The sequence below is a fragment of the Vulpes vulpes genome, chromosome 10, assembly GCF_048418805.1.
Source record: "Vulpes vulpes isolate BD-2025 chromosome 10, VulVul3, whole genome shotgun sequence".
Taxonomy (NCBI): domain Eukaryota; kingdom Metazoa; phylum Chordata; class Mammalia; order Carnivora; family Canidae; genus Vulpes; species Vulpes vulpes.
The window spans coordinates 29,328,526-29,450,421 of record NC_132789.1 but is presented as its reverse complement, the minus strand read 5'-3'; the positions used below and the strand labels follow the sequence as shown (position 1 = coordinate 29,450,421).

The window sequence follows — 121,896 nt, the reverse complement described above, 5'->3', positions numbered from 1 at the left end:
GTTTTGTGAACACGTGTCCGCAGGATCCGCAGGTCCCCAGCCAGGTGTGCGGGAGCTCAGCGGCCCCCGGATGCGGCGCTCGAACCTACAGCTCAGGTGGGCAGCGTCTCTCTTACCACTTGGCGCCGCTCCAGACTTCCCTTGGCGTTCATTGGTGAGGCCTCGGAAGCGTGGACCAATCAAAACTCTCCTCGTGTCTCCAGCCCCCTCCCAGTCGCCGCTCTGGAAAGCTGGGGGCGGATCCCCTCCACGCCGACCCAATGGCAATGCAGGCGGAGCGCCGTGCTGGCTGGCGATTGGCTACCTCCACTGGTTCTGTCAGAGCCGGATTGGCCGGTGGCGGAGACGGAAGCGTCCCGTGGGCCCGAGCTGCCGGAGCTCGGCCGGGGCGATGTGGAGCGCGGGCCGCGGCCGAGCTGCCGGACCGGCGCTTCTGGGACTGCTGCTAACGCTCTTGGTGCCGGGCAGCGGTGCCGCCAAGACCGGCGCAAGGCTCGTGACCTGCGGGTCGGTGCTGAAGCTGTTCAACACGCAGCACAGGGTGCGGCTGCACTCGCACGACATCAAATACGGATCCGGTGCGCGGGGCCCGGGGCATCGTCGGGGGGCGGAGCCCGGGCTGGGAGTCTGAAGGTGGGGTGGCAGCGGGGGGTCGTCGAGGAGCCGGGCTGGGGGGCTGGAGTTTCTGGGAGGGGCCATGGGGGCTAGGGCCGGACCGTCTTAAGGGGGGTCCTCGGGATATCGGGGGCTAGGCGTCCAGGAGCTGCGGGCCAAGGGACTCGGGAGGTCAGCGGGGGGCCCAGGGCCGGAGCTGGGGGTTGGGAGTGAGCCGTTGTCCTGCGGAGTTTACGGCGTCCGGGTCAAGGGCAGCGGGTTCAGAGACTGACCGCGACCCCGGGGTGCGTGGGGGGGGGTGTCTCTCCTTAGGCAGCGGCCAACAATCGGTGACTGGCGTGGAGGCGTCTGACGACGCCAACAGCTACTGGCGGATCCGCGGCGGCTCGGAGGGCGGGTGCCCGCGCGGGTCCCCCGTGCGCTGCGGGCAGGCGGTTCGGCTCACGCACGTGCTCACCGGCAAGAACCTGCACACGCACCACTTTCCCTCGCCACTGTCCAATAACCAGGTGAGGCTCCGTGTATGTGTGTGTGTGTGTGTGTGTGTAGGGCCCGGGGACAGAATTTAGACTTCCTGTCAGTGGCTCTCAGCCTCAGCTTCCTCTGCGAAATGAGCATTTCAGCCCAGAAATGTTTACTGAGCACCGCCTCTGCGGGGGTGACTACAGGAAGGGAGATCCGGCTTGATAGCTCAGGTCCTGGGGGGTGAGCTGGACCCAGGAAGGGGATCCACAAGGCCTTTGGGGTGGGGAATATGAAACCCAGCAGGGGAGCAGGAACTCCCAACTGGGTCTGGAAGGCCGAGTAGGAGTTCTCCAGGCCACAGAGGGGAGACTAGGGCCTTGTGCTCCAACGGAATTCATTGGAACTGAGGGTTGGAGAGGTGGAGGGTGGAGTTTGGGTGGGAGGGGCTTGAGGGGCTTATGGGGTTAGGGAGGGAGTGGGTAGAAACAGAGGCTGCCTGGGGGACTTGTCAGAAGAAAGACTATGAAATAGAGACCTGTCAGCCTGAGGGGCTGGACATCATGCTGAGTGAGGCTCAGAGAAGTTTGAAGGGGAACATGGAGGAGAAAGGAGACAGGAGGAGGAGGCCTTAGCTACTTGAGGGCCAAGGGTTACTGCCCAGACAGATGTGTCTGGTTTGGTAGGGTGTACATGTGTTTGAAGACACCCATTTGGGAAGAGCCTACTGGGTGCTGGAGGTGGTGGCGGTAGTGTCCTATTTTTGCAGCTGTGGAAGCTGAGGCTCAGAAAGGTACAGGGAAGGAACCAAGGCCCCGTGCCCTGGGTGTGAGTGCTGCTGCCAAAGGGACCACAGGGGACCTAGTGTGCCCTCTGTGATGAGCACTGCCCTTCTACCCCCTCTACCCATAGGAAGTGAGCGCCTTTGGGGAAGACGGTGAGGGTGACGACCTGGATCTGTGGACCGTGCGCTGCTCAGGGCAGCACTGGGAGCGGGAGGCTGCTGTGCGCTTCCAGCACGTGGGCACCTCTGTGTTCCTGTCAGTCACTGGGGAGCAGTACGGGAGCCCCATACGTGGGCAGCACGAAGTGCATGGCATGCCCAGCGCCAATACACACAATACGTGGAAGGCCATGGAAGGCATCTTCATCAAGCCCAGTGTGGATCCCTCTGCAGGTCACGATGAACTCTGAGTGCCACGGATGGGTGGGGCATCTGCAGGACCACTCTTGGTGGAGACTTTGGGTTTGTAGGGGTTCTCAAGTGCCTTTGTGATTAAAGAATGTTAGTCTGTGATTATGTTTTGCTGTGAGTCTGGGGATGCGGGGGTAACCAGGGGGTGCCAGCCCTCCTGACCTGGTTCACCGTCTCTCCCTTAGTGCAAAACTTTTTGTCTCCAACACGGAATCACAGCTAAACCCATCCAAACGTTGATGCTCTTTTTCTTTCTTTCTTTCTTTCTTTCTTTTTTTTTTTTAAAGATTTTATTTATTTATTCATGACAGACACACACACAGAGAGAGGCAGAGACACAGGCAGAGGGAAAAGCAGGCTCCATGCAGGGAGCCTGACGTGGGACTGGATCCTGGGTCTTCAGGATCACAGCCCTGGCTGAAGGCAGCGCTAAATCGCTAGGCCACCAGGGCTGCCCTTGATGCTCTTTCATGTACTCCCAACATCGTCATCACATCACCCCTCTCCGTCCTTGGTCATCTGATGGCAGGTGACCCCAGTTCCCTAGCCCCTGAGCTTCATGAACCTTTCATGTTAAGGCCTCATACCCTCGCTGCCTGGGCATGTGCCATCTTAAGCCCCTGGTGCAACTTTCCAGGGTCCCAAGGAGACAACAAAACTTCAAAAGTATTGCCAGGGAAGGTAACCACAAAGAACTGCTACCTGCCGAGATTTGAGAAGGTTTCTTGGAAGGAGAGGCACAATTCCCGCAGGCAAAGCATTGCAACTTAAAGGCAGGAACAGTAGGAGGGCCGCCCTAATAAAGGAAGGGAAGTTAGTTTTGCTGGTGTTGAGGTGACCTCTAGAGGTTATGGAAGGGACTACAGGCTTCCTGGACTTGCTAATTGCTCCCAGGGAGGCTGAATATGTAGGAGGGGAGGGATTTAAAGCAGCTGCTGGGGGTACAGAGTGCTACTTTCCTGAATGAGAATTCAAGAGCCCAAGGAGAAGCTGGGGGGTAGCAAGGAAGGGGCTTGGAGGAGTGTGGGCAGAGCACTTTGCAGGTGAGAAATCAATTGGCCTTATGGGGGTGGGTGCAAAGCTCTAGCCAATTGTGAGACTTGATGGGAGATGGGTCATACATAGGCCCTGGACCATTACTTCCCCACCCTCTCAATCCATGAGTCCTGCTCTGGGCAAACACAGACCTCCTGAGCCCTCCACTGCCAAACCTCTCAAGCATTGTCTAGAAGTTTAAGCTCCTCTCCCGTCACTCACCTGACCTTAGACAGTATTGCAGTACAACCAGACTAATAGAATCAAACAGTGTACAGCATGTAGGAATTCTTGGGGAGCCAAGGCTGGAGCTGTGGGAGCGTGTAAGATGGCTCCAGACAGAATGTAGGGGAAGACCAAAAATTAAATTGCTGCAGCAGCAGCAGCAGCAGCAGCAGCAGCAGCAAAACACTCATTTACTGAACACTAAGTGTCAGGCACTTGGCCAACGATTTACACAGCATCTCATTTGCTCCTGGCAACAACTCTATGAAGCAGGTTCAATGGTCTTAATTTTTCAGAGGAGGTGGCAGGTTGGTAAAGATTGAAACCCAGCTCTATCTGCCTCAGAAACATTTGCTCTCAGCCATTGGGCTGAGAGAATAAAATGGGGGGGGGGGCGCGATGCACTGTAGCCTAAGCAGTACCCCCCTGCCCTCCCCCCCCCCCCCCCCGCCCCTACACTGCAGCTGTGAGCGCTGAACGGTGTATACATCCTTCTGGGTTATCAGCCCTGGGTACGCACTTACTCAATGCTTATCCACAAAGTAGATAACAATCTGGGGCCGGGGGGGGGGGGGGCGGGGGGGAGACTCAAGCCGACATCCTCTTGCCCATACCTCCCACAGATCCACAAGGCTTCACGGGCTCTAGGACCCGATCTCTGCAGCTCAGGCCTAACGGGGCAGCTTCAGGCAAATCCGAGCACTCGAGATGGGGTTAGGTGGGGAGCGGGGGTGCTACCCCAGCCGGGAAGCCCATTGCGGCCGAATATCTCGTCTGGGAGGCATGGGGAGCGCTGTCAGCGCACAAAGCGAAGCAGCCCGCGGCCCTGCTCCATAGAGGACGAGACTGGGGGTTCGGGCGTTTTCCTAGGATCGCAGCCCTCTTCCCCGTGGGCTCAGCTGCGCGGACGGCGCCCCCCTCGGGGCTCCCAGGCGCTCTCGCCCGCGCCGCTGTTAAACTCGCGGAGACCGGAGCTGAGAAAAGGCGGGCAAAATTCCTTTTGATAAGTTATGAATGGGGAGACGGTGTTTGTAGTACTCATTGTTAAAACCACGGAGCCGGGGCCTCGGCCCGCTCGCGGCCAATCGGGGCCCGGAGGCTATTTTGAAATCGCTCCGCTTCCGGCCAATAGGCGCGCGGGAGGCGAAGCCCCGCGCCGGCTCCGGCCAATAAGCGCCGCGTTATGCTAAGGAGCCGGGGGCCGGGCCCGCCGACTGTCAGCGGGTTAAAGATGGAGCCGGCGAGCGAGAGGGCGCCACGAGGTGCGGGGTCGTCCTGACGCGGGCGGCGGGGGCCAACAACCGCCGGGACCTTTCTCCCGCTAACCGCCCGCGCCCTGCCCCGGCCTGGTTCGGAGCGGGAGTCCCGCCGCGTGAGTAGCCGGGCCCGAGGAGGAGGGCACAGGCAGGGCGACCCGACCTGGCGGGACCGTGCGGAGGGGCGCAGCCCGGACCCCCGGCGCCCTCTCCGGGCAGAGGGCTCCAGAAGGGCGGGGAGCCTCCCTGGTCCCCTTGCTCCGCTCTGGGCCGCCAGGCAGAGAATCTGTGGGACTGAACGCGGAGCCCAAGTTGGGGGCCAGGGGCCAGGGATGGGGGCCTGAGCCAGCGGGGGCGCGTTCGTTAATGGGGCCACCGTCCTTCTCTTGGGGCCGCGGGCCCAGTGAGGGCGCAGGATCGTCGGGCTGGACCCACCCTCGCTTCGTGCGCGAGTGGGCTTCGGACTGCGGTGGAGCGCGGGCCCCTCTCCTTTGTGTGCGCGCCCCCTCCCCCGTCCGCTCCCGCTCCTGGGCTGGAGCTACCCCTCAGTCTGGGGTCTCTCCCGCACCGCAATGTGGAGCGCGCGGGGGAAGGTCTGGGACCTTCCGACGACCTCCAGGACCGCAGCCCTGCCGAAAGCCTCCTCCCCACCCTGGGTTCCAGGACCGGGCCTCTAGCCCCACCCACCCACGGTTGAGTTTCCCGCCCTGAGCTTATTGGGGGCCGCGGAGTCCCCCCTGCTGGCCCCAGGTGCTCTGACGAGGTTGCACTACTGTGCTCTGAGAAGCAGTGCAATGATATTGTCAAAGCATCGGGGACCAGCCTTGGGGACGCCCCCCCTCCCCACACCACCAACTCCCTCTCCAGGCCGGGCCCCTTGGGCCTGCAGGCCCTCCCCTCCCCCTCCAGAGCTCGCTCCCTTCTCCATGGAAACTTGAGATCTCGGCCAGGCCTGGGCCTCTAGGGTCAGAGGGCACCCTTCCCCCAGGCAGAAGCCCCACCCCAGTGGGCCTGCATTCCAGGCCTCAGATCCTCGGACCACCACTGAGAGAGGCGCCGGCAGGCCTGCCTGACACTCTTTCCCTGTTGCACTACTGTGGGCCGCTGGGAAGCAGTGCAATGATGAAAGGGCATCGGTCAGGCCCACCCCACCACCCATAGTCCCCTCATGGAGGGGAGGGAGTTTTGCTGCCTCACTCCACTTCCTAGCAGCTAGGAGCAGGCTGGACCCTCCATCACAGGATTAGGTGAGTGCAGAGCTGGGGGATTGTCCCACAAATTCTCCTTCAGGGTTATGGCGGACAGGAGCAGGGACAGAGGCCCTGGATTCAGAAAACCTCTGGTTTGAAGATCTTTGCACACCAATTCCCTGGGTAAGACTGGGGACTCCAGGTTTGGTCAGGGCCTTGTGGAGAAATGGAGACCCCCAGTGTTGCCTGACTTAGATCCAGCCCAACTTTGACCGTGTATAGGTGAACTACACCCAGCCCTCCTTGGAGGCTTGGGGAGGGTCAGGTTCTAGAGGAAACCTGGGTTCTTAGGAGCAGTACTATCTTCTGGGGTGGGTGGATGGACTCGGGCTAAGAAGCCCGTTAGGTGATTCCCATCAACCATGCCAGCTTGTTCTCTTACAGGGAGGTATGCTGCCCTGAGACTGCAGGAGGGACCAAGAGGTGCCTGGCATGCCCATCCTAACAGCTACAACCAGGGGGATTGCCAAGGAGCCAGGCCCAGCCAGGCGTGCTTGCAAGGCCACCTCCTCCATCAGGACCTGCCCCAATGCAATAGGCTTTTATGTGCCCAGTGACAGTCATCCAAGCCTGTCTCCTTTGAGAGGAGGCCTAGGTTTCCAGATGGGCATTTGGGAGTACCCCTCACCCCTGGCAGGGCACATCAAGATGTCAGCTTCACCCCCACTCCTGGGGGAAGGAAGACCAGGCATCGATGGCTGGAGGTGGGCATCCTTCCTTCTGTGTAGATTCTGTGCCCGCCGTCTGGAGACCCTCGTCTCTGGCCCTTGCTGGTGGATGCTTGTGAACTCAGGGCTTTGCTCAAATGTTTCAAAGGAAAGCCTTTCCTGGGCTTCACAGCATCCAATATCCCTCCAGCACAGCCTGTTAGACCTTTCTCATTGTGTCTGAAGTCCTCATTAGACTGGGAGCCCTGAGGGCAGGGACATGTCGCTTTTTATATTTCTCTTGGCAGTGCCTGGCTTGGAGTTGGGGGCCAATACAACTTTAAAAAATACAAATAAGTACATACAGTGTGAAGTGTTATTTAGCATAACCTGGGGGGGGGGTTAGTTAGAGTCTGCTTGACTCCTGAGAGGATGCTTGTGCTGTATATAAAAAGGTCCATACTATGTATTTTAAAGTTAAGTCTTACTTTAAAAGTCACACAGGGTCAGGAAGTAGCATGAAGATTTGAACCCATGTGTACTAAGTCTGTTTGCACCTCTAGGCTAAAATTTGTTTCCTCCTTGGTTGTTTCCATCTTGCTCTCTGACCTCAAAGCAGGAGGAAGGCCATCTCCTATGTTGTTGGGAACAGCAGAACCTAGAGGGTTGGTGGTTTGGCAGTGGGGGGTAAAAAGTCTCTTTAGACTTCTCAGACACACTCCATGGATCTCAGGTTGAGGGGAGTGAAGGGCTGTGGAGGCGATGGAGAGGAAGCAATCCAGGGTGGACCCCCTCATTGGTGGCTGGGGTGAATGGTGCTGACAAGGCTGGCCAAGTAGGAGAGGGAGAAGAGAAGCAGATTCGGGATTGGGAGGGAAGAAGCTGCGTGCCCACCTGGATCTGTTCAGCGTGAGATGCCCAAGAAACGTCCCCAGAGGAAACTTGGATGTGGTCGCGGACCTCAAGGGAGGTCAGAGCCTGAGACGTAGGTTAGGGTTAAGTCAGCTCTGAGTTGGGACCAAGAAGTGGGGTAAGATCATCCGAGATGGTACCACAAAGACTAGATGGTACCACAAAGACGGCACCTTGGGAACGCAGAGGGAGCCGCTGGAGATGCTGGTGAAGAGGCAACCGCGAGTAGAGAGAGTGGTTGGTTATAGGGGGGAAGAGAGGATGGAAACTGGGGAGGGGTGGGTTTGACGTAGGAGAGTTAACCGGGAAGGACGGGCGACGCCTGGGGCCAGAGGAGTTAGGGGCGGAGTGAAGTCCTTGGGGTGCTGTCTACACACCGCGCGGAGGGAGGGCGAGGGCGAGCAGCCGGACTGGGGAGGGGGGAGGGCCTTGAGGGCGTTTGGAGGGTTCCGGCGCCGGCCACCTGTCTGCGTGGCAGTGGCCCGCTCCCCCATCGCGCCCTGCGGGACCCCAGCAGGAGCCCCCCTCCCCCGCGCGGTTGCCCCGTCGAAGGCGCCAGGGCGCATGCCCAGAGCGGTGGGCATTGTCACGTGCAGCCGCCTGGCGCGGATTGGCTCCTGGCTCGCGAACTCCCGGGGGATTGGCCGGGGCGGGGGAGGCTGCGTGGCGCGGCGGCTGTGGGGCCGACAGCAGGTGCGTCCCCGCGGCCCCCGCGGCCCCCGCGGCCCCCGCCCCCGGGGCCTGCCCCTCTCCCCGGCCCGAGGCGGGTGCGGGGCGGCGCGCCTGGAGCCCCGGAGGCCCCGCCCCGACGGCCGCCCGGCCTGCCCGCAGCCCGCAGGGATGGAGGTCCTGGACGAGTTCGACCGCGAGTTCCCCCAGAGCGTGACCTTCTGCCGACTCATCTCCGAGGAGGACTTCGAGAGGCAGGCGGCCACCTGCACGGAGCGCGCGCTGCGCCGCCTCTTCCGCAGCATCGACCGCAACCCCGCGCTGGCCGAGAGGGTGGTGCGCAAGGCCAAGCTGGCCGAGTACGAGCGGCGCGGGCTCTTCTCCTTCTTCTGGGTGCGAGCCGGCGCGGGGCCCCGCCGCGCCCCGAGGATGGGCGATGGGGGTGTTGGGGGGAGCGGGCAGGGCGCCTTGGGGACTAGCTGTAGCTGCACGGTCTTCCAGAAGCCCCAGGCGCCCCAGCTGGGGAGTGCAGCGGGCAGGCGGCTCACGCGTCGGGCTTCCTCCTGCCCTGCCTCACCCCTGGTCGTAGGCAAAGTTCTTCTGTGCAGTTCAGGGGGAGCTGAACTGTTGCAACAGCATGGGTGCCCTGGAGATGCACCAGCGCCTGGAGCAGCTGAAGAGGAGCATCCACCGCGTGCATCTCTACTCCCAGGGTGAGGCTCAGCCTCTGCCGGCCTCCAGTTACCCCGCAAACCTGACCCATGTTCCCTTATCCCTGGTTCTGTGCTTGAAATCTAAAAAAAAAAAAAAAAAAAAAAATTGGTGTTTATTCTTAAAGTCTTTTTTTAAATTTTTTTTTTTATTTTTTCTTAAAGTCTTTATTATGAAAACAAACATACACAAAACTGGAGACTGCAGTGAACACTCGGGTACCTGTCAGCCTTCAGGTTAAGCAGCTATCCCCCATCTTGCTGTGCTTGCTTCACTCTTTATACCCGAACCCTCCTTTCCCTTTTCTTTCTTTTCTTTTCTTTTTTTTCTTTTCTTTTCTTTTCTTTTCTTTTCTTTTCTTTTCTTTTCTTCTTTTCTTTTCTTTTTTTTCTTTTCTTTTTTCTTTCTTTTCTTTTCTTTTCTTTTCTTTTCTTTTCTTTCTTTTCTCTTTTCTTTTCTTTTCTTTTCTTTTCTTTTCTTTCTTTTTTCCTTCCTTCCTTCCTTCCTTCCTTCCTTCCTTCCTTCCTTCCTTCCTTCCTTCCTTCCTTCTTTTATTTATTCATGAGAGACAGAGAGTAAGAGGGAGAAGCAGGCTCCATGCTGGGAGCCCGACCTGGGACACGATCTTGGGTCTCCAGGATCAGACCCTGGGCTGAAGGTGGCACTAAACTGTTGAGTCCCCCCAGGCGACCCTCTTTTATTTATTTTTTTAAAGATTTTATTTATTCATAAGAGACAGAGAGAGGCAGAGACACAGGCAGAGGGAGAAGCAGGCTCCATGCAGGGAGTCTGATGTGGGACTTGATCCCGGGTCTCCAGGATTATGCCCTGGGCTGAAGGGGGCGTGAAACCACTTAGCCACCTGAGCTGCCCCCCTTTGCCTTTTCTGGAGCATTTTAGGGGGAGTCTCCGACACCCGTTGTATTCTTGGATACTTTAGAATACTTTTTTACATACTAAAAAATATTTTGTAATCACAATGTTCCCCAGATATAATTGACAATAACTTCTTTTTTTTTTTATTTTTTTTGTTTTTGTTTATTTTATTTTATTTTATTTTTTTTGACAATAACTTCTTAGCATAGCTGATACTTGGTTTGGTTGTTAGTTCCTCTGAGGTTCCTTTTCACTGGGATGGCCATATACTCTGTGTCCACGTTGGCACACTTGTGATAGTGAAATGGCAGGGGCCACATTAGTGACCACATAGGGATGGCAGGTGATGGATGGCCATGTCTGTTGAAGTCCCTTTGAGGTAGGATGCCCTCACCTTACTCCTTCATGCTGTCAACTTGAAGAACTGTGTTGTTCTTTGGGGCATTCCACTTAGCGGATTTATATCTGTTGTTGGGGTCCACTGGTGCTGTCTTGTTCCACTCTGCTTGTATTTCTTGGACAGTTGCTCTAAAGCCTTGATTAGATTTGGGTTCAGTTCTTTGTGCGTTTGTCTTCAGTGATACACTAGCTAGTGGCAGAGGGGCTTTCTTTGTTGTATTAGGAGGCCCTGCTCACCTGGGAGACACACTTTCCCTGGTGCTGAGTGTGAATGCTCCACCATTTCTTCTGATGGACCCACAGCATATATAGCTCTTAATGCAGTCTCCTGAGGTAGTGTCAATGCTCTTTAACCTCATTTTACAGAAGAGGACATAGAGGCCCAGGGAGGGTAGCCAGCTATGTGCAACAGTGTCACATAATAGAGTCTGGACTTGAACTCAGGTTTGGGTTGCCCTGGGGCTTGGGCTTTTAGCCTCCAGGTGCTCCCTGGTGGTGGTGATCGTCATTCTCAAAGAGCCCTTTTAATGGGCTGCATGAGGCACTTGTTCATACCCACTTTGCTGGTGTCCTCTAGCTCTGAACAGTAGAATAGCCAGAGTTGTTGAATATAGGAAGAAAACCTAACGTGGAAAGAGGAGAGGGGGGCAGGCCCCAGAATCCTGCTACTCAAAGATTCCTTCCCTGAGCCCACCTCTGTAAGGCCTCCTATGTATGGATTTCTTTACAGAGAAAGGAGCTTTGTAGAATCTCAGGATGGCCGTAGAGTTGGGTATAGTTGGGAACTCATTCCCTTGTCCAGGGCCTGGACACCCCACAAAGGTGCTGGCAGACTCAGGAGCTTTCCACAATGCTTGGGGGTAGGTAGCAGACTCACCTGCCTGGGACAAGTCCTGCCCTCCTTGGTGGTGATACTCTGTTACTTCCCCTTAAATTCTGGCCTTGAAGTTAGATAGTCCGGGTATAAATCCCGCCTGTGGCTTGCACAGTTGGAGCTTCCAGTTCTTAGAAAGACAAAAGTACTCTTCCCTCATGAGGTGATATGGGGTCGGTGAGATAGTACATGTTGGTGCCTATCAGTGGTGGCTCTTAGCCTTCTTATGTGGTACCCCTTGGGGGAAGAACCTTGTGAAGAACCTACACCATTGTTTGGCCTCCACTCTACCCTGTTTTGGCCATGGGGTAGACACTCATTGGTCTCTTTTGTCACAGATGCCAAGAAGAAGAGAAGAAAGCCAAAATTGAAATCAGAACCCATCCTCTTGCGAGATCGGTCAACCTCCCCATGTCTGGCACAAACCCTGCTGCCACCTCCACCACTGCTGTTACCCACCACCACCATGGCCTCCGTGGTGGCCCCATCACCTCCTGTCTACACTATGCCGAGGGTCTTTGGCCCCTTCCCTCCGCTGCCCAGCAAATCGGTCAGTGAGCTCATCTCCCATTCCACGTGTTCCTGGGAGGGGCAACCTCTGCCCCTCTGCTCAGAACCACCCTAGAGGCTCTCCCAGGCTCACAGCCAGCTAACTCTCAGAACTTTGTTTTTAAGCAGAACTCTATCTGCAGGCAAAATCTTGGGTGGAACGTGGATGGATAAAGCAGATAAAAGGGGCATGGGAGATCTGCTCTGGTTGAAGGATTGGAGGCACATAGGTTCACCTGCTTGGTCTCAGCTGAGCAAAGCAGCCGCCAAAACACTGGGCGGAATCCTGGGGTGCCACCCCTGGACATCTCCAGCCCTGTGCCTGCCCCGCCTCATGGGTGGTGTTCTCCTTGCCACTCACTAAGTGCTTCTGCGTTGCTCTCCTAACGGTGCTCTTGCCTCTCCTGTCCCCTGCTTATCCCGCATCTCACTCCAGGCAGCCCCCATCCCATCCCCGTGCCCCTAACACCAAGCTCGAGGTGGGTGCCTCAAGGATGATCCCAGTGTGTTTGCTGGATGAATGACGGTCACATGGTTCCCCTAGTTCTTGTATAAGGGGGTTTCTGTTTCCAGTGAGGCCCCCAGACTTGTCCTAAGGTTTCCTTTGTTTCCTGCAGATGGAGAAGTTGGAGGTTGCAAGGTCAGAAGTGAAATTAAACTGGGCTGGCCTGTCATCGAACCCAAAGAGGTGGAAGGAATTGATTCTGAGTTTGGGGAAAATGAAAGGAGCATTTTAGGGAGCATGTTGTGTGCCACACTTAGTTCCCATTTTCCCCCCTTCTTATTGTTAATCCTCACCACAATCCTGAGGGGCTGTTATTCCCATTTTACAGGGAAGGAGGCGAGGCTCTGGGTCTGCTCTGTGTGCGGGAGTCCCTGTGGGAGGGCCTGCCTGGGAGTAGCCCAGAGCTGATGTTCCCCTCTCTGCCCTGTTTTGCAGCCACATGGTTGATCTGACTCCCTTGGTCCTCAACCCCGGAGGCTTCCATTTCTCATACCTGACTGGAAACAGTGTGCACAAGCTCCATTGCCCTGGCTTCCCCTGGTAAGCATGCCTCTGAGCCTCTGTGGGGCCAGACATCATCCTGGCTTATGTGGCTTGATGGCATCATGGCACAAGGGCCAGAAAAACGTTCTTTGCATTTCATGAAGGGACCCTAATGTAATCAGGTACTGGAAAAGTCACTCCCCCTTCATAGTGTTTGTAATGAGAATTGGAGACAAGCAGCTCTGAGACTCATTAGAAAGGGAATAAGTTCGTCAACTGTGGGCAGCCCTAAGCTTTATATATATCTGTTTTACAAAGCAGGGATTTATTAAATATGTGGTTTGTTTGTTTTAATCACCTGTTTTTTGCTACTTACGGTATTGTCGAGTATTTCCATGGCATTCTATGGAGTGTTATTTCAAAGTGTATATTTAAACTGGCTGCCTCATTGCATCAAATGACTTTTGTTTTTTTTAAATAGCTGTTGTTTAGAGGAGTTTTAGATTCACAGCAAACTGAGAGTGTACTGAAAGTTCCTATATACCCCCTGCCCCTACACAGGCACAGACTCCCCCACTATCAATATCCTTCACCTTACAATTAATGAACCTACATTGACACATCATTATCACCCAGAGTCCATACACTGGGGCTCACTCTTGGTGTTGTATGTTCTGTGGGTTTGGACAAACGTATAATGACATGTATCCACTATTCTAGTGTCCTATGGAAGTTTCCTCAAAATCGTCTCTGCTCCAGCTGTTCATCCCTCCCTCTGCCCTAACCCTTGACGACCACTGATCTTTTTTACTGTCTCCATAATTTTACATTTCCCAGGATGTTATTTGCTTGGAATCCTATATATATAGCCATTTCAGATTGGCTTCTTTCACTTACAGTCTCTCCATGTCTTTTCATGGCTGGATAGTTCCTTTCCAGCACTGAGTAACTGGATGTACTGCAGTTTATTTATCCATCCACCTACTGAAGGACGTCTTGGTTGCTTCCAAGTTTTGGTAATTATGAATAAAGCTGCTATAAACATCTACGTGCAGGTTTTGTGTGGACACACGTTTTCAACTCTCTTACCGAGGAGCAATGATTGCTGGATCATATGGTGATAATATGTTTAAAGAAACTATCAAAGTGGCTATACCATTATATATTCCCACTAGCAATGAGTGAGAATGCAAATGACTTCTTATGTAAGAAACCTACACAGTTCTATAAAGAGGGTTCTAAATTTAGTTGATGGAAAATTTATCCACGAAGGCACCCAAAATGTAAGCAAACCTTTAAAAATGTTTTTGGCTTCCTTAGTAGTGAAAGATGTACACATTAAGGTTGCTAGGATGTATGTTACATACCTATTAAAAAGCCCTAAGTAAAGAGGATCCTGTGCTAGCAAGGCTTTAGGAAGAGACTCATTTTTCCTGTGAAAATACTATAAATTGACTTTGTCCTTTTAAAAATTCTTTTATTGAGATAATTTGCATATAGCATCATATGAACTCACTTATTTATTTATTTATTTATTTATTTATTTATTTATTTATTTAAACTCACCCTTTTAAAGTGTCCACTCTAGTGGCTTTTTATATGTTAACATTTTTGCAATCATCACTACAATCCAATTTTATTTTTTAATTTTTTTGAAGATTTTATTTATTTATTTGTGGAGACACAGAGAGAGAGAGATAGGCAGAAGGAGAAGCAGGTTCCCTGTAGGGAGCCCAATGTGGGACTCAAACCCCAGGACTCAAGGATTACGCCTTGAGCCAAAAGCAGATGCTTAATCGCTGAGCCACCCAGGCGTCCCACCAATCCAAATTTAAAACATTTCCATCATATCAAAAAGAAGAGAGTGAAAAGACAATGGGAGAAAACATTTGTAAATCAACAAAAAAGAACCATTCCCAAAAAATGGAAAAAGGACTTGCATTTCTTCAAAGAAGACATACAAATGGCCAGTAAACACAGGAAAAGATGCTCCACATCATTAGACATCAGGGAAATGCAAGTGAAAACCACAGTGAAATACCACTTCACACCCACTAGGATGGCTGTCATCAAAAAGACAATGTTGATGAGCATGTAGAGAAATTGGACCTCAAGTGTGTGGTTGGTGGGAATGTAAAATGGTACAGCCACTGTGGAAAAACATTTTGGTTCCTCAAAATGTTAAACAGGATTACCATATGATCCAGTAATTCCACTCCCAGGTATACGCCTGTAAGAATTGTAGAGACTGGGGATCCCTGGGTGGCGCAGTGGTTTGGTGCCTGCCTTTGGCCCAGGGCGCGATCCTGGAGACCCGGGATCGAATCCCACGTCGGGCTCCCGGTGCATGGAGCCTGCTTCTCCCTCTGCCTATGTCTCTGCCTCTCTCTCTCTCTGTCTCTCTCTCTCTGTGTGACTATCATTAAAAAAAAAAAAAAAAAACAACCCTCAGAATTAAAAAAAAAAAAAAGAATTGTAGAGACTCAGATACTTGCACGTGAATGTTCATAGTACTAGTATCAGTATCACAGTGGCCAAAAGGAGAAAACAACATAAGTATATCCAAGATGAACAAACTGTGATCTATCCATATAATAGAATGTTGAAACAAAAGAAGCCAGTGCAAAAGGCCAAGTAGTTCTTGTTACATGAAATAAATAGGCAGAGGCCTAAAGACAAAATAGATGAGAGGTTACTAGGGACTGGGAGAAGGAAATGAGTTGTTGCCTAATTGGTACTACAGTTCCTGTTTGGGGTGATGAAAAAGTTCTGGAAATAGGTAAGTGGTGATGGTCACAGGACATTGATGAATGCCACTGAATTGTATACCTAGAAATGATTAAAATGGTAAATTATATATATATTTTACTACAATTAAAAAAGAAACCTTAGCACCACTTAGCTATCACCCCCAATTCCTCCATCCCCCAGTCCTAGCAGCTATTAACTACTTTCTCTGTGGATATGCCTGTTCTGGTCATTTCATATAAATGAAACCATACAATAATATGGTATTTTTGTGACTAGCTTCTTCCATTTAGTGTTTGCAAGGTTCATCCACATTGTGGCATGTGTCACTACTGAATCTGTTTTAGTTGGCAGGATAATTTATTTTTATTTATTTGTTTTTAAAGATCTTATTTTTTTTGGAGAGAGAAAAAGCAAGTACAGGAATGTGAGCATTGGGGGTGGGGACAGAGGGAAAGAGAGAATCTCAAGTAGACTCTTTTGAGCACGGAGCCTCACAACCCTGAGATCATGACCTGAGTGGAAACCAAGAGTCGGATGCTTAACTGACTGACCCACCCAGGCACCCCCAAGATAATATATTTTATTTTTTATTTAAAAACTTAAATTTGGGGATCCCTGGGTGGCGCAGCGGTTTGGCGCCTGCCTTTGGCCCAGGGCGCGATCCTGGAGATCCGGGATCGAGTCCCACGTCGGGCTCCCGGTGCATGGAGCCTGCTTCTCCCTCTGCCTGTGTCTCTGCCTCTCTCTCTCGCTGTGTTCCTATCATAAATAAATAAAAATTAAAAAAAAAAATAAAAATAAAAAAAAATAAAAACTTAAATTTGAGTTAGTTAACGTGAATTTCCTGTTGTTGTTTTTTTAATCTCTTTTTTAAGACTTAATTTTTTTTAGAGCAGTTTTAGGTTCACAGCAACATTGAAAGTACAGAGAGTTCCCATACACCCCCTGCCGGCACATGGCACCACTTCCCTTAACATCAACACCACCCACCAGAGTGATGCATGTGTTAACAACTGATGAATCTGTCCTGACACATCATAATCACCCAGAAGTCCTTAGTTCTCATCAGGGTTCCTTTCGGTGGTGCACATTCTATGGGTTGACTTTCTTTTTACGGTTGAACAGTATTCCATTGTATGGATATACCGCATTTTCTCTACACATTCGTGACTTGATGGACATTTGGGTTATTTCCATTTTTTGGCTCTTGTGAATAATACCGTTATGAACATTTGTGGTCAAGTGTCTGCAAGGACCTAGTTTTCAGTTTTCTTGCGTATATCCTTAAGAGTGGAGTTGCTGGGTTGTATGGTAACTCTTGAGGAACTGCCAAAGACACAAGTCCCTTATCAGACATAGGATCTGCAAATATTTCCTCCCACTATGTAGGTTGTCTTCTCACTTTCTCAGGGGCATCTTTTGAAGCACAAAAGTATAAGGTTGGTTCTTTTGAAAGGCAGTGTATCAAAACATCAGGAGCCATTGATGTTCTGGTATTTTTAGTCCTGGAAACTGGCCCCAAGGAGATGATTAAGGGAAAGAAAAAAGCGATTGTGTACAAAAATGTTTAGGGCAGTGTCATTTAAAAGTAGAAAAACTGGGAACAGCTTAAACGTGCATTTACCTAGAGGCACCTGGGTGGCTCCATTGGTTAAGTGTCTGCCTCTGGCTCAAGTCAAGATCCCAGGGTCAGGCTTCCTGCTCAGCAGGGAGTATGCTTCTTCCTCTCCCTCTGTGTATAGCTTTCCCTGCTTGTGCTCTCTCTTTCTGTCAAATAAATTAAAAAAAAAAGATTTTATTTATTTATTCATGAGAGACACAGAGAGAGAGGGGCAGGCAGAGCACAGGCAGAGGGAGAAGCAGGTTCCATGCAGGGAGCCCGATGTGGGACTCAATCCCGGGACCTCAGCATCATGCCCCAAGCCGAAGGCAGACGCTCAACTGCTGAGCCACCCAGCTGTCCCCAAATAAATAAAATCTTTAAAAAATTTTTCATTCACCTAATTATGGAATATTATGTTGTAGACATAAAATTATAAACATGATTAAACCTGACCATGTAGATTCATGAATTATGTCTAAGTGGAAGCAATAGGTTATCCAGTCAGATCAGAAGGAGGTGGGGTGGGGGTATTGGAAAGTGATTGCTGGGTGACAGAAGGGGTTGTCAGCAAACACATTGTGCAGTGTTGTCATGAAGCAAAATGTGAAAGTAAAGAGTTGTGGGTCCATGCACCAGGGCTGGACCATCATCAGGGCATTGCTGTTGAGATACCTTCTAGCTTTTTCTATTTTTTAAAAAAGATTTTATTTATTTATTCATGACAGAGAGAGGCAGAGACATAGCCAGAGAGAGAAGCAGGATCCACGCAGGAAGCCTGATGTGGGACTTGATCCTGGGACTCTGGGATCATGCCCTGGGCCAAAGGCAGACTTTCCTTTCCTGAAAAGGAATTATAAGAAAAACAGTATGTACAGGTTTCAAAAAGACTCTCTTTTCTCAGATTCTAAAACAATATGTTTATTTAGACAATTTGGAAACCACACACAAGAAGATACACAAAATTACTATTATCCCACTGCCAAAAATAACCACTATTAGCATACATTTGTCTTTTCCCCATGGAGACTCGTGTATATACACATATGGTAGTCTGTTACCTAATGAGAGTGTCCTGTTAGGCAGTGTTGTAGCCAGCTCTGGAATGTGTTTCTTTAGAAATATCCTTAAATTCACCAATAGTAATAGATACAAAATGCTCCAGTGGATGGAATATTTCTTCAACCATTCTTGCTCATTGGAACATTGCACTGAGGGGCAGCCTGGGTGGCCCAGCGGTTTAGCGCCGCCTTCAGCCCAGGGCCTGATCCTGGAGTCCAGGGATCAAGTCCCATGTCGGGCTCCCTGCATGGAGCCTGCTTCTCCCTCTGCCTGTGTCTCTGCCTCTCTCTCTCTCATGAATAAATAAATAAAATCTTTAAGAAAAAAAAAAAAACATTGCACCGATGGGGACAGTTTTAGGCTCTTGTGATGTATTGCTTTGTGAGTGAGCTGTCTTCTCATGATGTTATCATCAAAAATTGGTTATTTTTAATTGGCTTTAAACAGTTTACAAAAGCAGGACGTGTTCTATGGAAAAAGGTTCACAATAGAGAAATGAATATGTAAACTATAAGAGTCCCCTGACGCTAAGAGTTGCACATGTACGCTTCTAACACACACACACACACACACACACACACACTCATACACTCACACACAAATACACTGGTTAATTTTGTAACCAAAGCAGGATAAGATTACATACACTTCCTAGCAGCTTGCTTTTTCCCACTCCTGTACCATTGGGGCATCTTTATTTGCTGGGATATACAGACCTACCTCATTCCTTCAGCAGCTGCAGAACAGCCTGCTATGTGGCATCCACGGTCCCTTCCTTGAGGAACGTTTAGGTTGTTGCCAGGTTTTCACAATCCCAAACATTGCTGCAGTGAACAGCCTGGAATAACCATGCACAGAAGAGAGTTCTGGAAGTAGCAGTGTACTGAAGAGCCACCCCACAGCCCGAAGTTTTGTCGTATGTACTTCTGATGGCTTTCTGTGCTGGTATCCCACCTCACGGACATGTCTTGCCTATCTCCTGCACAGGACCTCGGCTTGTAGTGGCTCCCCCAATACCGAAGAGACTCCACCCGCTCCTGTGAAGGCCTCCATCTTCACCCCGCCTGTCTTGCTCAAGTTCCAGCCTGTGCCAAGACCCAAAGATGACTCTGAGAATGATCCTAGCAGCACAGAGTCTGTGCCCCACAAGAGGGGCCCATAGCCTCTTCCCTACAGACCATGGCTAAAGGAATGAATAAAGTTCCCATGGAGGTGCCTTACTTGTGCTGGGTTCCCTAGAGGCTGTGCAATCCCATGGGCTTCCTCCAGCCCTGAAGAGGCTGTCAGGGGAGTGCAAGCCTGAGGCCCCCTTGGCCTGAGCCTGCATACAGTAATTGGTCAGGTCTGTGCTACTGTGAAGTCCCCTTGCTTGCACTCTACATGGGAATTCAGCCACAGCGCTTTGGTTTTTTGTTTTTGTTTTAAAGCTTTTATTTAGGTAGCCAGAGAGCATGAGTGGGGAGGAGCAGGGAGTCTGATATAGGGATCGATCCCAGGACTCTGAGATCATGACCTGAGTGGCAGCTGGACACTTAACTGAGCCATCCAGGCGCCCCAACCACAGCACTTTGAAAGGAGTGATGAGACTGCTGTCCTTCCCTACAGTGACTCTGTAGCCCCTTTGGGGCCTCAACTGACTGCACTGAGTTGCAAGTCTATTAGTTTTTCCTAGCTTAGGCCCCTAAACCAGGCCTTATCCAGGTGTGGTGTAGAAAGAGTGATCTGTTCCCTCCCTTATTTTCCAATAAGCTGGTATGTTAGGGTTTTTTGTTTTTGTTTGGTTGGGGGTTTTTTTGGATTTATTTATTTGAGAGAGCACAGAGGGAGAGGGAGAAGCAGATTCCCTGCCTAGCAGGAAGCCAGATGCAGGGCTCAATCCTGGGACCCCAGAATCATGACCTGGGCCAAAGGCAGATGCTTAACTGACTGAGCCACCCAGGTGCTCCTGGTGTGTTAGTTTTCAACTAACAACCCTAGGGCACCCCCCTATGGAATTTCAGAGATGGGATTCATCTTACACACCAGCTATAGAATCAAACCTGCGTGTGAGAGGAGTCCTCACAAAATGCTTGATGACTGCTGGACAGTAGCAGGTATTTGTTGAACCTCTGTGTATGCCCCACACCTTGCTTGGGAGATAATAAACCAAATGGTTGGGGTCCTTACTCTTAAGGAGCTTCCATCCTATCCTTGTGGATGTGTATCTAACCAGTGCACAGATCAAATTAGTAACAGGATTAGAAGTTGTGGTAAGTCCAATGGGAGCTGAGTATGCAGACACGTATGCAGTAGGTTGTCAGTGAAGGTCCCTCTGAGGAGGTGACATATCGAAATCTAGAATATGAGGAGGCAGCTATGAGATGAGAAAGGGCAAGGACCACTGGCTTTGGGTGACTGTCTAGTGGTACAGTTGAGGAAACGGCGGGGGGGGGGGGGGGGGGGGGGGGAGGGGGCTGTGAATGGGGGAAGGAGAATGCTATTTTGACCAGACATGTTAAATTTGAGATCAGCGGTACCTAAGTAGAGGTCAGGGGTCTGGAGTGTGGACGTTTAGTGATAAGAATCAAGGGATACAAGTGGTATTTAAAGCTAGGAGCCTGGGTGAGATCACCCAGTGATCTAGGGCTCAGGCCGGAGCACTCGGACACAGCGATTTGGTGGAGGGAAGGGTCCTTAGGAAGACACGGAAGAGAGCAGCGAGGGCGCTGGACCTTCAGGGCCACGTGCCCCCGCGCCGCCAAGGCGAGGGGCCCGGAGGCGGTGGGGGCTGGATGGGCGGGGATGCTGGGGCACGCAAGGAAGCACAGATGAGGCCGAGACTGGTGGGACTCGCGGTGCCCGGCCTGAGAGGCCGGGGCGGGCTTGAGCAGGGACGGACGGGGCCACAGCTGGTGCGCACGTGGAGGGGTCCCGAGCCCGCCTCCCGCGGCCACCTGACCAGGACCTGAGCCCCAGGACCCACCGCACCCCGTGCCCATGCGCACTCGCTTCCAGACGCTGCGCTTCCGGTCCGCCCTGCGCCCGCTTCCGGGGCGGGGCCGCGGGACCCGGAAGTAATTAGGGAGCTCGGCGGACAAGTCGGAGTCTGAGTTGTTGACAGTCGTTTCTCTGCCCTCGCTGGCCCTGGCGCTGCCAGCGCCGCCGCCGCCGCCGTCATGGGGAAGCGACAGCATCAGAAGGACAAGATGTGAGTTGAGCCGCTCGGCCTCCGTGCCCGCCTGGCCCACCCCCCAGCTGGTTCCCAGAGCCACGCTCCGAGGCCGCTGGGTCCGGAAAGCCTCCGCCCCCTCCCCGGTGGGCAGTGACCCCCCGGGCGCCGAGGTCTCCGGCTGCCGGTTCTAACCCGTCGTAGGCGCCCTCCTCCGAGCGCGGCCTTCCCGCCCGGTCTGCACTCGCGAGCGCGGCTCCTCAGTCAGCCCCTTGCCTTCTTGTGTCTCTTGAAATCACTCCAGGCAGGCTTTTCTCCCAAGCCCAACTCTTGTCAGAATCCCAGTAACTTACCTGTTGCTAAGTCTAGTGGTCAGCTCTCAATTCTCATTTTGTTGGGCTTCTCAACAGCGTGTGACACAGTTGACCATCTCGATCCTCCTGAAGCCCTTCTTCGGCATGTGGGACACCTTATGCTCTTGATTTTCCTTCTGCCTTAGCGGCCACTGTTTTCTCAGGCCCCTTCGCTGGATCCTTCTCCCTCTCCCACAGACTTGGTACATCCATGTCCTCCACGTTTTTTTCTCCTTTACATTCTCCCTTGTGGTATCCCCTCTTGGAGTAGTCAGCTGCTTACTCGGCATCTCCAGTTGGAGGTCTGATATCTCAAATTTATTTATTTTTATTTATTTTTTTTAATTTTTATTTATTTATGATAGTCATACAGAGAGAGAGAGAGAGAGGCAGAGACACAGGCAGAGGGAGAAGCAGGCTCCATGCACCGGGAGCCCGATGTGGGATTCGATCCCGGGTCTCCAGGATCGCGCCCTGGGCCAAAGGCAGGTGCCAAACCGCTGCGCCACCCAGGGATCCCTCAAATTTATTTTTTTATGAAGATTTTATTTATTTATTCATGAGACACACACAGAGAGAGGCAGAGACACAGGCAGAAGGAGAAGCGGACTCCATGCAGGGAGCCCGATGTGGGAACCCTGGGTCTCCAGGATCACACCCCGAGCGGGAGGTGGCGCTAAACCGCTGAGCCACCTGGGCTGCACCATAGTAGTTGTTTAATAAGCATTTGCTGAATGAGTGAAATGATTGAGTCATCAGTTACTTCCAGAGACTCTGTTCTCTTTATAAAGGGAGATGGTAGTAAGATTCTCTCTCTCTCTTCTTCAGGTACATTACCTGTGCTGAATATACTCACTTCTATGGTGGCAAGAAACCAGGTAAGGTATGCAATCCTTCTGGTTCCCTTGGTGTGGATGTGTGTCATGGGGGAGGTTGTAATTAAGGGCGCTATCTTCACTAGACAATGAGACTGTAAAAATTAACAGTGAGCAAGAACACAGAAAGTGTAGCAGATGGATGCGTTTAGAACGCAGATAATTCACAAAGGAGAAATTCACTAAACATATCCAAGAAAAATGCTTAATCCTCTTGGTGGCGATTTTTTTTTTTTTAACAGAGCATGTGAGATCGAGCGAGGGCAGAGGGAGGGAGAATCTCAAGTTGACTCCATGCTGATGTGGAGCTCAATCTCATGACCCTGAGACCATGACCTCAGCTGAAATTAAGAGTCAGCTTAACCAACTGAGCCACGTAGGCACCCCAGTGATGATATTTTTGGATGTAGATTAAAATAACATTCTTTCTTCTGTCAAGTTAATAAAAAATAAAAAGAATGATAATACCCAAAGCTGTCAAGGTTCCAGTAAAAAGAGTAACAATTATTATATACTCAATAATTGCTGATGGAGGTAAAACCAACATAGTTGTCTTGGAAAGCCAAGCAAGGCCCTAAGCAGGGATGTGAGGGTTGTGGGAGAAACCCAGCCGCAGTGGCTTAAGCAAATATGTACTTTGCCCTCTAAGTTCTTTCTTGATGTCCTCCACGTGTTCTACCTATTGAAAGGTTTTTAAGCCACAGCAGTTTTTGCACTAGGTAATTTACACGAAGTTTTTCTTAACATGGAATTGAATTGTTGGTAGGAACACCTACATAAAGTTATTCATAGAATAAACTTTGTTTTATTTTCATCTTAAACAGATATCCCACAAGCAAATTTTCGTCGTTTACCTTTTGATCACTGCAGGTAAGAGTTTTGAGTGTTCATCTGTTCCTCTGAGCTGTTCTCTGATACTCATTATTTGACAGTGAACCTGATCCTTGGGGGATGCAGATGTGGTTTCTTTTTTTAAAATTTTTAAAAAAGATTTTATTTATTCATTCATGAGAGACACACACAGAGAGAGGCAGAGACACAGGCAGAGAGAGAAGCAGGTTCCATGCAGGGAGCCCAGTGTGAGACTTGATCCTGGAACCCCGGATCATGCCCCAGGCTGAAGGGACGTGCCCAACATGAGCCATCCAGGGGCCCCAGATGTGGTTTCTGCCTGTGTTCCCCCACCTAGATCTTCCTTAAACTGAGAGAAAGTGACCTCACAATGATAAGAACTAATACTTAGTGTGCTCATTCTTTGTATATTTATGCATTGTTTATTTTCTCCTCTTTCTTACTTTCTAAGGTCAGTAGACTCTGCTGTTAAGCCTATTTTAACTTGAGAGGATCAGTGTTTAGAAGTGGGAAGTCCTTCACCCAGGTGTCACATCCAGGAAGTGATGCCATTGAGGTTGGACTCCAGGCCCATGTCTTTCATGCTTTACTTTTAATACAGAGTCTAAGTAATAGCATTGATAATCAGTCATGATACTGTGAGCCCCTCCCCCCTTCCCTGGGAACACAGGTTACTGGTGGGTATGGGGAGAGACCCAGCTGCAGAGCCACTGAGATGCTTCCTCCCACCGTGGCGGGATGGACGTTCATGTGTATGAACAGAAGGTGGGTCTGCTGGAGAAGTGGGGCTAGGATTAATGAACCTTAAGACATTGGGGGTTTGGGAATAGTCCGTTTGGGCCTGAGTTTCCCCAAACTCAAGCTTGATCATCCCTGCTGGACACCTACACCATGTGTGTGTGTCCCGTTGGGTTCTGATTCTATAGATGACGATGAGCCTTGAGACCTGATAGAGCTCTCCTAGTTATCTCAGCCAGACCCCACAGGGCGGTAGGGGTATAGGAAGGGCCAGGGTAGCAGCTACTCGATTTGCCCCAGGAGACTCCCATGTAGCCCTGAGTCAGGGCTTTTCCCTATTCATGGCACTTGCTCAGGGAGGGTCAGCAGGTGAGACCCAGGCATCATTGGCTAGATTTCTCCCCACCAAGTTTTGTCATCAGCCTCATGGGAATGTGATCTCATTCAGAGTGGGGATGAATGGAATTTTATTTTTTTAAGATTTTATTTATTTATTCATAGAGACAGAGAGAGGGAGAGGCAGAGACACAGGCAGGGGGAGAAGCAGGCTCCACGCAGGGAGCCCGACATGGGACTCGATCCCGGGTCTCCAGGATCACACCCTGGACTGAAGGTGGTGCTAAACCGCTGAGCCACCCGGGCTGCCCAAATGAATGGATTTTATGGAAGTACTTTCATCCTTGGCTCCCAGTTCCTCCAAGAGGTCTCTAAACTGGGTTTCAGCCACTTTTTAACTAGCTGGAGTTCTGGGTAAAAATGTGCTTTGAGGATATGCCCTTCAGGGCCCGTTTGGGAGAAGATGCACGTACAGTGTCTTGTCGTTTGGAGCTTACTTTGGCGTTGGGTCCTGTTTCATCAGTCCCCCGCAGCAGGATCACCCCTGGGTTAAAGCAATAGGTTGGGCCAGAAAGGGAGGTGGCAAGGTGACCCCTTGAGGACTTACTGCGGCAGCATATGGGGAGACGACCCTAGAGCTGCCTGGCTGTCCAGGTCCAGGGGGCTGGCCTGTCCAGACCTAAGTTAGAGATAACTGCTATACAGACAAGCCAGGTCAGTCTGGGATCTTGATGGCTAGCTCTAAAAACCTCATGTGAGAAAAAAGGGTGTTAGCTCAAGGAAGTTCACCAGGTACAGTTTCCCTTCACCTGGAGGTTCTGCTTTTCCTAAGCCGACCCTCCACAAGGTAGCAAATGGCTTGTGGCAGACCCCTCTACTCCCATGTCTGTGTATTAGGACTTATCCAGGGCTCCTAGGACACATGCCTGAGTCATGTGCCTACGCCCTGGAAATGATGGGGGGAACTGTGTGCACACTCTTAAGTCAGGAGCAAACAGGGCACCCCCAGACCACGATAGCTCCACTGGAGTCTCTTGGGTTGAGAGGGCAGTTCTCAGTAGAAGAGTGTAGCCTGCCTGCTGTGTGCAGTTTTAGGGAGTGAAATCCAGTCCTGCCACCCCAAGGCTACCTCCAGGAACCTCTTCTTGGCTCAAACGTGAAGATACGTGTGTTATGTGACACAGCAGAGAGCATGGGGACAACCAGGCTGCTGTCGTCCCAAGGCCCCTTCGGTACCTCTTGGACCCTTGCCTTGTATTTGTTGCTTTGTGCAGGGAGCTTCTGAGGAGTGGGGGTGTGGGGGTCACCTCTGTACTGGCACCCCGAGGAGTCCCATAATTGGAGGGAAGAAGGGAGGAGCAAAGCAAGATGTCATGGGAGCTGCTGTGTGACCTCAAGTGACTCTGTCCTTTCTCAGTCTCTCTCTGCAGCCCTTTGCCTACCCGGTCTGCACCCCTGAAGGCATCGTCTTTGACTTGCTGTGAGTATTCCCTCGACTTTTCAGCTAACAAAAGGGGTGAGACTGTTGACACCCACAGGGAAAATGGGGATATGGGACCAGCTGGAGGGTTTGTGGCTTCAGGCTGTGCTAAGCCAGCCATGCTGCAGTCTTGGCAGCCTGGGTAGCCCCAGGTGGCCTCTTGGGGACCCAGGAGGGACTTGCAGAGCCTCAAGGATGAGGCCACAGTGTAGCTGTGTCCCCTGGGCAGGCAGCCTTGGTGGCAGGTGCTGCCGTCCCTGCCTGGGGTGCGTAGATCTCTCCCCACACCTGGGGGCCCTGCTGTTCTCATCGGCCTATCTATACCTTTTCAGAATGTTAACTGAGTACTTTTTACTTTATGAAAGCAGAGCCGTAATTTAGTTACATATTTTCCCAGTGCTTTGTTTTGAAGCCTGATGCTCAGTTTTATGTTCCAATTTAAATAAACTTCTGTAAGTTTTTATGTTTCAGTCTTTTTTTAGAAAATGTGGAAAGTACTTCAAAGTAAAAAGAAAAATTTACTGTAATCACACTATCCAGGATAGCTATTGTCAATATATACTTTTTAAGATTTATTTATTTATTCATGAGAGACACACAGAGAGGGAGAGAGGCAGAGACACAGGCAGAGGGAGGAGCAGGCTCCATGCAGGGAGCCTGACGTGGGACTTGATCCCAGGACTCCAGGATCACGCCCTGGGCTGAAGGCAGGCGCTAAACTTCTGAGCCACCCAGGGATGCCCCTATTGCCAATATTTATGCTTCTCTTTTTCTGAGTTTAGTTTACCTTAACATGGTTAAGGTAATATTGCAAAGATAGTTCTCCATTTTTCACTTAGTTGTGTCATTCAGAATTTTCTGGAAGCCTAATTTTTTAAAAAAGATTTTATTTATTTATTCATGAGACACACAGAGAAAGGAGCAGAGACATAGGCAGGGGGAGAAGCAGGCTCCCCTCGGGGAACCCAATGTGGGACTCAATCCCAGGATCCAGTATAACCACCTGAGCCAAAGGCAGACGTTCAACCACTGAGCTACCCAGGTACCCCTGGAAGCCTAATTTTCTTTCTTTCTTTTTTTTTTTTTAAGATTTTATTTATTTTTTCATGAGAGTACACAGAGAGGAGAGAGAGAGAGAGGGAGAGGGAGAAGCAGGCTCCATGCAGGGAGCCCAACGCGGGACTCGATCCTAGGTCTCCAGGATCATGCCCTGGACTGAAGGCGGCGCCAAACCGCTGAGCCACCGGGGCTGCCCGAAGCCTAATTTTCAATGCTGGTTCAGTATCTCATTGTATGACCCTATCAGCATTTTCATGTATCTGGATACGTGGAAACCCATGTATCCAGAAACACTCCCTGACTTCTTTGGTCAAGACAAGGTGCTAACAGAAGTGAAGTGGAGCGAAGCCCATTTGCAGCTCTCGCCTGGATGCAGTCCTCCTGGATTGTGGCCTCATCCCCGGGCTGCACCTAACTCCCCTCCTGTCTTCTCTTCCCTTTAGTAACATCGTCCCTTGGCTTAAGAAGTATGGGACCAACCCCAGCAACGGAGAGGTAGGTAGCTGGGCGGGAGTTTGAGGGATGCCGGTGAATGCTATCTTCTCATCTGTCCTTTTGTTCTGTGGTTTTCTAGTATGCACGAGTGTGGTAGAGGGCTGTTCATAGGGCCTCGTGAGCGGGACTGTCCTCCCCACTTACCCACACGGTTCCTTTCTGGAAATGTTCCCTACACGTACATGCATATGGACAGATGTCCCTCTGCTTCCGTTGGGCCATGGATGCAGTCACACGCATGAACCCCTGTGTACCTTGCTTTCGTGCCCCACAGCATGTTGGAGATCTGAATGTCCATGCATAGGGCCCTGCAGCATTCTGTGGTGGCTGCTGCAGTTTATTTGAAGTTACCTGCTGTTCCTGACGGTGGACAGCGAACACCCTCATGCACGTTTCTTTGGACACGTGTATGAGTGTCCTCCTAGGACTGCTGGGTCACGGGGTGGGTGCGTTTTCAGTTTTGGTAGCTACTAGCAAATTGTCCTCCGGAGAAGTTGCCTGTTTCCCGCTACCTTCAACAACCCTGAGTACCAATTTTTTTGAAATTTTCATTCTTCAGGATGAAAGTGTTTTTTAATCTCTTTTTAAGATTTTATTTTTAATCTTTACACCCACAGGGTGTAGGCCTCAAACCCACAACCCTGAGATCAAAGTTGAATGTTCCACTAACTATGAGCCAGCCAAGCGCCTCTTAATTTATATTATCGTGAGTGAGGTTAAGCAGCTTCTTATGTGTCACACATACACCAGTGTCAGGAATTTTGTACCGCTTGGGAAGAGGGCCCCAGAGCCAAGTTCCAGCTAATTCACTTTTTTTGTCCCCACACTGTGTGCTCCATCATAAACCCGTGGTGCTGCTACATTTTCCACATTCTGGTGGTCCCTTTATGTCTCGGAGCCCTCTCGTTCTCTTGCACAGGCCCACTTCTTCAGTTATTCAATTGCATCTACTTACTCAGAGAGGTGTTAGCCTGCCCTGCATGCAGGGCCTGCGGGCGGTCAGCTCTGGGAAAGAGGCTCACCAACAGGGAACCTGGGGTGGAGGCCTTTGGGCACATCTGTAGAGCAGCGCCACTGAAGCTAAGACTGGAGATGGGGGGAGATGGTAGCAGATAGTCCAAGGCTATGTCAGGAGGCCCTTGAAGGCCCTGGGGGGAGCTCAGGTTTGTTCTGACGGTGCTGGAAGCCAGGCAGGGTTTTAGGCAGAAGTATCTTGTGACCTGGCCTGTATATTTATTTACTTATGATTTTATTCATTTATTTGACAGAGAGAGCACAAGCAGGCAGAGTGGCAGCAGGGGGAGAGGGAGAAGCAGACTCCATGCGGAGCAGGGAGCCCGATTCGGGGCTCGATCCCAGGACCCTGGGATCATGACCCGAGCCGAAGATAGACTGAGCTGACTGAGCCACCCAGGCGCCCTTGGCCTGTGTTTTAAAGGCTCACTTTGGCTGCAATGTGGGAAATGGGACTAGAGGGATGCCAGGGTGGAAGGGGAAAGCAGCCAGGGGTTATGCCCTTGTCTGCATGAGAGGTACTGTGTAAACTTGGATCAGGATGGAGGCAGACGGGGTGGCACAGAGAGGCTGACCCCAGATTGCTGTTACCTGTGGTCCTGTGGGTCTTGCTGGGCCATCACATCAGGCTCTGTGTTTCCGCAGGGCAGGGGAGAGCTCAGTAGGAGCCTTCCAGTGGAGTCCCATCTTGTGAGGACTGAATCAGTTAGCATGGCCTGTGCCAGAGATTCCAGGGACAGACAGGTGGAACCAGGTGATCTGGCCTGTGCTTGGCATTCCAGGCCAGCAGGGCTTCAGTGGGAAAGCAGATCCCTCAGAATCAGAGCCCCAAGCGGGAGGGACTTAGGTGCATGGAGTCAGATCAAGCAGTTGGGGCGGAGGTGGGATGAGGAGGGCCAGCACGGGCTCATTTCCCCCACGACCCACTTTTTAATGTTTTGTTTTTCTTAAATAGTCCTTCAGCAGAACACTAGGGGCACAGCTGTGTACTCACCACCCATATGAAAAAATAATATTAATTTTTAACTTCAGACGTAATTGGTGGATCAGGGCTCACACTAAAAATGTGTGAACACTGGAGAAGTATAAAACAGATCTCCATCCTTGGCCTCTAGCTGGGGGGTTGCCCCTGTGAGCGAGTCGGTATGCCACTCTGAGGATGGGGGTTCCACTGTGCAGCCCCTCTCCTCTACGTTGCTGCTGGGTCCCTGGGGGCCCTTGGGGCAGCACCTCTTTTTTTTAATAATAAATTTATTTTTTATTGGTGTTCAATTTGCCAACATACAGAATAACACCCAGTGCTCATCCCGTCAAGTGCCCCCCTCAGTGACCGTCACCCATCCGCCCCCACCCCCATCCTCCTCCCCTTCCACCACCCCTAGTTCGTTTCCCAGAGTTAGGAGTCTTTATGTTCTGTCTCCCTTTCTGATATTTCCCACACATTTCTTCTCCCTTCCCTTATATTCCCTTTCACTATTATTTATATTCCCCAAATGAGTGAGAACATACAATGTCCTTCTCCGATTGACTTACTTCACTCAGCATAATACCTTCCAGTTCCATCCACGTTGAAGCAAATGGTGGGTATTTGTTGTTTCTAATGGCTGAGGAATATTCCATTGTATACATAGACCACATCTTCTTTATCCATTCATCTTTCAGTGGATACCGAGGCTCCTTCCACAGTTTGGCTAGGGGCAGCACCTCTTGCCTGTAGCTATGAAGGCTTGCAGGGTCAGCGACTCTTCCCATCTCTCTGCTTCACCTAGCCTCATAGGCTCGGCATTTCTTCACATCAGTCACTTACTTGTTATTAATAATTATTCTTTTTCCAGAAACTGGATGGGAGGTCCCTGATCAAGCTGAACTTTGCAAAGAACAAGGAAGGTGAGTGATCCCTTTTACAATCAATCGGAGATGGTGCCACAGACTCCAATGACCCTGCCTTTCACTGAGTTCTCTGCAGAATCCATCATTCCTTTCTGATTAAGCCAGACACTTTAATTTTTCAAAGATGTAGGGGTGCCTTGGCTGGCTCCGTCAGTGGAGCACACAACTCTTGATCTCAGGGTTGTGAGTTCAAGCCCCACATTGGCAGTAAAGATTACTTAAAATAATAAAAATGGTTAAAATGGCAAACGTTGTGTGTACTTTATCCCAATTTAAAAAAAAATATATATATAGTTAACATAATTTTTCCTTAAAGGTCCAGGTAGTTTAAAGCTGGGAGTAGGGTGGAGGGTGAAGTGTTGAGTTTTGGTCACTTCTTCCCAGAAGGGCAGTGGGGCCATGAGGGCTGCTCACAGCTGCATACAGCTGGGCCCTGTGGGCATGGACTCTGGCTGTAAGTCCTGGTCCTCTCGTTGCCAAGGGCAGGAGCTGCTCAGGCTGAGGCCCGGGGCAGGTGGGTGCGGTGGTGTGATGGATTTGCTGAACAGTTCTCTGGGTGGGCTTCTCCTCACTCACCTCTGGTTGTGAAGCCCCACCTTCGCCCAGGGGTCCTGCTTTCTAGCCCCTGGCACCCTCTGGCCTTTTTATTTGTCAGATGCCAGAGCTGAGATGACCCCCACGGGCACCAACCTTGCTTTTGGCTCTTTGGGGGCCTGGCATAGTTCCCTTGACCTGTGCAGATGCCAGGTTGAGGCTGTCTGCACTTGCTTGTGTGTGCATTCCGGGAAGGTGCTGAGGCACCTGAAGCTGGGGCCTGACACTCCTGTGGCACCCCAGAGCCTGGCCCACAGTGGTTGCCAGCTCACCGTAAATGAGAGAATGGCCTTGACAGACCAGAAGCACAGTGCTTTGTGGATAGTCCCTGGAGGTTGAGGAGCTCCACGCAGGTAGCCAAGCCCCATGGACCTTCTCTGAGATCAGTCAACTCAGGCCCACAGTGTGTCTCTCATTCAGCACATACTTACTGAGTGTTTCTCATGTGCAGAGAGCAAAACAGGTCATTTCCTGGAATGAAAGAAAGCTTGCATTATGGTGAGGGAGGAAACTGGAAAACAGTTGATCATAGTGTGTCAGATGCTGCCTCTGCCAGCAACTGGATTTCAGGAGCAGGGGAGGAGAGAGTCCTAGCAAGACACACTGACAGGGTTTGAGTGGGAATCCAATGAGGGAGGAGGCGTGAGATGTGGGGGGAAAGCATCCCACTGCAAAGGTCCTAAGGAGGCCTGTGTTGCTGGAACAGTGTGAGAGTGGAAGCAGGTGGTTGGAGGAGTCTGAGTTGGGGACGGTGCAGAGCAGTTGTGCAGGGGCCAGGCAACTACGGGTCTCTCAGATGCTGGCCAGAGAGGAGAGATGAGATCTGACTATTCACCTGTGTTATTTTTTTTTTTTAAATAATTTTTTTTTAAATTTTTTTAAATAGGATTTTTTTTTTAAATTTTTTTTTTAATTTTATTTATTTATGATAGTCATACAGAGAGAAAGAGAGAGGCAGAGACACAGGCAGAGGGAGAAGCAAGCTCCATGCGCCGGGAGCCTGATGTGGGATTCGATCCCGGGTCTCCAGGATCGCGCCCTGGGCCAAAGGCAGGCGCCAAACCGCTGCGCCACCCAGGGATCCCTAAATTTTTTTATTTATTTATGATAGTCACAGAGAGATAGAGAGGCAGAGACACAGGCAGAGGGAGAAGCAGGCTCCATGCACCGGGAGCCCGACATGGGATTCGATCCCGGGTCTCCAGGATCGCGCCCTGGGCCAAAGGCAGGCGCCAAACCGCTGTGCCACCCAGGGATCCCTTTTTAAATAATTTTGACCAAAAAAATAATAATAATTTTGAACAGCAAGCACCTTTTTTTGCCTTTTTTGTTTTGTTTTGTTTTAAGTAGGCTCCACACCCAGCGTGGGGCCCACTGCAGGGCTCACATTCCTAACCCTATGATTAAGACCTGAGCTGAAATCAAGAGTTGGACGCTTAACTGACTGAGTCACCCAGGAGCCCCTTTTGCCTTATTGTTATTTTAGAGATGTACTTATTTATTAGAGAGCGAGAGCATGGGTGTGTGCTTGCTTGTGAGGAGGAGAAGGGGCAGAGGGATAGGAGAGAGAATCCCCAAGTAGACTCCACGTGGAGTATGGAGCCCGATGAGGGGCTCCATTCCAGGACCCTGAGATCATGACCTGAGCTGAAATCAAGAGTCGAGTGCTTAACTGACTGAGCCACCCAGGCGCCCCCCTTTTTTTTGTTTTTAATTGAAAACTTCAGATGCATGAAAGTAGAGAGACTTAGTACGGTGATCCCCTGCCCTGTAGCCATCACCCAGCTTCAGTTCCCATCCACTTAGGACTGTGTGATTTTACCTGTGCTCCCCTGTGGCACCTGCTTAGGTAATTTTGAAGCAGATGATCAGAAATGTGTCGTTTCATGCTTAAGTACTTCAGTGTATATCTCTAACAGATAAGGATTTAAAATACTTTTTTAAATATAGTACCGTTGTTCCACGTAAAAAGTTAACAGGAATTCCTTAGTGTCATCAAGTAACCCAGCCAGTGGTCAGAATCTGGAATACTTTCATGATCTTTTTTTTTATAGTTTTCAAATCAAGATTTTTAAAAAATCCACACAGTTTTGTGTGGTTGGTATCGCCTAAGTCTCTCAATCTGTAGATACTCTCCTGCTCTTTTTTCATAGTTTGTTAAGACTTACTTGAATGGGCTTTCTGGCTGCCTGGTGTGGAGTCGGAGGGCACGGGCAAGGAGGGCAGTGGGAGTTTGTTGCAATGACACAGCGAGGGAATGGGGGGGCGTATAGGAGGTTGGGGAATATGGCAAGATCTGAGATGGAGGAGGGGTGGTGGTTGCTAGCAGCGTGTTGGGGGCTGATGGAGCAGACGACTCCAAGGAAGACCACGTAGGGTTTGGGTTTTGCGGGACGAGTAGGAGTTTCTCAGTGGGATTGGAACAGGGGGCTTGAGCAGCTGGCTGTCCCTCTGGGTCTTCGGAGGTTCAGGGCATGCTGACACAATGTCTCCTTTCTCTGGTCTCTTGGCGTGTGTCTTCTTTCTAGGAAAGTACCACTGCCCAGTGCTGTTCACTGTATTCACCAACAACACCCACATCGTAGCCATCAGGACCACCGGCAACGTGTACACCTATGAGGTGGGTTCTCAGGAGCTGCGGCACATATAGGTTCTTCAGGTATATGCCCCAGGTATATGCCTCAGCACCCAGGTGCTGAGGGTGCACCGGGCGCCGTGGGCACAGCCTGTCCCTGTGGAGCTTACGTGCTAGAGCCCTTCCTGTGGCCTCCTGACCTGAAACCTGGGAGGTTGTTTTATACTGGGGGGGGGGGGGGGGGGGGGGTTGGCCTTGCAATCTTCATCTTCACTGATCAGGCCCTGGGAGGGAACCTGTGCTCTGATGGCAGGCCCAGGAGAGCGCTGAGCCCCCCTCTGCTGCCTCCTGCTGGAGTCCCCAGGAGGAGCAGATGCAGGCTGGTGAGCAGGCCTGGCGGTGGGCAGGCCCGATTTCCACCCACATCCTGCTGCTCTGGGCCAGCAGAGAGTACAGCAGCAGTCGCGTGGGCACTGTGTTGCAGGGAAGCCCTCTCTGAGCTGTTTTCCCACCTGTCCCTGGCTGTTGGCAGGGTCCGGATCGCCAACGCTATCCTGTGGGGCCTGGGGGTCACTTTTGCCCAAAGCGTGCACAGATTTGGTTGGAGGGACTTGGTAGAGATGCACGGCCAGCGTTGTTGAGCCTGTTTGCTGACGTCAGATGTGTATCATTGGAGTGTCCTTCAGTGAGCCTTGCTGAGATGGCTGATTCGAGTGTCTGGGGCTCGGCAAGCTCCGTCCTCCATGGTGGGGCCACTGCTGTGAGCCCCCAGAGAGTACGTGGTCGTGCCATCCTTTTCCGCACCCCTGGAATGGCGCCAGCCCCTGGGTGGGCTCCAGGCTGCTGGTGCCAGAGTGGGGCAGGCACCATAACAGCGTGCTCCCTCCTGGCTGCAGGCAGTGGAGCAACTAAATATCAAGGCCAAGAACTTCCGAGACCTGCTGACAGATGAGCCCTTCTCTCGGCAGGATATCATCACCCTCCAGGTGGGCGTCCCCTTGCCACTGCTATTCCCAGGGAGGACTGGGGTACCCCCTGCCAACCCCTCCTCCTCGCCCAGGCTCTGGGGCCTGCCTAGTTTTGGTTTCTCAGCTCTCCCCAGCTCCTGGCAGCACCCCCAGCTCCAGTGCCCCTGCTATCAGTCTAGGTCTTCACACGGCTGCTCTTCTCTGGTTCTCACACCTCTCCTAATGCCTGTCCTTGCTCTGTCACGGCCACTCATGTCTGCCCTGAAAGCCATCTCCGAATCCAAGTGGGAGAGGATGGGCTGGTGTATGCTCTACCCCAGGGTTGAGCATAGGACGTGCCTCAAGGTGTCAGACCTGAGTGGGTTCCTGAAAGGTCTGGACTTAGAAACCCTGGGGGTGGCCTTCATGGGCCATTCCTGTCCATGGCTTGTCCCCTCCTCATCAGAGGTCCATGCACACTCACTCCCATGGGGTTGCTTGCAGTCACCAGGGCCTGAGGACTGCGGGCTCTGTGTCTGGCAGCTGGGCTGGAGGGAGCTTGGGAGGGTGTGTGGGAGGCCTAAGGTGGATGCCCTGTGTCTCCCTACATCCCCATGATGAGGTCTGTCCATCCTGTGGCTGCCTAGCATCAAAGGATGCTCATCAGCCATGTGCTGAGGGGCAGGGGACAGAGTTTGGCATGCAGACCAGCCATTTGTGCCACTGTCCCCACCCTGCCCCTGCTCGTGCCCTTGCCTAGGCAGAACCCTCTCCTGGCCCCTGTTGCCCTCCATTCCCAGCTCGACACCCCATTCTCTGCTGCCAGCTCACTGTGCTGCACGTGTTCTCTTTGCTGCAGGACCCCACCAATTTGGACAAATTCAATGTCTCCAACTTCTTTCACGTTAAGAATAACATAAAAATAATAGATCCCGGTAGGTACAGCTACGGCTGCTCTGGGTGCCAGGGGTTTGGGTGAAATAGATCAGTGCTCTCTGGGTGAAACCCTCACCTTGCTGGGGACCAGAGCACCAGGAGTCTAGCTCAAGCCCAGACTGGCCGATGCTTAGCTTCTGTGCTGAGGTTGGCAGCACCGCACCTACCCACAGGGAGCCCGATGTGTGGAGTCCCAGCTGGGACCCACATGCTTGGTGCCTACAGCCTCATGCGCTGGTGGCCTCGCTGCTGCCTCCTCCCCACTCAAGACTCAGCCCAAGGACCCCCCTTGCTCCTTAGAGATTCTCTGTTCCCATTGTGGGGACAGGTGGTTCATGCGGGCTGCTGGGTCCCTCGGGCATGGAAGCAGGTCCCAGGAGGGGAGGTGACTGTGGCCCCTGCTCAGCTAGGTGGCTGCTGCCCCCAGCATTGAGTGGTTCCGGGCTGTGTTTCAGTCTCTGGGGCCAGAGCACAGCTGGGGCCAGAGCCCGGAGCCGACCACAGTGGAAACTGCGGGCGGGCTCACTTGCCACCCTTGTGGACTCTTGCCTTGCTTTCTTCCTCCACACCCCCCTTCCCTGCTTTGTGGCCACCAGGAGAGTGTTACCGTGTGGAGGCTTGGGTAGTCGACCTGCGTCCTGTTCTGGGCTTCCGCTGTTGGAGCTGGCTGTGGCCCCCTGTCCCCGTCGTGCCTGTCTGCAGACATTGCTGGGGCCATGGTTGATCAGGGCCCCCGTGCTGTTTTGTAGATGAAGAGAAGGCGAAACAGGACCCGTCTTATTATTTGAAAAATACAAACACTGAGACCCGAGAGACACTGCAGGAGCTCTACAAGGAGTTCAAAGGGGACGAGGTCCTGGCGGCCACCATGAGAGTCCCGGAGAAGAAGAAAGTGGACAAGCTGAACGCTGTGAGTGGGCAGAGGGCTACACGGCTGCCAGCTCAGCCAGCCTGCCCATCTCAGACCCTCAGAGGGTCCTGGGGTACATGTGGAGGGCTGCACTGAGGCCGGGCCTCAGGAGGCCAGGGGTGGCAGATGGGCGTGCTGGGGGCCACGCATGGTCCGTATCTCACCCTAGCCCAAGCTCCGCAGTCTGGACTTGACATGCTGAGTGGACTGCTGCCTGGAGCCTCAGGTCTGTGTGTCTGGGGACAGCAGAGAGGGCAGCCCGTGGGTGCAGCTCCTGCCTAGAAGAACCTCTGGGAGAGACTGCAGGGGTGTTTGAGGATGCCATGGTGCTGAGAGGAGAGGACAGCATGTGCCCCCTGCCTGGGCCTCCTCCTGAGTGACACGTTTGCTTCTCGCAACACTCACCAGCTGGCCCTGAGGCCCCCGTGTGCAGTGAGGGTGTTAGGAGTTGTGCCCCAGCCCATCAGGCCCCAGAGCTGCCCCTTCCCCTCTTCAGGTAGGGCTGTGGGGGGATGGGGGATAGAGGTGGCTCTGAGGTGCCCTCCAAATTACCCAGGAAAACTTGCAAAAGACAGTTTGTTCACAATCCCACCTCTCTAAAACAACAGCACTTAGCATTTTGTCGTGCTTCCTACTGAGGGTAAGAAATCCCTTTTTTTCCGTCACTGTTTCAGATAAAATACAACCTAATGGGGCTTATTTTTCCCTGACTAAAAAAGCAGTGTGTTCACTGTAGAAGATTGGAGCCTTTAAAAAGGAATTAGTCCCTCACACTGTGAACCTCAGGGGTGACCGGTTTCTACTTATCTCCAGGGTTTCTGTTAACATGAGAGCCTTGGCCAGCTGGGCCTCAGTCTCCCGTGCAGGCAGGCCCCTCTGTGGTCGGTACCCCGGCTCAGTCCCCTCGTTCCCTGGGCCCTTAGAGTCGATGCAGGCCAGGCCAGGCCCCCCGGAAGTCCCTGCCAGGCTCTCTGGGCAGCGGCAAGGGACAGTTTTTTGGAGGAAGGGCACTGAGTTGGGCCGAGCGGCAGCATCTAGGCCCTCTGGCTTCCCGGGGTGCCACTCACGTGCCCCCTGGTTCCCTCTGCAGGCACACTATTCCACCGGGAAGGTCAGCGCCTCCTTCACATCCACCGCCATGGTTCCAGAGACCACACATGAAGCAGGTAGCTGCCTTTGCCCCTCCATCCCCAGCAGTGCTGCCTGACAGTGGCTGAAGGCCGGGCGCCGGCTCCACTGAGCGTCGCTCCCCTGTGCTTGGCCTCCACGGGTGCTTAGGCAGCTTGGGCACGGTCAGGCAGCAATGGGCCCTTTCTCAAAGGGTGTCTGTGTCTGGGCGGGCAGTGGCTGCAGTGGGGGCCCAGCCCGGGGCAGGAGGTCCCTGCCTCCACCTGCTGGGGCTGCCCCACATCCCTTCTCCTCATGTTGTCAGCCTGCCAGGCCCCCCTGTCCCCTTCTACCCACCATCCTCCGTATCTAGGCTTAACTGCTGAGCCCCTCCTCCTTTTCCCTCTGCCTGAGAACCTACCCTGTCCCGCGCCCAGGGCCCATGAGCCCGTGCTCAGCGGGGCAGACCCTCAGGCTCCTGGGCCGGGAGCCTGGCGGTGGGGTTGGAGGGGTGTTGCCCCAGCTGGAGGGCAGTGCGGAGCTCAGGCCTCTGTTTACAGCTGCCATTGATGAGGACGTGCTGCGATACCAGTTTGTGAAGAAGAAGGGCTACGTGCGGCTTCACACCAACAAGGGCGACCTCAACCTGGAGCTGCACTGCGACATGGTATGTGTGGCCGCCGTTCCTGCCCCGAGCCCGTGCTCGCTCCATGCCAGGGTCTAAATAAGCAGCCGCACTTGGTACGTATTACAGTAGAATGTTCTACTTGGTCTCTGGAAGGCATGGTGCTCATACTTCCTCCCCGGAGGGGATGCTGTTCGCTGTACATCGTAGGCCCGTGCTCTGGGAGGGGCGTGCACACCCTGCCCCCACTTGCCTGAGTGTGTCTCTGTGGCCCTCGCTACAGGGTCACGGCAGATGGACGCATCTGGTCGTTCAGCTTCACAGGTCCTGTGTCACCTTGTCGGGCCCGGGCAGCTGGCTGGCACCTCGCACAATTAAGGCCCTGGGTGGTGGTTGCGATCTGCCCGTCAGCTGCTCGTCACCTCACAGAAGTATCTGGGCTCTTTTGTAGACGCCAAAGACCTGTGAGAACTTCATCAAGCTCTGCAAGAAGCAGTATTACGATGGCACCATCTTCCACAGATCCATCAGGAACTTTGTGGTGAGTGACAAGGGTCTGCACTGGCCACAGCCTTGCACCTCCAAAGGGCTGTGTGACTTCTGTCCAGGTGTCCTGCAGGTGACTCCTGCGAGTCATAGCTGCAAACCCCTTCTCCTCGGGCGGGGAACCTGCGGCCTGACCCCTAAGAGTCCCCAGCCCAGCCATGCTGGGCTCGTGCAGAGCTAGCCTGTGAGGGCCCTGTCCTTACTCTTGAGCCCACGTGGCAGGTGGGCAGTGGCCCGAGGGCCAGGCAGGGCCTTGGGGGCACAGCTTGCTGACTGGCTTTTTTGTTCTTTTTACAGATCCAGGGGGGTGACCCCACCGGCACAGGGACAGGTAGGCACTGGTGCAGGGGCTTCCCTGGCAGCTTTGGCTGCTCTGTAGGCCGCGGTGGGGGTGGGGGCCGTGCCGAGAGGTACAGATGTGGAATCTGATAGGCCAGCTACCAACCTGCTGTGTGACCTCAGGCACATCCCTCAGTTTTCTCATTTTGAGATGGTTGCAAGGCCTAGCCAGTTGGGGAGAAGCAACAGGATGCCCTCTTGCTGCCCCTAGAGCCCCCTGGTGGCCTGTTGGCTCCCTGGGCCCAGGCCGTTCCCTCCCCGCCATGTGCTGTGAGCGGTAATGACCCACGGCTTTCACTCTTTAGTCCTTGTACTGGGGGTCCGGCTCCCCTGCGGGGCTCCCAGCGGGCTGGGTGGGGCCTGTGGGGAGAGGGTGGTGAGGGTCCCTCGGGGCCAGGGCTGCCCTCTGAAGGACTTGGTAGTGCCCCTCAGGACTCGGACACATTTCTGGGGCTGGGCTGTGTCCCACTGGTTGCACTTGGCTGGGACCCAGTCGTTCTGGCTGCCAGCCACTCTGCTTCCTCTTCCAGGCGGGGAGTCATACTGGGGAAAGCCCTTCAAAGACGAGTTCCGGCCCAATCTCTCGCACACGGGCCGGGGCGTCCTCAGCATGGCCAACTCGGGACCCAACGCCAACAAGTCTCAGTTGTGAGTCAGGGGGTGCCTGTTGTGGGGGGGTCCTCTCTCTCAGCTTTGTGGTTAAGGGGCAAAGAGTTCAACCTGAACCCCGCCCAGAAGGTGGGCAGTACCCTAGAAGAGACTCACCTGCCACCCCTCCCCACACCCTGTGTGCGTGCCCTGCGGTGCATGCCTGTGAAGGAATAACGTGAATGGTGCCCGTGAAGGAATAACATGAATGGTTGCTCAGACACCCAGGGAGGCCAAGGCCGCAGGAAGCAGGTGCTGGCCCGGGTGGGGGTGGGGGGAAGCCTCGGACAGGCAGTGCATTTGTAGAAACGGGGAGACTTAGTGAGGGCCCGAGGATTGTGCTCGAAGTACTGTGTCAGATGCCTGGGACACCTGGCCTGGTCAGCCAGGGCGGGGAGAAAGGGCCAGGAGTACTGGCCTGGGCGGCCCGGGTCCTGACAGAAAGGCGGGGGGTTGGGGGTGGGTGAGGGCCCAGTGGGAGTGAGTGTGGGGAGGGGAGGGGCCAGACCCAGCCTGGCAGGGGCAGGGGTGGCTGCAAGACAGTTTCCCGGAGGGCCCTCACCTGTGTGGCGGGCAGGACGGGGGAGGTGGGTCTGTGCAGCATGGGGGTCGGTGATGGTGCATTGGGGGTGGCAGCTTTCCTGCACGTTTGATGGGATTCCCTTGCAGAACCGTCCGGCTGGGTGGAATGGGGCAGCCCAGGCAGCCAGGGTTTCTCTTGGCCTATCTGTCCTTCCTTCTCTGGAAACTATAGGAGTTCACCTGCCTGCATTTCATTATTTCTGATTTTTAAAAATCTTTGGTTTCTGCTTGCTCTTTGCCAACTCTTTCTTTTTTGTTCACTTTTTATGAGGAGGTTTGTTATTTTTCTTCAGTGCTTTTAGTTAGGGCGGGGTTCAGGATGTTTCTATTTAGAAAGATCCCACATAATATTTTAAAATATATTCCAGTATGTTTCTCGTATGGTTTTTAGTTGTACTGCAGGGAGTCTACCCTTAGTTCTTTGGTTCGTGGGATCTCTGGAAGTTTTGGAAGACTTTAGTTGTTTGAGGTGGGAAGGTTTTAATTTTTGTATTATATATTTATACACGGTTTCTGTACATGTGAGCCAAGTATTTTGTTTTCCTCCAGTTGTGCTGGCATCACTAGAGAGTAACCCCTCCTTTTCCTGGTTTGGTTGCAGCCCCACAGCTGACTCACCTCTGCTGTGAGGTTGCCTGTCCGAGCTGTGGTCAAGTGTGACTACTCGGTCCTGGACACCACAGGCACAGGGGAGCAGGCTGGGGCTAGGACCGCCCGGACCCCAGGTGTCCTCTCTCGAGAGGGGTCCCCACAGAGTAGAACACCTCCCTTTGGTACCCTGATGGTCCCCTAGCTTCAGTGACTCATTGCAGGTGATTTTCCATAAATCCTTTACATCCTTTACGGAGTCCTTCCTACGGAGGAGGCGCTCCTCCTGGAGGTGTTCTGGGAGAGGCCTGGCTCCTTAGCCTCCTCTTCTTGGGCACATGTTACCTTCTTGTGTAAATCGGGGTCGCATTCCAGGTTCTCTTCTGCTCCATGGCCTGTTTGTTATTCCCACACCAGCATTACACCTACTCAATCATACTGGCTGTCTATAGGAAGTTCTAGTAGGTGAGTCCACCCTCACTGTTCTACATTGTGTTTTGCCTTGATTTAGTTGTTTCCTCTTTAATATGAACTTTAAGATCATTTTTGTTTTTAAATATTTTATTTTAAAGATTTATTTATTTATTCATGAGAGACAGAGGCAGAGACGTAGGCAGAGGGAGAAGCAGGTTCCCGTGGGGAGTCCGATGCGGGATTCAATCCCAGACCCCGGAATCACATCTTGAGCTGAAGGCAGACACTCAACTGCTGAGCCACCCAGGTGTCCCATTTAAAGATTTTATTTTATTATTTTTTAAAGATTTAATTTAATTTATATACTTTTAAGATTTGTATTTACTTATTTATTTATTTTTAAATATTTATTTATTTATTTATGAGAGAGAGGGAGAGGGGCAGAGACACAGGAGGAGCGAGAAGCAGCCTCCGTGCCGGGAGCCTGACATGGGACTCGATCCCGGGACTCCAGAATTGCTCCCTGGGCCAAAGGCAGGCGCCAAACCGCTGAGCCACCCAGGGATCCCCAGATTTGTATTTATTTATTCATGAGAGACACAGAGAGAAAGAGAGAGAGGCAGAGACACAGGCAGAGGGAGAAGGAGGCTCCATGCAGGGAGCCGGATGTGGGACTCGATCCGGGGTCTCCAGGATCACGCCCTGGGCTGAAGGTGGCGCTTAACTGCTGAGCCACCCAGGTGTCCCAAAAGATTATATTTTTTAAAGTAATCTCTACACCCAGCTTGGAGCTCAAACTTATGACCCCGAGATGAAGAGTGTGTGCGCCACCAGCTTAGCCACCCAGGCTCCCTGAACTTAGAGATCATTTTATCTAGAGCAGAGTCTATGGGGATTCTAATTTGGAGTGATGGTACATTGATATTTTGAAAGGATAGACGTAGGAAAGCTTCCATCTAAGGATGTGGTTTGACTTTCCCTGAGGGTATATTTTTGGTCTTTTAGAATGGTTTTATTTTTTTTATTTTTATTTTTTTTTTAATTTATGATAGTCAGAGAGAGAGAGAGAGGCAGAGGCACAGGCAGAGGGAGAAGCAGGCTCCACGAACCGGGAGCCTGACGCGGGATTCGATCCTGGGTCTCCAGGATCGTGCCCTGGGCCAAAGGCAGGCGCCAAATGGCTGCGCCACCCAGGGATCCCTTTTAGTATGGTTTTAGAGGGTTTTTCCACCCAAGGCTATTCTTTAAGGATTGTATACTTTGATATTTTTGTGATCAGAATTCTTTTCTAATTCTGTTGCTCAAATAGAGAAAGTCTGTTTTATATCTAACTACTTTATTAAATTCTATTATAATTCAAATAGTTTTTATTAAGAGTGTCTTAGGTTTTCTAGATAGGTGGTGGTCCTCTCTCTGGTGTGATCACCAATCAGCTCACATCAGGCCTGTAAGCAGAGGACGTGGACATCCTGCTCTCCATGTTATGTGCTGTTTTACCATCTGATCAAATTTATTATCGTGCTCCTTTTTGGGAGAGGCTGTGGGATTTCCAGATGCTTTTCTCTCAGCATCTGTTCCTATGGTCAAGATGGTTTTCTTTTCCTTCTGGAATTTGTGGGTATTACCGCTGGGTTGAGCAGCCTTGCTGTCACAGTTTTGGCCTGGAGTAAACTGGGCCAGTCTTTGCCATGCTGGGAGGTCTGCCGGCCGCTGCTTTAGGCCACATACTGCTGCCCTCACCCGGGACCCAGATCTGGCTGGGCAGGCCTGAGGCCCAGCACCACAGCCCGCATGGTAAGCCTGTCCTCCTTGCTTTGTGGCCTGAGGTGGCTTAGCTTACAGTGGGCTCGGCTGCTTGGTAAGGTAGCTGGCCAAGGACAGCTTCTGTGGATCTTTCGTGCTCATTCCTTAGTTGCTTTCACTTCATGGGCCACCTGGGGAGCTTTTCTTTTGCCAGAACATAACTGGTCCACCTCTAGATTTCCAGACTTGTTTCCGTGGCATCTCCCTTCCCGTCCCTCACTGCGCCTGCATGCCCACTCTCTTTCATGGTTTGTGGAGGGCTTCTCTGGTTTTACTTTATGTAACTTGCCTCTGTTTCCATCTTCACTGGCTTCCTCCAGTGTTTCTCCCTTCTCAACCTTCCGTCCAGCCCTCCACCGCTGTAGACCTCCGAGTCTCTGCCTGCTGACAGCTCACGCTTCCCCTCCTCTGTCCTCTGAGGTCAAAGAACTAATCGTAGACTTGGCTCACTCCTGGCGTGTCTTTGTTCGTGCTATCATTGTTTTTCTCTTCCCTTCTTTTTTCTTGAGGACTATTTCATTCCCTTTTAAGCTTCCCGACCTGTGTTAGAAACACCCGGCAGAGAGACCCACATGGTGGCCAGAGTCCAGGTGTGTGGTTGTGGGTGTGAACGTCTGGTGACTTGCCCATGGGCTGTGGCTGGTCAGGCCGGGTGGGCTCTGAAGGAGTGCTGTCTCTCGCCAACTGCTCGTGCCGTGGGCTGTGGGGACGTGGGCAGCAGCGCGCAGGGTCCCAGGAGGGCTGCCTGGCCCATGCCACTTCCTGGGGGTGGCTTCGTGCCCTGGGCCCCCCCAATTCCTCCCTGAATGCTTCTCTCCATCTTGTTAGACATGTTCTGTTCTTTCACTTGGAGCTTTCCAGATTTTTGAAGTTTGAGGGCCTGCCTGTAATGGCACACGCCTAGACTTGGGGTTCCTTTAACTCGACCTGGTGGTCTGAGGGACATACTTAACTTTCCAGTCAGTATCCGTATGTTCTATTATCCTAGTTTAGATTTCCTGGGTACCCTTTTTAAAAAATATTTTTCATTTCTTCCTTTTCTTTCTCCTGATTTGGAAGTTCTGTGTCACTTCTGGTTTTAAGTAGATTTATTTAAAGTCTGCAGTTGGTCTGCCTCCTTCCGTCCCAGACCGACCCTGCCTGTGCCACCCCCCAGCCCATATTACTAGAGTTGGGCATTTAATTAAATGTCCCTTGTTTTTGCACCAAATTGGTGTGAAAATTGATTAGATCGGCATTTATGGATGTTGACCCATGTTCCTCGGTGTCTGCTCCTTTCCTGCCCGTCTTTCTTCCAGTTCATATTGTCTGTTCTTTCAGAGACTTTTGTGATGGGACTGGCTCAGGCGTCCAGTCTCCCTCTCCGGCCCTGGCAGCCTCTGCCTGTGGCTCTGGCGGGTCTGTCCGAGGAGAGGCTGGCAGCAGCTGAGGCTGGAGGCAGAGGCTCCCTGGCCTTTCCTGGGCTGCCGTGCCCTGAGCCACCCGGGGAGCTGGGGTCCCGGGCCCCTGGGTGGCAGGGTGTGGAGGCCACTGACACGGGTGAGCTTCGGCTCCCCAGAGCAGCTTTTGGGGGACGTGGATGCCTGGTGCGTGCCTAGAAGTCTTGGGGGCCAAGCAGGGGAAGCCCACGGGCTCTTCTGATTGCCCTCCCCTCCTCTCCCAGCTTTATCACCTTCCGCTCCTGCGCGTACCTCGACAAGAAGCACACCATCTTCGGGCGGTAAGAGAAGCTGCCGTGAGGTCCAGGGTGCTGGTGCGGGGGTGGGCTCCTTCCCAGGGGGACCTGCTCACTGCCTGTCCCCCGCGTCCAGCTCAGTGCCCGTCTGCCCACATGTGTCACTGCTGAGGTTCTGGCTGTGGAGAAGTGGGGACCTGGAGCATTTCTCTGGCCAGGGGGATGTTTGACTCTCCGCACCTGTTGGCGGCCCTGCCCAAACTCACCCCCCTCAGGTCCTCCTCTAGATGGTTCCAGACCTCTGGTCTGGGCCACATCCTTTCCGTGCTTTTGTTCTGTGAAGGCCCAGATGGTATTTCCAGCTTTGTGGCTTCGTGGTTGGTCACACCCCTTACTCGGCAGTCAGAAGGCACTGCAGCTAGTGTGGCAGCAGTGGGTGTGGCTAAGTCCCGATAAAACATTATGGACAGAGCCGGTGGCCCGCTGGCCCTGCTCTTATTTCTCCCCCCAGCCCCTCCTCCCCAGGCCATGCGCCTCATCCCTACCCCTCTGCCTGCTAGGCCACAGGGACTTGGCTCTTGGGGGCACCCTGCCCTGGTGCACATTCAGAGGTACCCCCGTCCCTCTGCCACAGGGTTGTCGGGGGCTTTGACACACTGACAGCCATGGAGAATGTGGAGAGTGACCCCAAAACTGACCGCCCTAAGGTATGTGCCAAGGGAGAATGGAGGGACCGCCGTGTGGGCCTGGCACCGGCAGACAGGTTTGGAGGGTCTGTTGCCTCTTGGCGCTGGCTCACTGCCTCCGTCTGCTGCTAGGAGGAGATCCGCATCGACTCCACCACCGTGTTTGTGGACCCATACGAGGAGGCTGACGCTCAGGTGAGGCTGCCACCGGGGGTGTCGGGGGCCCCGGGGAACTGGCCTGGCCTGCGGGCTCAGGGCCACCTGTTTGCCCTGCTCCACCACAGATTGCCGAGGAGCGGAAGAGGACACAGCTTGAGGAGGCAGCGGCCCCGGAAAGCACAGTGAAAACCCGCCAGCCCAAGCCGGGGAGCCAGGGGCCCCAGACATACCGCCAGGGGGTGGGCAAGTACATCAACCCAGCAGCCACGTGAGTGCAGTGCGGGGCTCGCCATTTGCACGGTGCTCTCCAGGCTTCCCAAGGCCCACAGGCCACAACGTGCCAGCGGCGGGGAAGCACCAGGCTTCGGGGCTGAGCAGTGAGCAGGTGTCCTGGGGGCCACCGTGCAGGCTGGAGATTGAGGACTCGGGTGGGGACTGCGTGGCTGTGACGTCACATGCAGCAGGTGCTGTGGGAGGGCGTGGGCGGGCGTGGGCCTCCAGCTCGAGGAACTGGTCCTTCTCTTTCCAGGAAACGTGTAGCAGAGGAAGAGCCCTCAACCAGTACAGCTGTGCCTGTGGCCAAGAAGAAGCCCAGCCGAGGCTTTGGGGACTTCAGCTCATGGTAGCAGCAGGTCTGCCCCTCTGGATCCCCGGGGGGGACTGGGGGCCGGGGGCCTGTGTCCACAACCCCGCGTTTCCTGCCTCGTCACCTGCCCGTCTGACGACACCTCGCTAAAGCTCTTGCTTGTTGCCTGAGGCCCCCTTCCTGTGGCCCGCAGACCAGCCAGCAGTGTGGGCGAGGAGGGCCCCCGACTCTGGCTTTCCCACCCTCCCCCACCCCGGCTGTCGTCGTCTCAGGGACTGTACTCAGTGTATCACCTGGGACCTGGTTACACACACAGAATCGCAAACCCCGGACCTTCCGACCTGGGGACTCGGGGCAGGCTCTGCGCTCCGCTGACACACCTTGGGTGGCTCTCGCTGCCAGTGGCTTGAGGACCCTGCACGGGAGCCTTGCCATTAGTTTCTAAAACCTCTTCTGCTGCCTCTTGCCTGGACTCACTGGGGCCTGGCCACCCACCCAGCAGGGACTCTGGGTGGTCACAGCCATGTTCCCCGTGGGCCTGCTCTGGCCAGCCCAGGTGCGGGCTGCACCCAGGACTTCTGCCTCTCTGCCTCAGGACAGGCACAGGAGCACCCGTGGAGCAGCTGTCCGGTTCCTGCTGCTACTGATGGATGCACCAAAGGCCCTGCCCAGCTGGCGTGACCCCCCCCTTCCACCCTCAGGGTCCCTCCTTGGCTCAAACACTTGACCCCTCGCCCTAGCACTAGGGCTTCCAGACCAGCCTCACCAGCGTTTCTGGACTTAGAAAAATAAAAAGGGAAGGGATTTTTTTATGTCTTAAAAAAAAAAAAAACTTAGCACTTGCTTGCCTGTCCTTTCTCACTAACTGTTCATTCTGGAGCGTGTGCCTGCGTGGCTTCCACATTCTTGATACTGACCCCACTACCTCGGCCTTCCCAAAGCACCTCTACAGGAGCGTGGGGATAGCTGTCCACCCCTCACCTCCACTCCCGGGACCTAGTCCTTGAGTCAGCATAGGCCACAACCCCCTCCAGCTTGTCACACTATGCTTCTGAGGCTCTGTCCCCGGTTCTTCCCCTCGCCCAAACCTCAAATCCATCAGTGAGTGTCAGTAGTGGCTCCAGAATTTACCTGGGCTCTGCTTTTTCCCATCTCGGATGCTGAAACCCCAGATCCACGCCTTGTCTCACCTGCCTCTGTTCAAGTCCCTTGCACACACCCACACAGATGCCATCTGGGTCACCTTCCCAGAGCTCGTCAGCCTGTTGGCGTTTTGCTTCCCAGCAGTCAGTGGCTCGCCTCCGTGTGAGAACAAGGTCTGTGCCCCCCATGCACGTGCCCTCCGCATACCCTGCCTATGAGTGCAGTCAGGGCCTGGGGCTCTACGGTGACCACTCAGTCCTCTGTGCCCATGGCCAGGCCTGGCCCTCTTCACAACCTCATCATGACCCCTCCCGGCTACATCCAGACATCTGATAGCTGGTGAAAGGCTTGTGTCCCAGTGTCTGTGCCCAAAATGCCTCCAAGGTCCGGGTTCACCCAGGAGGAGAGGGCTGCGTGCGGTGACAGCCAGGTGAACACACTTGCAGGCCACCGAGTAGTTGCTGGTGGCTCTGGGTGCGGGCGGAGGCCCAGGAGAGGGGGTGTCCCAGAAGGCTTCCCCTGCAGCCTTTGGGGGAGGGGGAGCCCAGGTGACCAGACCAGAGCCACCACAGGAGCTCGGAGACCCTGACCCAACACTCCCAGCAGGAAGCCAGGGCTGTCGGCCCGAGAGCAGAGTGCCCAGGACAGGACGTGCGACTGAGAAGGACAGGTCTGACATTGGAAGCTTTATTGTTCAACCTCACACAGACACAGAGGACAGAGGGCTGGACATGGAGGCTGAAGGAGGCTTGTGCACGTGAGCTTGGCAGTCCTGCTCAAAGGGGCAAACCTTCGGACTGCTGTCCATCTGTCCCTCCAGCTGCGCCCAGTGGCCACACACCTGGCCCCAGGCAGGCCCGGGCCACCCTGGCTGCAGATCCACCCAAGGGTCTTTGACAAACAAGGGTTTACATTTCTGTAGGTTGTTCCGGAATTTAGTTTTCTAGATATTAAAACCACTGAGATTTTGTAAGTACCTGGTGAGGTCACCAGGTAAATTAAAGGACTTTTGGAGAAATTCCCATGTCTGATCTCACCTAGTACCTGATAGATGCCATCAACAATAAGCGTTAAGGTACAAAAATACTATATATATGTAGATATAAAACGTCAACAAAAGTAAACCACGCTTCTAAAGCAGATGTGCTGCGCCAGAAAACACTACATAGTTTTAAGTTAAATGCATTTATGGTCCTGGCATCCCCTCCCCATTCTTCAAGGACAAAAATACTTTAAATAATTTAAATAAAAGACGCAGGATATTTACTGTTTAGGGATTCAAAAGGGTGGAACATTCCAACACTCCACCAGCATATCTGGTTGTGGTCTCGAGAATGTCCTTCCCTGGAGCCAGCTTCACGGTCTGTTCATTTGGTTTCGAAAGGAGCTTCGATTGTTTGGAAGACCAACAACAAAAAAAGTGTTAAAAACCAAAAAGTACAAAAGAAGGCCTAAGACCACTGGTAAAAATGTTTCAATGCCATCACAAAAGACAATACAAAAACCAAAGTGCTCAAATCAGAGGAGCAGTAAACTTGCCCAGAACATACAAAAGCTTTAAATAGGAGTTCAGTATGTACACAGCTCGCTCAGAAGACTTCGGAGCGTCCTCGGTTTCCGTGAAGAACCGGCGGGGGCGTCGGGAGCGCGGCCCTGTCCTGCGGCGGGCGGAGGAGCCGAAGGTGGAGGCGGCGAAGGTGGGTTTAGACGAGGTTTGCAGCAACGGGTACATGCTCCGCGGCGAAGGGGCCGCTGAGGACGGAGGTGCTTCGAGTGCCAGCTGGGGGGGGGGGGGGACCCACGCGGTGGCCGGAGCGCCCCGGTGCCCGAAGGCCGCAGCTCAGCGTGACCTTCGACACCGGGGGCGCGGGCTGGGGAAGCTGTACCAGGACCGGCCGGGCGCTCGGGGGCTCGACGCTAAGCTGTCCCCATCCCAGGGCCGGGCGCTGCGTGGCCCCAGCTGCCCGCCTTCCGCCCGAGGCAGAGGCGCGGCCCACAGCGGCCTGGAAGGGGCTGTGCGCTCGGGCTCCCGCCTGGTCCGCAGGGGACCCGGCCGCGGCCGCCCTTCCCTCCCCGCCTCCCTGGGCCCTTTCCTGCCCCGGGCGCTGCCCCCGGGACTGGGATCTCCGGGGCTACTCCCGAGGCCGCCCAGGCCCTGGGGCAGCAGGCCGGACCCAGCGGCCACAGTCAGGCCAGAACATCGAAAACCAAAACTTAACTGGGAATGGGTTTGGGCCTCTGTTCTCTGAAAATTGGCCAAAACCCTGCATAGTGCCCTCCCCTTGCAGAGGCACAGGTGGGTTGGAACTTTAAAGTACGTGGTGGAGACACAGGACGTAGGAGACGGCCCAGGTCCCCTCTGCGTCAGCTCAAGGGACAGAACCAGTGGGGCGCAGGAGACCCATTTCAACTTATAAAGTTTAACTGTTTTGGAAGTTTAACCTTTCCTGAAAAAATGTTAAAACCATCTCCCAAATCTCAAGTTTGGAAGTTCATCCCGCCGGTCTGGCCTCTTTTGTATGCAAGAGTAATTCTTTTTCAAGTACATCAGAGTAGAAAAGGAGATCCGATCGGACTCGGCCCAGTGCGTTAAACTCTGCGTGGACCACCCCGTCAGCGGCGGACACAGGAGCCCCGCTTCCAGAGCCCTGCCCGGCTGCAGCCCCCCGCACATGTGCACCTGCGGCCCCCTGGAATGGTCTCTGCTAACGCTCTCGCTTTCTAGATAAGGAAGCTATTGGCTTAAATAAACAAGATGTTCCATCAGACATATTTCTCTATTTATAGCTTATCTAAAATGTGATCAATGGGGTCTTCTAGTTTTGAACAAGGCTTTAAAAAAAAAGGTCCCTTGGCTTTTCTTTTTTTTTTGACTTGACTGTTTCTGGAAGATTCCTACATGAGCACTATGCTTTCACAGCTCATCTGCAAGCAGAATAACCCATCTGTAGTTTCATGAATTAGAAAAAAAAAAGTGGCCTACAGTATCCTCACTCCAAAAGAGGGGAGTGAACTCGCTCTGAAAAGCCCTTAACCCTGTGGTCCATGGAAATTCCGTTTGGTTTTCTATCAGACATGAAAGAACGCAGCCAAACTCCATCTTAAAGGCATAGCTTAGAAGAAGGTATTAACTAGGCGGTTAAGTCATCAGTTGGTTAATTCTTTCTCTAGAACTTGAGAAGTTAGAAAAAGGTCACGGAAACATTTCAGAAACAGCCATGTACGTGAACAGGACGGAGGCTGGAGGGACACCTTACCACCGGATCGGCCGGGACCGGCCAGCCCGCAAAGTTCAAGTTCAAGAAATACTGTCATCCAGGATGCTCCTACGTCTCCGTTACATTTACAGTCTCTCACAAAATAGTATTCAGAAGAGAACAAAGTTTTCACTTTACTCCCAACCATTGTCTTTGATCATGTGGGCAAGCTCAATAATAAATTTTCCTTCCTTATATTTCTGACTGCTCTCAAAGGCATGTTCCTTGAAAAAGAAAAAAAGTAGAAAGAAGGTTTCAGGGCAGGATTGACTTCACTTTTTCAACTTCATTACACTCTTGGCAAAGAAAATAAGCCCACCACCACGTGTCACTGCCTTACAGGTGAACTCACGGGAAGGGTAGTGCCAGCTTGTTCCTGAGCGTCCACGTGCGCAGGGGAATCTGGGGGTAAGGAGGGGGAGCGAGGTACTCCCCGCAGGGGCTGTAGGTAGGAGGCAGGCGAAGGCAACTCTCCCGAGCACCCTGGGGACGGTTCCAGATGCCAGGGGGGGAGAAGGCCCGGGGATGGGCAGTGAGGGAGGAAGGGAATGGGGCCAGGGGCGGCGTGTAGGCCCCCTGAGCCCATCTCCACGCTGGCGGCCGAGTCTCCTCATGTGTGATAGGCAATAAGGCCAGAGGAACCACTGGGAATTCCAGAAAGAGGAAGCACGGGTGGCCCTGCCCGGGCCGATCAGCGCGGCTGCCGAGGGCCATTGCTCGAAGGCGGCCACCGCCCACACCCACGCGGCCAGGGCGCCAGGGACAAATCTGAGGTCAGCAGGAGGGGTGGGGACGAAGGGAGCAGGGCATGGGGTGGGGGCAGAAGCTGCCCTGGGGCTGAGCCCACTGTGGGGGTCGGCAGGGTGGGGGGGGGGCAGGCCTCGGTGGGGGTGGCAGCCACAGGGGGTCTGCCGTCGTCACTACCGCAGAGTAATGTCACCAGCCACCCTGGGCCCGGCCAGCCATGAGTGTCCCCCGCACGGGTGGGACACGGCCCCCATTCCAAGGGACCCTCAGAGGGCGCAGGTGTGCAGGGCAGGGTCTTGCGGCCTTCCCCGCCCCCATCCAGCCAGGCTGTCACCCCCCTGCCCCGGGGGTACCCAGGTGATGACATCATCTTTAATTGGCTCAAAAGAAATTCTATTTCAAGACACAGATTCTTTGAGGCTTCCAGTGGGAGGTCTTAACTCCTTTGCAAATTTTGTTTTCATCTGTAACGTGTTTGGTTACTGCAGTGAAGTCCGTGCGGTCGCCGCAGCAGCCAGGTACTCACGTATTTCCACCCGAGCGTGGTCTTGCAGTTTTCACAGTAGATGTCTGCGACCGCGTGCAGCCCAGTGAGAAGGACCCTCTCCTCCGCAGGCCCGCAGCCCACGTTCACCCTGCAGGGGAGGAGGGCAGCGCTGGGGACGCGCGGTTACAGCCACCGCCACCTCCAGCCCCGGTGGTTCTTCCTCCAGCTAACCGGTCACCACAGGCACCAGAGCTCAATCCCCTGCCTCCCCCGCCCCTGCCCACCCCCCCTCCATGAGAAGGAACAGGTGGATTTCCCCGCGGGCGGTGACCCCAGTTCTGCTGTGTGGAGCACAGTTAAAAATAACCACCCCCCCAGCCCCACAAATGGGTCAAGGCCACACCGCCTGCAAGAGCAGCCCTTCCCCGAAACCCTCGGACTGAGAGAGGAGAATTCCTTAAGATCATAAAAAAACACTGGCTCGGGGCAGCCCAGGGGAGCGGGGGAGGGGGGGTTGGCTCAGCGGTTTAGCCCCGCCTTCGGCCCGGGGTGTGATCCTGGAGACCCGGGTGTGTCTCTGCCTCTCTCTCTCTCTCTCTCTCTCTGTGTCTCTCATGAATAAAGAAAATCTTTAAAAAAAAACAAAAAATACTGGCTCATCCTAGTGCACCGGGGACTCTAGCCACACGCTCGGCTGAGTTGTTAAGCGCCCGAGCATGGAAGCAGTACGTGACCTGACCATGAACACAGCACGCCTCAAGGCCATTGGCAGCAGTACTCACACAGAATTGAAGAGGTAGGCTCGTCCCTGACTTCCCTGAAAAGACTGCAAAGAAGAAAAAGTTGTAACAGATTTATTGTGGCAAGATGAAAAGTTCTGCACTTGGCGATGAAGGTGGCAAGACCGTTTCAGGTCACGGAACCCAACGCGAGTAGAGGGGCCGCCTCGTGGAGCAGTTCTGAGCAGTGCTGGGGGGAGGGTGGGCAGTGACCACAGGCCTCGGGGACCCTGCACCCCACAAAGGATTTTCCTTTTAAGTGGCTTGCTGGCATTAGGAATATTACAGGGGCGCATGGATGGCCCAGTGGGTTAAGTGTCTGCCTTCGGCTCAGGTCGTGATCTCGGGGTCCTGGGACCTGCACCGGGCTCCCTGCTCCACGGCGAGTCTGCCTCTCCCTCTGTGATCTCTCTGGCTTACTCTCTCTCAAATATATAAATAAAATCTTTATTTTTGTAAAAAAAGAGATTTATGTATTTATTTATTCATGAGAGACACGCAGAGAGAGTCACAGACACAGGCAGAGGGAGAAGCAGGTTCCCTGCGGGGAGCCCAATGAAGGACTCGGTCCCCAAACCCGGGATCACGTCCTGAGCTGGAGGCAGGTGCTCGGCCCTGAGCCACCAGGCACCCCGGGGCACTTAGGTTCTCAGCAGGACTTTCATCCTGAGGCGCTCGGTTAAGGTCAGGGCGATTTCCACCTAGCAGGCCTCTGTTCTTCAGGTAATCAGAAAATAGCTTAATGGCTTTCAAGGCTCGTTCAAAGAAGCATCTGGAATCCCTTTCAGCCCACATCACGGATCCTCGTGGGCTCGCTTCAGAAGAAGACCGTGGAGGCGCCCAAGGCTGACACCTGCTCAGGGAGGTCACTGAGCCACATGGCTGCGTCCAGGGGCCCCGAGCGGCTGTGCCTGCCCGGACTCACGGCGCCGAGATGCCCACAGCCCGCCTCAGAAGGCAACGAAGAGAGCGGGTACCGAGAACGGCAAGGGAGCCCGGCAGCCGCAGGGGCGAGAAGCCCTGCCTGTGTCACCGAGTCCACTTTACATGATGAGCAGAAATGAGACAACCGTCACTATGATCTAGTCACAACCCAAGTGGAGGGGCGCCCAGGTGGCCCAGTGGTTTAGCTCCACCTTCAGCCCAGGGCCTGATCCTGGAGGCCCGGGATCGAGTCCCCATTGGGCTCCCTGCATGGAGCCTGCTTCTCCCTCTGCCTGTGTCTCTGCCTCTCTGTGTCTCTCATGAATAAATAAATAAATCTTTAAAAAAAAATAAAATATAGGGGATCCCTGGGTAGCTCAGCAGTTTGGCGCCTGCTTTTGGCCCAGGGCGTGATCCTGGAGTCCTGGGATCGAGTCCCATGTCAGGCTCCCTGCGTGGAGCCTGCTTCTCCCTTTGCCTCTCTCTCTCTCTCTCTCTCTCTCTCTCTGTGTGTCTCTCATGAGTGAGTAAATAAATAAATAGATAAATAAATAAATAAATCTTAAAAAAAACTAAAACCCAAGTGGTTAAGTGTTCTCCTGAGTAAAACAAGAAGCCAAAGCAGAGATTCCTGAAAAGGCACAACCTCCTGACAGACTTTGCTTCTGAAGGAGCGAGGGACCCACATAGCCCAGGAAGGCAGACCCGTGAGGATGGGAGGTTCGGGGGGAGGGGGGTCATGACCACCAGGGCAGGTGGGAGAGAACTGTCCCACTTTCCCGAGGGAATGCTCGCTCATCTACTGTGTTTGGATGGTCTTAGATGCTCATGGGAGGCTGAACACAGCCCCTCACATACCACCAAAAAGGACACAACTTAACAATCAGGAATCGGGCTGTTCTTTTCACTCCGCACAGGGTGCCCAGAGCCATTGGGTGGCCCGGTCCACAGCAGCCCTCCCAGGGGTTCTTCTGAATGATCTGATTTTCCCCCAAACCCCCATGATGGCCTGTTTTCTTCTTAGCCACTCTGAGCCTTTAACATTTTTTAATTTCCTCATTACCAAACTATTTCCACAGATTTTCTAGACTTCCTTGTATTTTTCTAGACTTCAGTGTGTCTTGGCTTTACGCTGGCCTTGCTGCTCTGACGAGTAACCTACTCACCTTGCTTTTTGTGGTCTTCTGTCCCGGCTGCCTAGTGCTCCAAAACCCACCTCTGTGCAAATACCACGCCCAACATCACACCGAGATCACGGTGCAGTCACACTCAGTCACACACAAAACTGTCATCAGCGCGGCCCAGAAGGCTCTAGACTTCTAGGACACAACCAACCCAGGAAGGTTAAATGTCCACCTACTAATTAGGTATGATCATCATTAAGCGGATGGTGTCATTTTCCAGACACAAACCACTTGCCTTGGAGATCAGCTCATCGTGGTTGGCCAGGTGGGCTCTGCAGTGGACACAGCTGTACGTTCGGTGACAGTTTGGCAGATAAGCTTGGAAAGTTTTGGATTTTGTCATCTTCACCATCTCGGCTGGGCACTCCTCGCTCAGCTCAGGGCTGGCCCTGGACGAGTTGCGGCTCTGCTGGATTCTCTGACAAAAGAAACACTGAAATATGCACGCAAGAGCCGTTGTTGTTCGGAGGGCGTGTGGCACGGTCCACACAGCTGGGCCGAGAGAAAAACGTCACAACCTGTCAACGAATCAAGACAAAGCGGTGGGTTATGGAGGGAACGAAATACTTCAAGGAGGCATATTTAGGATGTGTGGGTTTTGAGGAATAGGGCAGGGGGTGCAGAGCTAGAAGATCTAATTCTTTAATATTAGACATAAAAGAATCCTCCTCACTGTTCTACCATTCTCTTTTTTGTTCTTTTAAGATTTTACTTATTTATTCATGAGAGACACAGAGAAAGAGAGAGGCAGAGACACAGGCAGAGGGAGAAGCAGGCTCCCTGTGGGGAGCCTGATGAGAAACTCGATCCCAGGACTCCAGGATCATGACCTGAGCCGAAGGCAGATGCTCAACTGCTGAGCCACGCAGGTGCCCCTCCACCATTCTAATGGTAGTTGAGAGTGGCAAGTGGACTTCTTTCACATATAAATAATTTGAGAAAAACATCTGATTAAGTACATTTTATGCCACGTGTGGCTTCAGAAACAAAGAAAAAGCAGCCAACAAGCCTGCCACCTGAGTGAGGCCCCAGCAGTGCTGCATACATCTTGTCCCAGATCATGGAATTAGTGACTCAAAGCTCTATGACATTTATGAATATGTGTGATGGATCCAGTTTAATTAATCATTAAGAAGTTACATATCAATACAGAAATAAACACTTTATAGGGTCAAATGATTCTCAAAAAGGGCACCAAGATGACTCAGTGGGGGAAAGGTCAGACCTTTCAAAAAACAGTGCTGGTGCTGGGACAACCGGATTCCCACAGGCAAAAAATGAAGTGGGACCATTATTTAACACCATATACAGAAATTAACTAAACATGGATCAAATACCACAATGTAAGAATGAAAACTATAACCTCCTAGATGAAAACATAGGGGAAAGTGTTCCTGACATGGATGTGGCTCGATTTCCTGCAAATGACAACAAAGGCCCGACACAGAAGGTAAAGGGAGACAAAAGTGGGGCAGGGCACCTGCAGAATACCAAAGAAAGAGAAATAAAAATCTGAGAAGTATCCAGAAAGGGATACTTGCTTTCAACAGAGCAAGTTCCTAAGTAAGACAACAGAATCCAGAAGGCTGTCGGAAAAGGTACCTTTAAGATCCTGGAAGATATAATGGCTCTTCCAGAATTCTACATCCAGTGAAAATATCTATCAAGAACTCCGGAATGACATTTTCAGACAATTAAGTTTGACTTCAGTAAAATATCACTAAAGGAAGAGCAAGGATGTGCTCCAGACAAAAGCAAAACACCACTATGTAAATATCAGAGTAAAAAAACAGGAAGAGTGAGTAAAGAAGATGGTAAGTCCGTGGGTAAACAGGACAGCAGGATCTTGTAGCGCTTTAAAAAGATAGCACTGTGTGGGGCACCTGGGGTGGCTCTGTCGGTTGAGTGTCCAGTTCTTTTTTTTTTTTTTTTTTTTTTTAGTGTCCAATTCTTGATTTCCACTTAGGTGGAATCTCAGAGTTGTATGACTGAGCCCCACCTCAGACTCTGCACTGGACATGAAGCCAAATCTGCTTAAGATTCTCTCTCTCTCTCTCTCCTTCTGCCTTACCCTGAACCCTGAAAAACAAAAGATATGACTGTACTACATGACCACGATAACACAGCTTTGATGAAAAATTTCTGGAGTCCTTGTATGAGTCAAAAAAGTAGGTATAAGTATTGGTTAAGCTTCAGATTCTGGTAAAATAGTGTTGTTTTTATAGAAGTTTTATCAAAATCACAACAAAACCTAACTGTATAACTTCCAGAACTACAAAGGAGGGTATCAGTGAATGATAAAATGTCAGTCTAAAAGGAGGCAAGAGGGATCCCTGGGTGGTTCAGTGGTTTGGTGCCTGCCTTTTGCACAGGGCGTGATCCTGGAGTCCCGGGATCGAGTCCCACATCAGGCTCCCTGCATGGAGCCTGCTTCTCCCTCTACCCGTGTCTCTGCCTCTCTCTCTGTCTCTCATGAATGGATAAATAAAATCATTAAAAAAAATAAAATAAAAGGAGGTAAGAGGGGATCCCTGGGTGGCGCAGCGGTTTGGCGCCTGCCTTTGGCCCAGGGCGCGATCCTGGAGACCCGTGATTGAATCCCATGTCGGGCTCCCAGTGCATGGAGCCTGCTTCTCCCTCTGCCTGTGTCTCTCTCTCTCTCTCTCTGTGACTATCATAAATAAATAAATAAATAAATAAATAAATAAATAAATAAGGAGGAGGTAAGAAAGGGGGCCCCTGGCTGGCTCAGTTGGTGGAGCATGCATCTTTTGATCTCAGTGTTGTGAGTTCAAGCCCCATTTAGGCTTAGAGTTTACTTAAAAAAAAAAAAAAAAAGGCAAGAAAGGAGAGGAAAAGAAATAGGATATAAAGAAGAGGACAAAAAAAAAAAAATAAAGAAGAGGACAAAAAAAAAAAAAGATGCACAAAGGAAGGACAATTTAAGCCCAAATATATCAATGCTTATATTAATTATAAATGGACTAAATCCAAGAGTTTAAGGTTTCTGGATTGGACAGAAGACAAAATCCACCTAGATATAATCTACAGGAGACACACCTTAAAATAAAGACACAGAGTGGCTGAAAGAGAAGGCTAGAGGGATCCCTGGGTGGCGCAGCGGTTTGGCGCCTGCCTTTGGCCCAGGGTGCGATCCTGGAGACCCGGGATCGAATCCCACATCGGGCTCCCGGTGCATGGGGCCTGCTTCTCCCTCTGCCTGTGTCTCTGCCCCTCTCTCTCTGTGACTATCATAAATAAATAAAAATTAAAAAAAAAAATAAATGTTTAAAAAAAAAAAAAAAAAAGAGAAGGCTAGAAACCTGGGTGGTGGCAATACAGAATACGGTTTATAATTATTTGCTAAAAATGTATTTGTTTTATGTATTTCTTATATGTATGCAATTCACAATAAAGAAGTTAAAGTAGTAAAAAGATTGGGAATCTGGCTGGCTCAGTCTGTAGAACATGTGATTCTTGATGTTGAGGTTGTGGGCTTAAAGCCCATGTTGAACGTAGAGATTACTCTAAAAAAAAGAGTAATAAAAGGATAGAAAAAGATATAACATGCAAATAATAAAAGAATAATCACATAAATATATTAACATTTTCCTTAAATAATATTTATTTTTTTAAATTTTTTTTTTATTTATTTATGATAGTCACACACACACAGAGAGAGAGAGAGAGAGGCAGAGACATAGGCAGAGGGAGAAGCAGGCCCCATGCACCGGGAGCCTGACGTGGGATTCGATCCCGGGTCTCCAGGATCGCGCCCTGGGCCAAAGGCAGGCGCTAAACCGCTGCGCCACCCAGGGATCCCCCATTTTCCTTAAATAATATTTAAGAGAAGGCTTTACTAGATAGAAAAATGGCAGAGAGACAAATAGTAAGTGTAAATCTTACTACCTAATAATCAAAATATATAAATCAAATACTGACATAACTGCAAGGAGAAACAGATAAACCTTTAATCAGAATAAGGTTACTGGGGATGCTCAGCTGGCTCAGTTGGTAGAGCATGTGACTCTTGATCTCAGGGTCATGAGTTCAAGCCCCACATTGGGCATAAAGCTCAATTTAAAAAAAGAATAGGGGGATCCCTGGGTGGCTCAGCGGTTTTGTGCCTGCCTTTGGCCCAGGGTGCGATCTGGGAGTCCCGGGATCGAGTCCCACGTTGGGCTCCCTGCATGGAGCCTGCTTCTCCCTCTGCCTGTGTTTCTGCCTCTCTCTCTCTCTCTCTCTCTCTGTCTATCATGAATAAATAAAAATCTTAAAAAAAAAAGAATAGGATTACTGATTATAGCATATAAATAGGGTAGACATTACATATTTATCATAGACCTAAAATATAGCACATACAATATAAATATATTTTATTATGCCTTTCAGTGACTGATAGAATGCAAATGATTATAGGCAGAGAGGATGTGCACAATGTGATGAACAAATTGGACCTAGAAGACATTGAGAAAACTATATCTAAGAACTGCAGAATTCACATTCATTTAGAGCATGCAAACAGGGACGCCTGGGTGGCTCAGTGGTTGAGCATCTGCCTTTGGCTCAGGTTGTGATCCCGAGGTCCAGGATTGAACCCTGCATCGGGCTCCCTGTGGGGAGCCTGCTTCTCCCTCTGCCTGTGTCTCTGCTTCTCTGTGTCTCTCATGAATAGATAAATAAATCTTAAAAAAAAAAAAAGCACACAAACATTTACAAAAGCCAACCCTACAAGTCTCAACCAACTTCCAAGTATTGGAAATACAGTATATTCTCTGACCACAATACACTTAAGTTAGAAATCAATAAGAAAAAAAAAATCAATACGAAACCAAGAAAAAATATTCATATGCTTAGAAATTCAGAAATATACTTCTACACAAATAAATGGGAAGATAGTCTGTCCTTATGGATTTGAAGAATACTGTTAAAATTCTCATACTAGGGGATCCCTGGGTGGCACAGCGGTTTACCGCCTGCCTTTGGCCCAGGGCACGATCCTGGAGACCCAGGATCGAATCCCACGTCAGGCTCCCGGTGCATGGAGCTTGCTTCTCCCTCTGCTTATGTCTCTGCCCCCCCCCCCGCCCTCTCTCTCTCTCTCTCTGTGTGACTATCATAAATAAATAAAAAATAAAAAAAAATTCTCATACTAAAAAAATAATAATAAAATAAATAAATAAAATTCTCATACTACCTAAAGCAATCTATAGATTCAATGCAATCCCTAACAAAATACCAATGGCATTTTTTATAGAACAAAGAATCCTAAAATTTGTATAAAACCCAACAGACCCCAAATCGCCAAAGCAATCTTGAGAAAGAGGAACAAAGTTGGAGGTATCACAGCGCCTAATTTTAAACTGTACTACAAAGCTTTAGTAATCAAAGCGGTATGGTACTGGTGCAAAAACAATCAATGGAATGAACAGAGTCCAGAACAAAACTCCTACGGGTTCGGTCAATCAAGGACAAGAATATAGGGGGGCAAGAATATATGATGAGTCTCTTCAATAAAAGGTCTTGTCAACAGTGGTTAGCTATATGCAAAAGAATGAAACTGGACCCATCTTACATCATACACAAAAACAAATTCAAAATGGATTAAAGACTTGAATGTAAGACCCCAAACTGTCAAACTCAAAGAAACTATAGGCAGTAAGCTCTTTGATATCATTCTTAGCAATATGCTTCTTGGACCAGTCTCCTCAGACAAGGGCAACAGAAAATAAACGGGATTACAACAAACCAAAAAGTTTTTCCACAGCAGAAGAAACCATCAACAAAAGACCACCTATATAATGCGAGAATATACTTGCAAATCATACATCTGATAAGCAGTTAATATCCAAAATATACAAAGTACTTAACATAACTTTTTAAAAAAGATTTTATCTATTTATTTGACAGAGAGAGCGAGAGAGCGAGAAAGCACACAAACAGGGGGAAAAAGGCAGGGTAAAGCAGCCTCCCCGCTGAGCTGGGAGGACTTGATTCCAGGACCCTGGGATCATGACCCAAGCCAAAGGCTCAACCAACTGAGCCAAACAGATGCCCCAGGACTTAAAACACAACTTAAAAACAACCTGATTAAAAATGGACAGAGGGGGGTGCCTGGCTGGCTCCGTTGGTAGAATGTGTGACTCTTGATCTTGGGGTCATGGGTTTGAGCCCCACGATGGGTATGAAGCCTACTTAAAAATACATGGGCAAGGACACCTGGGTGGCTCAGTGGTTAAGCACCTGCCTTTGGCCCAGGGTGTGATCCTCTAGTCCCGGGATCGAGTCCCACATTGGGCTCCCTGCATGGAGCCTGCTTCTCTCTCTGCCTGTGTCTCTGCCTCTTTCTCTCTTGTGTCTCTCATGAGTAAATTAATAAAATCTGTAAAGAAAAATGGGCAGAGGACTTTACCAGACATTCTTCCAAAGAAGACATCCAGATGGTCAACAGACACATGAGAAGATGGCTGACTCAACATCACTCATCATCTGGGAAATACAGATCAAAACTACAATGAGCTATTACCTCACACCTGTTAGATCAGCTATTATCAAAGAGACAAAAAAATAACAAGCGTTGGCAAGGGTGTGGAGAAAAGGGAAGCGATGCCCAAGGGTCCATCGATAGATGAATAAAGATGTGGTACATATATATAACGGAATACTATGCAGTCATAAAAAAGAATGAAATCTTACCATCTCACCATGAAATCATACATGGATCAGCATCAACAGTACTGCACTAGGTGAAATAAGTCAGAGAAAGATAAATACCATACAATCTCGCTTGTATGTAGAATCTAAGCAAAAAATGAAAGGAAAAAAAAAAACAGAAACAGACTCACAGATACAGAAAACAAATGGTTGGTTACCAGAGGGGGCAGGGGTTGGGAGATGGGCAAAATAGGTAAAGGGGATTACAAGGTATGAACTTCTAGTTATAAAATAAAAGAAGTCACAGGGATATAATGTACCCATAGAGAATATGGTCAGTAACTTTGTAATAACTTTGTATGGGGACAGAGGATAACTAGATTTGTGGTGGGGATTGTTTCATAATGTATGAAACTATCCAATCAAGAAGATGTACAGCTGAAATTTTGTTTTAAAGATTTTATTCATTCATTCACAAGAGACAGAGAGAGAGAGAGGCAGAGACACAGGCAGAGGGAGAAGCAGGCTCCATGCAGGGAGCTTGACATGAGTCTCGATCCCAGGACTCCAGGATCACGCCCTGTGCCAAAGGCAGGTGCTTAACCACTGGGCCACCCAGGGATCCCTACAGCTGAAATTAATAGGATACTATCTGTCAATTATACTCTGATTTTTAAAAAAGCATAATCCGAAGAGAGAAAAGGAATGTACTTCTATATACCCATGGGTCTAAGAATAATGGAAATTAAAAGATATTTTTATTAATATTATTGTACAAAAAAAACAAAAAAATTATTGAATAATAAAATAATTACTTTCTAGTACTTAAAAGGAAATGTATAATCTTATAGGATATATATTAGAAAATATGACAGGTGGAATTAATGAGCTACACATCCTTTTTAAAAAAGATCTATTTAAGATTTTATTTATTTATTTTACAGAGAAAGAGAGCGCACAAGCACAAGCACAGAGTGTCAGAGGGAGAGGGAGAAGCAGGCTTGGGAGCCCGATGTGGGGCTGAGCAGCGAGTCCGATGTAAGGCTTGATCCCAGGACCTTGGATCATGACCTGAGCTGAAGGCAGATGCTTAACTGACTGAGCCACCCAGGCATCTTAAAGATTTTATTATTTATTCATTTATTTGGGAGAGAGAGCAAGAAAGAGAGCCCAAGTTGGGGGGAGGAGGAGCGGCAGGAGAGGGAGAAACAGATTCCAGGCTGAGCAGGGAGCCTGAGGTGGGGCTCGATCCCAGGACCCCGGAATCATAACCTGAGCCAAAGGCAGACACTTAACCGACCGGGCCACCCAGGCGCCCTTAAATATTCCTCTTTATTTTTAACGTTTACAGCAGCTTTATTCATAATAGCTGGAAACCAGAAACAAGCCAGATGTCCACCAATATGTGAACAGTTCAACAAACAGTGGTACGTCCATACCCTGGAGTACCACCCAGCTGTAAAAAGGAGCAAACTATTAACATACCCAACAACCTAAAGATTCCTTTAGGAATCTTCAGAGGCTTATGCTAAGTAAAAAGATAAAAATAAAAAAGCCAACCCCCAAAGGTGACGTACTACATTATTCCATTTATATAATATTCTTGAAGTGACAAAATCATGGAAATGGGGAACCGATTAGAGGATGCCAGGGTTAGGAAGTGGGCTGGAGGGCGGAGGAGCAAAGTGGGTGTGGATGCATAATGGCAACAAAGGGAATTTTGCTGGATGATTTTTTTTTAAGGTTGACTTTTTTTCCCCCAGAGATTTTTTTTTAATTTAAAATCTATTAATTAACATATATTATTAGTTTCAGAGACAGAGGTCAGTGATTCATCAGTGTTATATAACATGCAGTGCTCATCACATCAGGTGCCTTCCTCAATGCCCATCACCCAGTTACCCCTTCTCTCCCCACCTCCCCTCCAGCAATCCTCAGTTTGTTTCCTATGATTAAGAGTCTCTTAAAAAAAAAAAGTCTCTTACGGTTATTCTCTCTGATTTCATCTTGTTTTATTTTTTCCCCTCTTCCTCTGTGATCCTCTGTTATGTTTCTTAAATTCCACATGCAAGTGAGATCATATGATAATTGTGTTTCTCTGACTTATTTCACTTAGCATAACACCCTCTAGTTCCATCCATGTCATTGTAAATGGCAAGATTTCCTTTTTTGATGGCTGACTAGTATTCCATTGTGTGTGTATGTGTGTGTGTGTGTGTGTGTGTGTGTGTGTGTGTACGTACACACCACATCTTTTTTATCCATTCATCTCTGGATGGACATCTGGGCTCTTTCCATAGTTTGGCTATTGTGGACATTGCTGCTATAAACACTGGGGTGCAGGTTCCCCTTCAGATCACTACAGTTGTATTTTTGGGGTAAATAACTAGTAGTGCCATTGCTAAGTCATAGGGTAGTTCTATTTTCAACTTTTGAGGAACCTCCATACGGTTTTCCGGAGTGGCTGCACCAGCTTGCACTCCCACCAACAGTAAACACCCATCTTTAGAAGTTAAAAAAGTAACAGAGGAACAACCCAAAGAAAATATGAGGAAGTAAATCAACAGGAAAAAATGTAATGCAGCAGACAAGAAAAACATGGATATACAAAGAGGATCAACAGAGCCAAAAGTTTGTTCTTGGAAAAGACTAATAAAATTGATAAAGTTTTGTTCCACTGATTGGGGATAGAGGGGGAGAAGAGGGATATAAGTAATAACCTGGCAGAAATGGAAATGGGATATCACTTTCTTTGGATGAGATTTATGTGTAACAGGATGTTGTGATCAATTTAATATATTTTATTTTATTTTATTTTATTTTATTTTTTTTAAATTTTATTTATTTATGATAGTCACACACAGAGAGAGAGAGAGAGGCAGAGACACAGGCAGAGGGAGAAGCAGGCTCCTTGCACCGGGAGCCCGATGTCGGATTCGATCCCGGGTCTCCAGGATCGCGCCCTGGGCCAAAGACAGGCACTAAACCGCTGCGCCACCCAGGGATCCCCAATTTAATATATTTTAAAATGTAAACCACACAAATAAATTCCTGGAAGAAAGATAAATGAAAAAGAGGACTCAGGAAGAAACAGCAAATCTGAGTGATCTAAAAAACATTAAAGAAATGGGAATGAACCAGCTAGTTTAACCTGAACCAAACCTTTATCAGGGCAGTACAAAAATGAAATTCACTTTAATTTTCTTCTCATGCACCAAGATGCAAATACCCTAAATCACTTCACCAAACAAAATCTAATACTATTTTAAAAGAATAATAAAATACAATTAGGTTTACATTATCACAGGAATACAAAATCATTTAACGCTAGGAAATGTAGTTAATAAAATGTGCCGCCTATTATTCTTTCAATCTGTTTATCTCAATAGATGCAGAGAAACTATTTGACAAAATTTAACATCCATTCACAATTTTAACAACCTTCCATGCAGACTAAGAATAAAAGGGAACTTCCTTATCTGTTAAGAGACATCTATAAAAATGAAACTAACAACCCACAGTGAACATAATGCTTAACGATAAGACTCCGAAAACATTCTCTTTGAGAGCAGGAATGAATCTGGACACCACCGCCTTCCCGCAGCCCTAGAAGTACCAGCCATCTCAGCAAGGCAACAAGGCATTAAGATTAGAGTGGAAAACAGACACTTATATACAACAGTGTAACAACCCAAAGTATCTGAGAATAAATTCAGAGACCTGAAACACCTCTACAGAGAAGAGTGTAAAATTCTGAAAGACAATGAGGAATACCTGAATAAATGGAGACGTACCAAGATCAGGACCGGAAGACACTGTAAACATGTGAATTCTTCCCAAAGTAATTTTTAATTTTTTAATTTCATTTATTTGTTTTTAAATATTTTTATTTATGAAAGCAAGCAGGGCGAGAGGCAGAGGGAGATGGGAGGTAGTGGGGGGGGGAGGGAGAGGGAGAGGGAGAGGGAGAGAGAGAGAAAGAGAATCTCAAGTAGACTCCATGCTGAGCATGGAGCCCAAAGTGGGATTGATCCCATAACCCAGAGATCATGGTCTGAGCCAAAACCAAGAGTTGGATGCTTAACCAAATGAGCCACTCGAGTGCCCCTAAATTTTATTTAAGTAATTTCTACACTCAACATGAGGCTCAAACTTGTTACCTCGAGATCAAGAGGAGAGCACTCTACTGCCTGAGCCAGCCAGGCGTTCCCCCAAAGTAATTTTTAAATTAAACGTAATTCAAACAAAATCCAGAAAGATGGGGATCCCTGGGTGGCGCAGCGGTTTGGTGCCTGCCTTTGGCCCAGGGTGCGATCCTGGAGACCCGGGATCGAATCCCAGGTTGGGCTCCCGGTGCATGGAGCCTGCTTCTCCCTCTGCCTGTGTCTCTGCTTCTCTCTCTATCTCTCTGTGACTATCATAAATAAATAAAAATTAAAAAAAAATTAAAAAAAAATCCAGAAAGATGTATTGGGGTGTGTGTGTGTGTGTGTGTGTGTGTGTGTACGCACGCATACGCAAGTCAGGGAGCCAGTGAGAGGCAGAGGATTGGATTCTCAAACTTATCCTGGAAGTGTCTACTTCCAGGAGGGACAAATTTTCCTCAACCCTCTGGGGGTCCCTGGCTGGGTCTGAAAACTAAATTGGCCAAGACAGATTAGCAGCAGCAGGACACACAGATTTTACTAAACGTTTACGTGTCCCTGGGGCCTTCACTAGAGAATGAAGACCCAAAGCAGCAGCAGCAGAGCAGGAAGCTTTCCTACCCTTTAGACAAAGACACTGTGAAGAACGGACAAGGTAGAGGGCTTTGGCCTAGGGGGCAGTCAGTCCATGGTGAAGAAGTAACTAGAAAGACAGGGCAGGTTTAACAAGGTTTGTGCAGAATTCTTGGCTCCAGACTCCCTGTCTCTGGTGCTCCCTCCTCCTGGTGTCTGAAGACCTGTGGCAGGAAGCGGGGGCAATGGGGAGGTCAGAGTGGCCCTCCTCTGTCATCTTCTCAACTGCCTCCACCTTAAGGTATGCAATATGCCATGGTGACATCTTTTAGGGTGGTACGTCCTGAGGCCCTTTGCATCAAAGGTCAAAACTCGTGAGGACGCTCTTGGAGAGCGCCAAGGAAGCGTGTGCTCTACCCAAGTCCTGCCATTTGCCACTGGCATTGAGACAGAGCGGTGCTGGCACGGGACAGGGACACATGGTGACGGGACCTGAAAGAGACCAGAAACAGGCCTATGCAGAGACGGACACCAGAGCCAGCTCACTGGGAAGGAGAGGCTCCCCAAAATGGGGCTGGATGTTAGAGACGCCCAACGGTAGGACAAGAAAAAGCTGGATCCTATTTTATACCATAAACAAAAACTAATGGTTCATCCCATTTCCCGACAGAGAAAATGAGCTAGTGAGAATATTGCGGAGGAAGATTCCCTATAAGGGACACCGTCCCCATCCCCCACCCGCCCTGTCTACACATCCATCCTCCAAAATGAAGCCGTTTCTTTCCCCACTAAAGGTCTTCTCAACCAAGTAGTAAGGGACTTCTAAAGAAGTCTGAGTATATTAGACAGTCCCCATCAGGGATTCCCAAAATCTTTACCTTTCTTTTTTTTTTTTCTTTTAAGATTTTATTTATTTATTTGTTAGAGACACAGAGAGAGAGAGGCAGAGACACAGGCAGGGGGAGAAGCAGGCGCCATGCAGGGAGTCCGACATGGGACTAAGCTTAGCTGATGTGTGGGATGAGAAATCAGGTCTATATTCTGAGCAAGTCCTTGTCTGGTCATCTCAGGATATTGTATACTTCTAAAAGTCATGCAGTAAAAGAAAAAAATATATATATATATATTATGCCCACAGGGACTCCAGGATCATGCCCCGGGCCGCAGGGCTGCCCCGAACCCTAACCTTTTAAGCCACTGCGTGAAGCCCACTGCGTTTCACCAGGGATTCTCTGTTGCCCCAAGCTGCTGGGCACTCTATGAAGTTGGACCCTGGCGCCCCTCCCATGCTGAGGGAGGTCGTGGAGGCAGCTCCTGAGGATGAGGGTCCGTTCGGGTGATCCCCACGGCAGGCCCCCACTTCCCAGCCCGCGTCCCACGCTGGCCGGGCAGAAGTCGCAATGCACATGTGTCCCCTGCCCCCGATCAGGGACAGCCCAGAAGGAAGCAAGGAACCTTGCCTGACTTTTTTTTTTTTTTTAAACGGGGTCCACCCTTGAACTCCCAACCCTGAGATCGAGAGTCCCATGCTCCCCTGGCTGAGTGAACTAGCCTCGGAACAGGTGATCCCGGGGCGCCTGGCTGGCTCGGGCGGCAGGGCATGGGACTCTTGATCTCCGGGTTGTGAGTTCGGGCCCTGCGCCGGGTGTTCAGATTACTTTAAAAGAGTGATTTCACGGGCCGCCTGGGTGGCTCAGCGGTTGAGCATCTGCTTTTGGCTCAGCGTGTGATCCTGGGATCCTGGGATCTTGGGATCGAGTGCCGCATCGGGCTCCCTGCATGGAGACTGCTTCTCCCTCTGCCTGTGTCTCTGCCTCTGTCTCTCACGAATAAATAAATAAAATCTTTAAAAAAAAAAAAAGTGAGGGGATCCCTGGGTGGCTCAGCGGTTTAGTGCCTGTCTTCGGCCCAAGGTGTGATCCTGAGGTCCCAGGATCGAGTGCCGCGTTGGGCTCCCTGCATGGAGCCTGCTTCTCCCTCTGCCTGTGTCTCTGCCTCTCTGTGTGTGTGTGTGTGTCTCTCAGGAAAAAATAAAACATTTAAAAAAATAAAAAATTAAAAAAAGTGATTTCACTTTTATTCATAATAAGAATGGGGTACACCTCTCAGTTTTAGCTTGCACACAATTCTCTTTGTATGGGAAAAGGCCTTTCAGAGTGGCAACCTACCAAGGACTTTGGTTTTGAATTGCTCAGTGGCACGGATGCAGGCCCTTCCACCTCCTCAGGTGGCCCTTGCACCCCACCCCCCCAGTGTCCTCAGCCTGAGATGCCACCAGCATCCAGAAGGCCCTGCTTGTGGGCTCCTGGCACCTCTACCGAGCCTCATCTGTGCTCAGCCCTCATGGGCAACCTTTTGAAGGGTGCCTCCTGCACACATGTCTCACCATCTCTGTCCTGACCTCCTCGCCTGTCACCACCCCGCCAAGGGGTTCCTGGCAGAGCCACGGCCAGGCCTGGATTCGTGGTCACTGAGAAGAGTGTCATGTTGTGTTTTCACTAGGCTTTTGAACTGGATATCCAGGGACACCTGGGTGGCTCAGGGGTTGAGCACCTGACTTCAGCTCAGGTCGTGATCCCGGAGTCCCGGGATTGAGTCCCACATTGGGCTCCCTGCATGGAGCCTGCTTCTCCCTCTGCCTGTGTCTCTGCCTCTCTCTGTGTCTCTCATGAATAAATAAAATCTTAATAAAAAAAAAAAAAAAACCCAAACACCACTGGGTATCCACTGTGGCGTTGGTGAAATCATGGCCAAGTTTTCAGGCAACCAGTGTGCAAAATAGGCTTTTACAACAAAATCTACTGGTAAGTTAGGGCCTGCTCTGAAGTAATTGAAAGGCAAGTGGATCCAGTGAATCATGTTTACTACAGGACATCATCTTTCCCCTGGGTTTGGAGGGCAGCAACCATCCCCCTGCACCCCAGAAAATATTACTGGTGAGGTAATTTTTTGGAGTGAAAACAGTATTCTGGATTCCAGAAATTTCTCTCCTAAAATAAACATGCACAATTATTTTAAGAGAACGTGAATCAGGCCCATGTCCATATGGTGCTGTTACCACACTTGTAAAGACAAAAACATTGAGAAATAAAGCCCCAAGCGAGCAGCTCTTACATTTCCCGGATGGAGTGGAGGCTGCCCGCAGGCTCTCTTCCCCGCACCCCAGGGACACCCGTTCCCTCTGCTCCCCATGCCACCCCGTCACCTCCCCGCACCGCCACTACCTGCAGGTAGGCTCCAGGCCCAGCCTCCTCTTCCCCTGAAGGAGGGAGGCACCAGGCACACAAAGCGTTCAGCCAGAGTTCACGGCAAAGGTGGAACCCCAGGTGGGTGCTCCGGCAGGAACATCCACATCCTCCGAGGAAGAGGGGGTGCAGTGGCTCTGCAGGGAAACCCCCCCCAACCCCAGGCCAGGCCAGCGCTATTCTAAGCCGCTGACCCCATGAGAACCAAATGAACTGGCTGCAACCCTAAGAGGTGGGGCTTCTTATTAATCCCACTGTGCAGACATGGAAACCGAGGCCCAGAGAGGTTACCCAATCCTCTAAGGTTGCATGGCTAGTAAAGCTGTGGATTCAAAGCCAGAGTCTACACCCTGGACCACGGTGTCTGCAGACACATGAACCAGTGTGAACTTCACTCCCTGATGCAAATTAAAGGCAGTCTGGTAGGTCTTACAACCTAGCAGGTGGGCAGAGATCTTTAAAAAGTGGCTATCGGGGATCCCTGGGTGGCTCAGAGGTTTGCCGCCTGCCTTTGGCCCAGGGCGCGATCCTGGAGTCCTGGGATCGAGTCCCACGTCTGGCTCCCAGCGTGGAGCCTGCTTCTCCCTCTGCCTGTGTCTCTGCCTCTCTCTCTCCCTCTCTGTATATCATGAATAAATAAATAAATCTTTAAAAATAAATAAATATAAATAAAAATAAAAAGTGGCTATCACCACCGGGGTGGGCTGGCTGACACGTAGCCATCTGGTGGTGCCTCTCAGCGCTCCTTGGGTGCACACCCCTGGACCCAGGGCCTGGGGCCCATCTCAGGCATTCACCTCTGGACCAGCGTGCACAGGTGCAGGGAACTGGACATTGCCAATAACCACAACCTATTAGAAACCATCTTGGGCAGCAGCCCCGGTGGCTCAGCGGGTTGGTGCCGCCTTCAGCCCAGGGTGGGATCCTGGAGCCCCGGGATCGAGTCCCTCGTTGGGCTCCCTGCATGGAGCCTGCTTCTCTCTCTGCCTGTGTCTCTGCCTCTCTCTCTCTCTCTGTCTCTAATGAATAAATGAATAAAATCTTTAAAAAAAAGAAAGGAAAAAAAGAAACCATCTCAAGTCTGAGCAAAGGAGACTGGCGTTGCCCTGATAGACTTGGATCAGAAACACTTCCAAGGTGGGACCTCAGCCGGGGACCAGGGGAAGGGGCTTCCTTTTCTCTTCTGCTTTTTGGTAGCTTTAGGTTTTTGATACGGAAGGAATGTACTGACTGTGCACACACACACGCACACAGCATGACACGGGAAGGCCTGGAAGGCCTCGCGTCAGAGGGCAAAGGCTGGGGCCTAATTTGCCGTTGGCAGAACCAGCTTCCCTCATGCACACAGTCCGCCTTCTTACTGGAATTACAGGATCAAACACTCTTCTCCACATCTCAGGAACTGCAGGTTTGGTGCTCAGCCGACCCTCCCAGAGTGACAAGAGGATTCCTCAGTCCTGCCGCCCACCGGCTGCCCCAGATGAAGCCCCCCTCCCCGTGGCTGCCTACCCTGCCTCGCGGGCATCTGCCCTCCACGCCCCAGGCCTCGTCTCTCCCCCCTCCTGCCTCGGGTCCTGCCTCCACCGTCTGTCTCCCGTGAGACTAATGAGTAATGTGTTTGCACTGAGCCTCCTTTCCCAACGACCTGTAATGCGTTCTCTTTTATTTCTCCCACTAAGTAACAAAGCTCCCCAGAGTCGGGGCCTTGGGACACTTCCTGGCACAGGTTACTAGCTTGCGTGCTATTGACAGAGCGACAGACCAAGGCCCTACACGCCACTGCCCTTCTCACTTGAAAGGGTGGGCCCAGACCCAGAAGGCTGATGGGAGCAGGGGGACAGAAGGTGGGAACCTTAACCTAGAATGATTTCATCACAGGCTAAAAAGAACATAATCAAACATTTGAAGCCCTGTGCTGGGGCAAGAGAAGGAAAAACCAGAGATGCAAGGAGCAATCAGGAGGGGGCCAGTGCCCAGGGGTGAGGGGGCCAATGCTGGGAAGCCAGGTGCGCCACGAGGGAGCCAGTAGGCGAGGCCTGGCGAGAGACAGAGTGCCGGGGTGCAGAGGACAAAGCTGCGAGAGGGCCTGACTCAAAACCTGTTCCTCATCTCTGGAGGCTGCGGAACCTCAGGCAAGCTGTTGCCTTATCTGTAAAATGTGGGTAAACTGCAATTCACAAGGTGGTCCAGACAATGATGCGAGAGGCCATGGCACTGTTACAACAGGACGGAGGGTTGGCAAGCACATCTCCACGCCTCACAGGCCCCACCAGGGATCCTGGCCCTGGGTCTGAGGCCCTTCAGGGGCCACATCAAGGGCCCCTTCCCTGGGTGTGGACGGTGGGATGGCTCCAGGATTTCCAGTTTACTATCACCAGCACACAGCTTGTCAGAGGGACCCCAGGGTCTCTATCACGGGAGGAATGGTGATTTCTTTCCTGAATCCAATTCACACTGTCCTCCCCAGAACCCTTAGCCCTCCAGGTTTTGGTTGTTCAGCATGTCCTCCAACGTCCCCCAAAATCTCCTGTCAAAATTTCCACTCCTTAGAGGTCTTGCTGATTAGCAGACCTCACTACTCTTCTACAAATGCAAAACCAAAGGAACCACAAGTGAAGAGCATCAGAGAACGGTTTGAAAGCAGGAGGATTTCTGTTGCTCTTTTTATTTTTCAAAATTTTCATACTTTCGGGCAGCCCGGGTGGCTCAGCGGTTTAGCGCCGCCTTCAGCCCAGGGCATGATCCTGGAGTCCCAGGATCGAGTCCCACATCGGGCTCCCTGCATGGAGCCTGCTTCTTCCTCTGCCTGTGTCTCTGCTTTTCTTTCTCTCTGTCTCTCATGAATAAATAAACAAAATCTTTGAAAAAAAATTTTTTTCATACTTTCTACAAATGCAGGTTAAGTTGCTACTGAAGTTACGTCAGGTGCCTAGCTCTAACAGGACACATGGAAAAGGCAAAATCAAAGGCCCAGCAAGTAGAGAACAGATGTCATTCTGCAGTCCGTCGCGCCCTCATAAATTAAAGGGATAGCAATAAATAGGCAAAGTAGGCTGACTACTAGCTTAGTTAACAACAGGGCTTTCCTGGTTTCTTTGTTTGAATCAGGGCTCCAAGGTTAACAGGATCTGTGTTATTCCAGTTTAGCAAAGTAGCTTCCTGAAATACCAATTTTATATCTTCCTGGCATTAAATCCACCCAGGCAGATTCTACTGGCAATTTGACCTCAGCATTTCAGGCATTCCCAGCAGCTGAGGATTGGTTTTGCCAGCTCCGCACGTCAGAACAGCCCCGTGAGGCTGAAGTGGTTATATGTGCTACCGAATAACTAATACGGCTTCTGCATATTCTAAACTAGTTTCCATTTATCAGTCTCCCAGAGGAAAAACAGACGTTAAAACTCTATGGCAGGGATCCCTGGGTGGCTCAGTGGTTGAGCGTCTGCCTTCAGCCCAGGGTGTGATCCTGGGGTCCTAGGATCGAGTCCCCCGTTGGGCTCCCTGCATGGAGCCTGTTTCTCCCTCTGCCTGTGTCTCTGCCTCTCTCTCTCTCTGTGTCTCTCATGAATAAATAAATAAATAAAATCTTTAAAAAAGAAAAAAAAATATGGCAGCCCCTCACCCTCTCCACGGTCACCCCCGCCCCTTGAAACTGGGTCTTCGTGAAACTTAGGGACAACAGGGAAGAATCAAGAACAGACTTTATAGGAACACTGCTTCCAGCTAAAGAGTTTTACACATTTCAGTGCTTCAAAGATGGTAAGGTTTAACGTCTGGATTTCAGCTACAAGAATATCTCCATGTCGGTTGTTCATTTTGGCAAACGCACCATGGCAATGTGCGACAGTAACAATGGGCAACGCTGGGCGTGGGGCATGTTGGGACTGTCTGTACTATCTTTGCAACTTTCATGGAAACCTAAAGTTATTCCAAAACAAGAAGTTCGTTTAAAGAGTGAAGGCTATTGAGGCGCCTGGCTGGCTCCGTCAGTGCAGCATGCGACTCTTATCTCGGGTCGTTTAAGCCCCATGTCCGGTATAGAGATTACTTAAACATGAAATCTTTGCAAAAAGGAAAAAAAAAAGGCAAAGGCTATTGCTCCGATTGGTAATTAAGATTATTTGGTTATTTATTTTTTTTCTTAAGGGTCCAGTAGAGGCCAGACCCTGTGCTGCAGGTCTGTGGCAGAACAGGACTTTGCTCTGGTCCTATCTCTGAGCGGTTCCTGCAAGTAGAAGACACTTTAACCCTGTGAGATGCAAGGGGAGGGAGCATAAGGTCCAGGAGAGCCTCAGTATCCACATTCCTCAATTGTGCCACTACTGTCACCCTCGAGCCCCGGGGCCAGGGGTGGGGGGGATCCCGTGCACGGTTACAAAACTCAACCACCCCAGACTCCAGCACAGCTCCCGGTGTGGAGCAAGGCCTCAGCAAACCCTTGTCACGTCTACTAGAAGGGAGCAGAGGCTAGAGGGTGCACAGGTGTGGGTGAGGGGCTCAGGTGAAGCACCTGAAAGAGTTATCTAGAGACGGAAGCCTCCTGGAGAGGCTTGGGTAGGAGCTTAGGAGCGAGGTGGGTGGAAAGAATAACATTCTCAGCAAAGGAAACAACAGGTTAAAGTGTATGCTCTGGCTAGAAAAAGGAAGAAGAAATGCAACTGGACAAAAAAGCCTGGGGGTGGGGAAACTGAGGTCTGCCAAAGCCATTATCTCTCCAGCACGAAATTACAGCCTTTTTTTTTTTTTTTTTTCCATCCTAGAACTCGGCACATTATCTGGACATCAAAGATGTCAATCAGAGGCAGGCCTGGGGGAGGGGGACCCTACTTAACAGGTTTCCCAAGCTAAGGCTTCTGCAAGCTGTGCTTTAATAAAAGCCCAGCGCCGCAAGCAGGGAACTGATACGGAAGACCATTCATTTTAGTCACGACCTTTAAGTGGGCAACTTGAAAACATCCCCCCACCTTTTAATAGACATTCCTGGGAGCCCTCTTTTGTCCTCATTTCCCTCCCCGGTCCCAACATTCTTTTTTTTTTTTTTTTTTAAGAAGAGGAAAGCCTATTATCAGGCATCTCGTTCATTCTCTCGGTAGATTTTTCTCGTGGCTGAAGTAGGGAGGAGGCCGGCAAGGGAGGGAAGAAAGCGGGCAAAACCCCAGATTAGGCGTCGAGGTCCGCTCCACCCCGGGGGGAGCCAGATAACGACACATCGAGAAACCGAACCAGAACAAACACGTCCACAGGTGCGGCCCGCTCGCGCCCCGCCCGCCGGCCCAACAGGTGCCCCGGGCCCCGCCCGCAGCCGCGGGAGCCTCGGGCCGCGGGGGCAGCCGCCCGCGCAGGTCAGGCCCGCCCGTACTCACGGCCGCTCGGCGGTCCGCGCCCCGGCCCGCAGCGCCCATCCGGCCCGGGCCCCGGTCAGCGCGGGCTCGGCTCTCAGGCGGCGCCGGCGCGGCCCGGGACGCGCTGCGGCCGTTGGCGCCTCCGCAGGGCGCGAGGCATCCTCCCGCCGCCGCCCCGCGGGCCGCCTGCCCTTTGTTTTGGAGCCGCGGCCCGGCCGCGCCGCCGTTAACGGCCTCGGAACGCGGCGCCGGCCAATCAGCGCGCCGCCCCGCCCCGCCCCCGCCCGCGCCCCGCCCGCGCCCCGCCCGCGCCCCGCCCCGCGCCCCGCCCCGCCCGCGCGCGCCCGCCCCGCGCGCTGCGCGCCCGGGAGCTCCACCGGCTCGCGCTCCGCCGGGCTGGGCGGGGGCGCACGTGCCGCGGGGCGCGCCGCGCTCCCATTGGCCGGCCTGCCGCGCGCGGCCTCGGAGCCGACCTATGAGGGCTGGAGGGCGGGGGGCGGGGCCTCGAGGGGCGGGGCGGGCTCGACGAGGATCGCGGTGCGCAAGCGCGGGCGGGCCAGGGCTGGGGGAGCCGCGGGTCACTCTCTCTCCCCGCGCGCGTGGATCGGCCGAACGACCGAGGTCCTGCGCGGGACCCGGGCATCGGGCTGTCCTCTGCGCCAGAATCCCCACCTCAGGGACGCGCGGTGGCTCAGCGCTTTGGCGCCTGTCTCCGGCCCAGGGCGTGATCCTGGAGTCCCGAGATCGAGTCCCGCGTCGGGCTCCCACATGGAGGAGACTGCTTCTCCCTCTGCCTGTGTCTCTGCCTCTCTCTCTGTGTCTCTCATGAATAAATAAATAAAATCTTAAAAAAAAATCCCCACGTCGGACTTAGGGCGGCCCTCCCCCGCCCTGGGCAGCGCCCCCCCCCCCCGATCCTGACACCCGCACTCTGTTCCCCACGGCTCTCGTGTCATTATTTTGTTGGCTCCCACACCTTTCCTCTATGTTTTAAAAACCATAGTATTGAAGTCACAATGTGTTTAACATTTTTATACATGTTAGCATCCTTTAGATCTTGTTTCTTTTTTGCATTACAGTGTATCTGTGAAGATCTGTCCGTGTCTTTGGAGGAGCGCTTGATTTATTACTGTGCTTATAAGGTCTCTGGATCCTGTCCGTTTGGCCAAACCTAGCCATTCTCCTGGCAATGTCTCCAGCTCCCCTCCTTTTACAAACCTGGCTGCAGGCTGGGACCTCATGATCCTTTTTCTTTTAAGATTTTATTTATTTATTCATGAGAGAGACACAGAGAGAGGCAGAGACACAGGCAGAGGGAGAAGCAGGCTCCATGCAGGGAGCCCGAAGTGGAACTCGATCCCGATCCCGGGTCCGCAGGATCACACCCTGGGCCAAAGGAGGCACTAAGCCGCTGAGCCACCCAGGGATCCCCCCTCATGATCCTCTTTTAAGATGTGTTTCACAGAGGAGTGTTAACCATCTTCATTGATGGTTAACCCTTTCAGATCTTCAGTTTCTAACTTTCAGGTGTTCAATTTCCAACCCGGGTAGGGGTGTTCCTTTCTCACAAATTCTCAAGATTCCTTAGATTGTCTTAAATATTAAGCTTTTGTTGTTTCTGCTAACACAAATATCTTTTCTCTGCCAGTCCTCTGTTGAAAAAAAATCCTAATTTTTATGTGAGTTGATGTTTATATGATTTTGTATCCTGCTTTGAGAAGGGGGACTTTTCACCTATTGCATTTTGATGAAGGATTTTAGGGGCTGCAGAATATCGAACTTAACATACCCAAATAACTGTGTGATTTCTGCTCCATTTCTTTGGATTCCTTCATTCTTTGAAATTATAGCACCATGCTGGCCTGGGTGGCTTAGTTAAGTGTCTGACTTTGGTTCAGGTCATGATCTTGGGGTGTTGGGATTGAGCCCTGCATCAGGCTCCTTGCTCACTGGGGAGTCTGCTTGTTCCTCTCCCTCTGCCTCTCCCCCAGCTCGTTCTCTCTCTCTCTCTCTCTCTCTCAGATAAATAAAAACTTAAAAAAAATGTTGGACCAGATTTCCTATCGTTCTTTGCATTGTGGTTCCTAGCTTCAATTCCTAGAGATACAGCTTTCCTTTAAAATCAAGTGATTGATATATGTCAATCACAGAGGATCCTTCTGGTGCCTTCGCCTATCAGCTCATTGTCACCTCTCCTACAAGGACCTTATCCTCTAGAGGCCTGACCCCAAATACGGACCCCCTTCCTGACCACTGACCAGTGCCTTTCAAATGTTTTAAAATCTACTCACAGTAAAGAATACATTTGATGAGTATAAAGTTTCTATATGGGGTGATAACAAAATTTGGAGGATAGTGGGGATGGCTGCACAACAACATAAATGTACTTAATGCCACTGAAGTATACACTTAAGAACAGTTAAAATGGCAAATTTTAAGCTTTATGTATATTACAATAAAAAAGGGCAATTAAAAAAAAAAAAAAAAAAAAGGCAGCCCGGGTGGCTCAGCAGTTTAGCACCGCCTTCAGCCCAGGGCCTAATCCTGGAGACCTGGGATCGAGTCCCACGTCAGGCTCCCTGCATGGAGCCTGCTTCTCCCTCTGACTGTGTCTCTGCCTCTCTCTCTCTCTCTCTCTCTCACTCTCTCTCTCTCTCTCATCTCTCATGAATAAATAAATAAAATCTTTAAAAAAAGGCAAAACCTCCATTTTGCATTATAATCCGGTACACATACATATGAGAAAAGTTTCATGATTTAACACATACTCTTGTGTAATGCCCTAACGTTGTCTATCCTTTTTTTTCCTTAAGATTTTACTTATTTATTCATGAGAGACACACACAGAGAGGCAGAGACATCACACCCTGAGCTGAAGCCAGATGCTCAACCACTGAGCCACCCAGGTGCCCCACATTGTCTATCCTTTTCAGTTTTATTTTTATTGATGACATCCTGCACATGACTCTCCCTGTGATTTCACGAGGCATCTATGAGCCACGGCCTGCGATCTGCCCCCCTCCACAAGCTCAGTTTCAGAGGGCCCACTCTGGGACCCCACTGGGTCTCTGGCCCCCTCCTGTTAGCAGGACCACAGCTGCCTTCACCTGCACTAAAAGCCATACCTCACTGTCACCACCTACCTACCTGGTGGCTGTCCTCCTCCCTCTGTTCACTCTCCTTAAGCACCTTCCTCACATCACGTACTTATCTGGTGAACCCGGGTCCTGGGTAACGAGACGCTCTGCTATGGATGGAGAAATACTTTCCCTTGGGGAGACTAGTTTCTAGGGCAGAGCGATGCTCCTGGCAATCCTACACCTGCTCCACCTGTTGTGACCATTCAGATTCCCACCTTCCTGGAAGATGATCCTACACCTACACCTTCCCCTGCCCCGGAGCCTGCCCTGGCCGTGTGGCCTCCTTTGCTGAAGACGTGGACATCAACAGGAGAGCAGTCCTCAACGCTTCCGCACCAAACCTTCCACCGGCCCACCCCCACCGCCATGCATACATTGCTCTGTCCCTTAAGACCTGCGTGTCACTTGTGCATGTGCCCCCCCCCCCATGAGTGCTGGCCGGTCTGTTCAGTCACAGCACCCTCTCTCTCCTGCATCCTCAGTCCCCGCTTTGCTGGGCTGTCCCATTGGGAGGGGAGACACGAAGTCACCCCAATATGCACTTTCTTTTTTCCTTCTATTTTAAAGACTTATTTATTTATTTATTTATTTATTTATTTATTTATTTATTCATGATAGAGACAGAGACAGAGAGGCAGAGACACAGGCAGAGGGAGAAGCAGGCTCCATGCCAGGAGCCGGACGTGGGACTCGATCCCGGGACCCCAGGGTCAGGCCTTGGGTCAAAGGTAGGCGCTAAACTGCTGAGCCACCCAGGGACCCCCCCACAATATGCACTTTCTTCCTCGCCACGCTTCTCTGCAATTCTTCAGAGCGAGACTGCTCAGGAGCAGCCCAGCCGGGCTCTGCACAGCACCCCACCCGTTCACCGCTAGAATTCACATCTGGCCTCAGCCACACTCGCGGGTGGTCAAGCAGCACATTGCGCCGCCCGATGCCCCGCAGGTGCGGCCCAGCGCAGACCCCAGCCTCGGCATCCCAGGCTTCCAAGTCCACCTGCCCACCCGAACCAGCCCCGGAGCGCTGGGGACACCTCAAAGCCAGCGTGCCCTACATCACGACAGACCCCCCACCCCGGCTCTCCCCACCCCGCCCTCCGGCAGGTGCCTCTCCTGCCGCCAGTGCCCCGCACCCGGGCCACTCTCGTGTCTCATGTTGGTGACCGCTACGGGTGAGCAGCAAAGCTCTGCCGCCTTTACTCTTCACACATGGACTCTGAGAACAAAAGCTAGATCTGTCCCTCCTCCAAAGCTCCCAGGAGCTTCCATTGCACTCAGACCACAAACCAGAGTCAAAAAACAAAAACAAGAAAACCCAGGGTCCTCCCAGGGCCCCCCAGGCCTTGGCACCTGCCTGTCCCTCCACTTTCCTATTTCCATCCTTGCATTTGGCCAACCATGACCAAAGGGGGCAGTCCACGCGGGACCACCTCCACCCCTGGCACCACCTTCGGATTTGGGCGCCCCCAGGATGGCCCTTAGGTGAGGCTGACAGTTTCCCGGAGGGCCGCCAGCTGTTACAGCTACAGCGGAGGAAGGATGCGGGTTAAAACCAGCCGCAGGAAATGCAGACCGGGAGAGTCCAGGAGAGTGCCCGGCTTGAGCTGCCAGCTGTCTTCTGTCCCTGAGGCCACATGCAAGCCTCCTCTCGGGCACCCCAGCGTGACAGCTCGCACAGTGCTGCCAGCAGGAGAGTCCATCAGGGCCGGGTGCTCGGGGCTTTTATTTTTTATTTTTAATTTTTTAATTTTTAATTTTTTTTATTGGAGTTCAATTTGCCAACATACAGAATAACACTCAGTGCTCATCCCATCAACTGCCCACCTCAGTGCCCGCCACCCAGTCACCCACACCCCGTGCCCACCTCCCCTTCCACCACCCCTAGTTCATTTCCCAGAGTTAGGAGTCTCTCAAGTTCTGTCTCCCTTTCTGGTATGTCCCACTCATTTTTTCTCCTTTCCCCTTTATTCCCTTTCACTATTTTTTATATTCCCCAAATGAATGAGACCATATAATGTTTGTCCTTCTCCAATTGACTTACTTCACTCAGCATAATACCCTCCAGTTCCATCCACATCGAAGCAAAAGGGGGTATTTGTCATTTCTAATGGCTGAGGAATATTCCATTGTATACATAGACCACATCTTCTTTATCCATTCATCTTTCGAGGGACATTGAGGCTCCTTCCACAGTTTGGCTATTGTGGACATCGCTGCTAGAAACATCGGGGTGCAGGTGTCCAGCTTGGGGCTTTTATTGGCCTTCCATCGCACAGGCGTGATGGACTGAGTGTCCTCCTTAGTGACCTCAGTCTGCAGCTCCCTCATCACAATTTTGGGCTTTCCTGTGTGCTCAGCTCCACCCTGAATATTATCTGGTGCGGTGTCCCCACTTTAAATCATGTTGTTAGGGGATCCCTGGGTGGCGCAGCGGTTTGGCACCTGCCTTTGGTCCAGGGCGCGCGATCCTGGAGACCCGGGATCGAATCCCACGTCGGGCTCCCAGTGCATGGAGCCTGCTTCTCCCTCTGCCTATGTCTCTGCCTCTCTCTCTCTCTGTGTGTGACTATCATAAATAAAAAATAAATAAATAAATCATGTTGTTAGGGGATCCCTGGGTGGCTCAGTGGTTTAGGGCCTGCCTTCGGCCCAGGGCGTGATCCTGGAGACCTGGGATCGAGTCCCACGTCGGGCTCCCTGCATGGAGCCTGCTTCTCCTTCCACCTGTGTCTCTTCCCCTCTCTGTGTTTTTCATGAATAAATAAATAAAATCTTAAAAAAAAAAATAAAAATCACATTGTTAGGCTATTGGAAGGCCCCCGGGCACACAGGCACTCCTGTTAGAGCCTAGTAACCGCCTCCCCAAAGCAGAAGGCAAACGCCATTCTTTGGGGGTGACATTAAGTTCTTTCCTACAACCTTCCCTTATTACCTTCAGCCCTTCAGACACACCCCCTCCTTGCTGCCCCTTCTTGGGGACTCTGTGCTTGCGGTCCCCTCCCCCGGAAGGCCCTTTCTTCAGGACTCTGCTCGAATGTGACCTCAGCAGAGAAGCTGTCTCATCCAGGCCCTGGGGACCAGTGGCTCTCGCCCACCACTCCCTCTCCCTCCTCTCCTGGCTTTGACTTTCCTCCTCACAACCCCCCTACACCCCCCTTCCTATACTACTGGACTGCATTTTGTTCTATTTGGTTTATTGTCCATCTCCCCTCGCCAGGACGTGAGCCACCTGAGGGCAGGGACTTGGTCTGTCCTCCGCTGTATCTGCAGTGCTCGGAACGTGTGCTGGATGAGCCCCTCCTGCAGGGTGACCCAAGAGTGCCTGGGCCCCGAGACGCCCCGCTCTCTGCTCTGTGATGCCCAGGGCTCTGGGAGGAGCACCAAGGAGGAGAAGGGGTGGCAGAGTGCATGGGAACCTGGTGCACAATGGCATGGCACCTTGGGGTTCATTGGTGTCGGACAACAGCTGCCAGCAACCTGCCTGGCAATTATGGACTCGAGCCCAACACGGGTGGGTGGATCAGGCTACCCACGTCAAAGGTGGACTGGAGGATGGAAGCCATGGTGTTGCAGTTGTGTCTGCGCCCAAGGGAGGCTCTGCAGCCCCGAGTGTGAACACGACGGTGCGTTAGCTGTCACGTGCTGGCTCTGGGCCTGCACAGGCTCTCACGCACGCGGGGCACTGCCTGCCTTCCCAGAGGAGCCGGTCTGGCTGGTTGTTACGTGCTAAACTGTGTCCCTCCAGACGTGACTGTATTTGGAGAGAGTCTTCAAAGAGGTGATTAAGTCAAAATGAGGTCGCTAGGACAGGCCCTGATCCAGTCTAACTGGTGTCCTTACAGGAGGAGATTAGGATTCAGACACACACAGGGATGACCATGTGAGGACACAGGGAGAAGTAACTGTCATCTACACACCAAGGAGAGTGGCCTCAGGAGAGAGCAAACCTGCCGACACCTTGATCCTGGACTTCCAGCCTCTGGAACCGTGAGACAGTAATCTCTGTGTTTAAGCCGCCTGGCCTGTGTTTTGACAGCTCGAAGCGAGCAAATACTCTGGGTTTTGGGGGTAGAAAAACTCCTAAAGCGGGGTGATTGGCTGGCTCAGTTGGTAAAGTATGTGACTCTTGATCTCAGGATCATGAGTTCAAGCCTCACGTTGGGCATAAAGTTCAGTTTAAAAAAAATAATTAAGGGCAGCCCGGGTGGCTCAGCAGTTTAGCGCCGCCTTCAGCCCAGGACCTGATCCTGGAGGCCTGGGATCGAGTCCCACGTCGGGGTCCCTCCAAGGAGCCTGATTCTCCCTCTGTCTGTCTGTCTCTCTGTCTCTCTGTGTCTCATGAATAAATGAATAAAATCTTTAAAAAAAATTTTTTTTAAAAAGCCATTTAAAGCAAGTCTCCTAAGGGTCTTCTAGCCTGTCTTCTGTCCCCAAATCCTGACTAAAACCCTTGGATTGGCCAGGCCGAGCAGCCTGCTAGCATGTGACTTCAAAGCAGGCTGGCAGGTAGCCATGCAGCAGACAGGGAGCCTCACCTCCCAGCCCCAGGGCCATCCTCAGCCAAGGGAGGGGAGGAAGTCTCTCTGTGGCCCCTTGGGGTTAAAATTGTCTGATCTGCTGATAAGTTTCCTTTATGAGATTCAAGCCCATTAGGAAGCGTGCAGTTGCTGTCGGCATAGCAACCACAAGCCATCTTAGGTTCTTTCCAAATTAAAAAAATTCCCAGCTTCAGGACTGAGCAGAGAAAGATGTAAAAGTAGAGATGAAATGAAGTTACTGATGGAAGACGTTGCCATGGCACCATGCCGTCCTTGGAGTCGGCCAGCTGCCACTGTGATTTCTCCATGCTTTGTGCAAATGAAGGAGTCCAAGAGAAGATAAAGAGCAGCCTCCCACAGTGCGGGAGAAAAAGAAAGTATATGTTATGACTAGAAATAGTAACTAATGATAGGAATTTATATTTTAAGAGTAACTGTACATCCAACATAACAGGGTGTCTCAAAATGTAAACAAATCACCTGGGAATTTGTTAAAACGTGTTTGGCGAAATGCAGTACATCTGAGGTGCGTCCTGAGACTGCATTCGAATTAGTTTTTTTTAAAGATTTTTAAAATTAATTAATTAATTAATTTTAAAGATTTTATTTATTTATTCATGAGAGACACACAGGGAGAGGCAGAGACACAGGCAGAGGGAGAAGCAGGCTCCCTGCAAGGAGCCGGATGTGGGACTCCATCCCAGGTCTCCAGGATCATGCCCTGAGCCAAAGGCAGCACTAAACCGCTGAGCCACCCAGGGATCCCCTGCATTTGCATTATTAATCATGGGGACATATATATGTCATGAAGTTTACCCTCTTCAACCAGGGATTCTGCATTTCCAATAGGCTCCCAGTGATGGGGGTGCAGAGGACCTATGCCCCGTGTTATGCACCTTAGCCTTTTAGATCCTTTGTACCAGAGCCTGAAGTAGGTGGCAGGCGTACCAAGATGAGCAAGACACACAGGAACTTCCCAGCAAGTGGGCAAGAGAGGGGGCAATGTCGTTTCAGAGGAGTGGACATAAAACTGACTCACCAGTGTGGCTGGGATTCGCATGTTGGGAGACGAAAGCATGGGGGTGGGGGTAGGGACATGAAGACTCTAATTGTTGTACTGACTTGCAAGTTTGCTAGACCATTCCCTAAAGAAGGACATAGAGGCTATTTCCTTTCTTTTCCTTTCCTTTCCTTTTTTTTTTTTTTTTTTTTTTTTAAGATTTTTTGACTATTTACTTTCTTTTTGGGATTTCAAATAGTGCTGGTACAAGCACTTTTGTCCATGTGGCTGTTCTCGCTTGGATTATTGTCTAGGGGAAAAAAAAATCTCCCCCCAAATCCCAGTAATGGAATTACTGAGTCAAAACACATCTGACTCTGACTGGCTTGTCACATTTGCCAGAATTCAGTATATTCATTTACGGCACTATTAGCAATGCCAAAGGACACATGTTTCCTTACAACTTCATAACATTTGGCTTTTGTAATTTTGCTTTTGCTAAATACAGATGAGCAAACAAACAACATAAGAAAACCAGAAAGTAGAGTTTGCACAAACTGGCACTTCATCTTTTTTTTCTTTTTTTTTTTTTTAAGGTATTTATTTGTGGAGGGAGGGCACTCATGAGATCCCGTATCCAGGGAGGGGAGGGGCAGAGGGAGAGGGAGAAGCAGATTCCCTGCTGAGCAGGGAGCCTGATTTGGGGCTCACAATTCCAGGACCCTGGGACCATGACCTGAGCCAAAGGCGGATGCCCAACTGACCAAGCCACCCAGGCACCCCAGCATTGCACTTCATCTTTAATTTGCATTTTTCTAGTTTCTAATGGCTTTCTTCATGTAAGCAGATAATAGTCGTTGATTGACTAACAGTTGGGAATGAGACAAGGTTTTTTTTGTATTTTTATGATTTTTTTTTATATTTTGGAAAATAAATTTGATTATTGGTCACCCATACCAGAAGTGTCCCAGCTCCTGTGGCACTACCCCCTCACTGCTGTTCACATTGGTCTGTGTTAAAATCAGATGCAGAGATATTTCTTAATGGTTTTCTCCAGCCACACCTGCTGAGTAAACACCCTTCTAGATGCACTTGTTAGAAAGGCACCGGGGAGTAAGCAAAAAGATAAGGCATTCAGGTTTAGCTTCAACACACAGAGAACTTGGAAGTCATCATTCCTGCCCTCAAAACAAGAAAAAAGCTGAAAAAACCCTGAAAACCAAGGATGTTTCTTAGATCCATTAGAAAACTGGGGTCCCAGGACAACAACAGCCCCTCCCCAAAACTGTAAAGATAGGCAAAGAGTATCCCGACTTACCAGCAGCAGAAGCCAGTGGAACCAGCAACTGGTAGGACCACCTACAATGACCCCTTAAATGGTAATGTCGATGAAATGCTGAAGGCTGAGCAGGGACTAGCTTGAGAATTAAAAACTCACCCTAAGTGAAGCAGTCTAAGGAAGGGGCACATGTTTATGTTTTACCTCCAAGCAGCCCCACCAGGTTCTCACGGTGAAGATTGGAGCAAAACATCTTTGTGTTTGACATAAGGAGGAGGGGACATGTAAGCATTTGAAATATGCCCAGATAGTTCATTCTCCACCAAAACAAACAAACCAAAGCAAAACAAAAAAGTAAAGGCCAGCCAGCAAGAGAGACAACTTCCCCAGAGCCTCATCCAACATGGGGGAAGGGATGAACCTAACTCCAGCCCCCTGTAGCCTTTGTCTTACCTAAGGGGCAAAAAAGACCTGAGAAGCAGTACTTGTGAGGATCACAAGCCAGGCCACAGGCCCACAAGAAGACAGAGCTAGGGGCACATGGGTGGCTCAGTGGTTGAGTGTCTGCCTTCGGCTCAGGTCACAATCCCAGGGTCGGGGGATCGAGTCCTACATCAGGCTCCTTATGGGGAGCCGGCTTCTCCCTCTGTCTATGTCTCTGTCTCTCCCTGTGTCTCTCATGAATAAATAAATGAAATCTTAAAAAAAAAAAAAAAAAAGACAGACTGAATCATCTGATCCAAGGATGCCTTCCTGCCCCAACAGTAGGGCTCCTATGTCCTAGAGGATTATAGCTGCAAGAGCTGCAAGGCTGATTCTTCATGAATCTGCATGTCATCCCCACACAGGGGTCATGCTAAACTTCTCTGTGTCATTCCTATCTTAACATATGTGCTGCCAAAGCGAACACTGCTGTAAGGCTGACTCCACTGAAGAAGGAGTCTCTAGGGACACCCAAGGACAACAGGGGAAAAATAAGGAGACAAGAGGAAATCTCAGCCTTTGAGCCTACCTCCTGGCCAGAAAAACATACAAATCTCTCATTAAAGTGCTGTGTACCTCAGTTCTGTCTGACATTCAACAACAACAACAAAAAATCACACACACAAAAAAAGGTGCAATTTGAAGAGACAAGGCAAGCTTCAGAACCAGACTCAGCTATGGCAGAGATGTTGGCAGGACAGGGAATTTAAAGATTTTATTTTTAAAAAATCTTTTTTAAAGATCTGATTTATTTACAAACACAAAGAGAGAGAGAGCACGCACAAGTAAGTGGAACAGCAGGCAGAGAGAAGGGAGCCTGATGCAGGGATCATGACCTAAGCTGAAGGCAAGACACTTAACAAACTGAGCCACCTGAGCTCCTCTAAATTTTATTTTTTTAATTAAAAAAATATTTTATTTATTCATGAGAGACATACACAGAGAGAGGGAGAGAGAGAGAGAGAGAGAGAGAGAGAGAGAGAGAGAGAGGCAGAGACACAGGCAGAGGGAGAGCAGACTCCACACAGGGAGCCTGATGTAGGACTCGATCCTGGGTCCCCAGGATCATGCCCCAGGCCAAAGGTGGCATTAAACCACTGAGCCACCCAGGCTGCCCTAAAGATTTTATTTTAAGTAATCTCTACACCCAACATGGGACTTGATCTCACAAGCCCAAGATTAAGAGTCACATGCTTTTCTGACTGAGACAGCTTGGTGCCCCCTTGGATGGGGAATTTAACACAACAATGGTTAATATGCCAAAGGCTCTAATGAAAGAGTGGGCAACATGCAAGAATAAATGGGCAATGTGAGCAAAGAGATGGAAACTCTAAGAAAGCATCAAAAAGAAATACTGGAAATTAACAAAATAATTAACAGAAATGGAGAATGGCTTTGGTGGGTGCATGGGTGGGCTGTGCACAGCTGAGAAAAGAATCAGTGAGCTTGAAGATATGTCACTAGAAACTTTCCAAACTAAAATGCAAAGAGGAAGAAAAGTAACAGAATGTCCAAGAACTGAAGGACAATTATAAAAGATGTTGCATTAGGGAACGCCTCGGTGGCTCAGCAGTTGAGTGTCTGCCTTCAGCTCAGGACGTGATCCCGGGCTCCCGGGATCAAGTCCCACATCCCACATCGGGCTCACTGCAGGAAGCCTGCTTCTCCCTCTGCCTGTGTCTCTGCCTCTTTCTCTGTGTCTTTCATGAATAAATAAAATCTTAAAAAAAAAAAAAAAAAAGGATGTTGCCTATATAGAATGGGAATTCTGGAAGAAGACAGGAGCAGAAGGAACATTTAAAGTGATAATGGCTGGGACTCACTGCCCATGTCGTGCAGGGCCAGTGGTGGTGGATGTGTGGCTCAGAGGCCTGGGCACCTGCAGCAGCAGCTCTGGCTTTGTGAGCACTCTGTTACTCTTGGGGATGGGGCCTGTATACACAGCACCCCTTCACAGGCTGTGGTGTGTAGGTGAGCACCAGCGTTGGGGTGCCCATCAGTGCATCCAGGTGCCAGGCATTCTGGGTTTTTTAAAAAAAGATTTTATTTATTTATTTATGAAAGACACAGAGACAGAGGCAGAGAAGCTGACTCCCTGTGGGGACCTTGATGTGGGACTCGATCTCAAGATCCTGGGATCACGCCCTGTGCCAAAGGCAGATGCTCAACCACTGAGCCACCCAGGTGTCCTGGCATTCTGGGTCTTGTGGCTGAACCAGCACGAGCCCCAGAGATGTCCCCGAGCTCTGGAGGCATGACTGGTGTGCTCACAATTCATGGCCACCTTCTGAGTGGTGTCCACCGAGGCTATCCAGGAATAGGTGGCTAAACAGAATCGGACCTTGTGCTCCAAGCTCACTGGGCATCTTGGGCCCCTTCTCTGCACAAGAACACACAGTGTGGATGCATCACAGGAACAGCACACAGACAAAGGACAGATAGGTCCACAGAGGCTGAAGGTGGGAGCCTGTCCCTCCAGCCAGAGGTCAGCACGGCAGTCTAGCCAGCACCACTGGCCCCTAAGTGATGGTGAGTTCTTGTCCTCAGCACAGAAATGAGTTCTCCATAAGTGTGATAGCCATTTACAAAGTGGTATTTGTGACCATCTCATTTTTGCAATAAAATAAGTGCTGGGTGGGGTGCCTGGCTGGCTTCAGTTAGTGGAACATGTGACTCTTGATCTTAGCGGTGTGAGTTTGAGCCTCTCCCCCCACACTGTATATAGAGAATGCTTAAAAACATAATCTTAAAAAAAAATAAGTGCTGAGAAAAATGGAGTAGGGCCCTGGTTGCCCAGAAGGTAGTGTGTGTGCCTTGGTGTGACTCCATCGTGGAAAAAAACCCAAACACACACACAAGAAACCCCCAACAAAAACAAACCGAGAGTATTCCAAAGTTAATGACAGAAACCAAATCACAAATTCAGGGAATCCTAGACAACACCAAGCAGGGTAAATATAAAACACCCTTCATGTAGGCATAGGATATTCAAAGTGCAGAAAACCAAAGATAAAGGGACAACCCTGAAATAAGCCAGAAGAAAAAACAAAAACAAAAACCAGCTCACCTAGAGGGAAACAAGGGTGAAAGTCACCTGAGATTTCTTGTCTGAAACCATGCAAGCAAAACAAACAAACAAACAACCCAAAAAACATGCAAGCAAGGAGTGAGAGGGAATACTTAAAAGGATGGGGTGGTTCAGTCAGTTAGGTGATTGACTCTTGATTTTGGCTCAGGTTGTGATCTCAGGGCTGTGAGACTGAGGCCCATGCTGGGTGTGGAGCCTGCTTGAGACTTGCACCCTGTCTCTCTCTCTGCTCCTCCTCCTGCACTCTCTCTCTCTCTCTAAAAAAAGGGGGTTTATGTAGATCTGAGATTCTGGCCTATATAATTTTCCTTTTCTCTGAAGAACTTAACATTTCTTGCAACATGGATCTACTGGCAACACAGTCTTTAAGCTTTCTAAAAAAATTTGTTTTTAAGTAGTCTCTGTGCCCAATGTGGAGCTTACAACCCTGAGATCAAGAGTCACACACTCTATCAACTGAGTCAGCCAGGTGCCCTGAATTCTTTTCAGCTTTTGCCTAAGAAAGTATTTTTCTATTTTGGAAGGATATGTTCACTGGATACAAAATCCTAGGTTGGTGGTTTTTTTACTCTTTCAATATAATGTTTAACAGGAGTGGTGCAAGGGGACACCCCTGCCTTGTTCCTGACTTTGGGAAAACATGTAGCTTCTCATCATTAATAATGTTATCTATAGGGAACCCTGGGTGGCACAGCGGTTTGGCGCCTGCCTTTGGCCCAGGGCGTGATCCTGGAGACCCGGGATCGAATCCCACGTCGGACTCCCGGTGCATGGAGCCTGCTTCTCCCTCTGTGTCTCTGCCTCTCTCTCTCTCTCCGTATGTGTGACTGTCATAAATAAAAAAAAAATAATGTTATCTGTAGGTTTTGTTGTTGTTATTGATCTTTTAATTGAAGTATAATTGACATGTACCTTTTTTGCAGACATTCTTTGTTATGTTGGGAAAGGTCCCTTCTATTCCTACGTTGCTGCAATTTTTTTAAAAGATTACATTTATTTATTCCTAAGAGACACAGAGAGAAAGAGAGGCAGAGAAACAGGCAGAGGGAGAAGCAGGCTCCACGAAGGGAGCCCGACGTGGGACTTGATCCCAGGACCCCAGGATCATGCCCCAAGCTGGAGGCAGACGCTCAACCACTGAGCCACCCAGGCATCCCTTTGCTGCAATTTTATGATGACAGATGTTAGATTCTGTCAAATGCTTCCTCTGCATCTATTGATATGATCATGTGATTTTTCTTCTTCAGCTTGGTGATATGATGGATTGCATTAATTGACTCCCTAATGTTGAACCAGCGTTGCATGCCGGAAATGAATCCCACCCGGCCATAGAGGGATTTATTTATTTATTTTTTAAGATTTTATTTTTAAGTATCTCTACAGCCAACGTGGAGCTCAAACTTCCAACCCAGAGATCAAGAGCCACATACTCCATCGACTAAGGCAGCCAGGTGCCCCTGTAATTCTTCTTATACATTGTCGGATTTTTTTAAAATTTGACTTTTTAATATTTTGTTGAACATTTCAGCACTTATGGCCATGAAAGATACTGTGATTTCTTTTCTTGCAGTCCCTTTATCTGATTTTGGAACACTAGGGTAATGCTGCCCTGATAAATCAGGTGTGTGTCCTCTATTTTCTGAAGAGACTGTAGAGAAACCATGTCATTTCTTCCTTTAAATACTGGTGTTTGGTGCTGTCATGGACCACGGGGTAGGTGTTACCGGAAAGAGTTGAAAACTTATGTCCATACAAAAATGTGCACATGAAGGTTTAGAGCAGGTTTATACACAATTGGCCCAAATGGGAAACAGCCGAGGTGCCCTTCACAGGTGAATGGATAAACAAACTGTGGTGCATCCATACAGTGTAGTGTTATTTGGCGATGAAAAGAAATGTGCTGTCGTAAACAGAGAGGAGAGTGTGCTTATCAAGGGCTGGGGGGTGGGGGACATGGGGAGATGCTGGTCAGAGGGTCTGAGCCTTCATGTATAGACAAATGAGTTCCAGGGATGTCATGCACAGCGTGGCGACTCTCGTTAATGATACTGTGTTGTGTTGTAGACTTGAAATTTGCTAAGAGTAGATCTTAAGGGTTCCCTTTACCTACATACACACACACACACACACACACACACACACACACACACAAGAAAGGTAACTGTGGGAGGTGATAGATGTGTTAACCTGATACTGGTGATCATTCCACGAAGTAAATGTATTTTGAATTATCACGTTGTACACCTTAAATACATACAATTTTATTTGTCAATTGTATCCCAATAAGGTTGGAGGAAAAATGAGCTGTCAAGCCATACACAGACATGTAGCGGCCTTAAGCACACATTGCTACATGGAAGAGGCCAATCTGAAAAGGCCACAGTCTGTGTATCTCCAATTACAGGACATTCTGGAAAAGGCAAAAGCTTAGCGGTGACAGAGCAAAGGGGTCTGTGGTCACCAGCGCTGAGGGGAGGGCCGGGCACTTGGAGCCTGCGCGCTAGCTGCTACTTACCCGTCAATCTTAAACTACTCAAAGGCAATGAAGTCTACTAAAAAAAAAAAAAAAAAAAAAAAAAAAAAAGTAAGGACATGAGCAAGAGGGACTGCACAGCTGGATTTGGTGGAGAGGAGCTCTTTGGGAGATGTGAGGGGTCAGGAAATGACTAAGCTGGTTTGAGAACCCCCAGTGAGAGAGAGGGCGCCTCATGATCCAAGAAGTAAAGGGTAAGTTAACTGCTTTCTGGACTTAATGCCCCAATTAGAGTCTTGGGGAGCAAAACGTACACAGCCCAAAATGTCCTTTTTGCCCAGAGTAAACATAAGAAAGCAGCAATGGGAAAAAGTAAAATGATTTTGGGGAGAGAGCCCCCTGGAATTCTCAGCACCGCCTGCAGCAGCCCCAGGCCCAGGTGCCGCACGGCCACGCCGCCTGTCCTAGTTGGACGACGGCCCTTCTCCAGCTGCCAGACTGACACGAAGTATTAGGCCTCCTGGCACGTGTCCCCTGCGTCCGAGGCCCTCCCTGTGCCCCGGGACTGCCATCTGAGTCTGGGGCGCAGGGGGCCCGCAGCCCAAGTGGCGGGGGCTTCAGGGCGGCTCCGGGCCTGTGGTCCCAGGCCTCTCCCCCGCCCTCCCCGGTGTGTCCTAACGCTGGGCGGGCAGCGTGGCCAGCTCACCCCCGGGCCGGGCCCAGAAGGGGTCGGGGTCGGGGTCGGGGTCGGGGTCGGGGTCCGCGGGCCGGAGCGGTGGGCCGGGACGTGGTGCCGAGGACCCAGGCCGCGGCGGGCGCTTGGGGGCCTGGAGGCCCGGGAACCAGGATGGGGGACCCGTACCTCCAGGGAGGCACAACGCAAAGCCAAACCACCGAGACGCAAAGGAAAAGGCCGGGGGAGGGCGAGCGCCCTGCGAGCCCGGGAGCCCCGGGGAGCCAGGGGCTGCCACCCCGGTCCTAGCCGCGCCCGAGGGCGCCCGGCTCCGGGCAGCGGGGCCGCCTGGAGGGCTCGAGGCGGGGCGGCCGGGTCGGGGTGGGGGTGGGGGTGGGGGTGGGGGTGGGGGTGGGGTGCGCGTGGGGAGCCCGCGTCCCGCACGTCGTTCCCCACCCCGAGGTGCGGCGCGCTAACCATGACCGCCTGTCCCGGGCTCCGACGCGAGCCCGCAGAGGCCCGCCGCCCCGCCCCGCCCCGCCCCGCCCCGCCCCGGCACCTGGCGACCGGCGACCGGCGACCGGCGACCCGCGACCCGCGCGACCCGGGGCTCGGGGGGGCTCCTGGCCCCCAGCTCAGCGCGGCCGGGAGACGGAGGGTCCTCGCGGTCGGGCCGCCTCCGCGGGGGAGGCGCGGGCCGGCCTGCTCAGGACACCACCTGCCTTCGGCCCCCGGCCCTCGGCCCTCGGGGAGTGGAGGCCGACGCCCGGGCCCTGGCGTCCGGCGAGGCGCAGACGTGCCCGCGGGCGGATCCCGGGCCTTCTTCGGAAACACGCTTCGGTCCCGCCTCGGTCCTTCCCGCCGGGCAGCGGCAGCGGCGGCGGCAGCGGCGGCGGCGGCGGCGCCCCGCGTTCCTCTCTGGCTCTCCTCTGCGCGCTCACTGCGTCCGTCCGGGCTTTTACTTCAGAAAAGCCACAGGCACTGCCCGCGGGGGCCCTCCTCAGCCCCGGGCGCAGCGGCCTCGCAAGCGCCCCCTTTCGTATCCGGCCTCACCTGCCTCTCCGGGGCCCGCCTTCCCGCGCTTCCAAGCCGGGGTGACCCTCCCGCACCCCGTCGCGAGGCCGCCTGCCGCGGGCTCCGGAGCCGCTGCTCCACCCGGCCGGCGGGGCGGGGCGTCACCGGGGCCTCACTGCGGCCGGTCGGGGCTGCCGCCCTTCTCCGGGGCCTCCGACTCCTCTGGCTCCTGGGCGGGAGGCCGGGGAGGCGCGGCTGCCCGCCCTCGCCTATTCGCAGGCCAGTTTTACTGACCTCGTCAAAGGGCTCTGGTGATGGAAGGATTTTAAAATTGGGCGATCATTGCTGTGGGGGACGCGTGCGCCCAGCTGGGCCTTCAAAGGCAATTAAAGGGGGATCCCTGGGCGGCGCAGCGGTTTGGCGCCTGCCTTTGGCCCGGGGCGCGATCCTGGAGACCCGGGATCAAATCCCACGTCGGGCTCCCGGTGCATGGAGCCTGCTTCTCCCTCTGTGTCTCTGCCTCTCTCTCTCTCTCTCTCTCACTGTGTGCCTATCATAAATAAATTTAAAAAAAAATTAAAAAAAAAAAGGCAATTAAAGGGACCCCCCGGGGGCTCAGCGGTTTAGCGCCTCCTTCGGCCCAGGTCGTGACCCCAGAGTCCTGGGATCCAGTCCCACACGGGCTCCCTGCATGGAGCCTGCTTCTCCCTCTGCCTGGGTCTCTGCCTCTCTCTGTCTCTCATGAATAAATAAAATCTTTAAAAAACAAAAAAGCAATTAAAAACGCGATTCTTTACAAGACGTCGGCACTGGCTCCTTGGAGCGGCTTCCCGCGTCCCCACCAAGCGCCTTGCGCCAGTGCTGTCCTCCCTCCTGGGCAGTTGGCTCAATCACAGAAAGCCCCCACTTTCTAGCCTCTATAGGATCTGCTGGCTCCCCAAGTAATGGGGATGCTTTAGTGTGGAGTGCGCTTCGGGAAGGAAGTAAAGGCACTGTCCACGGTTTAGAAGGGGAAAAAAAGGGGGCAGGGAGCATCCAGACTTCTGGGAGTGGTAACGGACCACGGGTCCAGCTCTCCAAAGTGGTTTCTGCCAGCCTGGTGACCCTCTGCAAGGAGACAGCCGGAGCTCATGCGCCCAGACCACCAGTCTGACACCTCCCGCCAGGCCCTGAAAGCTTTGGCCCCGGTGTCCCACATGCCCCAAGCCACTGCACACCCCGCCTCTCCTTCCCACCACAGATGTGGCCTTCCAGTCCTACCATTTCCACAGTGGACAAGAGGCTTTGTTACTTTTTGATCTTACTGAAAGATGGGGCGATGGCTTCCCTGCTCCTGAACAAGAAATTAAAAGGGAAAAGCATCTCTACCCCCAACATGTAGAGGGAACTCCTGTTGGGTCACCTTACAGTCCCCCCAGCCTCCCTGGGCCTCTGCTCTGCCCAAGCCCGCCAATGCAGCTGACGGGAAGAACATCCAGGCCCCATGGGGCAGTACTTCACTAGACTCTCGGGCACCACCTCAGTCAGGCTTCCAGAGACAGGCATTCCTGATTCCTCTTCTCACACTGGGTCATCCTTATTCTCGAAAGACTCTCCCACTTCATCCAAAAAACACCTGTCATGGGGCATAACCTCATTCCCTTTCCTCCTACCTTTTCTTCAAAGGACCTTTGTCTTCAGCTTTCCTTGGTGCCAGACTCCAAGAAAGAGCCCCTGTGCCATGCCCACCTTGACCCACCCCTTTGCTGGCCCTCAGCCCTGTGAAGCCCAGCAACATTGTCCCCACTGCACCCCCCCGCCCCGTTTCCCTCATAAGACTTAAGTCCATCACCCATGAAAACCTTGCCTTCACTGCTCCCCTGTGGACACACCCAACCCCTCTCTCTCCCTCTTCCACACTTGGGGCTTCAGGGAGGTCTGCACCTGCCTCCACCTGGTCTGTAACCCCGTGACGTGGGCTTGGCTTCTGCACTTCCCAGAGAGCCACTCTGTGGCCACTGGTCAGCCCTGAGCGCTCTGGTTCTGATTAAATACAGAGAATCAACCAAGATGCAAGTCTATACTGCCAACTGGAATGGCTGCACTACTGCTAAGACAAGGAGCTCATCTTAATTAATGTGGAAAACAGAATTCCTTCTGCTGAATAAGGAAAATGACCATTATAATCGGTTTCTATAGGATCTAAACAGAGCTGATTTCTCAAAGGGAAGGTGAAAATTCCATCAGCATTTCAAATACCCATCAATTGAGGAGAGATCAGCTCATTTCCCTGCAGAAAGTTTCAGACAGGTTCCCCCCCCCACCCCCGTTCAGATTAATAGAAATCAGGTAGTTCAGTTAGCAGACATCTTAGTGCTGCCTTACAACAAATAAATACAAAAGAAATTAAATAAAGGATTTAGGATGATCTGCTATTTAGTGTTTGTTTTGAAGTAGTGGGCTAGAAACTTAAAAATATATTTGTATAATCTTTACAAAACGCAAAATTCCAGTTTATGGTCAAAGGTCTGAATGTACACCACAAGGAGTGGCCCAAAGCCTGTGCTCTTTCTACATCACCAAACCAGAAAATTTCCCAATATTTTTGTCCTGCAAGTAAATCACTGCCTGATGCCCAATATTGAGATGAACCAAATGTTCAAGAGTCCCTAATACATTCATGACATCTTGGTCTGAAAAAAGGCCGCCGAGGACACCTTCCCTGGCAACAGAGCTGCTGTTTAAGCAAGACAGAGGAGGAGACGCACATGGGCACTGTGTCAGGACTCCCAGCAATGACGACTTCTCCCATCTATTGCCACGCATCTGAAGAACAATCTGGAAAACCTGATGGAGCACTAAAATCCCACTGGCCTTCAGAGCACCATCTTATGGTTCTATCACTGATTACTATAAGCAAAGTCAAATTACAAACACACTTATTTGGGAAGCATTGTAATAAAGGACTAGATCACTTCATATTTTCACATATGAAATTCCAATTAAGCTATACATGCACAGTACTATATTATTTTGGTAACACAGGGACACAATTTAATGATTCTAATTTTTTTTTGTAGTTTTTTTTTTTACAAGTCAGGTGCCATAAACATTCAAATAATCCTTTTAAAAAGTACGTTTACAACATCAAAAGAATTAAGATGAAATATAAACCTTTCTACTTACAATTTTTATACAGATTAACCAAATCACAAATACCACAAATAAATGTTAAATTGTAACAATATAATGAATAAACATTCAGATTCTTAATAAAATCTTCCTTTAACATTTTTTTTTTAACTTACCATTATACTAAATAATCTATGCAGAGTTTGGGGTACAATACCAAGAAGGCACCAACAGTACAAAGCAGATACAAAGCAGTTTCAGAACTTTCTCGAGTGCTCTACATGGATAAACAGCACAGAAAAGGCAACGAGCTTTAGGTAAACCTGGTGCAACCCCAGAGAATTCCCTCTGGATTCCTACTCATTTCCGATCCATGATGCCCAACTGGATTACAGTGAGAGAGACCACATATCTACTGTTACATGCTTCTCATCTGCACTATAGGAGTATCGTATTTCAAACACCAGCATGACAATTTTAAAGCACAACTGCTTTAAAAATGTATAAGCAAAAGGATTGCTCAGATTTTCAAAACCACTACATTTACAAAAATATTTCCCTTAAACTTGGGATTGCTCCAAAACATTGATTTACAAATATAAAAGTATTATGGAAGGACCCAAAGCATGTGTGCATATGTAGGTGTATATTAACATACTGTTACCGTACTATATAAAAGTTACCAATTTAAAAACCGTATTAACATATAAGCAAATAAAGGTAAAACAGTCTCCTCTGAATGGTCTGAACATTATGTGGCATGTGGCGCAGGCAGCATATGTGTGTGACTCCTCACTCAGATACAACCACTGATGAGCCACGTGTGGCTCCAAACACTGATGGGACTCTGCATACCCATCGCCTATGCCTGCAGCAGAAGGACTGACCGTGAACACACCACGTACTGTGTACTGCACACTAACGCAATGATACTTTCCTGCCCATGCATCAAAATGGTCTGCGTGTCTCCATTATCTCTGAAGACTTGTGTCAGCACAGAGTCGTCATGAGTTCTCTCAAATCCATTCCACTGGCTTGGTTACGTATTTTGTTTCATACTAAATGAAAAGACTGGAATGTTTCAACAGGAATTTTTTGCTTTACGTTTTAGACACCAAAAAAGCCATTGATTGGTCTGAAAGCTTCTCTGAGCATACTAAGATGGAGTCATTCAGTATCACCAATAGGAATTTGGATGACCTAAGCGATACATTTTTAGAGATATAAGAAGATTCAAATGACGAGCCGAGCACACAGAATAGCTAGTACTTTTCACAGGTACCTTGATTATGACAATTCTCTGACCTGTTAAGCCAAGTTTGGCATGATTAATAAAAAGCACACAACTTACGGCTACAGTGATTCTAGAATGCAGTTAGTGGTTTCATGCTAATCTGACTCCACAGTACCAGTGAGGAGAGTGGGACAGCCCACAGTCCTCAGGTATTAGTAACCAAGGCTATGGCTTTCTATTTAGAGGACTGCAAATTAACCTCATAATAATACTAACATTCCATTAAAAAAAGGACAAAAGAAGCAAGAAAACTGTCACTGCTTCTTCGAAAATGAAAACTGACTCACCAATGTTATTAAGTAACAAACTTCTATCCTGTCAATGCTGTACAGACCTTGGCCTGGCAGCTCTGAGCATGGAGATGAATCACGTATTTTAGGGCAAGAATCTAGATGTGGTTCCGATCTCTGAGGCTGAGTCAGCCGTCCATCGTTAGCCCATGAGGTGTGAGCATCCACACCCTGACCCAGGTGGTATGGGCCAAGTGACACTGGGCAGCCCTTCCCAGCACCCCACCATGCCCAGGAGCAGTTCTGGGTCACATAGGCAGGCCCTCTTTAGAAAGAACCAGAGAATCCAACCTGAGACGTTTGGGCTCTTCATCAGAGTTTGACATAGTATTTTAGACCTATGGTTTGAGTAAAGGAACATGTCAGAGTTGATCCTAGGAAACTAGGACCGTACAGAAATGCCTTCTAAATTATCTTGTGTAAACCAGTGTTGGGGCAGTGCCCGGGCGGGAAGGGGAGGCCCGTTAAGCATTTCTGCTCCAAGCACAACTGAAGCTGACTGTCCATTTGGACACGCTGATCCAGAGGAAATTGACACTGAATCTTAACATGAATATGAAGATCGAAGATGTACATTTATTTTCATGAATTACAAGTGCATTTCTGTTCATATTAGCAGGCAGTCTTTATATAACCCATTCTCCATTGCTGTCAAAAATCAAACAAGAAAAAAAGGACAGCTGAGAAATGAAAAGCTAAAAATAGAATTATTTTTCCTAAGTGATCTGCTGGATAGCATTTCCGTGGAACACAAACTCAGAGGTAACAATAAATTTTTCGTTTCAATCATAGGCATGTGGCACTTGGACAGTCATCTCTGCACAGAAAGCTGTAACAGTCATGCGAGGGTACAGTAATTATTGAACAAGGCAAATTTCTCACCACAGAGAGCAGTGGGGGAGTCAAGAGGAGGCACCGCACTGGGACAGAACACCAAGTCAACGCCACAGTGTACAGTGGCAGGAACAAATACTTAAAGAGATCAGGAGAATATGGGATAGAGCTCCAAACATGACTTAGTGCTAGCTTTTTCTCATGGTCTTAGCTCAGCAGTATCAGAAACATTTGAGAGTACTTGACGACAGAACAGTGCTTCACGCCATGAGCTCATGAAGGCTTTATTACAAATTGTTATATCGTAGGTTGAAAAATGAACTTGAGATGCTGACATGCTGTAGGAGGAAAAAGAATTGTACACTTTCTCATTTAAAGACGCAGGGCTCCTCTCTGCTAAATCCTGAGGCATTGAATGTGGTTACACTGAACGTGGCATACCATGTAAAGTAGCTCGGGGATATACGTACACCTGTGTGTGCAGCTCTGCCCCATGACAGCTGGGTGGCCTGCTGGCTGCTTCTCCAGACACTTTCTTTAGCACCCTGTTGTGACTTGTGTACATCTCTCACTAAATCCTGAGTGCAGCTGTCACTTTAAATCTTTTTGTGTAAGCCTTGCAAACAGTACTGCAAATGACACATCTGGGCAAGTGTTATACCTCAATAAATGGTGTAAGAAACCACATAAATCTACAGAGTGAAGTTGCTGGATGCAGTACTTCTTTTATTTAGAAAAATGGTTGAGTATTCTAAAAGCTGGGCAAACAGCACAAACCTTAAATGTGTTAGTGACTAACATGATATGAGAAAAGACACGGGCAAGTGCCCCTAAAGGTTCCCGAGATGGGAGCACTTGCCGCAGGCTGCAACGACATCCCAGTTGTTTCCACACACTCCTGCTCCGGGGAAAAGCTGATGGTGAAAAGGTGATGTGCAAATAAGGGGCTGTCACTGACTTAAAGTGCCCTAGGTAGTAGCCTTCCCTATCATAAAGTGAGAGGCCAGTGACGAGAGCCAATCTGGAAAGAACTATTCTGGTGTGACTGCATGGGTCAGCAGGGCGGTACATAGGGAGGATTCAGGAGAGGGAGGAACCACTGCATCTTTCAAACCAGAAAGCGATTAGTGACTAAAGCAACAGTAAGCAGTAGGTGCACTGAAAGTACATACTGCCACAGGTCACCGGTGGGTGACACACACAGGGATGCCAGGAACAGTTCTCTGGACTGAAGGAATTCTTTGAAAGCATAAAAGCCACAACTACCAGAAACCGCCCCTCAGAACGGCTCAAAGGAGTCAAGGTGGATTAAGCCGAGACAGGCTGGAGACAGGACCGGGGTCAAGAACTGGGAAGAACAACACCGATGTCTGAGCACGTCCAGTCCTCTGAGCCCTTGTCCTATTGAAAAACAAACAAACAAACCTATGAGTTAAAAAAGACCCACGCTGGGGCGCTTGGGTGGCTCAGTGGTTAAACATCTGCCTTTGGCTCAGGTTGTGGTCCCAGGGTCCTGGGATCGAGTCCCGCATCTAGGCTGACATCGGGTTCCCTGTGGGGAGCCTGCTTCTCCCTGTCTCTGCCTCTGTGTCTCATGAATAAATTTTAAAAATCTTAAAAAAAAATTTTTTTTAAAAAAGGACCTACATTAAAACATTAGCAGCAGCATCAGGAAAATGGAGAAGTGAAAAGAATGAACCAACATGATAGAAACTGGAAAGTGGGGAAAAAGAATAGGGTAAGAGAAAAGTCACTCCTGCAAAAAGGTCATTTTACCTGGAACCACTCAGGCCTACACATCACAAGGTAGCTCTGAAGGGGTGGGCTCTGCCTCTGGTCTATAGGCACCTCTTCTCCGACAACTCAGAGGAGGTTCTTGCTACACTCACAAGGAACACATGTGTGTGCACTCATAGCTTGGGGGCTTCAGTGTTCTCAAGATGCCTTTTATTAACTACTGTACCCGCCACTCCAATGATCAAAACCAGAATCTGAAGGTCTTTGTAAAGAACATACATTTGGTGGGGTGCTTAGGTGGCTCAGTCAGTTGCCTGCCTTTGGCTCAGGTCATGATCTCAGGGTCCTGGGATGCAGCTCCATGTCTAGCTCCGTGGCTCAGCGGGGAGTCTGCTTCTCTCTCTCTCCTTCTACCACTCCCCCTGCTGGTACTCTCTCTCAAATAAAGCCTTAACACACACACCACACACACACACACACACTCTCTCTCTCTCTCTCTCTCTCTCTCTCTCTCTCTCTCTCTCGGGGCCCCTGGGTGGCTCAGTTGGTTAGGTGTCCAACTCCTAAGTTTGGGTCAGGCCATGATCTCAAGGATTGTAAGATCAAGCCCCACATTGGGCTCCACACTGGGCACAGAGCTTGTTTAAGATTCTTTTTCTCCTCCTCCCCCTCCAAAGAAAAGAAGGGAAGGGGAAAGGGAAAGGGAAGGGGAAGGAAAAGGAAAGGAAACACATTTATGTAAAACATTTGTTTGTTTGCTCTGCCACCTCCTTTTTTTTTTTTTTTTTTTTTTTTTAAGTAATCTCTACACCCACTGTGGGGTCAAACTCAGAACCCTGACATCAAGAGTCACATGTTTCACTGACTGAGCCATCCAGGCACTTATACTGCCTCCTATTCTTACCAAGCCTCTTTTTCTCTCTGGATGTCCAGTCAGGACAGAATCAACCACAGAGCGCCAAGCATGTTGTTGTAACACTCAAGTTTCCTGTAACTGTAACAAACCAAGACAAGCAAACTGAAGCATTGGCTGAAGTGTGAAGTTGGTGGGCCTGGATTCTGGTGAGGTAGGGGACCATGGCAGGGTTCCCACGAGCAGGAGATGGTTCTGATGGCTCAGGTCAGAGGTGATCTGACAGCTATTTCCCCACCAGGCCTCCAGGACAGCACCTTGAAAGCAGGTGGCACCCCGAAGATACCCTTCGTTCATTTACTACACTTGACAGGGCCCACCTGGCTCTCCAGATGTCTGCATATGGGCCACCTGCAAGAGATCCCCAGTACAAATCAAATCTACTCTCTTTATAGGCTAGTAGTTCTCAAGGGTGAGCATCAGAATGCTCTGCAGAGCTTGTTAAAACACAGATAATTAGGGGATAGGGCACAGATGGACCACACTTTTGAGAACCACTGCCTAGGGCATCCATATATAATGAATTAAGCTCATCCCTAGGTCTCTATTAGTTTTGTATCATCCTAGGGAGAAGTGAAACATTGCCACTCCAATCATGTTGTGTTCTTGATTCTGATGAGGAAACCTGCTTGAGATGGCTGGGAGGGCAACTAAATGTGTCAAAATGCAAACAAAATATTCTCTCTGGAGAGACTTGTGTTTTTAAAAATATTTTATTTATTTGAGAGAGACAGTACAGAGTGAGAGAGAACAAGAGAACATAAGAGAGAGCACAAGCAGGGGGAGGGGCAGAGGGAGAAGCAGACTGCACCGTAAGCAGGGAGCACAGATGTGGGGCTTAATCCCAGGATGCTGGGATCTAGATGCTTAACTGAATGAGCCATGCTCCAGCCATAACCTGGAGAGACCCTTATTGCTATGAAATGTTTGCTAGTACGATCTAGCAGAATGTCACTTTGGTATTTCACAATACACTTTCAGGCAAGATGGCTTTCATCTACCACTCAAGAGTCAGGGCAGGAAGGATGGATATTATATCCCAATTCTGTGGCAAGGAGATAGACTCAGAGATGGGAAATGATCTCCTTCTAGGTCCCACTGTTCTGAACTGCAGCCAAACATACTGGCGGGGAGAAATTAATCCATTTGAGAAAACTCACCAACAGGAAGATGAGGAAGGGAGTCAGGAGCCTACCTTCACCTTCACCAGCCTCTTACAACATGAGGCTTGTCAAAAAGTTAACCATGAACACATTTTTAGACTTTTCAGTGGACATCAGTAAAGCCTGTGATGAGGTAAGCAGAGGACACCTGGAGCTTCTTCTGGAGTATCTGCCATCCCCTCCCACAAAGGGGTCCCCATGGCTGTGCTCTGAGGTCCTGTGTATGTTTTCCAGTTCTTTCCTATGTAGCTGGACAGTCAACATCACCTTCCTCTAACGTCCCTGTATGTTCTAGCACCTGTATCTACCTGACTCTCCAGTTTGTAACTTCTAATCTTACTGTTGTAGGCTGGGAACTCCGTAACACTGCTGCATGGTATTGTGAAAGAGTTCCTCGACCCTTTCCAGAGCACAGAACTACTCCAAGGCAGTCTACAGAACTTATAAGAAAATGGGATTCTGGGTCCAGAAGACCCAGACCTGTCTTAACTTTGCCACCAGCATAATGCCTAAACACAGGCAATCTTCAGTTTCCTCAATCATAAACATGGGCTGTGTGCTGACTTCAGACAATGTTGCTGTGAGCATCAAAATGAAATGTTTGTGAAAGAACCTGGCCCAGAATTTAGCAAATGCCCCTAGCCATTTGCTAGGTGCAAATGCACCTTCCCATGGATTCAACTTTTATATTCTAGATGACTAAATTTATAAGCTGATCTAGATGTTGGCAGCCTCCTTTGAAATGCACACAAAAGTAGTAAGATAGATTGACAGGTAGATGGAGGAACAGATGGACAGATATGTGAGAAAGCATGTATAGCAAAATGTTAATTACGTAATATAGATGGCGGGAATGTGGGTTTTTATTGTAAAACTCAACTCTTCAGAATAGCTGAAAATGGAAAAAAACCACTGGAAGGAACTAGATCTATTGAGGTGATTATTTTGTGATGTATAAAAATCAAATCATTATGCTGTACATTATACTGTATTATATGTCAATTATAATTCAGTAACAGAAAGTTGGGAAAAAAAGGCTATAAGCACATACTGTGCCTTTTGCCCCATGGAGAAAGTGAACTAAACAGAGAGTGAGGGTCTTTGCCACCCCTGTCCATGGTAACAAGCCACGGTCCCAGACTCTCAGAACTAGGGTGGACTCTGGCAGCTGCCTTGACCTCTGTCTGCTAACTCAGACTTCAGATGTCAGGCCCCAGGAGTTGCGCCCTGGATCCCCAGGAGCATGCTCGCCTTTGTCTTGTTCCTCTGTGGCTGCTGCACTGCCCTTCTCCTCCAGTAGCCTTGCCAGTGATCCCAAGGGTGACTGTTCTCTGAGGTTGCCCAACATTCTTACTGCCCTAGCATCACGTACGCTGGTGCTTCAGGACCGGAAGATGCCTGGGAGGGAGAGGCGGGGCTCCTTGATAAGCCTGGACTTCAACCTCCCACTCGGACCTGACTCCCTGGCCCCACACTGCCAAGCACCTCCCCAGACAGCAGAATGCTCCCTTCCTGGCACACTCTTTTACACGAAAACTGTGCAGGGCAGTTCCGCCTGTCTTTGTACTCTACTAGACCGTATGCTCCTCTGAGGCCAGTTTCAGAGTTGTTTGCTCTGCTCACTTAGGCAGTCTAACATGTGCTTATCACAGAGGAGGCATGCAGTATGTGTCAGTTCGACAAGAAAAAGATGGGGAAAAACAAAATCCCCTAACAGACTTCAGGAAAATGAGCTGCTAAAGGGATTGTGAAGAAGAAAAGCAACCGAAGTAGTTCAGCTCACTATTCTAGGCCAGGAGTCAGCAAACCTGTTCTCGTAAAGGGCCAGATTAAACTTTATCTACAAAATCGCAGGCAGCTGATCTGACCTCCTGCAGACACAGGAAGGGAGAGAGAGGACCCCTTCCACTGTGAGCAACAAGCAGAGGGACCAGAAAGGAGAACCCAAGGAGACTCAATTTAAGGAGTGAAAATGGTTGGGTCCTGGAGTCTGACCTGTCAGTAAATGATCTTGCAGATCACTGTACATAACAAATACTTTAATAGACTATCAAACCAAGAGGTATGAAAGGATAAATGAATCCCAGCCTTGCTAGACTCTGTCTTACTCAGCCTCCTAACACCTTCTGTCTCTCATTCAGACACTTCCCCAAAGGCTTATCAGTATTCTCCTAATGTCCTGTAAGCCCACACTTCTTCCACACTTTACGTGCTTTGTCTTTTAGGGCATGTCCAGTGTCAGGCTAAGATCCCCTGGCCCCCAGGTGCTAGGGTTAGGAAATTTGGAGTCTTTCAGACTTTGTGTTCCCTCCACTCTCCTGAACACAATGGTTCTCACCTCCATAGCCCTCATCCTAGCCTCTAGCCCTCTGGTCTGGAAGATTCATTTTGAGCTCATCTCCCATCCAGTCTTCTCCTCCAACCCTCCATACTTGGATACCAGACTTCTGAAAATTCCATTTTCTGTCCCATTAGTAGAGTAGCAGTACTCTAACCAGTTAGTACCACTAACTGGTAGTGGTACTCTCTACCAGTTAATAACCCAGCCTTACTCTGCCTGGCTTCCACAGCTCTCTGAAGCTGAGCTGGCCATGTCTGTTCTCAGATATCCTTTCTAGTTTTCCCCTGTCCTCTGTCCTTAATGACAGTGCTGGGAGCTTGTCACTGCACTGTTGGACTTCACTGGTGATTGGCTTCTGAGAGGTTCTGCCAATGGCTGGCACATATAGGAAAAAACAGGTTTCCTTTTCTCTGCTTCTTACTGATACATGGCTTTTTAGGAGGGAGACTCCTGGTTTTAGGAGGAAGGATGGTAATGATGGCTTTAGGCTCCAGAGATCCCCCACATCAGTGGCAGCACAGGCTCTTGACCCCTTTTCAGCAATGGTGATAATCTAACAGCTGCAGTTACAGCAGCTGCCCAGCACCCTTGCTGTGTGATGATCAAGGACCCTGGAAAACAGTTTGACTTTTGTTCCTTTAGCTGGAGGCTAGGAACAGCTTCCTGTGGTTACATCTAATGCCCTCTGACCATTTGTATGTCCTCTGAGTGAAACCCCAAGCAGTTTCTACTTGGAGCCTCAGTACTGCCCTCAGCCTGAACCATCGTATGAAAATGCAATGGACAAAACAGGGAAGAGGGGAGCAGAGATATGGTTGTATTAGATGCATACTGCCACAGAACCCATTCCTCTCTTTCTGCTGTCAGGGAGCCTCCAGTTCCAAGGCAAGCGCAGCAGCTCCATGGACGCTTGTGGGCACGCTGCACACAACACTGCTCCAGCCCCTGAGGCTGGTATGTCAAAGCATTTCTTTTCTTTTTTTTTTTTTTTTTTGTCAAAGCATTTCTCCAGCAAATGCTTTGGCCCTTGCTTGTGATTCTCAACTTCACTGCTCATTTCTACAGAATTGAACACAATTCTCACTCCCAAGTTCCTACACTGTTCTCTCTCCTCTTTCAGTATGTTCTCTAAAATCAAGATCTGCATTTCCTTTTTCTTGAACACAATTTTTTGAAATCTTACCGATACCACAACATTGCTCACCACCCTTTCAAACTTAAGCAAAGGAAACTTCCATGTGGAACTCAAGGAAATATTTTTTTTTTAATTTTATTTATTTATTTATGAGAGAGAGAGAGAGAGAGAGAGAGGGGCAGAGACATAGGCAGAGGGAAAAGCAGGCTTCTCCTGGGGAGCCCGATGGAGGACTTGATCCCGGAACCCTGGGATCACGTCCTGAGCCAAAGGCAGATGCTCAACCACTGAGCAACCCAGGCTTCCCCTTTCTTTTTAATAACATTTAATTTATATTCTCTCTTCCTCACCAGGGTTTGTTGTGCAACTAAAACTCTAGGTACCTGATAAATTTAAGATCTGTATCCCGGCTGGAATCTAGCTGTCTCTTCGAAGATGAGCTCCTTGAGCTTTTCCTTGGGCAGGTCATCCAGCTCCATGTCAAACTTGAATGGCGCCTCAGCGATGGGCTGTAGGAGAGCACAGAACATGGAGTAGACAAGAGTGATTGTGGTTGAGGTAGTCATGTACTGATTCATAATGTATGTGGATTCAACTCTGAAATGTATATAGTAGCACTGACATCTTTGGAAACCCAAAAGCTCTGAGAAGTATCTATGTACCCGTATTCCATCTACGTGATCCAAAAGGCACATTTTCTGTGAACATACAGTAAATGGATGGGGAGCAACTAAATCTATTTTGACCACTCTTCTGAATTTACCACTAATCCCAAAATCATTTTCAAATTTTTAAGGCACTAAGTGTTGAAGTAACAGAAATTTGCTGTTGTGGGAATAGGTTTACACAATCAAAAGCCATGATACTCAAAATCAAATACTTGATTAAATACATTATACTATCTTCATATGAAAAATTATTATGGAGTCATTAAAAATGAAGCCGTAAGAAAGATTAATATTATGGGGAAATGTGCATGTTTGTGTTAAACAAAATGAACCCTGTTTTTAAAAAAAGTTTAGATACAGAAATATAAGACTGAGAAGAAAATACTCCAAAATCTTAATATCTGTGTAACAAGACTACAAAATGATCTGTCATAGTTTTCTGCAAGTTTTCATTTTTACTTTTCAGCACACCCTATGACTAATCAGAAGGCTATTTAAGTACATATTTAAAATGACTATGTCAAAGAATTTCCATATACACAATGGTGAAAAAGAAAATCAGTCAATTGATATTATTTATATTTTGATTTTTAAGTACCTCCAAACTAACACAATGTGCTAGAACTAATCTGATGAGGATTCCAGCTATCAATCAGTGGATGCCTAGTTATCAGGCACTCCTAGATTTTATCCATGTAATCCTCACACCAGGCCTTCAGGATAAGGAAACATGGACACCAACTCTGCACTAAGCATTGGTTTCTTGAAAGGGGGAAAAGGATTCATGTCCACAAGAGAAAAACAAGTAGTTAGCCCTCTTTGAAGGGTAGCTGTATGGGTGAGGTCACAATGGTGTCCCACATATGCCATCCTTCTGGTCCTCCCACCCGCTAACTGGATTTGGAGTACCACCTAGGCTTGTGATTAGGACACGGGGGGCTCATAGGGCTGGTCAGAGCTCCAAACTTTACACTCTCCCCTCCTTCCCTATTTATTATATTGTAGGTATCTTTGCAAGCTGCCTCCATTATTTCTGAGGGTAGGGGACAGAGATGGAAGGGGGCTAATTAGGAAATACTTCCTCTTTTTGATTTCTTCTTTCTCTTTCATTTATCAGTTTTTAACTTTTATATCTTTTTCTTTTCCTCTTCCATTTTTCCTTTTAACACACTCCGCTTGGTTCTCTTATGAAAGCTTACTGTCTCTGCATGAGCCTCCACTAGAAAGATCCAAACTTTGGTTCATACTACATTTTTCTTCATTACCATCCAGAGAATAAAGCCCCAGAAGAATCCAAGAGGCTAAGGAACTGGGACTTTCTTAGAGATAAACATGACACACAGGATCTTTACCTGGCTTTGGAGGCCTGCCACATCCACCTCTGGACGCACTTCTCACCACAAGAGGCTCTAGTATCCCCATACCTAAGGAGGCATACCAGGCACGACGTCCGACCGCCCCCCTTGCAATGCCCCTCTCCAAGCAGGCAGTTGGCCTCCTTTCCACCCTCAGACAGGCACTGTGATTGAGGTAGCTCTTCCTGCCACAGACCATGACCACATTCTCTAGCCTTGGACTGCTTGTTTATTCGTGCTCCCCTTTATTCATCTATTTCCCCAGTCCCACCTCTGCTGCAGGTGCCCTGGAGGAAGCTTTCTGAGACAGAAGGGGCTTGGGGGGTGGGGTAGGGAGAGGTTTCAAGCTGTCATAGTACTAGTCCTCAGGCAGACAATGCAGGCTGAGAGGACCAGGTGTGGCACCATACACTTCTCAGAACCAATCTAACATGACATCTGGGCCCTTCCTGGTTGGGCCTACTGCTGCCTGATAGATATTCCTGAAGCAGCAGCCAGGGTATAGGTCTTACCTCATCACTTGGGTCATAATACTGTTCCAGATACGGATGGGCCAGAGCCTGTTCTACTTCAATCCTCTTGTGAGGGTTGAATGTCAACATTTTGTCCAGTAAATCCAGAGCTACAAAGAGAAAGGTTTTGCAGTGGTGAGAAGCCAAAGGAACATTTACTGACTACTTTCCATTTCCTGTTTAAGTAAATGGACCCATGAAACAATGGAACTAAGCATCACTATGGGGAGAAGAGCCAGCAGCACACTGGGTGCCTATTACCTCTCTGAGCTTCTCAAGACTGTGGCTAATCTAACAATTGCAGACCTAGACTCAGAAAGGTGATATGATCAGCCAAAGGCTGAAAGTGGAAGCCTAGGGTTCAAACCCAACTCTTCCTACAAAACCTGGATTTTTTTCCCCTAAATCATTCTTCTGTTTTGTAGGCATCTGAAGGTAAAGTGTTCTGTATGTATTTCTCTGAAATCCAAAGTCCTCTCTGCAATGGTCAGTTTATCTTTCAACATATAAAGAAGGCCTCTAAGGTCACAGAAGACAATGATCACTTGTTCTCCTGTGTGGTTTCCAGGTCCTGGCTGAGATCCACATGTGAAGCACAGGCCCCCTGGCCCACTCTGCAGCTTGGCATCTTTCTCCAAGGCCCAAAACAAAAGTATGCTCTCTTTTTTTTTTTTTTTTAAAGTTTATTAATTTATTTAAGTAATCCCTACACCCAACATGGGGCTCAAACCCATGACCTCTACATCAGTCACATGCTCCTCTGACTGAGCCAGCCAGGCACCCTCTAAGTATTCTCTTGATCTGGTCAGTAGCGAGCAGCTGAATATTTCTGTGTAGAGAGTACAGGAATAGGAAGCAAGTGTAGCATCAACCAGATCAAGATGGAGGGACAGCTAATGATTAGCTCACCCTGGTGGCCTCAATAGCTAGTGTCCAGGCACTACTTCAAGCCACGAGAAAAGCCAAAGGTCATGGCTGACAGTGGCTGGAACACGGGTTAAGGGAAATGTGACCGAACACTTCCTGCATTTAGTATCAGGCGCAGATTTCAATGAGAAAGAATACATGCTAGAAAAGACATTATCGCTCTGGTAAAGAAGCAGCAAAGGGAGCTTTTAAAAAAAGTGTCTGCTTTTATTTGACAATGCTTAGAACAGTGTTTCCAATTCATGTAGCAGGTCCTTTTCTCAAATTCAAGGCTATCGACGGAGTAGGGAGCTATCCATCTTTCTTAAGTCCTAGCTCATAGCTCTGAGGCACCCCTAAAAAATCCAAGGATTCCAAGAAACAAGTCTGATAATCCATTCCAAGTCTGAAAAACTACTAGGGAATAAAAAGAACATTCTTTTTTAAAGAACAGTGATCAAGGGGATCCCTGGGTGGCTCAGTGGTTAAGCGCCTGCCTTCGGCCCAGGGTGTGATCCTGGAGACCCAGGATCGAGTCCCATGTTGGGTTCCCTGCATGGAGCCTGCTTCTCCCTCTGCCTGTCTCTCTGCCTCTCTCATGAATAAATAAATAAAGTTTAAAAAAAAAAAAAAGGGAATACTTAAAAACAAACAAACAAACAAAAAAACCAGAATGGTGATCAATAAAATAAAACTGGGGGATCCCTGGGTGGCTCAGTGGTTTGGCGCCTGCTTTTGGTCCAGGGCGTGATCCTGGAGTCCTGGGATCGAGTCCCACATGGGGCTCCCTGCGTGGAGCCTGCTTCTCCCTCTGCCTGTGTCTCTGCCTCTTTCTCTCTATCATGAATAAATAAAATCTTTAAAAAATAAAATAAAACCAAAAATGAAAACATCGCCATCTACTCAATGAAGCCTTGTTTATCAGTGATAACTTATGAGGTTGTCAACCTCACTCATCTGCAAATTAGCACATATCACTAAGTCCTGAGAGTAAAATGGTAAAGGAAAATCATTTTAATCATTTATTCACTAAAAGCTGTGTTCAACCCGTGAGAGCAGCAGGCCTGTATACAGTCAGAATCTTAAGTGACTGACCACTTGTGTGCCTGAAGTCAATCTCAGGAGAGTTCAAAGCAGCAATTTACTGTCTGAGGTGACTGAAAGCAGAGGCGTGAGAGGACATGTGTGCACATGTGTGAGCATGCCTCAGTGTGGATACTCAGCTCTGTCTCCCATCTGTGACTTCCCTTATTGCACGTCACTCATCCTTAATCTTCAAGACAACTGTGAGATAATCTACGTGGTAAACCACATGCTGGATGTCATGAGAAATTCCACACAACACAGAACTTTTCTCATGTCCACAAGACAAACTGTAAAAAAGTTTTTTACATAACGCATTTCTACAAATAGTACATTTTTAAATTTATTTTTGCCTCTATAATCTCTTCAATACACATGAATGTACTGTAGGAAATTCGGGAACAAATTCGGGAACAGTGACACTTTGCTTTATAGGCTTTATGAGGACTTTTCAGGAGAGGAAGGAAGCTCTTAGGAATCTAGAGTGCTGACTAAAGCAGTGTCTTGGGCAGGAAAGGTATTTATCCCTGCAGCCAGGACATGGGGGCTCAGGGGCCCATGAACAGGCTAGGTTTCAGAGGCAGCTCTCTCAAGAGTCTGGACAATGCAGTACAATGATGAACTCAGGTGCCTCTGGCCCCAATCTAAGTTTCACAGAACCCCTGGCAGATGTGTGAACACATGACATGCCAGTTGCTGGGCATCAGTCTTACTATCTGTAACACAGATAATATTACCTGTAACACAGGTAATAAACCTACCCCTGTTCTCTCTCCATAAAAGAACTCACAGACATTCCCCAAACTTTTTTTAAAGATTTTTATTTATTATAATTTGAGAAAGCATGTGTGTGTGCATGGAGTAGAGGAAGAGAATCCCAAGTAGACTCCACACTGAGCATAGAGCCTGACATGGGACTCAATCTCACAACCCTGAGATCATGACTTGAGCCTAAAGAGTCGGACACTAAACCAACTCAACTACTCAGACACTCCTCAAAAACTTTCTTGAGATTAGAAGCTATTTGGCCTTTTGTCCAATTAGATACCCTCTGTCAGGAAAAATCCAGGAGAGTTTGGCCATAGATTGTAACATCATTGTTTCTAAGCTGCTGGGGGATACTTTTCCCCTCTAAATCTTGTTGGTACTAAGTTGGGAAGCACTTCAAAGCAGCTGGTATTTGGTAACTTAAACAGCTTTAAAATAGACCTTTTAGTTCCTTCAAGTTAAATTCTAGGCCCTTAAACATACAGGCAAAAATTGCAAAGGAAGATAGCTTTTTTTTCTGCTTGAAAAATAACTGGATCTCTAGCTTCCTTTTATTGCTTGTGCTATTTCTGCGTTATTCACAGCTACAGAAGGGGAAAAGGAGAGAAACGGGAAGCAGCTGGCAGGTGCTGATCTCACAGTCAGAGTGCCTGGCCTCCCTCCTCCCACGCCACACAGCAATCCACTGGCATCACTCAGATGGCATGAATCACTCTGCCTGTGCGTATGTTTCCTTGGATACAGGCTTTATTTCCCCTAAAAGACTGGAAGTCCCTTTGAGGCTGGGATTACATCTAACCACAATCCTGGACTCTCCTTGGTATCTTCCTAGAACCCCACACCTTCTCTTTAACTTCAGTGGTTACAAAGCAACAAGACCCTGCCCTTCTGATCCATGAGCTATTTTTTCTTCCCATCTTAGCCCAGACTCTAGGGTGAACCATAGGATTGGCTCTCCATAGCACCACAGCGGGTCCATCTCACCTATCCAGCAAAACTCTCCTCAGAGATCAAGGCTTCAACCTGTCACTCCCAACCTCAACCTGGATTTCTGAGCAGGGCCAGAGAAAAAGACCTAGCTGTTCAAACTGTGTCACTGCAACAATGCTTCTCAAACTTCCCGATCTTAGAACCCTACTCTTAAAACCTGTTGATGATTAATCTTAAAAACCAGTTAATTCAGACATAGTCCAACCTGTGTAAGCACTCCCACTGCATTCAGTATGTGTTCATGCTCTCATTTTGTCACACAGAAAGTGCAAAAGACATGTGAGAAGGGTGGGATTTAATTTTTTTTTTTTATTTATTTAATTATGATAGTCACAGAGAGAGAGAGAGAGAGAGAGGCAGAGACACAGGCAGAGGGAGAAGCAGGCTCCATGCACCGGGAGCCCGATGTGGGATTCGATCCCGGGTCTCCAGGATCGCGCCCCGGGCCAAAGGCAGGCGCCAAACCGCTGCGCCACCCAGGGATCCCCGAAGGGTGGGATTTAATAAAGTAAGGACTTTTCAGTGCTCTGTCAGGGACATTCTTATGTGCAGCTGGCACTGGTTTTTAGCTATGAGGACAGGGTACTGCCACTGCCTTGTCCTGGGTCGAGGTGCTGGCAGTCGTGCTCACTGCACCAAGAGTGCAGATGGCAGCATAGAGAAAGTGTGAGAATACCTTAAAACTATGAAAATAGTTTTAACCCTATAGACACCCTGAAAGAGCCTGGGGGAACTCAGAGGTCTAAGAAGGATGCTATTGAGAACTATGTACCACAAAAACACAAGATTTTTAATCATATCAAGGATCTCCCCAAAGTTCTGGGAATTTTTCTGCTCAGCTGCTTCTCTATTTCAAGATTCAACTCAGACAGCTTGAATCATATCTTTCCTGCCATGTGAACTTCATTACTCTGTGCTACTGAGGAAAGAGGAAAGAGGAGACCCTCTCCCTATTCAAAGCCAAACCTCCACAATGCTGTGGCCTGACCACAGCCAGCTCCCCTCATCTGGACTAGTTGTTCCTGTCTGCACTTTCCAGTTCGAACTTCCTGCTCATACTCAGTGCTTCAACTACCTTTTTTTTTTTTTTTTAAGATTTATTTATTTGGGAGAGAAAGGGCACACATAAGCTAGGTGGGAGGCAGAGGGAGAGAGAATCTCAAGCAGACTCTGAACTGAGTGAGGAGTCTGCTGCGGGGCTTGATCTCACAATCTTGAGATCATGACCTGACCCAAAACCAAGAGTCGCACAGTCAACCAACTAAGCCACACAGGGGTTCCTCAATTACTCTTATGTAGTCACCAATGACCCTTTAGTTAGAAGCCTCTCTGTTCCATGGAGGCTGCTGAGCATGTCCACTTTTCATGATGTCATCTATTGCTTCTGTGAAATATGCACTAGTTATTTTCTATGTCCATCATTCTTTCTAGTTTTTAAGAATTCCTACACCTATTACATTTTGGCCATTGAAGGTTCTTCAGGCACTACTAATATTAACTAGTCTAATAGCAATAAACTAATAATTCATGGAAGTCTCCCACAATTACCCTATGAGGTGGGAAATCCAATTTGTTCCAATTGAGATGAGGAAATTGTGAAATAGAGAAGTTAAATACCTTGTTCAAAGTCAAAGATTTGAGGTGGTGGGGCCCATATGAATTCAGGCTGGTTCTAGAGCACATAGCCTAAACCACTGTGCTATGACACCTTAACATCAATAGTTGGGGGGATCCCTGGGTGGCGCAGCGGTTTGGCGCCTGCCTTTGGCCCAGGGCGCGATCCTGGAGACCCGGGATCGAATCCCACATCGGGCTCCCGGTGCATGGAGCCTGCTTCTCCCTCTGCCTATGTCTCTGCCTCTCTCTCTCTCTCTGGGACTATCATAAATAAATAAAGATTAAAAAAAAATGTTTAAAAAAATTAAAAAAAAAAAAAGCATCAATAGTTAGGATAGGGATCCTTCAAATGTTTTTCAATTTGGAACATTTTACACCTATTGCTCAGGCGTAAAATAGACCTGACCTATCTATTTTAAGTTTTAAGCTTCTTTGTGGGAAAAAAAAAAAAACTAAATAAACTTTTATGTGATCAAATATATCATTTTTCTTTTATGTTTATCTTCTTGGTTTGTATGTTTTTAGAGCTTAGGAAGACAGTCTTTCTCCAGTAGGAGATCAAAAAAAATACTGAATACTCTAAAATATCATTGGCTTTTAATGGCATGTTTTTTTAAAAAAATATATCTAATTATCAATTCTTTCGGAATTCACTTTGAAGTGTGAGTAATGATTTAAACTGATTTTCTTCCAAATAGTTATTCAACTAGCCCAGTACCATCTGTTGAATAATAATCATTTCTTCCCCCTCACTGGAGTAATTTTGGAGAGAATCCTAAACTAAACTCTTTTGAAGAAAAATACACAATACTACTATTCAAAGGACTCAGCAATCAGAAATTTCTAATAAATATCTGACATATATTCAATCTCAGGATTTGTTTTTCTTTTATTAAGTAAGCTCTATGCCCAATGTGGGGCTTGAACTCATGATCCTGAGATTAAGAGTCCATGCCCTACTGAGCGAGCCAGGTGCCCCGCCTCAGTCGAAAAAAAAAAAAAAATTAAAATGTCACTTCTCTCCCATTTGGTTGGCAGATCCAAAAGTTCAATACCCTAAATTGCTGGGACAAAAAAATGCGACAGAACTGCTAAACTGCCTGCAGAGAGACTCAAACAATCTACAGGCCATCAGCTGTCTCTGAAAACATCCATCTTCCCCACAGCCTTGATCACATGGTGGATCATCAACCTTGGTGCGTTCTACTGGAGGCCGGGGGGAGGGATTACTGATCTTTCAATTTTCATATCCGAAATAATAATATCTTTTCCTATATTTGAGATATTTACATTTTCTTTTTTGTAAACTATCATTAACCAGACTTAAAACTGCCAGTGTTTCAGCTTGAAAGTTTTAGAGTTGTGAGTTCCCTGAAGTCTTCCATTTATTATTCACGTCATTTTTATACTAGTCCAGACTATTCGCTCCATGCAGGCAGGTAATCAATTTTTTTTTTTTTTATGATAGTCAGAGAGAGAGAGAGAGGCAGAGACACAGGCAGAGGGAGAAGCAGGCTCCATGCACCGGGAGCCCGACGTGGGATTCGATCCCGGATCTCCGGGATCGCGCCCTCGGCCAAAGGCAGGCGCTAAACCGCTGCGCCACCCAGGGATCCCCAGGTAATCAATTTTATAGTTGTTCTAAGTCCAGGGTCTTAGAAATCCGATGGCACAGAACACTCAGATCTATTTATTAAAATAAATGAAATTATGTACATTATAGTAAAAAACTAGAAAGAATCTGGTGGCAGATTAAATATGGCCACAAATCCCTCTCAAAAATGGTGAGTTTTTTTTTCCACCACTTGAATCTTTGCTGACCTTGTCATTTGCTTTGACCAACAGATTGTGGCAGAAGTGTCTGCTATTCTCAGACCTTGCAGCTTCTGTTCTTTCTCTTTTGGAATATTTCTGCTGATGTCATAAGTCACCCATTTGGGTCTACTGTAAGATGACAGGCAATGGCACAAAGGAAAAGCAACTGCAAGATGTGGTAAGGCTACTTCGGACCATGCAACTTGAGGAGACCTAAGCAGACCCACTTAGCTACGCCCAGGTCAACAGATTTATGAACAAATACGTGGTGGTCATTATAAGGCCCCAAACTGTGGTTTGTTATGCAGCAATAGATAACTGAAGTGAACTTTAAGTCCAATATGAAACTGGTTAAAGACACTATAGTCATCCTTATTAGGGACTACTACCTAGCTTTCTTTATAACTAGGCATATGGAAAAGACCTCTGAGATATATAAATGAAAAAATTCAGTCTTACGATCTCAGAATCTAGACCTACAAATTCCAATAGTCTAGACTTTTATACAACCTTGTGATGCATGTACTATTACTAACTCTATTTTATAATCGGGAGGGGCGCCTCAGTTGGTTAGGACTCTGACTCTTGATTTTGGCTCAGGTCATGATCTCAGGGTCCTAGGATTGAGCCCCCATCTGGCTCTGAGTTCAATAGGGAGTCTGTTTGAGATTCTTTCCCTCCCCTTCTGCCCCTCTCTTGGCTCACGTGCTTACTCTCTCAAATAAATCAATCTTAAAAAATTCTAAATAAATAAATAAACAAATGGGAAAACTGAGACCCAAAGGGGTTAAAAAGTTTGTCTGAAGTTCACGCAGCTAGTAAGTGGCTTGGCTATGAACTGAAACCAGGAGGTCTGGCTGGAAAGCCTGTGTTCCTAACATCGTAATGCTATGTTGCTCACTCCAGCACTACCAATCCCATTTTCCCTCTTTCTTTATTCTATTTATAGTCCCCTCCCTGCTTCATTATTTTCATCTAAAGCCTATATTTCAAAATTAAATCTCTGGATTTTAGTAATTTTTAAAGATTTTTTAAAAATTTTATTCAGGAGAAACACACAGAGAGAGGCAGAGACACAGGCAGAAGAAGAAGCAGGTTCCCCATGGGGGGAGCCCAATGTGAGACTCCAAGATCACGCCCCAAGCTGAAGGCAGACACTCAACCACTGAGCCACCCAGGAGTCCTGGGTTTTAGTAATGTTAATTATTATCTAAATAAACCAATCTTAAAGTTCATAGCTTTAATTTAAAGATGATAATCTAGGGATCCCTGGGTGGCGCCTGCCTTTGGCCCAGGGCGCGATCCTGGAGACCCGGGATCAAATCCCACATCGGGCTCCCAGTGCATGGAGCCTGCTTCTCCCTCTGCCTGTGTCTCGGCCTCTCTCTCTCTCTGTGACTATCATAAATAATAAAATTTAAAAAAAATTAAAAAAAATAAATAAAGATGATAATCTAAATACAAATCTCATCTAATTTGATACTAATCATAACAATAAAAGAGCGAGGAAATAAACAGGGGAAGCCTGGAAGTCTATTTATTATAAAGTTTTAATTATGCAGTTTTGTTGTGCATCCACCTCTTACAAAAGCAACTTAGGAAGTAAGATTTATGTAACATGCTTGGGACAACACAGAATACAAGCCCATCTAATCAGTAACAAATGCAATGCATGTACAGGTATAATTTTTTAAAATCTTACAATTATAATACATTATGTAATTACAGAATTATAACTAAATAGGTTAAAGCTATGCACCCATTGCCATAGCAAAATGTTAAAGGTTACTTTGGGATTCTGGTAATTAAGTGTTTCTTTTACCTACTATTCTTTCTAGATTTCCAAACTGTCTCTCATGGTAACACACTACCTTCATTATCAGAGGTTTTAAAAGATAGTTCCTTCTATATTCAAAAGAAATTCAATTTTTTTTTTAATTTTTTATTTATTTATGATAGTCACAGAGAGAGAGAGAGAGGCAGAGACACAGGCAGAGGGAGAAGCAGGCTCCATGCACCGGGAGCCCGATGTGGGATTCGATCCCGGGTCTCCAGGATCGCGCCCTGGGCCAAAGGCAGGCGCCAAACCGCTGCGCCACCCAGGGATCCCAAGAAATTCAATTTTAAACCACCAAGTGTTTCTGAACTTTGACTCAGGTTAGTACATTAAACAAATTCAACAGCTAAGCTGACAATTATTAAAGCAAAACAAAAATAGACATACACACAAAACAGTAAAAGGTAGAAAAAGCTGAATTTCCGAAAGACTAGATGAAATATTGTGGTTTTAAATAATGCTTCCGAAAGACTAGATGAAATATGTTGGGCATGGAGCCTGAGCTCATGGCCTTGACTGAGATTAAGAGTCTCATGCCCTACCAACTGAGCCAGCCAGGCTCCCCTGGATGAAATGTTTTTAAATCATTAAAGAAAAGCCAGATCCATGTACTAACATGGAAAGACACTCAGACACAATTCTATTAACGGTGACCTTAATTATAAAGGGATTTCACTTTTTAAATTGAATATTCCTAAAACTTTTGATTTTTTACCAAATAAAGTAGCTGACATAGTAATTATTTATAGAAAGGAAATTTTAGGTAAAAATATAAATCTGTATGAAGATAAAGAAAGCTATGAAAGAACAAGTCCTAAGATGTTGGATGTTGGCAAGTTGCTCTCTCTCTGGTTTCCTTTTTTATTTAAAAAAAATTTTTTTTAAAGATTGTATTTATTCATGAGACACACACACACACAGAGAGAGAGAGAGAGAGAGAGAGAGAGAGAGAGAAAGAGAGAGACAGAGGCAGAGGCTCCATGCAGGGAGCCTGATGTGGGACTCGATCCTGGGGACTCGAGGATCACGCCCTGGGCTGAAGGTGGCGCTAAACCGCTGAGCCACTGGGGCTTCCCTCTCTCTGGTTTCCTATTCTGATTTCTTCTTGCACTTTTAAGGACCCTTGTGATTATACTGGGCCCACTGAGATAGTGCACAACAATCTCCACCTTCTTAAAATCAGATGATAAGCAACCTTAATTCCTCTTTTCCATGTCACCTAATATATTCACAGATCCTGGGGATTAGGATGTGGACATCTTTGGGGATGTGGTCATTACTCTGCCTACCACAATTCTGTAATAAAGCTTTTAAAAACAGCCACCAATGAGAAAACAAAAAGCACAACCACCTAATATATTTAACAGATACATGCTAAATAGGCATAAAGGATAAATAATTATTAAAGTTAACTTAAAATATAAAAGGGTAAAATGAAATCTATCATCTTTCTTTTATGGATGAATGCTCCTGCTATTTTATCTAAGAAATCTTTGTCCAACCTAGGGTCATAAAGATTCTGTTCTGTCTTCCTGAAGTTTAATAGTTTTAGGCCTATATTCCATTTTTAGGTTTTTATAGGGGGGGGTGTGACATATAGAGATCTCCTGGCACCATCTGTTCAAGAGACTGATACAAGCAATAATGTTGATATATCTTGGGGCACCTGGGTGGCTCAGTTGGTTAAGCATCCAACTCTTGATTTTGGCTCAGGTCATGATCTCAGGGTCATGAGATCGAGCCCAGTGTGAGTGTGCTTAAGATTCTCCCCGCCCCCCAAAAAGATTCTTTTTCCCTTTCCCTCTGCCCCTCCCCGTCCTGCACACATGCACACATATGTGCCTTTTCTCAAGAAATAAAGAAAGGAAAAAAGAAATATTGGTAATTCCCAAATGCATTACACTGAGTGGAAGAATCCAGACATAAGAGGCTACATACTGCCTAATTAATTACAATTTCTATAACATTCTGGAAAAGGCAAACTATAAACAGAGAAATGAGATCAGGGATTGCCAGGGACTAAGGAAGAGAAATGGGTACAAGGAGCAACTTTTGGGGTGATGAAAATAATCCATATCTTGATTTTGGTGGCAGTTATGTGACTATATACATTTGTTAAAAGTCAAAGACCACACAATTAAAAAGGATGAATTTTACTCTCCATAAGTTATTCTTCAAAGAAACATGACCTGATCAATTATGCAATAACAAGATGAAAATAGTGTAATTTGTGTTGCAGGCTCCCAAACTTTCTGAATCCTAAAAATGTGAACTTAATCCAAGTTAAAAAGTAGGTGAAAAGGATTAAGAGGTACAAACTTCCAGTTCTTTATTTTATTTTTTTTTTCTTTATTTATTTATGATAGTCACACACAGAGAGAGAGAGAGGCAGAGACACAGGCAGAGGGAGAAGCAGGCTCCATGCACCGGGAGCCCGATGTGGGATTCGATCCCGGGTCTCCAGGATTGCGCCCTGGGCCAAAGGCAGGCGCCAAACCACTGCGCCACCCAGGGATCCCGTCAAACTTCCAGTTCTAAAGTAAGTGCGTCACAAGGACAAAAAGCACGGTATAGGAAATATAGTCAATACTGTAATGCTTTTATCGTGGTGAGCATTTCATAATGTATGTAATTATGGAATAACTATGCTGCATACCTGAAACTAATTTATTATTGTATGTCAAGTACAATAAAAAAAAAAAAACTTTTTTGAAAGGGAGCAAAGAGGGGTGCCTGGCTGGCTCAGTGGGTAAAGCATGTGACCTGTGATCTCGAGATTCTAAGTTCTCACTCCACACGGGGTGAGGGCCGGGCGGGGAAGGCTTGCACATGTATACTTGAAAAAAAAAAAAAAAAAAAGGAAGAATAAAATAAGGGATGCCTGGGTGGCTCAGTTGTTTAAGTGTCTTGACTCTTGATTTCAGCTCAGGTCATGATCTCAGAGTTGTGGAACTGAGCCCCGCATCAGGCTCCATGCTCAATGTGAATATGCTTTCCCTCCCTTTGTTCCTCTCCCTGCTCATGTGTGCACACACTCTCTCTCAAATATATAAATAAAAAAAAAGTCTTAAAAAAATAGTAAAATACGGGCGCCTGGGTGGTTCAGTGGTTGAGCATCTGCCTTCAGCTCAGGTCGTGATATTGGTGTCCTGGGACTGAGTCCCACAACAGGCTCCCTGCAGGGAGCCTGCTTCTGCCTTTGCATCTCTCATGAATAAAATAAAATCTTGAAAAAATAAAAAATAAAAAGAAGTATTTGTCTTTGAACAATGTAAACAGATACAGGCTCCTCCTGAAAAACTGGAACTTAAAAAAATAATAATTTAAAAATAAAAACAGATTTAAAAAATAAAAAGCAATGGGGTGCCCGGGTGGCTTAGTTGGCTAAGTGTGTGCCTTCAGCTTAGATCATGATCCTGGGGTCCTGGGATCAAGCCCTGTGTCAGGCTCCCTGCTTAGCAGAGAGCCTGCTTCTCCCTCTCTCTCTGCCCCTCCCCACCCTACCCCTGACTCATGTGGGCACTCTCTCTCAAATAAATAAAATCTTTAAAAAACAAATAAATAAAAAAGCAAAGAAACTATAAGGTGGAAAACGATACAGTCATTCCTAGATTCCCATATCCTATGCCACTGCTTGAAAAATGAAAGAGGAGAAAACAGAGTGACCACTAAATAAGGCATTATCCAACAGGCTAACTTTTCAAGCTAGTGACCTAACAATTTAACCAGTAAAACACACAAGCAAATAAACAGCTAAATCTAAGAAAAATTATCAATAAAATAACATTTACCTTTGGAGTCAGCATTTGGGAACAGCCTGTTCCATGGCACCTTATTTTTGTGTGGAAGAGAAAGCAAGTAGTTTCTAGCTTTTAAATTTATTATACAGTTCAGGTCTTCCTGTGATGGGGATCCAAGAATACCTATCAGATAAAATAATTAGCTGTTAATTATCCAGACCCAGGTAGACTGACCACACACTATTGGCTTCAGGGCACAATGGGCTCTAATAGCTGTTTTCTCACCATCTCCCCATGCTTACCTTTCTTAACAAGTTTTTACAGCATCCTTAACATTTCGAATCAAGCAAGATTACAAACTCATAGGTTAAAGAGGTTAAAGAGTTGTCAAAACTACTCTTAGTTTCATGAAGTGGCTCTTAACATAAACTGTGGAAGGTGAACTAAGTAAATCTACCCTCTACAACGTTTGGTAACCTTACCCAAAATGTGGTTCAGCTGGTCGAGATAATGCTTCCCCGGGAAGATGGGCCTGTTGGACAGCATCTCTGCCAGAATGCAGCCTACAGACCAAATATCAATGGACTTGGTATAGCCCTGTAGTGGGAAGGGAGAAGAGACTGAAAATGATATATAATATTACAGAACACAGTGAGATCGTCCTACATGACAGGTACATGGCTGATAGCAATTTTACCTTCTCCACTGGCTCATAAGACTGCGCAGAATCAATAATTTGGCTTTCTTATAAGTTGTTGGACAACCAAGATTACTTGATTTTATTTCTCTTTTCAAAGTTGACTGATATGGGTAGTCCAGGTAGCTCAGCGATTTAGCGCCGCCTTCAGGCCAGGGTGTGATCCTGGAGACCCAGGATCAAGTCCCACGTCAGGCTCCCTGCACGGAGCCTGCTTCTCCTTCTGCCTGTGTCTCTGCCTCTCTCTCTTCTCTCTGTGTTTCTCATGAATAAATAAAATCTTTTTTTTTTTTTATAAATTTTTATTTATTTATGATAGTCACACAGAGAGAGAGAGAGAGAGAGAGAGGCAGAGACACAGGCAGAGAGAGAAGCAGGCTCCATGCACTGGGAGCCCGACGTGGGATTCGATCCTGGGTCTCCAGGATCGCGCCCTGGGTGAAAGGCAGGCACCAAACCGCTGCGCCACCCAGGGATCCCTAAAATCTTAAAAAAAAAAAAAAAAAAGTTGACTCACTTATTATTAAATGAGAATTTCCAAAGTATACCTCATTCCTTTTTTTTTTTTTTTTCCTCATTCCTTTTCTCAAATGATTTGAGAGAAAGAATCCTTATAAGCTGAAGATGGAAAAAGCAATAACATCCCTTGCTTTAGGACATCTGTGGCCCACTTATTCATTTTGAAAACGTGAAACCAACTCAAAAGAAGCAGCACTGCTATACTTCCAGAATATCTTTGCCCATTTTGCAAGTCATTTCCAAAAAAAATCAGGCTGAAAACCATTGATCTTGGGGGTGGGGGTACATGGGACAATGATACACAGTGCCCAGGGTGTGCTGGCTCCATTACAGTTTACCAATCCATATTTCCTATCTTTTATTTCTAT

General features: G+C 49.3%; 5 protein-coding genes and 1 non-coding gene across 11 annotated transcripts in view; 3 read left to right on the top strand and 3 right to left on the bottom strand.

Annotated features, from left to right (window-relative positions):
* The first annotated feature begins 325 nt into the window (after positions 1-325).
* SDF2L1 (stromal cell derived factor 2 like 1) lies at positions 326-2,374 on the top strand. Its single transcript, XM_025982681.2, has 3 exons — positions 326-578; positions 928-1,124; positions 1,990-2,374. Exons 1-3 carry the CDS (start codon positions 392-394, stop codon positions 2,269-2,271), a joined length of 666 nt encoding a protein of 221 aa, XP_025838466.1. The 5' UTR covers positions 326-391; the 3' UTR covers positions 2,272-2,374.
* Positions 2,375-8,161: 5,787 nt separating this feature from the next.
* LOC112907502 (uncharacterized) lies at positions 8,162-19,292 on the top strand. The gene is made up of 7 exons (XM_025982718.2): positions 8,162-8,290; positions 8,429-8,659; positions 8,856-8,979; positions 11,465-11,676; positions 12,293-12,363; positions 12,616-12,720; positions 19,064-19,292. The coding sequence occupies exons 1-7, from the start codon at positions 8,162-8,164 to the stop codon at positions 19,236-19,238; spliced, it is 1,047 nt and encodes a 348-aa protein (XP_025838503.1). The 3' UTR covers positions 19,239-19,292.
* Positions 19,293-21,095: 1,803 nt separating this feature from the next.
* PPIL2 (peptidylprolyl isomerase like 2) lies at positions 21,096-48,687 on the top strand. 4 transcript variants are annotated; one of them, XM_025982769.2, is made up of 21 exons: positions 21,096-21,263; positions 22,406-22,455; positions 23,277-23,322; positions 25,796-25,858; positions 27,361-27,412; positions 30,262-30,313; positions 33,439-33,530; positions 34,382-34,471; positions 35,292-35,367; positions 36,118-36,278; positions 37,369-37,444; positions 37,946-38,052; positions 38,462-38,551; positions 38,854-38,887; positions 39,426-39,543; positions 44,594-44,650; positions 45,240-45,312; positions 45,424-45,486; positions 45,576-45,718; positions 45,980-46,082; positions 46,632-46,838. In XM_025982769.2, exons 1-20 carry the CDS (start codon positions 21,232-21,234, stop codon positions 46,074-46,076), a joined length of 1,572 nt encoding a protein of 523 aa, XP_025838554.1. In that variant the 5' UTR covers positions 21,096-21,231; the 3' UTR covers positions 46,077-46,082; positions 46,632-46,838. The 4 variants fall into 4 exon arrangements, with proteins under 4 accessions (XP_025838554.1, XP_072579557.1, XP_072579558.1 ...); XM_072723456.1 differs by having other exon boundaries at positions 46,353-46,838; XM_072723457.1 differs by lacking the exon at positions 46,632-46,838 and adding an exon at positions 45,829-45,835 and having other exon boundaries at positions 45,991-46,626.
* A 1,636-nt stretch (positions 48,688-50,323) lies between these two features.
* YPEL1 (yippee like 1) lies at positions 50,324-74,701 on the bottom strand. Of its 2 annotated transcripts, XM_072723459.1 has the most exons (6): positions 74,538-74,689; positions 60,970-61,046; positions 54,793-55,075; positions 52,453-52,496; positions 51,710-51,818; positions 50,324-50,660 (listed from the first exon to the last, which is right to left on the bottom strand). In XM_072723459.1, exons 3-6 carry the CDS (start codon positions 54,907-54,909, stop codon positions 50,571-50,573), a joined length of 360 nt encoding a protein of 119 aa, XP_072579560.1. In that variant the 5' UTR covers positions 54,910-55,075; positions 60,970-61,046; positions 74,538-74,689; the 3' UTR covers positions 50,324-50,570. The 2 variants fall into 2 exon arrangements, with proteins under 2 accessions (XP_072579560.1, XP_072579559.1); XM_072723458.1 differs by lacking the exon at positions 60,970-61,046 and having other exon boundaries at positions 74,538-74,701.
* Positions 74,702-85,275: 10,574 nt separating this feature from the next.
* LOC112907577 (U6 spliceosomal RNA) lies at positions 85,276-85,382 on the bottom strand. Its single transcript, XR_003232794.1, has one exon. It is a non-coding gene; the product is annotated as a U6 spliceosomal RNA (small nuclear RNA).
* A 9,831-nt stretch (positions 85,383-95,213) lies between these two features.
* The window catches only part of MAPK1 (mitogen-activated protein kinase 1), a 120,854-nt gene continuing 94,171 nt past the window's right edge, over positions 95,214-121,896 (bottom strand). For both annotated transcript variants that reach the window (XM_072723414.1, XM_072723413.1), the window contains 5 exons: positions 120,795-120,909; positions 120,364-120,495; positions 107,557-107,666; positions 105,405-105,530; positions 95,214-99,133 (listed from right to left, as the gene is read on the bottom strand). In XM_072723414.1, coding sequence (XP_072579515.1) covers positions 105,414-105,530; positions 107,557-107,666; positions 120,364-120,495; positions 120,795-120,909 — 474 coding nt within the window. In that variant the 3' untranslated portion in view covers positions 95,214-99,133; positions 105,405-105,413. The remainder of the gene's footprint in view (positions 99,134-105,404; positions 105,531-107,556; positions 107,667-120,363; positions 120,496-120,794; positions 120,910-121,896) is intronic.

Excerpts from the sequence above, each read along its gene's own strand:
- PPIL2 (XM_072723457.1), top strand. The coding sequence starts at position 21,232 with ATGGGGAAGCGACAGCATCAGAAGGACAAGAT. Across the intron at positions 22,456-23,276 it reads CTATGGTGGCAAGAAACCAG|ATATCCCACAAGCAAATTTT; the intron begins GTAAGGTATGCA and ends CATCTTAAACAG. Across the intron at positions 30,314-33,438 it reads CTTTGCAAAGAACAAGGAAG|GAAAGTACCACTGCCCAGTG; the intron begins GTGAGTGATCCC and ends TCTTCTTTCTAG.
- SDF2L1 (XM_025982681.2), top strand. The coding sequence starts at position 392 with ATGTGGAGCGCGGGCCGCGGCCGAGCTGCCGGACCGGCGCTTCTGGGA. Across the intron at positions 579-927 it reads CGACATCAAATACGGATCCG|GCAGCGGCCAACAATCGGTG; the intron begins GTGCGCGGGGCC and ends GTCTCTCCTTAG. Across the intron at positions 1,125-1,989 it reads CGCCACTGTCCAATAACCAG|GAAGTGAGCGCCTTTGGGGA; the intron begins GTGAGGCTCCGT and ends CTCTACCCATAG.
- LOC112907502 (XM_025982718.2), top strand. The coding sequence starts at position 8,162 with ATGCCCAGAGCGGTGGGCATTGTCACGTGCAGCCGCCTGGCGCGGATT. Across the intron at positions 8,660-8,855 it reads GGCTCTTCTCCTTCTTCTGG|GCAAAGTTCTTCTGTGCAGT; the intron begins GTGCGAGCCGGC and ends CCCTGGTCGTAG. Across the intron at positions 12,721-19,063 it reads CATTGCCCTGGCTTCCCCTG|GACCTCGGCTTGTAGTGGCT; the intron begins GTAAGCATGCCT and ends TCTCCTGCACAG.
- YPEL1 (XM_072723458.1), bottom strand. The coding sequence starts at position 54,909 with ATGGTGAAGATGACAAAATCCAAAACTTTCCAAGCTTATCTGCCAAAC. Across the intron at positions 51,819-52,452 it reads GCCTACCTCTTCAATTCTGT|GGTGAACGTGGGCTGCGGGC; the intron begins GTGAGTACTGCT and ends CCTCCCCTGCAG. Across the intron at positions 50,661-51,709 it reads CCACGCTCGGGTGGAAATAC|GAACATGCCTTTGAGAGCAG; the intron begins GTGAGTACCTGG and ends TTCTTTTTCAAG.